Source organism: Pempheris klunzingeri, chromosome 17 (assembly GCF_042242105.1).
Source record: "Pempheris klunzingeri isolate RE-2024b chromosome 17, fPemKlu1.hap1, whole genome shotgun sequence".
NCBI classification, from domain to species: Eukaryota; Metazoa; Chordata; class Actinopteri; order Acropomatiformes; family Pempheridae; genus Pempheris; species Pempheris klunzingeri.
The window spans coordinates 2,448,238-2,592,416 of NC_092028.1; the positions used below are offsets into that span (position 1 = coordinate 2,448,238).

At 41.7% G+C, this 144,179-nt stretch overlaps 6 protein-coding genes and 1 non-coding gene across 7 annotated transcripts; 4 read left to right on the plus strand and 3 right to left on the minus strand.

Annotated features, from left to right (window-relative positions):
• Window positions 1-3,533: 3,533 nt before the first annotated feature.
• On the minus strand, window positions 3,534-15,093 carry LOC139216559 (polycomb protein suz12-B-like). Its single transcript, XM_070847712.1, has 16 exons — window positions 14,806-15,093; window positions 14,066-14,112; window positions 13,895-13,959; window positions 11,341-11,409; window positions 10,405-10,454; window positions 9,730-9,815; window positions 9,385-9,631; window positions 8,538-8,640; window positions 8,305-8,410; window positions 7,513-7,687; window positions 7,312-7,400; window positions 6,821-6,964; window positions 5,663-5,820; window positions 5,328-5,526; window positions 4,672-4,751; window positions 3,534-4,334 (listed from the first exon to the last, which is right to left on the minus strand). Exons 1-16 carry the CDS (start codon window positions 15,002-15,004, stop codon window positions 3,872-3,874), a joined length of 2,280 nt encoding a protein of 759 aa, XP_070703813.1. The 5' UTR covers window positions 15,005-15,093; the 3' UTR covers window positions 3,534-3,871.
• A 5,762-nt stretch (window positions 15,094-20,855) lies between these two features.
• Window positions 20,856-20,927, plus strand: trnat-cgu (transfer RNA threonine (anticodon CGU)). Its single transcript has one exon. It is a non-coding gene; the product is annotated as a tRNA-Thr (tRNA).
• A 4,361-nt stretch (window positions 20,928-25,288) lies between these two features.
• LOC139216651 (C-reactive protein-like) lies at window positions 25,289-27,006 on the minus strand. The gene is made up of 3 exons (XM_070847836.1): window positions 26,930-27,006; window positions 26,089-26,296; window positions 25,289-25,763 (listed from the first exon to the last, which is right to left on the minus strand). Exons 1-3 carry the CDS (start codon window positions 26,979-26,981, stop codon window positions 25,358-25,360), a joined length of 666 nt encoding a protein of 221 aa, XP_070703937.1. The 5' UTR covers window positions 26,982-27,006; the 3' UTR covers window positions 25,289-25,357.
• Window positions 27,007-32,678: 5,672 nt separating this feature from the next.
• Window positions 32,679-34,532, minus strand: LOC139216650 (C-reactive protein-like). The gene is made up of 3 exons (XM_070847835.1): window positions 34,456-34,532; window positions 33,500-33,707; window positions 32,679-33,163 (listed from the first exon to the last, which is right to left on the minus strand). The coding sequence occupies exons 1-3, from the start codon at window positions 34,505-34,507 to the stop codon at window positions 32,758-32,760; spliced, it is 666 nt and encodes a 221-aa protein (XP_070703936.1). The 5' UTR covers window positions 34,508-34,532; the 3' UTR covers window positions 32,679-32,757.
• A 1,556-nt stretch (window positions 34,533-36,088) lies between these two features.
• Window positions 36,089-44,371, plus strand: tsen54 (TSEN54 tRNA splicing endonuclease subunit). The gene is made up of 12 exons (XM_070847905.1): window positions 36,089-36,144; window positions 37,799-37,957; window positions 39,212-39,275; window positions 39,396-39,479; window positions 39,630-39,728; window positions 39,811-39,863; window positions 40,437-40,544; window positions 40,869-41,319; window positions 41,461-41,596; window positions 41,700-41,760; window positions 43,391-43,504; window positions 43,902-44,371. Exons 1-12 carry the CDS (start codon window positions 36,089-36,091, stop codon window positions 44,050-44,052), a joined length of 1,536 nt encoding a protein of 511 aa, XP_070704006.1. The 3' UTR covers window positions 44,053-44,371.
• A 1,544-nt stretch (window positions 44,372-45,915) lies between these two features.
• On the plus strand, window positions 45,916-51,416 carry LOC139216283 (5-hydroxytryptamine receptor 3A-like). Its single transcript, XM_070847374.1, has 9 exons — window positions 45,916-45,955; window positions 46,037-46,200; window positions 47,525-47,569; window positions 47,696-47,805; window positions 48,460-48,632; window positions 48,742-48,902; window positions 48,990-49,200; window positions 49,276-49,416; window positions 51,136-51,416. The coding sequence occupies exons 1-9, from the start codon at window positions 45,916-45,918 to the stop codon at window positions 51,414-51,416; spliced, it is 1,326 nt and encodes a 441-aa protein (XP_070703475.1).
• Window positions 51,417-52,769: 1,353 nt separating this feature from the next.
• tmem104 (transmembrane protein 104) lies at window positions 52,770-107,443 on the plus strand. The gene is made up of 10 exons (XM_070848289.1): window positions 52,770-52,914; window positions 53,617-53,683; window positions 55,150-55,271; window positions 56,021-56,102; window positions 61,036-61,129; window positions 62,113-62,196; window positions 69,302-69,401; window positions 71,455-71,551; window positions 94,400-94,493; window positions 106,449-107,443. Exons 2-10 carry the CDS (start codon window positions 53,639-53,641, stop codon window positions 107,210-107,212), a joined length of 1,482 nt encoding a protein of 493 aa, XP_070704390.1. The 5' UTR covers window positions 52,770-52,914; window positions 53,617-53,638; the 3' UTR covers window positions 107,213-107,443.
• Window positions 107,444-144,179: the final 36,736 nt, after the last annotated feature.

Below are 144,179 nucleotides of genomic sequence, written 5' to 3' on the forward strand. Positions count from 1 at the left end.
TGCAGAACATGTGGCTGTGTGTGATTTAGGTGTTTTAATAGATGACATTGGTAAATCGCTTCAAATCCACCAGACTGCTGATCTACCGCTGTTTCTGTTAAAAAGGATCTCAAAGGTCTCTCACTGTAAGATCAACACTCTGAGCCTGTCAGTGGCTAAAACACTTTGAGTGGACCTACTGTGATCAGATGCAGTTGCCCCAAAGGATCACGCTGCAGCCATTGCTGCCTGTTACACAGCTGCTGGCTGAGGTGATCTACTGGACCAGTTCCAACACTTTTTGTACCAATAGTCATTTAGACACCAAAATATGTAAAAAAAAATAAAATAGGGCCCATGGTTTAAAAGCACCAGGATTTACTATTTAAAATGATCATTTTATAATTCTAAACTTACAAAACTGGAATGATGCAACATTCATTTATTTAGATGTGATGTGTAAAAGGATCTGATCACCTGTCAAAATAAAACCTCTAACATGCAGTTACACACTTTGACCACTGGAGGGCAAAGACAACTTTATATATCATTATGCTCTACACGTGACCACCAGGTGACATAGTACACCTTATTATCATACTAGCAGTTCTAGTTAAGACTTTCAAAATAAAACTCTCCAATAGGCAGAAATGCAGCTACGTGTGACTGGTGACTGTGAGGTACACCTGAGGTGGACGAGGCCCTCCTGGTGGGATTAACGGTTAAATCAATGGATCTTACTGTGGTATTTCTGCTTTAAACAGCGTGTAAATAAAACATAATGTAGTGAAAGAAACGGACCATGTGGTCGATAATTGTACAAAATTGTTCTTTTAATAGAAAACCATTCTGACTCAACTTAAAGTTCACAATATCAAGCTGGTTCTACATAAGTTGTTGAAGAACATGGCTCCTCCCATCTTGTGCAAAATGCTGCTGGTCTCATGTTAATGAAAAAAAGAGAAAACCCTACAGTGGGCTCTGCTCCCTCTTCTTTCTCTGAACACCCACAGAAAAGCAGATCTACCATGTTGGATTTGTCGCCGTCAGACGTCTGACTGATTTAAAGCTTTTAAAGAGCAGCGTCACAAACAAATGCAACGATTACCATCAACCCTCGAAACACTTCTGCATCAGTCCCAGCTGCTGCTGCCTCATACAGCAGAGCAGCACACTGGAAAACTTTAACGCAGCATCTGGACATTGTGCTTTTTGTCTCACTGAAACTTGAGATCAGTCCGAGGCAGTGACACCGGCTCAGCTGGTGAGTTCACACATGCAGCCTGTTGCTGCTTTGCAGAAAATCTTATTTTTTTTTTTTTATAACACAAAGCAAAAAACGTTAACAGGAGAAAGTAAGAAGAGCGGAGAAATCTGCAGCAAATTCATCCCCTTTGGTCTGTCAACTAAGAAACTACAAAACCTCCCGGGTGGAGCTCAGGTTTCCAAACAAACATAATCCAAAGCTAATTTATTACAAAGTTTCAGAGTCTTATGTACAGAACAGTAGGCGCTGCAACGGGAAAAATAAAGCCAAGAAGAGACGACTTATTCGGCTCACGATGACGCGGTTTGAGGCGCTGCCTCCTCTGAAGGTGGGCTGCAGCTAGTGATTTTCAACAAGATCTTTTTGTCACTTTATCATTCGGACGATAAATTAAGGAAACAGCCTTTGTGTCAACAACAGTCAGAAGACCCAAAGCGTACATTATGACGATCTGAAACAAAAGCAACTATTTCCCACATTAAAGAAACGGGAGCCAGCACCTGGAGAACCGGTTTAAATGTGTGACGGGTGACGACTCAAAGGGCTGATTCAGTACGAGCGGGTCTTTGTGAGGACTAATCCTGCATCTATGCTTCTCCACCTCAGCCTCACACAGACGAAATGCAGCGAGTGGCTGATACACAAAGACAAACACTTGAGCTCCTGCTGGGTCCAAACTTTGCTGCATCCCATCGGAACAAATTCGACCTTTACTTGAAGGAGGCCAAGCATGAAGCTGGACACAGTTTACTGTCCGTCTTTGTGTCCTGGAGCACAGGAGGAAAACAGTCAGTCAGTTTATAAAAGCAACAACACATCTCAGTGTTTGTGAGTGCTGGCAGTAGAAGTCGCTTTGAGAAAGGAGCCGAGATGCATCGAGTGTTTTCTGAGGAATAAATAGGTCTAGCACCAGAAGTGTGGACATGAGCACCAGAAGTGTGGACACGAACGCCAGTGTCCCAGGTGGATCCTCAGATCAGATCCTTCAAACCAAAATATTTGAGTTGGCTCAAACATCTGGTCCAGGACTCTGATCCCAGCTGTCTGAGTGGGTTCGTATTAGACTAGTAAAAATAGAATAAATATCAATATATACACACACTGGTGTTCAGATGGAGAATATGAGAGTGTGAAACTGCAGCAGAGGCCAAACAGGTCTGACACTGTAGAGACCTGAGGACACCTGATCAGAGTGCCGGAGAACAAATCAGAAACCAGATTAGACGCCCAAACAACCAATAAGAGTTGTGGACACTTAATCAGACACCTGGAGATATAATCCATGAAAACACACTCAGTAACGAAGGAAAGTTTTGGTGGAGCGGAGTGTGGTCACTGATGGAAGACAATAGAAATGATCCCAACTGAAGTTTGTTCATTAACGATGGAGTCAGCACAAAATGAAGCTAAAGTAACCTGCTGTCCATTCTGGTTTCAGTCTGATGAGTGTTCAAACACTGAAAGACAGATGATGATGGAGTTTCCTGCTGGCTAACGTACAGACACACACACACACACACACACACACAGACACACACACACACACAGACACACACACACACACACACACACAGAAGAAAGCAGAATCCCAAATTTGTCCACATTCAGTGAAAAGAATCTGGTGATACTTTATGTTTTCCTTGTCAACAGACCCCATTAAAGACAGTGAACGTGTCTACTGGCAGGTGTGTGTGTGTGTGTGTGTGTGTGTGTGTGTGTGTGTCACAGCCTGATTCATCTCCTTCCTCATAGAGCTCCATTGTTGTCCAAAAACTCCATGAGCCACATGAGCGTCTCCCTCTTGAGACTTTGGAAGTGCAAATGCTCTGAAAACTCTGAGTTAAGACGTTGTGACGAGCTGCTGAGGTTTTCAGGCCGTGGAAATGTAGTAACTTTAGTTGTGAATATAGTTGTGTAGAAAATGTTGCCTCACATTTCCTGCTCGTTAGCTAAGTTGTTAGCATCAGGGGCTTCTGGACGCTGTCATGACTCACCAGTGTCGTAACCAAGAGCTCACAGGGTCCTTTTGAAGACCAAGCGAGTGTGTGTGAGTCCAAATACACTATTCTCCCACACACACACTGTCATGCTGGCCTAAACACGAGCACCAAATGTGGATTGATCCGCCACTGAAAGTAGTCCCCAAAAAATGCACTAGTTGCTCCTGTTTGATAAAAACTACAGCGAGCAGCTGTTTTAATGATGAAACTGAAACTTTTTTCAGAGAATTTGTTGACAAGAAGGAAACTAGAGAATCACCAGCTGTTTCCTCTGAATCAAAGACGACAGTCTGTAGCTACGACCCAGACTCCAGGCTGGGGCTGTTTTGTGCTCACTCCACAGTGACTGGAGCTAAACGTTTGTGGGTTGGACATGAAAGGAAAGGATGCGTGGCACCTCTGAGGGTAGGTGACTGACTTAGAGCTAAACCCTGTTAGGTCTACGGTACCCGTCAGGACACGTGACACTAATGAAACCCTGATGACAACGTGTGAGACAACAAACAACTTCTCCTTGTTTCTGATGTAACCTGCCCTTGAAGACATGATCCCTGCAGTAACCCGTGTGTGTAAGCTGTTTCCCAAACCGCTCGTCCTGTTTGGGTTCTTTGTCTCAGTTTAAATCCTAACAAGAGCCGGAGAGTTTCTGCTTGGTGGACGGCCTCTCAGTCACAGCTCCTCCACCCTCCTCTTCCTCTTCCTCTTCCTCCTGCTGCTGCTGCTGCTGCTGGTTTGTGTTCCCCATGCAGCCGTTGTTAGTCTCATCGCTACAGGGTCTGTACTCGGATGGGTCGGGATCAGGATCTGGATCCAGCTCTGGCTGGGACTCCACGGCCGTCTCCCAGTCCTCCTCTTCCTCCTCCTCCTCCTCCCCCTCCCTGTCTTTGTCTATGAGGGTGGCCTGGCTCTGGGTGAGGCGGAGTCGGGCCATGGCGCGGTCGATGGTCTGCGTGCTGATCAGGTTGAAGTCGTGCATGCTGATCAGGTGCAGCAGGAAGTTGCGGCAGAGGCCGTGTTTGACGATGTGGGCGGCGTGATGGTCGGCAAACAGCAGGCAGGCCTCGTTCATCTGGTTGTCCGCTATGAAACTGGAAGGTCGACAGAAGAGTCAATGTGATGAATGCAAGCAAGTACATAGAGGAACCAAACGAGAGCCTCCTCTCTCTCTCGAGAAAGGACCTTCCACATGTGGAGTCAGTTACAGCTGGACACGGCTGAGCGCGGTGCCTCTAGCTAAAGCTAATGATTCCAGCAGCCCATCAGGCTCCCTCTAACAACAGTTTCTGCCTTCTCAGCCAACTAAAGTTCACCAGTCATCTTTGAGTCCTGGTTTTTTTCAATCTTTAGTTAGATTTTAGGCAAATCAAATAACATCTGACAAATGGATTCGATACTGGTCAAAGGCCATCTCTGCTTCATACACACCCGTGCTTCATGACGTGGAGGTTCCACAGCTTCATGATCTCCTTCTCCCCCTCGTTGACGTCAGTGAATTCCTCGATTTGCTGCAGTGAGAGCAGAGAAGTCAGACTTCAGACGGGACCCGTTCAGTGATGCTGAAGAGTACATGCAGGTTTCTAAAGTAAACTCTGGACAGGGCTACCGCTCTAAGACGAAGGCAAAAGCTCCCAGACTTTTTCCATGACTGAAAAGTTGATTTCCCACAGTCTGTAAAAACATGACTAATAGATCATTAATAATAATAATAATACTAATAAACACAATAATATACAAACTAACACTATAATAACACGTTTGATCTCAGACTCTTCAGCATTTCTGGCGTCTGTTCGTCCTTCTAATTATCATTTTGTAACCAAACCTGTCATGTTTGCTGACATTGCATCGGCTACATTAAGGCAACATAAGAGCGTCTACAGCCCTCAACCTCAACTAGATCAACATTATCAGCCGCTCTTTTCAGTTTTTGTAATATTAAAGTGCAGAGTTTTAACATTGCACATTGACAGAGGCTTTTAAAAAAGACCACCGCTGCTCTACCAGATACAACAAGTCTAACAATGACTAATAACTCGGCTTTATGTGTGAAATCAGTGGACTTGGCTCAGCTGTAAACCAACCTTGATAGTCTTCTCTTTGAGCCAATGAGGGTCCCTCTCGTCCTCGCTGTCCACTTCCATCTCCTGAGGACGGAGCGGCACGCAGCTGTCGCTGCGGAAGTAGAGGCGGTTGTGTCCGCTGATGTGCGTCCTCTGCTGCTCCGGATCCCCGTCCTCCGATTCCAGAAACTCAGACAAACTCGCCTTCGTCCTCTTGGGTCTGGACAGAAAGAAGGGAAAGAGGGAATATTGGACAACCCCTGATGTGTAAACTGTCTTCAGGAATTACCGGCACCTTGACAGGAAATGCAGAAAAGCTAAATAATGAAAGTACAGAGAAAGAAAATCAGCGGTACCTGCAGGTGAGGATGTGAGTGACAGCGGTCCTCTTGACCGGGCCGTTCCTGCTGAAGGCGAAGCCCGGCTGGCTGTGGATGTCCTGAGGGTTTCCCGCATACGAACCATCGTAACTCTCATTGATGGAGACCTCGACCTTCGCTCCTTTAGGATGGGGCTATCAAACATCACAAGAGGTACGTGTGAATAAGAACTACTACATCAAACTGACAGCAACAACATCTGGAAGACAAATGCAGAGAAAGGCAGATTTCTAAAGCCACTATCTCTGGAGTCTCTAACTCTGAATACAACTGCCTCCAGAGGGATTTTACATTCACAATATCTGAACACGTTTTCTGGGAGGACGAAGGAAGTACCAGTCGTGAAAACTAAACAGAAGCACTGAAAGAGGAGCCTTCAAGCTATTTAAATGTTTCATTTGAGCGAATGTTATAATCTGTCACAACTGATGTGACTTTTGATAATACCTTTTAAAACACTCCTCAAAATCATTTTTAACTTAAAATATTTTGAGAAAAGCCTTTCTGGATACACCCTTATTTTTTTAAAACTGGGTCCTCTTTTTACATATTCTGGGATCATCATGACTGGAGGGACAAAAAGTTTTGGCATTTGTCCAGTGGAACGCCTCGGCTCACAGAATGGGCTACAATGGCTGCAACATAATCCTTTGGGGCAATTTAAATCATCCAAGTACATCTACTCCAACTGCTTGTTTTAGCCACCGACAGGCTCGGAGTGTTATTCTAAGTGTGTGACAGCATCATGGAAAGGATCCCTACAGAGAGAGACCTGGAAGATCCTCTTGGTTTAACCACAAACAGCTGATTTACCTCACAGTACACAGCAGTTGCTTTCTACTATTGCCTCAATCACTTACATTGGTTGTGTTATTGTGTGTTACACAGATATTGTGTTGGATCAAAACGAATCCTTTAAAACACAAAACTCACACAAGAACACAAACAAACTCACAAATTGAATTGAAAATGACCGTTTTTAGTCAACGGAGTCTGCCGGCTTCACAAAGACCATATAAGCTCAGTCATTTTGAATATGATTATGAAAAAGCCGCTCAGCTAAAATGTCCTTAAGTTTTACTTTAAATTCATCAGGATATTTGGAGGTTTTGAGCCACTGTGAGTCTGTCTCACCACGTAGTTGAAGATGAAGCGGGAGTGTGACAGTTTGAGGTGTTTGAGCAGACTGTAGAGCTTCCTGCAGTTGAGGGTACACCAGGGACAGTGGAGGTCATCTCTGGCCTCAGTCTGCTGCCGCGTGTTGTTGTTGTACTGGAACTGGACGGATGGCGAGTGTAAGAGAAACAAACAGGAAAAACACAGGGTTTGATCTCCGCTGATGTGTTTAAATGAAGCAAAGTAGCTGCTGAAAAGAAAGTCAACTTCATAGCAGACTAAAACAAAAGCTTACAGTGCAAATTGTTTATCACCAGCAGTAATCATGCTAACAGAACGAGCTAATAGATAGCCTCTCGTGTTATTAAGTCTAACAGGACTTAATGAAAACATGTTTACGCACATATTGAATCTACAGGCCTCAGTGAGTTTCAAGCAAACTACATCATGGGAAACTGTAGACACTTTGGCAGGTGGTATTTCATGCAGATGCACCTGATGACACTGACCTGGTAGAAGATGCGTAGCTTCTGTCGGGGCTCGGCTGAAATTTGTTCTCTTCTGGTTTGCACGTCACCGTTGATGGATTCTTTAACAGCTGCAGCACAGAGGAGAAATACACCATCAGTCACCTTTAGTAAAGCAAATACTGAGACAAGTGGAATAACTGTATACAGATTGCTGGCTCTTAAACCTAAATCTCTGCTCACCCAGTGTGTGTGTGGCTCTCAGGGTGCTGGGTCTGGTGTCCTGGTTGGTCTCAGAGTTGCGGGTGGCCAGAGGTTTAGCCACAGGTGCCGTGGAGCGATCGGAGGAGTCGCTGGTCCAGCGCAGGGTGAACTGCAGGGTGGGACCCTGAGAGAAGCTCTCAAATGGCGGCAAACGCTACAAAATAAGAGCAGATAGTTTCAATACACTTGCTTAAAGTGCACTTATTATTAGAACCTAAATCTGAATACACTTTTTCCCCCTAAAGTGAAAAAAATAACTATGGAGCAAATATGAAATTACATTTTTAAACATAATTTTGTTTCATGACACAAAAGATGGACAGGGGTGGGTTATTAAAACAGATCTATGTGTATTTAACATAATAGCAACTTAATTTTAATGATACAATATAAAATAAAACATAATAAAAAACAAGATTTTCTGCATGCTTTATGCATAATATTTGACCTTAGATGTAAAGCATTCTATCTGTACATACCTGCAGTGTGTTAGAGATCAGATAGTCAAGTCATTAAACATAGCACACTCATTTCATTAATCAAATGCTAATGCATGACAGCGACATTTCAGGGGAAACAAAACTCAGTTTGAAACATGTTTTCCAATCACACACCTCTGGTGTGAAAGAAGCGAGGATTTAATGACCTGCCTCATTTTGTTGTAAACATCCAAGACTAAATGTGTTCTTGGTGTGGACATGGCTTTAGTGTGGAGCCTTACTGGGTTAGTTCTTACTTCCTTACAAGTTTCTCTCACACACACAAACACACCTTTCCGTCCAGGATGGTCTCCCAGGTCGCCCTCTTCTTACTAACAGGACACTCCTCCATCTCTTGCATAGACACCTCATACTCCCCATCTAACAACTGCAGACGTCTGCACACAAGCACATGTACATTCTCTCACTTCTTGATTCTGCAGAACAGACATTATAACAGCTCTTTTCCTGTGTGTCAGGAGGTGACAGCGTGTGTGTCAGATTGTGAGGCTGTGTGAGTTTCACCTGTTTTTATCAAAGACAGTCATCTGAGCCACAAATGTGGTTTCTCCCTCCTCCCTGAGAGAGGAGCTCCTCCTCTTCCTGTTAACCATTTCTTCTGTTAAATCTGAAACAGACACAGAATGACATGTACCCCCTCTGTGCCAAGTTAATCGCTGAGTCTCTGCTGGACTATTTAGACTACAAACACGGTCCCCGTCTCTTGGTCACACAGCAGTGTTTCCTATTCCAAGTAAGCCTTGAAAGTTTGCAACCTTGCAGACCTCAGCTAGCCTGTAACAAATGACACTGTCCAATGAATAGTCAGTGTGATTTCCCCTGTATCATGTTTCCAACAACACCCTGTTCCATGACACTCCACATTGCAAGTACAGAACAACAGATACATGTGCACAGCTGTACATGGGTTGGCAGTGGGGGGGATAAACTAGCTAATCACTAACTTGCTTCAGAGAAACCCATACAGCTACTAACTTTTTGTACATTGGTCTTTGCTAATGAGATACAGCAAGGAGAGATAATTTGTTAGCGACTGTGTAACAAATCTACGTATTTTACCAATTGGGAATCAGACGCCAAATGAAATCAGCTGTAAGAATCCAAACCCTGGTTAAATCAGGAAGCCGGCCTCTAAATCATGGCATCACACATTTACCTTTGTTTTCTCTTATAATTAAGTTTGTCTAGCCTGAGGGTTTGTTTAAAACATGTCTGGTTCACTGACTGCTGGTGCTTCTTGTCCTGTCTGACTTCTTTAAAGAGGCGTCACTGTGTCCCCAAACTTAAACTATGAACCCGATAAATGCAGCATCATTATTGCTTAGAGAAATGATGGCCCAGACTAACTCACCTCTGTTGTGGTGATTCTCTCCGTTGGCCAGGCCGTTCATCTGTGTTCGGGGGTATCCGGGCCTCGATACTCTAAAGAGAAGCGAGTACGACTTGACCATGTGAGAGTTGCTGGGTTCAAACTCGCTGCTGGGAACCAGTAGGGAGGGGAGGGAGCCTGGCTTGCTCTGGACTCCGGCGTTCGTGTCTGGATTCAAAGGAACCTGCTTCTTCCCCGTAGGGACCTGCTTCACCGGACAGCTCACATCCTGGACGGGAGGCAGGAAAAGACATTTTAGATGCATTTCATTTACATCTGGAAATTGTGCATAAATGTGTTGAGATTCCATAAGATCATTACACACACCTTCCTCTTCTTGTGGCAGACTTTGACCAGCAGCACCTCCAGAGATACAGAGTTTTGCTCATTCTCACTGTCCTGAGACGGCTTCCCTGAGAACACAAGTCACCCTGTAAGTCACCCTGAGTCAGAGGGACGTGTTTTAATACCCATAGTTTCATACTATTTACAAAAAAAGATTTAGTATGTCCCAAAACATGTACAGTGGGGTCCAAAAATCTGAGACCACATGCAAAATCTCTTTTTCACATAAACCTAATCAGAAAGCTCGATTTAGAAACATCTAAAAACACCAGATGTCACGACATGTGAAATGAATTAGAAATATTTCGATTCTGTGTCTCTAGCAGTTACATTCAAGCTAATCTGAGGCACAAAACAACTTAAGTCTTTTGTACAAAAGGTTAGCCTTCAGTGAGTTGAATCCTTTTCAGACACAGATGTTATTTACTTCCCTTTTTGTACTAAAGACTTAAATTGATCAATGCCACAAATTTGTGAGCAAGAGGGTCAAAGTCCAAAGCACCAAGTTATGATGAAGCAGTAAGTCCCAATTGTGTGCATACTGCTTTTAAAGTATAAGCTTTCTGAGGGGCATCAGCAGGGCAGACTACAGTAAAAAGAAAACATACAATTTGGAACGCAAGGCCAAAGAACTGCAGCTGAGAGGGACAAACTTACCAGCTTTGTGAAAGAAGCCAGTAAAGGTGAGCTGCAGATTAGAAGCCATGCTGAGGAGAAAAAATACAGAGGAAATTCAAACTTTTACTATAAATCTAACAGGTGATGCTACGTCTGATCAAATGTGCATTAGATGTGGATCTCACGTGATCAGCATGTCTTAGAAGAGCCTTTACCAAAAGTAAACGATTGTTTATGGTGTTCAAAATATGTCAATAAATAAGTTTATTAATGCATTTCTTGAAAGGAGGTGTATCCTGACTAAGCTTGTAGGTCCGGGTGCTGCTTTAGTAGGATCACAAACGGGTTTATTCCTGAACATGGACGCATGGACAGTAATTTTACATAACCTCTCACCAAACACCAAATACTGAGTGAAACCAGCACGTCCCTGCTGATATGTTCATGGGCTCATGATGATAACTCCATAACAAACTCTTCAATACCCTTGAATATCACAAATGTGGAGCTTTGTAAAGCTTTGCACTCCCTTTTTAGTTCTGACTCAAGTAAATGCAGAAGTTTGAAAAAAAAAAATAGCGGGAATATGCAGGAGCTGGAAACAAATTAAAACAAACTGTGGATTGTAGTGATTGTGTAGGAGCTCTGGAAAACATCAGAAAACAAAAGGAAAACACTTTGTTTTATGGACCAACTTTCCACTGAACGTTTTTGAGCTATTTTGGGAACCAACAGAAAAACAGATGAGCGTTGTATAGCGGATAACTTGTCGATATTTCTTTAGAAATAAAGCGGACAACATAAAGACTTGATAGTCAATATCCTACATGCCTCATTTTAATGATGAAGGAAACTGAGCATGACACATATTCATGGTTCCTCCTTGTTAAAGCAGAAAGCTTCTGGAAACAGAGAACACACAGACAAGTATGTGACACATGAAACCTCTGCAGCCCCGGAGGACGGAGTATTTACCTGAGAGTCTCCTGTTCTCCTCTCATCTTTTCCACTTTGAACAACAGATTGTCAATGTTGGAGCTTTTCCTGTACATGCAGAGAGACAGCAGGGCTTAGTGGCAACACCACGACTCCAACAACAGATACAGCAGAAGAACTAAAAACACACATATCTAACATATTGTTTCTTACGGTAAAGGTTTCTATCTCATATTTGTGTGTCGGGGTTTGCAGTACTTGCTTTTTATGTTTGTATTTTCTCTTATTGTGTTCATGGTTATGCATCAAAAGGCCAACACAGATTTCTTGTATGTACAAACTCACATGGCAATTTAGGCAATTCTGATTTCCATCCAGAGCCAAATTCATGTCTTCAGGCGATAGAACGACTACCATTATCTGCTTTGACTGCCGCTCATGGTCACTTATTCCTGTACTGTAACTGTGTTTGTAATTGTGCTTGAAGTGGATATGATCTTGCTTTAATAAACTGCAAATTCAAACAAGTGTTTAAAAAGCAAAGGCTATCAGGCACCAATGACATGCTGCAGTAAAGCTTAACTCCTTTTTTATGTAAGGCTGCATCGAATCTCACTTTTTTACATCTGAAATCCTCCGTTTGATTTTGAATGATGATTTAAAATTTGAATGACAACGGCTTCAACGTTTCCAAGTGTTGGCAGACAGTACGTAACATTTTCCATTTGGATTCAATGAGTATGTGTTACATCAGTGATTAGCCTGTGTTGTTTAAGATACTGATGGTGGATGTGATATTTTGTGTACATGCCGCACAAGCTGCCAATTCGAGAGGAATGTTCTGGTTTACGTGCTGAACTGAAATTATGGAAAGCATATGGCCACCTGGCTCAAATCAGCAGTGTGGCGGAGGGGTTTTGGAGCGTACCCATTAGTGCGCAGATTTTGGCGACCTCACATAAATCTCAGTTCTATCCAACGTCAACCTGAGCAGAGGTCTAATGAGCCGAAATAACTAGAAACACCTGTGAGGCTGTGCAGAAGCTTGCAGAATGCAGGAAGCCACCGATCACATCTTTAGAGGGACTTCAGACAAACATTTGCTCTAAATCAAAATGTGAAGCCTCCTTATTCATATAAACTAACCGCTGCAGAGGCTCTAACATCCAGCGACGCACTGCACTGACCTAAGACGCCAGAGCTCTCATTCCTGTACAATACTCTGCAATGCAAGTGCCATTATGTTACCTTTTTGGACATACTGTCGGCTGGTTCTTTTTACTTTGATCTGCTTAGAGTTTGATTTTTAGTTTCTGACAAAAAAGGTAAAAAAGACATTTCAATCTAGTTAATGTTTATTTCAGTTATTCCCGCTTTGTGAATGGTTAATAACTGTTCAGAGTGGCCTTGTGTGGACCGTATTCATCTCAAATCACAAGCAGCATTTCATGTGACTGAAGCATGCACAAGTGCAGTGGAAAGTGAAACTGAGGTGAGCTGCTGCAGCAGCCTGCTTCACTGCCTCCACCTCAAATCAGGAATAACATTTTTACTCCCAAGCAATGAAGAGAAATGACTGTATCTGAAAGAAGAAAATCACCAGTCCGACGGGTGCATGTTCAAATAAAGGGCCGCAAAGAACTAAACTGGATCAATTGCATCAATCATAACAGAGATTATAGTGTTTTAGATAAAGACAACAATTAGATTTATAAAACTGAAACCTCTTTTTTAAAGTTATATGGATGCTAATGAAAATACAGTAAATACTGAAGTAATAATGAAGGACCAAAGAGTTTGTCTAATTAGATTTTGTGAATCGACGTTATCTTTGAAATATTACATACGTTTCAAATTCCTCTAAGGTTACCTTAGATCAATCAGTTAAATACTGTAATCATTTCTCTCTCCTTTTCTTTTGCACGTCATGTGTCATGTCTGTTTGCAACAAAACAAACAAACAGGAATAAACAGCATGTGTTCATATCAGAGGTTTTGGCAGCACAGCAGGGTGCAAATCGTTTGATACCAGTATCAGTCCACTTGTATTAGTGTGTAGTATGTAGTATACTTGGTTTAGGCACTAATTCAAAGACAATGTACACATGTTTCTATAAAAGTCATGACACAAACATGCCAAAGCTTTTTAACAGAGAATGAAATGCGCAGCCTGCGCTGCTCCAACATGACAGACCCCTCCAGTGCAGACTGAACCACGAGCAGCCCCATGTGTCTTTTGTGCAGCGTCTGTATGCAAAGCAGTGTAACTGAAAACGTCTCTCCTATCTCAGCTTCAACTGATCCAGTCAGCCCCCACCTACAGCCCGTATGTCGGTTAACTTTCACTCCAGATAGCATTTGACCTGCTTTTTATGAGATAAACTATTTAACACCAGGTTTTCAATCCAACATACAGTTATGAAACCTTACACAGGGAGAAACAAAGCCATGACAGCAGACACAAGGAAGTTCACCCAAAACACAACTGGTCACATTTTCTGAAGTTTTCTATGAATGCCATTCTGCATCACAACAACCTGTGACTGGAAAGCCATCACAAAACAGCACATCAACAGCCTCAGTGAGTTTTTACCTTTTGACGTTACTCCTGGAGTTTCTGTGGGACATATAGGTGAGTGTCCTGTGCAAGAATATAGGCTGGAATGTAACAGGGAGGGAACACAACATGTTACAAAAAGGTCTCCTCTTATCTCAAACATTCAAGTTAATCATGTCACTGTTTTCAAGAAAAGGCAACACTCACAGCGATCAAGTTCCTGGTGCGGAGGAACCTGTAGATTTGGGTCGGTTCTGCAAATAAGTGTAGTTGCATCATCAGCAAATTACTTTATGCATTACTCAGAATTTATATGAAAAGTCTGAATCTTAATCATGCCAAACAAAACGCATGGTAAGCTTAATGATAGGTACACTTAGTGCTGAAACAAACACATATTTAATGAATGAGAAAATGGTCAACAAATTCATTAAGTAAATCATTTAAGTATAAATACCAAGTGTTTGCATCTTAAAGAGGATCTGCCTGGCAAATCTGAATTAATAGATGAACCCAAAACAGTCCTTTGTTGCAGCAATGTTTGAGACTGTTATATGTGGCAACAGATATAATCAGAAAACTCAATTATCTGCCTGCCTGTGTCCAAAACTCTTTTTATTTTATCCTCTACGCTCAGCTGATTTACTGTAAAACAACCACACAACCTGCAGCTACAACAAGTTATAAGACAAAAATACCAAGCATGACAGCACGTGTAACCAACAGTAAAAGGTGAAATTAAACTCTACACTATTAACAAGAACAAGACTGGTCGATGATCATATTAGTACGGAGTAGGGAAGTTGTAAGACGATCTGTTCCTCCAGCTGCAGCCCTTCATCACACCACCCACATGGCTCCCGCAACGTTAAAGCTTCCTGTGAGCTTCAGTTAAACGCCAACACCGATGTCTATTAATGTAAAACTTAATGACAGCAGCAACTCACTCTCAAAGGCCTGCAGGAACAACTCGTGGTCGGCTTGGATGTGTTGCATGTTGGGCTTCTTGGCTGCAGCCATCGCAGAGGAGGACGAGGACGAGGAAGAGGAGGAGGAGGAGGACTGGTACAACCCGTTGGCTTTTCCTCCAGAACCAAACCCCACCGGGTGGCTTCCACCTGAGGAGCTCTGCTTCTGTGGAGCCATGGCCAAAGCAACAAAAAATGTCCAAAGAGACTGTTCCAGCACCAGATGTGGAGTGGTGTTAAATAGAGAAAGAAAGAAACTCAGGTCCGGTCTTCCTTTGTCAAAACAAAAGAGCAGCGTTTGTAGAAAACCAGACGTTTAGGAGAAACACTGTTGACCCTTCATTTTAAAGGCGGATTATTAAAGTTTACGTCTTCTGCATTTAGACACTGGTGAGGCTACATTCTTAGGTTTTCCTTCAGGTACCGGGTTAACAGTTGCAGTGGTCGCTGAACAGGCTTGAAATGCGCGAAGCAAGCTATCAGTCCCCGGCAAACTGACGCGGCTTGCTAGCTAACTGGCTAATTTCCTTAGCCAGTTAGCAAAAACCCCGGGCTAACTGGCTAGCATTGTCCGACACTCTTTGACTTCTCCAGTTAGTAAATCAGCAGCTGCTGCCAAACGCCAGCCGATTAAACACAGAAACGGCACACCTTTTCAGAGGTTCCGATGCCAAAATTTCACCAAAAGTGGCATTATATCTAGTCTAGCGCCTCTTGGCAAGTTGTGTTAGCGATATTGGAATTCACCAAAATAACACAGATCATATCCGTTTAGTATTTTCTAAATAAATTCTACGCAATATATCAAATCCGTATGCACGTTGTACTGTAGTTTTTGTGCAGTGTAGATACTAATATGGACATCTGAGATACATCTCCACGGAAAAACTTACTACACTGAACGCATGTTATGTGAAAATGTACACTTGATTAATTGCATGCTTTTGTTTTGAAGGCAATGTTCAGATGACTTCCGTCGTCTCTGGCCTAATATCGGTAACTATATACACGTAGGTTGATGCTGCCACCGTGACTTGTGTTGAAAGATCCCGCCTTCTAACTGTCTTATCCAATCACCGTGCTTGTTTGTGAAACCCCGCGCTGTCATTGGTGGAAATTCTGTCGGGTCTCATTCTACGAATAGGAAGCAGGACGAGCAGGCAGAGGCACATTTGCCGCCTGTAGCGAGGCGAGCCAGGTCCAAATAAGGTCAGAGACAGAACTCTAGATTAAAATTAGATAACCTACGCTGTTTATGAAAAGAAATAATTTGAAAAAATAAGAGCAGGATAAATGTTGTATAGAATGATCTCTCTCGGATTTATCTTTGCCCTGAGTATCACCACATCACAAATAGTTTAAAATAATCATAAGTGTAGTAATTTTGAGACATCCACTCGTTTAAATCAAGGAAGCTTATGTAACAACGCATTATTTGATTGATTACAATGTATAGTCTTGAAAAATCCACCAGTATTTGTGTCTTTTTTATGATCTTTTTCCCCATCCTTTGCGACAATTGAAATCTAAATAACATTTTATCTTGAACAGTGGAGCAATGAGGTGCTATAACCCTCATTGATTTATCACCACCATTTAATCAGCACATCACGTTTATTATTTTCACTACGGTGTAATGTTTTCATTATTGCTTGAATGTAAATTAATAAAAAACATTCAAACTGCTTGTTGAAAAATGAAAATAAAAAGGAGACTACCTGTGTGCTCAAAAATAGACACTGCCATGGTTATAATCTCTCCTGATATGTTCAAGATGAGCACTGTGCTGCCTGCACATGACTAAACCACTGACCCCAAAACATAATGAGGACTAAAATAGCTCTTGAGCACACACAGTACTTGAACTTAGCACTGGTGATGTATTTCCACTGTTACTAAGCTGCAACAATAACTAACCAGCCAGAGTCCATCAGTGAAATGGGATCACTGTCTCAGTTCACTTTGATGTTGAAATGTCCATCTGACAGTGCTTCACCTTATCCTTTATATATGGTGCAGCATGCCACATATATGTATTTAACTTATTTTTCACTATCCTCGTACCCCTTTGATGACAAAACTGCATTGGTCCTGTATTTTTCCGTTCTGTAAGGCTATTACCTTCAGGAATGTAGCTTCCCTTTTTCCTCCTCACAGCATTTTCATCATGTTCAACACAAAATAAACAACGCACAATAAGATATATATATATATATATATAATAATAATAAAAAATGACTTATTTCCCAGTAAAACACTTTCTGTGATAATAAAGTAGGGCAGAATGTTCTGTTCCATTGTGGATTACCTATTCAACGTGTTGAGCATGACAGAGGTCAAAGGTAATGATCCAACCACAAACAAGTGGGAAAAAGAACATCTTGGACTTAAATTAAGATTTATTATTCAAATATATTCCCTTTAATAGTAGCAATGATAGTGGTTTGTCAGAGTAACATACAGTAGCACACTGGCAATGAATCCCAGAAAGAAACCAAGTACAGTAGTGAAGGTGACCATATTTGATTAAATCATTAAACCATTTCTTTTTAACACTTAGCAAGAAAAAACTGAGGAAACAGCGTTGGCAGGAATCTAAACTTGGACACACACAACCTGCCTCTCTAAAACACAAAGGGTAACACTACATAAATAGACTAACCTCCACCCGACAGATGAATTAGTTTCCCAGTGTTTGACCCAACATTGTTTTTTTGGTGCTTATCCTGATGTTCACCTAGAACCAGAACAATCACAGACGACAAAAGAAAAAAGAATCTCTGCTTAATCTTCATTGTAACAGTGCAACAAGATCCCTCCCAGTCATTAAAGGGCTAATTTGGATTATTATAAGTGGGTTTGTATGAGGTACCTCCATCCATAGTCAGTGTATAACCTACAGTAATGCAATGTTCTATGAACGGATTTGACTAAAAAATTCAACATCAATGTAAATGTCCACTAGATTGATAACATTTGGACAGTTTTACATTACCATCAGGCAGCTAATGCCATTGTCCCCTTCTTTTAGCTCGCTTTGAAGCCACCAGACTCCACTGACAAGGACAGTAATTTTATCTTGAGGAACACAAGAGTTTGTTGTGCTACCGCTGCCTCAATGAACAAACAGGTCAGTTTGGATCCAAACTAACATTTAAAAGTCACACAACAATACAGGCAAACTGATACGGACATAACACCTGCAACTCCCTTGTCCTGTGAGGTAAAATACTGGTTTTATGAATGGAGTCTGGTGGCTTTGAAGTGGGGAAAGAGACTAAACAGTCTCAGTTCCCCATCTGAAGGGCTGTTGGACGACAATGTAAAGCAGTGACAACTTTCTAAATATGGTGTACCCTTAAACTGATGTTAATTCTTTAAGGTGAGCCTTGTTTATGTTAAATCCATTTTCCTGCCGCCGTCCTCCACAGCAGTACATTTCTTGGCGTCTGTCAAAGCTTCTCCAAACTGGGGGCGTGCTGACCACAACACAATGAACTGACAATGGATTAGTAACACATACAACCCAACTTCAAATAAGCAGCCAAACTATCCCTTTAAACTGACTCTGTACGTTAGAGCCACCGCCTGAATATTCAGTCACAGTCACACACCGTCAAAGCACTTCCACGTCCCAGCAACATTGTGACCCAACACCAACTTTAAAGAGTGAAACGCAAGTCGTTATGTCGACACAATGACATAATTACACCAGTGTCTCTGGTTAATGATCTTAGAGAAATTAATAAGCACAACAAAAACAGATGTTATATGTAAAAATGTGATGATTAATCTGTAAACATGAGAAAACATCTGATGTTGAGGTAATGATGCTGGTTAAATAAAAACACAGAAGCAACACCAGTGTCAAAACATCCTCAACCCTCATCCCACATGGGGAAAGTGTTTACACGAATGACATTAGCTCAGAGGTTTGATTTTTCAAGACAGTGGAGTCCTTCAAGCTTGGCAAAAAAGTGCAAAGTCGCCATGAGAAGCAGTCATGAGTTTGAAGTAGCATGACTCAGGCCAGTGTAACACCCAACACACAGAGACAAACAGACATAGACAAGCCAAGCACCCGCTACCCAAAGGGTACCAGAGAGCGCATGTTGGTGGAGTCCTTACTGAGCTTTGCTGCACGGTTTAGTTGCCCATCAGTGCTCATGACCTCATTTGGGACGTCCTGATCACTATTGAACATGCGTGACCTCCAAGTGCGAGCGGTCACTTAACCGACTATGTCACTGTGGACAACATCAGGATGGGGAGTACCCTGGGTAACACGAGGTACACAACATCTAGTGGCCGCTCGGCCTGCTGCCCCTGGTCAGCGGGGTGTCAGTGTTTTCTCCACAGTATATAGGTCATGAGCAGGATGAGGCCCGCCGACAGGCCTGCGATCACAAACTGGTGGATAGACAGGACGTTTTCCAGCGTGTGGATCCTCTCCTCCATGGCGCTGGTGTGGAAGTAGTCATAGATGCCAGCTCCAATGCTCCACAGCGCCCACACAGCGTCCACCACCAGCGGCATGGTGAAGCAGACAGGGAGGCTCAGCTGCAGCAGATCACACTGGGTCTCTGTCAAAGACTGGAGCGACAACACAGAACACACCGAGATGTCAGCCAGGCCTGGGACACATGGTTGAAATATATATGATCATATTCATTTTCCAGATTTCCAAAACACCAGGGTAACACAAATGTGTACAACAATCACTAGTGAAAAATATGTCACACGAGCCCCTCAGTAACTGATATTGTTAATCTTTTAGTTCTTCATTTTATTGACATCTTGTATGGTTTGTTAAAGGTGATAAAATGATCAATAGCCTACTGAATTATCGCTCCGTGATTAGAGTCTCTACCTTCATATACAAATGAAAGTGTGACAATGCAAACCACTATATGACGTTTAAACTTTACATACTGGTATTATTTGATATGCCGAATAGAAAACCAGCTCACAATTACTTGTAAAAAGTCTTAATTCATCCTTTGTCTAATTCGTAAGATTGCCAATCAGTACGATTTGTTTAAATTCTACATGATTTATTGTACACGTTCGTATGCGTAACACGGATTGCCGGAATGCTGCTAAACTAACATAAAGCAGCAACATTAATGTAACAGCACATACTTGTAACACAGTTTAATATGCAGGTAAATAAGGTAGGCTGCACACTAAGTAACCACACAACGTTGTCGAAGTGGTCCACCGCTAGGAAGCTAACTTATCGCTCCTGCTAATGTGCAGGCTTGTTTCCGCTTAGCAGGCTAGCACAGATTTTTCACGAGGCCATATTACTTACAGCATGAGCTACTTCTAAAATTAACAATCAACACACAATCACTGCACCATCCGATGCACAGACATGCGACTTTCACCTCATCGTATTACATCTGTCGCGGCCATGTTTCAGCCGAAGATTGAGATCCCATCTGCTGGGCCACTGTAGCCACTTCCGGGTGTGTTCTCCATTAAGATTCCCCTGTATGGGGACTAAAGTACGCCAAACTTCATTTCGACATTCGCGTCTTTTGTGACTTCGCTGACCGTCGAATACATAATTGATAAAACATTATTAAATGAATTTTACAATCACTAAGGCAATCTGCTGGGACATTCGGCTGCATACAATAATTCTGCCGGGCTCCATTTTAATTGTAATGGTTCACATCTCGTCATTTGTACGTTGATCTGGCAGGTTGAAAATACATAGCTAACACAAACGAAGCCTTTCCAAAAGTTTGCTGAAGCGGGTTTTTGGGTGGACTCTGTCTGGCAGAGTTCACGTGCTTGCGAATGATTAGGGAAATGTGTGAACTTACGTGAAAGCACGTCCGCACATGAGAATGTCAAAATAGCACATATTTTGAATGCAGTCTGGCAGGCGAGCCGATGGCATTTGCAGGGTCCTGCAGACGGGTAAGGGACTCACTATGTTCTATAATATTTTACAAATATCTACAGACGTTATAACAGCCTACTCCAAGTCTCTATACCATAGACTCAATGCACTGCAAGGCGCGGTGGCCAAGTGGTAAGGCGTCGGTCTCGTAAACCGAAGATCGCGGGTTCGAACCCCGTCCGTGCCTGCAGACTCTGGGTCGTCACTTGGTACATTTTTTCCAGTGCACCCACTACAAATTCTGACACCTGGTATTATTAAATGTGCTGCTGACCTTATACAGTTTTGAACATGAAAGTCTGATAGAGCTATGAGACATCACTGAAATGTATTCATACATCATAAACATTATTCTATGAACTGCAGCACTGATGCAACTGGATTTCATCCGATTCCTGAGTTTACTGATATAAGAATATTTTACATTGTCGGAGTTAACTGTTTTATTTCAGTCAGCTTTAATTGAATTGCATATTATGACATATTAGTATTACTAAGCAAACAAAAAGAAATACATTTGATCAGGAAGTTTAACCTGCCACAGGAGCTGCTGATCACCTTCTACTCTGCCATTATCCAGTCTGTTCTCTGCTCCTCCATCACTGACTGGTTTGGTCGGCCACCAAACAGGACAGGAACAGACTGCAAACAGACTGTATATACCGTTGACAAATAGTTCTATATTGTTTATATTGTCCTGTTCTTTCCTTCTACTGTACATAGAGAGGCAAGTTTCACCAAGTCAAATTCCTTGTTTGCCTGCTCAAACTTGGTCAATGAAGTTGATTTGATTTTTTAAATTTAAATTAATTGGTTATACATCAATCAATCAATCAATCAATATTTATATAGTGCCAATTCACAACAGCGTTATCTCGAGACGCTTTACATGAAGAGCAGGTCTAGACCAAACTCTTTAATTAGAGAGAGACCCAACGATTCAGGAATTCAACATTAAGGATTCAAGAATCCCCACATGAGCAGCATCAGATATTATATTGAGTTACAGTGGAAGAAGAACTCCCCTTTAACGGGAAGAAACCTGGAACAGAACCAGGATCAATGTGGGCGGCTTCTGTAGGGGTCTGTGTTGGGTGGAGGTTGGACAGAGAGAGACAGAGAGAGAGACAGAGAGAGAGAGAGAGACAGAGAGAGAGAGAGAGAGAGAGAGAGAGAGAGAGAGAGAGAGAGAGAGAGAGAGAGAGACAGAGAGAGAGAGAGAGAGAGAGAGAGAGAGAGGGAGACAGAGAGAGAGAGAGACAGAGAGAGACAGAGAGAGAGAGAGAGAGAGAGAGAGAGAGAGAGAGAGAGAGAGAGAGACAGAGAGAGAGAGAGAGAGAGAGAGAGAGAGAGGGAGACAGAGAGAGAGAGAGAGAGAGAGACAGAGAGAGAGAGAGAGAGAGACAGAGAGAGAGAGAGAGAGAGAGAGAGAGAGAGAGGGAGACAGAGAGAGAGAGAGAGAGAGAGACAGAGAGAGAGAGAGAGAGACAGAGAGAGAGACAGAGAGACAGAGAGAGAGAGAGAGAGAGAGAGAGAGAGAGAGAGAGACAGAGAGAGAGAGAGAGAGAGAGAGAGAGAGAGGGAGACAGAGAGAGAGAGAGAGAGAGAGACAGAGAGAGAGAGAGAGAGAGACAGAGAGAGAGAGAGAGAGAGAGAGAGAGAGAGGGAGACAGAGAGAGAGAGAGAGACAGAGAGAGACAGAGAGAGAGACAGAGAGAGAGAGACAACACAAACAGCAATCAACGTACTAGCAGTGACTAAAAGATTAGCAGTATGATATTATTGAAAAACATGACGAGTGTCCGACGATCCGCAGCAGTGATTCATGAAGCCAGAGAACCACAGCAGCAGGACCAGGACCAGGATCCACAGGAACCAGAGAACCACAGCAGCAGGACCAGGACCAGGATCCACAGGAACCAGAGAACCACATCAGCAGGACCAGGACCAGGATCCACAGGAACCAGAGAACCACATCAGCAGGACCAGGACCAGGATCCACAGGAACCTGAGAGATGAGAAAGCACAGAAAGGCTCTGGGGAAGATAGCAAGTTAGAGGCAGACATTAAGCCGACATGAGACATAATTATGGAGAGGAAGAGGAGGAGAGAGGAGCCCAGTGCATCATGGGAGTCCCCCGGCAGTCTAAGCCTATAGCAGCATAACTAGGGGCTGGTCCAAGGCCTGATCCAGCCCTTAAATATAAGCTTTATCACAATCCTTTGTGATAAAGCTTATTTTTCAGGTTTTCAGTCTACTCTTAAATGTAGAGAGGGTGTCTGCCCCCTGAACCCAGACTGGAAGGAGGATCCACAGGAGAGGAGCCTGATAGCTGAAGGCTCTGCCTCCATCACTACTTTAGAGGACTTTAGGAACCACCAGTAGACCTGCAGTCTGGGAGCACAGTGCTCTAGTGGGGCAGTACGGTACTATGAGCTCTTTAAGATATGATGGAGCCTGAACATTAAGAGGTTTGTAGGTGAGGAGAAGGATTTTAAACTCTATTCTAGATTTTACTGGAAGCCAATGAAGAGAAGCCAGTACAGGAGAAAGATGGTCTCTTCTTTTAGTTCTCGTCAGAACAGGAGCAGCAGTGTTCTGGACCAACTGGAGAGTCTTTAAGGACTTAGTGGGGCAGCCTGATAATAATGAGTTACAATAGTCCAACCTAGAAGTGACAAATGCATGGACCAATGTTTCTGCATCATCAGTGGATATGATGGGCCTGATTTTAGCAATGTTACGTAGATGGAAAAAGGCAGTTCTAGAAATCTGTTTAATGTGGGAGTTAAGGGACAAATCCTGATCAAATAAGACTCCCAGATTCCTCACAGTGGAGCTGGAGGCCAGATTAATGCCGTCCAGAACAGTTATGTTGGTAGAAAAGCTGTCTCTGAGGTGTTTGGGGCCAAGCAAAATAACTTCAGTTTTATCTGAATTTAGCAGCAGAAAGTTGCTGCTCATCCAGGACTTTATGTCCTTAAGGCAGATTTGAAGTTTAGCCAGCTGATTGGGTTCATCTGGCTTTATTGATAAATATAATTGTGTATCATCTGCATAACAGTGAAAATTAATGGAGTGCTTCCTGATAACATTACCCAGAGGAAGCATATACAAGATAAAGAGTATTGGTCCAAGCACTGAACCTTGTGGAACTCCATGTCTAACCTTAGTGTGGACAGAGGATTCATTGTTAATATGTACAAACTGAAATCGATCTAATAAATAGGACTTAAACCATCTTAATGCAGTTCCTTTTATATCAATGAACTGTTCCAGCCTCTGTAACAGGATGTGATGGTCGATGGTGTCGAAAGCAGCACTCAGGTCTAACAAGACCAGGACAGAGAGGAGTCCTCTGTCTGATGCCATAAGGAGGTCGTTTGTAACCTTCACCAGTGCTGTCTCTGTGCTGTGGTTCGCTCTAAAACCTGACTGAAAATCCTCAAATAGACTATTAGACTTTAGAAAATTACACAGCTACAACTTTCTCCAGGATCTTGGAGAGAAAGGGAAGGTTGGATATAGGTCTATAGTTAGCTAACACACCTGAATCAAGAGTAGGCTTTTTCAGGAGAGGTTTAATTACTGCTACTTTAAAGGACTGTGGTACATAAACTGTTAGTAAAGACTGATTTGTCATATCCAGTAAGGACGTGTTAATTAGGGGCAGGACCTCTTTAAGTAGTCCAGTAGGAATGGGGTCTAGGAGACATGTTGACCATCTAGATGAGGAGATTATTGAGGCCAATTCAGCAAGATCAATTGGAGAAAAACAGTCCAAGTAGACATCAGGTCTAACAGCTGTTTCTATGGTTCCTAGGTTTGAGGTTGGACCAGACCCTGTTGAGGGCAGGAGGTGTTGAATTTTGTCCCTAATAGTTAGGATTTTATCATTAAAGAAGCTCATGAAGTCGTTACTGTTGAGCTCTAAGGGAACACAAGGATCAATAGAGGTCTGGCTCCTTGTCAGCCTAGCTATTGTGCTGAACAGAAATCTAGGGTTGCTTTTATTTTCTTCTATTAATGAGTAGTAGGCAGCTCTGGCATTACAGAGGGCCTTTCTATAGGTTTTAAGACTATCTTGCCAGATTAAACGGGATTCTTCCACTTTGGTGGCCCGCCATGTCCTTTCTAGTTTTCGTGAGTGTTACTTAAGCTCACATGTCTGGGAGTTATACCAGGGAGCTTGTCTCTTTTCTTTAATTCTCTTCTTTTTTAGAGGGGCAATAGAGTCTAGTGTCATTCGCAGTGAACCTGCAGCACTATCGACCAGATAATCAATTTGGGAGGGGCTGAGATTAGCATAGCGGTCATCCATAGCGCAGGGACACACTGGCTGAAATACTGAAGGAAAAGTGTGTGAGCAGATGGGAAAAGTAAAAGTTAACTCATTGCAGACAAATACAAAATAAAAGGAAAATCAGTTGCCAATTCTGACAGATTTATAATTTCAGCTCTATTTTCTATTAATCCATAAAACATTTGACAAACTCTTCATAGATTTCTCATATCTTTATTACAAGTTTACAAAGATGTGTAACATTTCCACCTGAAATGAAGGAGTAGACTCGTAAACTAGTGTGTCATACAGGTGAAAGGTGTGATCATCACAGCTACAGCTCATGGTCAATGACCTCCACCTCCCCGTTAATTTTCATCTCTGTGCTTTCCCAGTCGAAAACGTTTCCTCTTGGTACCCTCTTCCCAGTGAACATGTCTTGGATGGTGCTGTCTGAGAGGACAGAGTCCCACATATTAACATCACTGATCTCCCCAACAAAACTCTGCTTGGCATCAAAATCTCCGAGGTAACGATCCGGATCCTGTCCCAGGATGACCTTCCCTCCGGGGCGGACAGTGTGATCCTTTTTGTAAATTTTGGTCAAGCTTTTGATCCCATCCATGAAGAAGGCAGCAGCACCTGACCTGGAATCCCAGGTGACACACAGGTGGGTCTGCAGGGCTCCGAGCTGAGGGACTTTGAAGAAAACCCCCTTTCCAGCCAGGTAGAAGGACAACCTGGACACAGTTATAACCTTCATCTGTATGCATCTTCTGACACCGTTTCAGAGGGTTTATAATGCAAAATAAAGTGTGACATTAGTAGAAGTAGTGACAAAAGTATTGTTGGTAGGTCGTATGTGTGTTGTAGTGGTACCTAGAAGCTGATACTAGCAGTAGTATTGTTTGTAAGAGTAGAAGTTATGGTGTGTGTGCATTAGTAGCAGCAGTCATACTAGTAATAGTAATCATGGCAGCATGAAGGATCTTTGAGATGAAAAGTGATGAATATAGTGACAAAATACTGTCTTTGGTCCAGAGCATTGACCTTCAGAGTGTCTACCTGCCATCCAGTTCACGCCACACGTTCAGCTCATCGAAGCTTTCAGTCCGGTACGCAAACAGGATGATCTCACGCTCCCCGCTGAGCTCTGTGGCCACACGCATGCACAGAGTGAAGGCCTTCAGGTTCAGGGGTTTCTTAGGGACCAGCTCAACATAACTGTTAGCGGTCTCTTTGGGGAATATCAAGGTCTTCGTGGTGACACCCACTGAGAGACAGGAAGCAGAGAGTTTGAGTCACAGAGAGCAAAATCAGTACGGCAGCAGCTATTTATCAGCTTAGAAACACAAAATATAACTGAAACAATGTAGAATGATGCTAGTTTAAGTCTGTTATTTGTATTTACTTATTGTTTTTATAGGCATTTGTCAGGATGTTAAACTGAAATGTATTTACTTATTTTTTAAACAATAAGATGCATTTTCACTCGTTTTATTTATGTTTCTACCTGTTTGACATTTAAAGGAATCAGCTGGAGTTGTTCAGAATTACACATTTAATTCAACACACAAATGACTAAGTCATATACAGGGATGTAGCAGTGTTTAAATGTTTCTCTAAATAAATCAAAGTTGTCTAAAGAACATCAGAAAACTATATTTACAGGTTTCCAGACCAAACAGTAATGTCTTAACATTCCTTCTGATAAAAATATTTAGTTAAATATAGAAAACAAAAGGAAACCAAAATATCCACTTTTCAGAAACAAAGAAATGATCTGATTCTGATCAATCAAGTCAGTTTTTTCTCCTTACATTTGCAGACTGATGCACTTAAACTCAAAACTAAACATTAAATGTATAATTTCATACATGCACATAAAAGAAATGTATACATTTACCGGTCAACGCCGTGCAGGTGGCAACGAGGAAAAGGACGGCTGAAAGTCTCATTTTGTCTCAGTGAACCTGCAGGAAACTAAACAGTTCATTCAATCAAACAATTAACTCCCTCTACACGTTTTCATGCACCATTCAAATGTAAATTAGATGTAGTGTCAGTAGCTTTTACGTGTATGAAGTTATGTAAAGATATTAAAGTAGGTATACATACTGTGCTGCTGTGAACGTCCTGCTGCAGATACTCTGAACACAGTTTTTATGTTGTGGCTCCTCACAACTCCTCCCCATTACAACACACTGGTGATTAACTGCAGCTGTGCTCATTTACTCATGCTTCAGTAATATATGGCCTGAGATCAGATCAATTTGACTGTTTAGACAAGACTGGATCATATCAGCAAGCAGACTGAGCTAAAGGCAAATTCCACACGTCTTGTCTTAGCCATGACTGTCCACAACCCAACTGCAGAGAGCCTCTGTTTTTCACCTGTGGAGTTAATTAAAACAGTTGTTCCCAATGAATCAGGGCAATTAGGATGCTTTAGACCAGCTTGGACTATTTGGACTGGTATAGAACCTTTTAGGATTTTCCCATAGACTGTGACAGTTTGCAAAGGGTATGAATGATTGTGGACATGCCACTTTTTGTTCAAATGTAAATAAAAGCTGAGAAATATTTTTTTCCACAATGATGCCTCTTGTACATCGTCTTATTATCTTCTGGGAGACGCCTGTGTCATTTCCAATCAAGAGAAAACTTGCTGGTTGAATAAAAGTAACTTTAAGTCAAAATTTGCCAGAGGTATGAATCATTTGGGGCTTGACTGGAGCTGATTCAGGTCTGATTCCTGACTTTACTGATGTTAGAATATTTTACATTGTCAGAGTCAACTCTTTTCTTTCAGTCAGCTTTAATTGAATTGCATATTATGACATATTATTATTACCAAGCAAACAAAACTGCTGCCCCCACGACCTGACTCTGGATAAGCGGTTGAAGATGGATGAAATTAATTGGTTACACATGAACATTTTCAAAGGGAGAAGAAAGTTTGCACTGTGTAGAATTTAGTGGCATCTAGTGGTGAAGTTTCAGACCAACCAACTGAATACTCCTATCATTAAATGTATCGACATGGGATCAATCATTTGGACAGAATTCATCGCTCAGTCTGTCGTCATCACTGTTGAGTTTGTCTCTTCATTGTTTTTCCCTGTGCTCCCCACTCCCTTCTGTTATGTCTTTGCATCAACGCCCTGTTCCCACTGAGCTGCAGCAGTCCACAGTTCCTGTGCTGCGGTCCTGTTCACCTATTTCTGAGCTGCAGCCACAGGCTCCTCCAGATAACAGGCCCCAACGTGGAACCTGAACCAGAACCTGAACTTCAGGGTTTCTGTCTGGCTCCTATCCTGAGGGCTGCCGTCAGAGATCACACGCTGCTGCTCGTGTTCTGATGAGTACTAAGAGAAGAGACCATATTTCTCCTGAACTGGCTACTCTTTGTTTCCAGTAAAATCTAGAATAGAGTTTAAAATCCTTCTCCTCACCTACAAAGCTCTTAATGTTCAGGCTCCATCATATCTTAAAGAGCTCATAGTACCGTACTACCCCACTAGAGCACTGTGCTCCCAGACTGCAGGCCTACTGGTGGTTCCTAAAGTCCTCTAAAGTAGTGATGGAGCCAGAGCTTTCAGCTATCAGGCTCCTCTCCTGTGGAACCTCCTTCCAGTCTGGGTTCAGGGGGCAGACACCCTCTCTACATTTAAGAGTAGACTGAAAACCTGAAAAATAAGCTTTATCACAAAGGATTGTGATAAAGCTTATAGTTTAGGGCTGGATCAGGCCTTGGACCAGCCCCTAGTTATGCTGCTATAGGCTTAGACTGCCGGGGGACTCCCATGATGCACTGGGCTCCTCTCTCCTCCTCTTCCTCTCCATAATTATGTCTCATGTCGGCTTAATGTCTGCCACTAACTTGCTATCTTCCCTGGAGCCTTTCTGTGCTTTTCTCATCTCTCTGGTTCCTGTGGATCCTGGTCCTGGTTCTGCTGCTGTGGTTCTCAGGCTCCTGTGGATCCTGGACCTGGTCCTGCTGCTGTGGTTCTCTGGTTCCTGCGGTTCCTGGTCCTGGTTCTCCTGCTGTGGTTCTCAGGCTCCTGTGGATCCTGGTCCTGGTCCTGCTGCTGTGGTTCTCAGGCTCCTGTGGATCCTGGTCCTGGTTCTGCTGCTGTGGTTCTCTGGTTCCTGTGGATCCTGGTCCTGGTCCTGCTGCTGTGGTTCTCTGGTTCCTGTGGATCCTGGTCCTGGTTCTGCTGCTGTGGTTCTCAGGCTCCTGTGGATCCTGGACCTGGTCCTGCTGCTGTGGTTCTCTGGTTCCTGTGGATCCTGGTCCTGGTTCTCCTGCTGTGGTTCTCAGGCTCCTGTGGATCCTGGTCCTGGTCCTGCTGCTGTGGTTCTCAGGCTCCTGTGGATCCTGGTCCTGGTTCTCCTGCTGTGGTTCTCAGGCTCCTGTGGATCCTGGTCCTGGTCCTGCTGCTGTGGTTCTCTGGTTCCTGTGGATCCTGGTCCTGGTTCTCCTGCTGTGGTTCTCAGGCTCCTGTGGATCCTGGACCTGGTCCTGCTGCTGTGGTTCTCTGGTTCCTGTGGATCCTGGTCCTGGTCCTGCTGCTGTGGTTCTCTGGTTCCTGTGGATCCTGGTCCTGGTTCTGCTGCTGTGGTTCTCAGGCTCCTGTGGATCCTGGACCTGGTCCTGCTGCTGTGGTTCTCTGGTTCCTGTGGATCCTGGTCCTGGTTCTCCTGCTGTGGTTCTCAGGCTCCTGTGGATCCTGGACCTGGTCCTGCTGCTGTGGTTCTCTGGTTCCTGTGGATCCTGGTCCTGGTTCTCCTGCTGTGGTTCTCAGGCTCCTGTGGATCCTGGTCCTGCTCCTGCTGCTGTGGTTCTCAGGCTCCTGTGGATCCTGGTCCTGGTTCTCCTGCTGTGGTTCTCTGGTTCCTGTGGATCCTGGTCCTGGTTCTCCTGCTGTGGTTCTCAGGCTCCTGTGGATCCTGGTCCTGGTTCTCCTGCTGTGGTTCTCAGGCTCCTGTGGATCCTGGTCCTGGTTCTCCTGCTGTGGTTCTCAGGCTCCTGTGGATCCTGGTCCTGGTCCTGCTGCTGTGGTTCTCTGGTTCCTGTGGATCCTGGTCCTGGTTCTCCTGCTGTGGTTCTCAGGCTCCTGTGGATCCTGGACCTGGTCCTGCTGCTGTGGTTCTCTGGTTCCTGTGGATCCTGGTCCTGGTCCTGCTGCTGTGGTTCTCTGGTTCCTGTGGATCCTGGTCCTGGTTCTGCTGCTGTGGTTCTCAGGCTCCTGTGGATCCTGGACCTGGTCCTGCTGCTGTGGTTCTCTGGTTCCTGTGGATCCTGGTCCTGGTTCTCCTGCTGTGGTTCTCAGGCTCCTGTGGATCCTGGACCTGGTCCTGCTGCTGTGGTTCTCTGGTTCCTGTGGATCCTGGTCCTGGTTCTCCTGCTGTGGTTCTCAGGCTCCTGTGGATCCTGGTCCTGCTCCTGCTGCTGTGGTTCTCAGGCTCCTGTGGATCCTGGTCCTGGTTCTCCTGCTGTGGTTCTCTGGTTCCTGTGGATCCTGGTCCTGGTTCTCCTGCTGTGGTTCTCAGGCTCCTGTGGATCCTGGTCCTGGTTCTCCTGCTGTGGTTCTCAGGCTCCTGTGGATCCTGGTCCTGGTTCTCCTGCTGTGGTTCTCAGGCTTCATGAATCACTACTGCGGATCGTCGGCCACTCTGTTTTTCAACATTACCATATTGCTAATGCTTATTTTTTAGTCACAGCTGGAGAGTCTTTAAGGACTTAGTGGGGCAGCCTGATAATAATGAGTTACAATAGTCCAACCTAGAAGTGACAAATGCATGGACCAATGTTTCTGCATCATCAGTGGATATGATGGACCTGATTTTAGCAATATTACGTAGATGGAAAAAGGCAGTTCTAGAAATCTGTTTAATGTGGGAGTTAAAGGACAAATCCTGATCAAATAAGACTCCCAGATTCCTCACAGTGGAGCTGGAGGCCAGATTAATGCCGTCCAGAACAGTTATGTTGGTAGAAAAGGTGTCTCTGAGGTGTTTGGGGCCAAGCAGAATAACTTCAGTTTTATCTGAATTTAGCAGCAGAAAGTTGCTGCTCATCCAGGACTTTATGTCCTTAAGGCAGATTTGAAGTTTAACCAACTGATTGGGTTCATCTGGCTTTATTGATAAATATAATTGTGTATCATCTGCATAACAGTGAAAATTAATGGAGTGCTTCCTGATAACATTACCCAGAGGAAGCATATATAAGATGAAGAGTATTGGTCCAAGCACTGAACCTTGTGGAACTCCATGTCTAACCTTAGTGTGGACAGAGGATTCATTGTTAATATGTACAAACTGAAATCGATCTAATAAACAGGACTTAAACCATCTTAATGCAGTTCCTTTTATATCAATGAACTGTTCCAGCCTCTGTAACAGGATGTGATGGTCGATGGTGTCGAAAGCAGCACTCAGGTCTAACAAGACCAGGACAGAGAGGAGTCCTCTGTCTGATGCCATAAGGAGGTCGTTTGTAACCTTCACCAGTGCTGTCTCTGTGCTGTGGTTCGCTCTAAAACCTGACTGAAAATCCTCAAATAGACTATTAGAGTTTAGAAAATTACACAGCTACAACTTTCTCCAGGATCTTGGAGAGAAAGGGAAGGTTGGATGAAGGTCTATAGTTAGCTAACACACCTGAATCAAGAGTAGGCTTTTTCAGGAGAGGTTTAATTACTGCTACTTTAAAGGACTGTGGTACATAGCCTGTTAGTAAAGACTGATTTGTCATATCCAGTAAGGACGTGTTAATTAGGGGCAGGACCTCTTTAAGGAGTCCAGTAGGAATGGGGTCTAGGAGACATGTTGATGATCTAGATGAGGAGATTATTGAGGCCAATTCAGCAAGATCAATTGGAGAAAAACAGTCCAAGTAGACATCAGGTGTAACAGCTGTTTCTATGGTTCCTAGGTTTGAGGTTGGACCAGACCCTGTTGACGGCAGGAGGTGATGAATTTTGTCCCTAATAGTTAGGATTTTATCATTAAAGAAGCTCATGAAGTCGTTACTGTTGAGCTCTAAGGGAACACAAGGATCAATAGAGGTCTGGCTCCTTGTCAGCCTAGCTATTGTGCTGAACAGAAATCTAGGGTTGCTTTTATTTTCTTCTATTAATTAGGAGTAGTAGGCAGCTCTGGCATTACAGAGGGACTTTCTATAGGTTTTAAGACTATCTTGCCAGATTAAACGGGATTCTTCCACTTTGGTGGCCCGCCATGTCCTTTCTAGTTTTCGTGAGTGTTACTTAAGCTCACATGTCTGGGAGTTATACCAGGGAGCTTGTCTCTTTTCTTTAATTCTCTTCTTTTTTAGAGGGGCAATAGAGTCTAGTGTCATTCGCAGTGAACCTGCAGCACTATCGATAATCAATTTGGGAGGGGCTGAGATTAGCATAGCGGTCATCCATAGCGCAGGGACACACTGGCTGAAATACTGAAGGAAAAGTGTGTGAGCAGATGGGAAAAGTAAAAGTTAACTCATTGCAGACAAATACAAAATAAAAGGAAAATCAGTTGCCAATTCTGACGGATTTATAATTTCAGCTCTATTTTCTATTAATCCATAAAACATTTGACAAACTCTTCATAGATTTCTCATATCTTTATTACAAGTTTACAAAGATGTGTAACAGTTCCACCTGAAATGAAGGAGTAGACTCGTAAACTAGTGTGTCATACAGGTGAAAGGTGTGAGCATCACAGCTACAGCTCATGGTCAATGACCTCCACCTCCCCGTTAATTTTCATCTCTGTGCTTTCCCAGTCGAAAACGTTTCCTCTTGGTACCCTCTTCCCAGTGAACATGTCTTGGATGGTGCTGTCTGAGAGGACAGAGTCCCACATATTAACATCACTGATCTCCCCAACAAAACTCTGCTTGGCATCAAAATCTCCAAAGTAACGATCCGGATCCTGTCCCAGGATGATCTTCCCTCCGGGGCGGACAGTGTGATCCTTTTTGTAAATTTTGGTCAAGCTTTTGATCCCATCCATGAAGAGGGCAGCAGCACCTGACCTGGAATCCCAGGTGACACACAGGTGGGTCTGCAGGGCTCCGAGCTGAGGGACTTTGAAGAAAACCCCCTCTCCAGCCAGGTAGAAGGACAACCTGGACACAGTTATAACCTTCATCTGTATGCATCTTCTGACACCGTTTCAGAGGGTTTATAATGCAAAATAAATAGTGACATTAGTAGAAGTAGTGACAAAAGTATTGTTGGTAGGTGGTATGTGTGTTGTAGTGGTACCTAGAAGCTGATACTAGCAGTAGTCAGTCAGTAGTATTGTTTGTAAGAGTAGAAGTTATGGTGTGTGTGCATTAGTAGCAGCAGTCATACTAGTAATAATAATCATGGCAGCATGAAGGATCTTTGAGATGAAAAGTGATGAATATAGTGACAAAATACTGTCTTTGGTCCAGAGCATTGACCTTCAGAGTGTCTACCTGCCATCCAGTTCACGCCACACGTTCAGCTCATCGAAGCTTTCAGTCCGGTACGCAAACAGGATGATCTCACGCTCCCCGCTGAGCTCTGTGGCCACACGCATGCACAGAGTGAAGGCCTTCAGGTTCAGGGGTTTCTTAGGGACCAGCTCAACATAACTGTTAGCGGTCTCTTTGGGGAATATCAAGGTCTTCGTGGTGACACCCACTGAGAGACAGGAAGCAGAGAGTTTGAGTCACAGAGAGCAAAATCAGTACGGCAGCAGCTATTTATCAGCTTAGAAACACAAAATATAACTGAAACAATGTAGAATGATGCTAGTTTAAGTCTGTTATTTGCTTGTCAAGATGATACAAACTGAAATGTATAAAATTTTTTATACAAGATGCATTTTCACTTGCTGAATGGAAATGTCTTGCTTCTTATCCCTCTGTTACACATCCACATAGTTACCTACGTTTATTTCCCTCTGTCTACACAGTCATATTTGTGTTTCTACCTGTTTGACATTTAAAGGAATCAGCTGGAGTTGTTCAGAATTACACATTTAATTCAACACACAAATGACTCTAAGTCACATACAGGGATGTAGCAGTGTTTAAATGCACCCAACATCAGTTTCAGGGATGGAAGCAAAACATTTCAGATTCAATTTATCTACCAATGTTTTTCTAAATCAAAGTTTTGTCTAAAGAGCATCAGAAAATTATAGTTACAGGTTTCCAGACCAAACAGTAGTGTCTTAACATTCCTTCTGATAAAAATATTTAGTTTATTATAGAAAACAAAGGAAACCAAAAAAATATCCACTTTTCAGAAACAAAGAAATGATCTGATTCTGATCAATCAAGTCAGTTTTTTCTCCTTACATTTGCAGACTGATGTACTTAAACTCAAAACTAAACATTAAATGTATAATTTCATACATGCACATAAAGGAAATGTATACATTTACCGGTCAACGCCGTGCAGGTGGCAACGAGGAAAAGGACGGCTGAAAGTCTCATTTTGTCTCAGTGAACCTGCAGGAAACTAAACAGTTCATTCAATCAAACAATTAACTCCCTCTACACGTTTTCATGCACCATTCAAATGTAAATTAGATGTAGTGTCAGTAGCTTTTACATGTATGAAAAGTTATGTAAAGAGATAAAGTACGTATACATACTGTGCTGCTGTGAACGTCCTGCTGCAGATACTCTGAACACAGAGTTTTTCTGGGTGAGTTTTTATGTTGTGGCTCCTCACAACTCCTCCCCATTACAACACACTGGTGATTAACTGCAGCTGTGCTCATTTACTCATGCTTCAGTAATACACTGCTCAAAAAAAATAAAGGAAACACTAAAATAACACATCCTAGATCTCAATGAATTAAATATTCCAGTTGAAAATCTTTATTACATAGGGGAATGCGTTGAGAAAATAACATAAAAATCATCAATGTAAATCAAAATGATCCCATGGAGGTCTGGATTTGGAATCATACTCAAAATAAAAGTGGAAAATCACATTACAGGCTGATCCAACTTCAGTGGAAATTCCTCAAGACAAGTCCAAATGAGGCTCAGCAGTGTGTGTGGCCTCCACGAGCCTGTATGACCTCCCTACAACGCCTGGGCATGCTCCTGATGAGGCGGAGGATGTTCTCCTGAGGGATCTCCTCCCAGACCTGGATTAAAGCATCAGTCAACTCCTGGACAGTCTGTGGTGCAGCGTGGTGTCGGTGGATGGAACGAGACACGATGTCCCAGATGTGCTCAATTGGATTCAGGTCTGGGGAACGGGCAGGCCAGTCCATAGCATCAATGCCTTCATCATGCAGGAACTGCTGACACACTTCAGCCACATGAGGCCGAGCATTGTCATGCATCAGAAGGAACCCAGGGCCCACTGCACCAGCATATGGTCTCACAATGGGTCTGAGGATCTCACCCCGGTCCCTAATGGCAGTCAGGGTACCTCTGGCTAGCACATGGAGGGCTGTGCGGCCCTCCAAAGAAATGCCTCCCCACACCATTACTGACCCACCGCCAAACCGGTCTGCTGGAGGATGTTGCAGGCAGCAGAACGTTCTCCACGGCGTCTCCAGACTCTGTCATGTCTGTCACATTGGGCTGTAAGCACAAGCCCTGTGTCATTTCCAATCAAGAAAAAACCTGCTGGTTGAATAAGAGTAACTTTAAGTCAAAATTTGCCAGAGGTATGAATCATTTGGGGATTTGACTGGAGCTGATTCAGGTTCAGGACGACAGACTTCAGAGAGGACAAAATGACACACTGATGCCTTTAAATGACCTTTAAAGACCAAAAATGACCAGAAAAGTTCTATTCAGCATAATGTGAAGTATCTCATAACTGCACACAATAAGGAAAAGTCATCCAAAAAACTCAGATACAAACCGTTTTGGACATTTGAGTGGTGCTTAACAGTTTTTTTTTCCTGAACAATGTGCAGCTAACACACCTTATAACACAACCAGCTCTTTGTGCTGCAGCGCCCCCTGCTGGCCGTCCCCCTCACTGTACCTGAACTTAACGGGCATCAGGACCCAGAGGACACCTGCTGCCTGCCGGGGCCGTCAAACATGGCGGACCAAAACAAGAGCGACAGCGCAGAGAGGCTCTTCAGCGAAGTGTTACGGTGCGTTGTTGTGTTTAATGGAAAGGACCAGTAGATTTCTCAGCATGGATCAATGACTTCTGTTCTGTCTGCTGGTGTGTTAGCTCGTCGCTCAGTGACTGTCACACATTAGACCGGCTCCCTGTCCACATGGCGGACCCCACGGTGTTAGCGAAGGTTAAAGGTTTCGGTACTTGAGTGTAACTTCCAGGGAAAACATGACTGAAACTTGTAAAACGCACAAGCTAGACTGTAATTTATGAGGAATTAAAGTAAAAACGGAGTCAACTAAAGACTTTTTTGTGCGGTGTCTGGTTCTGTGACTCATTGTAACTGTGGAAATACTCAGTCTGGTGGAGGAAGCAGTCACATCCTTCATGATCACACTGTGAACATTCTCCATTAAAAGTAGAGCAAACTAAGAAACTGGAGCTGTCAACATGCAGCAGAGTGTTTCCCTCTGACATGTAATAATATATATATATATATATGAACAAATATAAAGTGGGCTGAGTTAGAAAAATACATAATTCTGTGATTCATTAAATGCAGATGTCCTTCATTAGTAATAAAACAGCAGCAAGAGTTTTTATGATCTAACAAATAACACATGAAGTCAGTGAAAGTGGTCACTGTGCCTCCTATAAGAATGAATGAAGTGTAATTCTATGCACATGGCTGTGTGCACTAACTTACTTAAAATCACATGTAACTTAAACAAGACTTGACAGATTATCACGAGTTTTGCATCATTAATAAAAAAGACTTTATTTATCCCACAGCGGGGAAATGTACTTGTTACAGCAACAGAGGAGACAGAAAAGGTGCAGAAATAAAGTGTCAGTAGCAGAATTTGTGCAATTTTGCGTTCAGAGTGTAATTCTCCATCTTTTGTTCTGTTGTTGTGTCTTTTTAAGATATTAAACGAGTAAAAATTAGTGCACATGTTGAATCCCCAATGCTGCAGACCCTAAACCAGGCCAGATATCCTGGACTTGGATCCAAATTTTAACATCCACAACAAATAAGAACCTAGATCTTCAGCAGGGTTTAGAAAAACGTGTCCCTGCTTTCATCTTCAGTGTGTAGCTGCAGAAAACGCTGAGCCGTCCAGGTTTCTCAGGAGCTCTGGTACGAATCTGCTCACTGCCCCCAGAATGAAAACTAAACATGCAGAAGCAACGTTCACTTTTGATGCACCACATGTCAGGAACTAACCGCCAGAAAACTGCTCCAACTCCAATTCTTTAAAATTGCAAGTGCAGTGTTACAGTTACTAAGAAAACAACATTTTACACTGAAGGAGCTCGTCTGGGTGATTTTCTTTTAAGCTTCTCATTGTGTGACTTAGTGTCTAGGATCTTTTGTCTAAGCTTTACACTTGGCTGTATTGTAAATGAGGTCTCTGGTTCAGTGTATTTTCCAGTTAAAATAAAGGTCAGGGAGAAATAAATAAATCTGGGTATGAAGTAATTCTTGCTTTTCACATATTTAGTTTCCTTTCTAAACTTGACAGGCACAGTGGTTCAGTCCTTCTCATCTCTTCAGTTGACTCTAAGTTGTACAATTTGAAATGATATTTTATTGTGTCCAGACCTTTTGGATTATGTTTTTATGTTTTTGCTTGTATCTAGTGATGAAAGCATCAGACGTGTTTTCTTACTTTCAATTCCAGTCCGTCTGAACTGTTTGCAGCGCGGTCCAGGAGCCACAAGATCCCGGTCCGAGGACAGAAGGACTTCTTCCCCAATGACACAGAGGAGCAACGACAGCGGCTCGAGCAGAGTCTGAATGAGCACTGGACCCTCATAGCAGAGGAGAGAGTGGAGAAGCTGTGAGTAGACGTGGCATCTGTCCATCTACCTGTCCGTCTGTCTGTCTCCAATGAAAGCCACTTATGTGTGATTGATGTGAAAATAACAACATGACTGTGGTTGTTGTTGCTGATATAAAACATTTGCTGATTGGCAAACAACTCAGAATGCTTAGGTTACTGAGTGTCCTTGAAGGGATCAACACTGAGTTTTCAAAGCAGTCATTGCTGGCAGTAAGGGTTGGGTCGGCTTCAGGCTTTGCTGATCCGGTCTGATGTAGGAGCCGAAAACTGGTTTGATTTCAGGCGACTGACTGAACCAGGAGCCACTAGTGTCTGAGTGCAAAAAACATGACAGGCCGCGTGAATTTTGGTGCTAAGGCCGTCGACAAGGAGATCAAATTCAGTACACGAATCAAAAGATGCGGGGTGGGAAGAAAATGTGCACGATGTGTTTGACAGTTTGTGTGTTTCTTGGGATAAAAGACAAGACAAGACAAGGCAGAACTGAAAGTGTGGCAACATGTTGGACCTGAAGCTGATGAAAGCAGTGAGCTGAAAAAGCAAAGCAGAGGCAAGAGTGCATGAAGAAAGTCGTGGCAGAAGGTGGTCATTCATCCAAGCTGCGTTTCCACCTGTGAAAACATCCCGCCTGCATTGCTGTGTGACTCAGCTCAGTTGTCCTGATTATGGTGTCGCTACACTCTCATTCATGGACTCTCATTGTGTTCCACTTGGAATCGGCTGACGGTTCTGCAACTTTCATTTACTTGCTTTTTCATAATCCAGTAAATGGAAAGTAGTAAGTGAAGGGTAGGAAATCTTTAATCAGTATATTTCTATTACCAGTGAGCCAATGACTGCCTCGTTTTGCCTCGTGGTTTTTATCGACCCTGTTTGCAGCAAACATGCTCTCATCCACACAGACAGACGAAGTTAACGACCAGCCGTTGAAGAAAGGTGACCATCCATTAGCTAAAGATCCAGATGTGTGTTTCAGGAGATGGTGTAGACCAAACCAGAGCTACATCAGTGTGGGTGTCGCACATTCATTCAACATTTTCTCAAACAAATGCTAATGTTATGTGCTAAGAAGCTGGTATTTGCAAGAATGTTTGCCAGAACAACCTCATATGGTGATAATGTGTTTCTCCATCCAGGTCACCAGAAAACCCTGTCACCTGTTTTTGTACTTTATTCTATGCTTTGTCTTTAATGTGTGCAGTGTTGTGCTGCACGGACATGAGAGCGATGCTGTCTGTTTTACTTTACTAGGGGAAACCTAGTGAAGGCCACATGGATTCCAAGTAAGCACATAGTGGAGCTTCAGTCTCCTGCTGTGAGTACTTTACCACAAGCTGAACAAACACACACCTTGTGATAAACCTGTATTGTTCTAGGATGTTATGCACATTGTTATATTGTCTTAACCACGTTTATGAACATTGTTGTTACACAGGGAAAGTTTTGGCAGACGATGGGCTTCTCTGCCGACGGCAAGCAGTATCTCCTCCCTGAAGAGGCTCTCTACCTGATGGAGTGTGTGAGTGGCAGATAAAACCTGTTTGCCAGGCTGTGGTTTACCCTCTTCATTATTTGTGTTACTCAATAATATTTATGCAACACTTTAAGAGTCTTGTTTAACATGTCATCTGTAAAATACTGACATGTGTGAGTGGCACTGTGTGGACAGGGAAACCTGCAGGTGTTTTACCAGGACCTGCCGCTGTCCATCCAGGACGGCTATGAGAAGTTTCTGTCTTTGAACACAGTGAGCCTGCAGCAATATCAGGTACAAGAGAGTGTCCAGCACATATTCTGAAGAAGGACTGCACTGCTGAACTGGTCTAACTGGTCTCTTTTTCATTACAAAGGTGTTCGGGCATTTAAAGAGGCTTGGCTATGTGGTGCACAGATTCGATCCCAGGTGAGAGAATCTTAACAGATATTTTTATTGAGCCTTTCTGTTAAACCAGAAACAGTTGTTATATCACTCGGTTCAAAGCCACCAGACTCCACTGACAAAAGCAGTAGTTTAACTTGCTGTGCTGTGAAGTCCCACAATACCACAAACACACTAATCGTGTTGACAGAACAAGCTAAAACAAGCTCTTTTGGTGGACACACGTACATTTGGCACAGCTGCCCCAAAGGATTACCCAGCAGCCGTAGAGGCGATCTACTGGTCCAATTTCAAATCTTTTTTATCTACCATTTTGTCATTTTGTGAAAATAGGGTGTAGGTAAGTACCAGAGATCCTTTACAGCCCCATTCAGACAAGATTAGACTTCCAGTTGGGCATGGGAATATAAGATAATCAAAAGTTCCTATTGGTATCAACAGAGCTGTAGAGATGGCAGTGAACACCTACATTTAAAGCCCCTTTCAGAAATTCACTTGTCCAAATTGATTCTTAGGGGCTCTTAGTGATTTTGGATGATGTTGCTGTGAAAGTGCAAAATTCAACATGAGCATGAGTGCGAGTTTGGCCTCTTACAGTTCAGAGCCATCGGCCTATGCGAGGCAGCTGAACCTGCCTCCGTCACGTGACCGAGCAGGGAGACATCTGAAGAGGAAGCGCAGCGCCAGCCCCACCTCAACATCCAGGTGAACAAGACCACTGTATAGTGTACTGTGTTTACCATCCAAGTGTGTGAGCGATGTGGGACACAACTACATTATATTATTCAATAAAGAAAAAAAGAAGAAATAGTCTCTGACATGGATCAGTCCTCTTTCTCCCATGATGCATCATGATTTAAGGTTTGGATGAACTCTCCCTGCCTGGTAAAAGCTCACATCTTTCAAACTCCTCTTTAGAGAATGACTAACGTAAAACTGTACAACTGACCAACAAATCTTGAATGTGACATTTTCCATCACTTCCATCATTCATGTAAATCAGAGACAATGTTTTTTTTCTTGCTGTAGTCATAATGAAGCACAAGAAGACCCCACAGCTGAGAAAATGGAGGAGAGTAGATGTAGCCATGAATGTGAGGAGGATAAAAAGCTCCTCCAGTCAGACCTGACAACATCTCCAGAGGCTGTGGCCACGTGTTCAGCAGACAAAGGCGGGGGCAGGACCTGGTGGATGACTGATGTGCCTGAGGACCGACCACATCACCAGACCCTCTCTGTTTCCTCACGCTGGGACTTCAGCTCCATCCCTTTCCCTGACCTGGGCTCCAAGGAGCACCTCTCCAGCTGCATGGTCCCTCCAGACCCCTCTCTGCTCCCCGGGTCTTTGACTGTGGGAGTGTGTGAGGTCCACCCCTGGAGGGAGAGGATAAACCTGCGGGAGGTGAAGATGTCCTCAAAGGAGCAGAAGAGGGAAAAGGACAAACGTAGGCACTGGAGGGATGTCAACAAAGACAGAGAGGTTTGTAACATAACATCAGACGACATGCAACTGAAAAGTGTTCCACACAAATCCTGTCGGAGGTGTTCTCCGGGAAATCACCAGGTCTTTTTTTTAAGTGACATAGAAGAGACACATGATCACATTCAGAGTTTGTTCAAGGTTCGGCGGTGCAGAAACTGGGTGGAGTATCAGGAGCTTCTGGTGCAGCGGCGGGGGAAGCGTGAAGGCCGACCGGCACACTTGTGGAACAGCGAAGTCGCTCCTTTACACGACCCAAGACGACCAATCCCCACTGGTGAGATCCCATGGGCCTAGTCAGTAAAGTAAATTCACAGTTATTATATATTGATGTATTGTTTAGTTGTATCTGATTCAGTGACATTTGTTTGTTATTCCAGGGGAGCTGTTGGATAAACTCAGTGTGATTAGATCTACACATTTACTCGAGGGAGCCTCCAGGTATCACTTTCTTCTGTTTTCCTTTTATTACACTGAAAAGGTGAAATAAACAGATGCTGCTTCAGGTTGCACTGAGACAGATAAATATTGTTTGGCAGCACAGATGGATGCTGGAAGCAAATTAGGCATTTCTTTTGTTTTCCACAGTATTATGATTCATCACACCAGAAAACTGATATCAGAGCAGTCTGATAGGATTTTATTTCCCCCGTCCTGCTCCGTGTGCCATGTTAATGCACCGTCTAAAGGCACCCTTATCTATGACAACAATGGATGGTTGGAGTCACAGTCGGACTAAGACTTATTCTCACTCAAAGCAGCCTCTGGAAGTATCAGTTTCCACAGCTGAACATTTGACTGTAAGTGACAGTCAGACATGCTCTCTGTAAGGAGAAACCCTGTCCTCTCACACACTAATGCACCTGAATTAGCAAGGGATCCTCTTAAATCAGCTGATTAATGAATCTGTATGTCTGGTTAAAAAACATTGAATTTAGTTTCCTCCCAAAAAGATGCCCAAAGGCCGAGTTGGTGATTCTGGAGACACAGATTGTTGATAATTAGCCAATTAGCATTTCTAAATAGTTAGCATGTGCCAGATTTAGCATCCACCTCGCTCCCATTGCTCTCTCTCTCCCCCCATCTTTGCTCCCCCTCACCTCCCCTGTGTCCTGTGCACAAGCACAAACGCCTCCTCTTGCTGATTGGCTGGAACAGCGTTGCTCAGTTTGAGCCACTTTGATTGTTTGCAGTCTACAGAGCCAGGAGCAGGCAGCACGCTGAGAATAGACAGCTAGCCGACCTTGAAGGGATATTCGCTGATTTAACATTTATTGGATTAGAATCGCTGACTTCAGCTTTAATAAAAGACAATGAACCCTATTGTTCCTGCTGGTTTTCCATCTTACTTTGACCCTTATTTTGGTTAAATTGCACTCCATGTGGCATTAAAAGGGCCTTAAATTTAATGTGGTGAATACTCCAGAAACACAGAATGAATGAGCCATTGTTTCACAATGAGGACTCATAACTTACCAGCTGCATGTAAACATGGCTTTTATAACCATATTGATACAGTGGATGGAATTATCCCAGCAGCCTGGTTTCCTGGAGCGAAGTGTCTAAAGTGTCTCCCTGATTGAAACTGTCAGTGTTCAGAAGTAGCCAAGTTATAATAAAAGCCTTCTGATCACAGAATGTGCTGTTGGGTTCTGACTGAATGACATTTTTCCCCAAATCATCATTTCAGATATTTGGTTTTCCATTGTTGTGCCTTTTTTGCCGATAACCATTAACTGAAATCAGTAACACTTCACAAATGTGGGGCTTCCAGGAGAGGTACCATGCAGGTGTGTCGTACTCCACATTGCAGCTACTTTTTGTTCACTGTGATCAGAAAATCTCAACTCTGAGTGACCTGTGAAGGAAAATAAATCGGTTTGGACTTTGAGTAGAGCGACAGCTCGTGTCACTGCTATCACAATTTATGATCTTGAATTAACAAATCCATAAAGACTCAGAGACAAAGGAGCGAGATGCTGCAGCTCTGGTGTTGTGCTCCTGGCTGATGTATTGTACTGGGACGGGCAGTTCATCATTCAGGGGACGACCTTGTGCTTTGTCCTCTCAGGTTAAAAGACTCAGACGAGTGGAGGATTTGTTTCAGTGTTTACCAACCCGATACGGTGGCTGACTTCAAGAAGAGCAACCCGGGGAAACCGTACTCCCGCATGTGTGTGTGCAGGTAAGCAAACACACAAACTGCCTGGAGGTGTGTTTACTCGAGGCTGACAGACACCTGATACAGACTAAATGAATATCACAGTGGTTGAGGTTGAGTGGCCTTTTTATCTCATCCCTCTTTTAGTGATTCCTTAATTTCCCCCCCGGGGATAAATAAGGTATTTCTGATTCTGATTCTAATGCTGCTGCAATTAGCTAATTGATGAGTGTACTGTAAAATGTTAGAAAATACCAACAAATGCTCATCACAGCTTGCCAGAGGTCAATGTGATGTGATGATGCAAACCATCACATTTGGCGAGCTGCAACTCAACCTCGATTACAAAAATTGGTGTTGTTCAGTTATCCGTTGACTGAGTATTTGACTATTTATTCGATTCCTCCCTGTTGTGTGTCAGTTTCGATGGCCCTGTGCCTGACCTGCGAGCCATCAAGCTGCTGGTCTTCCAGAGTGGAGACATCCCGGTGGTGTTTGCTGTGGTGGACTACGGAGACATCTCCTTCTACACCTTCAAAGACTTCCAGCTGCCCACTGATGTGTACCATTAAGTGTACCACTCTTTAACATAGCATGTAAAACATGTGCCAACACGTGTGAAGGACATTTAAATGAGTGAGTGTATGAATGAATCTGTATCTGTTGGGTTGGCTGGACACACAAAATAAAAATATTACCAATCTTTGATGTTACAGATAAAGAAAACACTGAAAAAGTGCTTTTGTGTGTCTGGGCAGTGACTCCTAAAGGGAGATAATGGGTGGCTTTAAAGGATAACTTTAGCATTTTTAACTGGGCTGTAGTTTTTCAGATTTTGGGTTTGAAATGACTGGTATGTACAGAAAGTTTTGGAATTTGTCCAGTTGATCAGTGAAATGGACTGCAAATGCTGCAGCACAGTTATTTGGGACAACTGCACCTGATCACAGTAGGTCCACTAAAAGAGCTTGTTTGATCCACTGACAGGCTCAGAGTGTTATTCTAAGTGTGTGACAGCATCATGGAAAGGATCCCTACAGAGAGAGACCTGGAAGATCCTTTTGGTTTAACCACAAACAGCACACACACCAGACTACATTCACTAAAACAGGGATTTTAGAGAACACGACACAGGAGCTGCTGCTCTGCTGCTGCTGCCTCGGTTGGTTAGTCTGTTTGTGTTATTGTGTGTTCCACACATGTGTTGGATCTGAACTAACCCTTGAAAACACCAAAGTCACACAATAACACAAACAAACTAACCGATCCAGGCAGCAGTAGACCAGCAGTTCCTGTGTTCTGTGAGGTAGAATTACTGTTTTTGTCAGTAGAGTCTGGTGGTTTTGAAGAGAGCGATAGAACAGAAATGAGAAATTAATTTGGTGCAAAAAAAAGTTTTAGTGATACTTTATTTCTTATAAGTGAGCAAGTTTTTAGTTCTATAATAAAACTAAAATGTGCATCTTTAAATTAAACAATCGTTACTATTCATATTTTCTCAACAATACGGGGGTTCACAGGTTCATGTCCACAAACTGTCAGTGGGAAACAGATCATTTCTATTGGGCAAAAGGGGTCTCAGTGTGAAACATATAATGTCTTTAATGTATTAGAGATGCCATGATTAAATAAACACTAACTGCTTTTAACTTCTTAGTTTGAGAAGAGTAAATGGTTTGTCATGCAAACTATAACATTTTCAAAATTAGAAATATAACTGAAGATCCACTTACTAACTTTTCTCTGGGGCTTTTATCGGCATCCTCATCAGCCGCTGTGCTGATGAAGACTGATTTAGTAAGATTCAGTAAGTAACCCTTCAGTCAAGATCAATTAGTCAAACTACTGTTCACTAGAATCAGTGTGACTGTTGATGCTCAAGTGAAGATTCATTCTGCAGCTCTTAAAACAGTCTCACCACAAGGTCCATTAGTGGGTGTTGTGGAGCTTTCTGTCTCACCACACTGTCTTCCACACTGCCATGGAGCTGTGGATTCTCAAGTGTCTCGTACCACCACTTCTTCGACTCAAGTCATATTTAGGAAACTGTTTTCTATGTGACTCAGACTCTGGGTAAGGACCATTTATTCATGTGCACCTGCAATTTAACTTCTTTTAATGTGAAAGTTTTTTTATATTCTAATTAAAAAAGCTGCTATTCATTGCTTGTCAGGTGTTTTTTCCTTGAGCACAGGTGTTGCAAGCGTAGAGAACAGTGTGCATGAAAAGTCTCCTCACGTTGACTGTTTGCTTCAGCTGCAGGCCAACAATAGAAATGTCCAGGTAATTAGTCTCTCAGAGCACAGCTGTCTCACACTTTGATTACATCCATTCATGTCTCTTCCGTACTGAACTCTTGTATTGTTCTGCTGGTTATCTAACACAGCTTTGCACTTTAAAAGGCTGTGCACTGATTGAGAAGAAGGCCGACAGCCATGGCAGCTCTGTGGATTCTGGCTTTTCTTGCTTTAATTGGTGAGTTATTACTTTAAACTTAAAATCTAGGCCCCGATTCTGTGTTTCCTTGTCTAGTAAGGTTTTTTGTCTCCTCCTCAGGTTTCTCCAGCAGTCAGACCTCAGACTGCTCATACCTTGTTCTTCTGAAACACTTGAACTTGACTCAAGCAAATGATGTTCTACAAATCATGCGGCCGGTGAAGAACTGGGCCACAGCCACCCTTGTTCAGCTGGACATGTTGGTGTACGGTATTTTAGGAGTGGTGAGCATCTTTATATCTCTATGTGCATGAATTGAGCTTTCAGAGGATCTGATTTTTTTAGTCATTTCTCCTGAAACACAAAATACAAGGTAGATTTTACTCTATGCAGTGGTGGAAGTAAGTACAAGTACTGCATTTCACTGGACTATTTCAGTTTTATCTTACTTTGTGTTTCCACTCTATGAACTATACTCTAAATTTATATTGCTGCTAGTTTATTAGGTACATCTTGTTTAAACTAATGTAGTGTGATGCCACAGTCCTGCAATAATTCCTAACAAAAGAAGGTATTTTGTTAAACTGACAGGTGTCTCTATTATTTTGTCCACCCTGCTTATATCAGTAAGGGTATGGGTAAATAACAGAAACACCTCTCTGTATAATGTGATGCAGTTCAACAGCACTAGAAAATACATCCTCCAAAATGATTAAGCAGTTGAATCAGCACGTCCCATTATTAATATTAAATCCTTCATGAGGGGAGGATTTATTGCAGGACTTTAGTGGCCTCATTAGTTGTAGGTTGTTGTAACTGGCACCTGAGTGTATTATCAACCTATAAAATATTAGACCTGTTCAGGCTGGAGTTGTGCAACCCTTTGCTGGGACCTACGTGAGGTCATCAAACCCCATTCACTAATAGAATAATTAAGTCGTAACTAACAGGAGAGTGAGAGTCAGTCAGCGGACGCCTGCTCAGTTCTGAGCAAAGGTCTGATCAGGCAAACTGCCACTACGTTAAAGCACCTGTGGGGATATATTATAGGTCCTTGAACCACGCCGCAGTCTATAAAACAGATGAAATCAGCCTCACATCACCCACATCAGTAAGAAAAAAAGATGTAGTAATGTGAGATGTTTATTACAGACCTCCTCATGTCCACAAAATGGATTTATTTTTATATCTTGTGCAACAAGATAAAAAGTATCATCTGTCAGGACTAATTTCACACCCTTTAAAAGGGCCGCTCAACATAATGACCGCTTTTACTGCTGATGCTTTAAGCACCTTTGGCTGGCATCGCTTCTCTCACTTGAGTTTTTAAATGCAGAACATTTACTTATAACAGCATATTTTTTTTACAGTGGGGTTGTTGAGTGAGACACTGCTGTGAGCTCCACAAATGAAATTCTGCTCACCTCTCTTTCGCAAGAGTGGCAAAATCTCAGGCAGAGAAAACGAACCAAAAAACTGTCTATGTGAATAGACACCACTAGATTTAAGTTATTTTTGTTTTCGGTGACAGGATGCTTTGTATTAAACGTGATATGTGTGTTGTTAATGTGCATGAATACTCACCACAGTGCTACTGATTATCTGCAGGATGAGAAGTCTCAAACTATCACCAGTCACATCTGGATCCACATGGTAAGAAATGATCATCAGTGCTCTGCTACCACCGAATATGTCGACTTCAGCATCTTCGTTTGGCCTCACACACTCAACAACGCGTGTCGTAAACAGTTTTAAAACCCACCTTTTTCCTTTTCCCAGCAATGGACAAATGAATTCCTAACTTGGAATTCATCCGACTTTTGTGGGATAAACATGTTGAATATTCCAAGATCGAGGCTGTGGATCCCAGATGTCAGCATCCAAGAGGAGTAAGTATTATTTATCACATGACTGCAGTTTGTGGTTCTGATGTGATGTGTTTCATAAAGAAGGTTCAGCCAAGCAGGACTCGTTGTGAAGAGCTTGTCTCGATAGAGCTTCATAAACTGAACCAAAAAGTCTTATATTTTTGTCCCATAGTCACCAAATGATCCAAAAAGCAAACTAGAGTGGTGACGATGATCAGGGTCCAAGCAGCCTGCGAGCACTTGGATGCTTGTATCCTCAAATGTCAAGAGACAAACTATGCAAATCTACTTTCAGGAACATTTGATGTAGCTTCTGACCTTCGGTGAGGACTTTTCCACGCGACTACATTTGTAGCTATTTTGATAAAAACCTCGTACATTGACTTACAGTGAGATCGGGGAGGTCTGTAGATGAACGTGACTCTGGGATATAACAGAAATATTAAGAATGAAATATTACCACAACAGCAACAGAAGCAGTGCTGCAAAAGCAAAGGCACAGATCCTTTGGCAGCATGTTGTAGACTCACAGACAACAGACTGCAGGATTCATATTTATTTTCTCTTTGCTGTAAAGAGGTAATAATTGCAGCACACGTGGTTTTTAATAAGAATAAGAAGATCCACTAATCCACTGTGTTTTTTTTGGCTTGTCTCTCTTCTTTGCCCCTTTAGCGCGTCTGATTCTGGCAGTATTAAACACAGTCCGTTTGTCAGTCTGTCATCCAACGGTTCCGTGCAATCGAACTCACGTCAGCGGCTGACCTCCACCTGTCAGCTGGATCTCTTGCTGTTCCCCTTTGATTTTCAGAACTGTAACATCACATTTTTCCCCATGAGCTCTGAAGGTAAATTGCAGAGATTAACTGCAGACACGCCTCCTTTTTTTTTTTTAACATCCAGAATTGCTTTGGAACATATGTAATTATTTGATACTTTTTTTTATTATGTGCACAGCAAGCGTTATAGAACTAGGAACACTCGTCAATGACTCAACCGTTTCTGAGTTGTCTGAGCTGATCATGGTTACAAGGGGCGAATGGGACCTTGAAGATATAGTCATTCTCCTTGAGCCTGCTATTAAGGGTGGTTCAAAAAATGGAAAACTTGTGTATTCGGTAAGAAAATATTCGTTATGAATCCTCAAAACGCCGTCCTCCAAGTGTGTTTGTCTCTAATTGATTTGACTGTTTTTTTCCTTTCAGGTAAAACTCGTCAGGAAGCCGATGCTTTATGTGATAAATTTAATTGTGCCCCTGTTCTATTTACTGGTCCTGGATTTGGCCTCCTTCTTCATCAATGGGGCCAGGGGAGAAAAGCTGGGCTTCAAAGTGACCATACTGCTGTCCATCTCCGTCTTACTGCTGATTCTGAAGGACATGCTGCCCTCCACTGAAGAAAATCTGCCACTGATGGGTGAGCTGCCTCACGGACCTCAGAGTGTTCAGCATCTTCACCCTGACCTCTAATGTCTCTGCACCTTTATTCCAGCCAACTACTGTGTGGTGATCTTTGCCCTGGTGGGGTTAAGTGTTCTGGAGGCCATGCTGGTGAGCTTCCTATCAGACCTTGATGATTATCAGAAGGCTGAAAGATCTGTGAAAATCGAGCTGGAGGCCGACAACCACAAAGGTACGTTTTCTGATTTTTGCAAAGACTTAATAAAAACGAGGTTAACAGAGCACGTTTCCCACATTTTTTCATGACGATAAACTGAAGTTGGAAATGTTTGACTCAACAAGTTTAAGAGGACCACCTCAGTTTATTTATTTCTTTTGCTCTGTCTGAGTATCTGGTGCCTCTTTTGGGCTTCGTTCCTCTGAGGATTCGGCTCCTGAACTGGATCATATGGAGCTTAGTAATAATCACCAATAAAACCAGCGAAACAGCAGAAGACATCACCTGTAACCCCAGAATAAGATTCCTTTTGATTATTGTCATTTTATCCAAAGCGCTGTGCAAGTACATTTACTCAAGTACTGTAACTAAATACACATTTACAGTACTTAACTTACATTTTAATGTCATGTTCCACCTCTGCTCTCTTTCATCTCAGAGAGAAATATTGCACATTTTGCTTCACCACATTTATCAGACTGCTTGACTGACAGCTAGTTACGTTACAAATTAAGATTTTTGCACACAAAACTATATGAAGAGTTTATAGAATATAATGTTTTGTTGTGAATTAAGCCCAATAGTTTATACATGCTGGTCAATTGAGTGATTAAAATAGATGGATGTATTTTGATAATCATTTCATTTTTATGTAAAAACATTTCATGCTTCCAGCTTCTCAAAGAAGAAGATTTGCTGCTTTTCACTTGAATGATTTGAATGTGTTTCAATAATGTTGGGCTTTGGACTGTAAGTATGGTGAAGGAGTCACTTTGGATTGTGACGCCATTTTTCACTTTTCTTTTTACAAACAAAACAATCAATCGATTGATGGAAAAAATAATCAGCAAATGAAGTAATATTTTCAATGCAGGACTTTTATTTGTAACAGAGTATTTTTATTATTATGGTATTAGCACTGAATCTGAGTACTTCCTCCAGCACTGTGGCTTGGTATCATTAGCAATGTTTAATACTACCGGTAGTTAGATATCCGACTTACGTCCTTAACTGATACTTCGAGTTTAGCAACATTCTGCAAAACCCTTTTTCATTTGATAAAACAAAACATATTTCAAAAATATGAACATTTGTGTAGCCCCCAGTAGAAATATAGACGTTATTGAGTTAAATAATAATAAAAAAGACAATAAATCTACAAACGTTCAGTCGACAGTTTTCACTAAAGACACGTTTCAGTCAGTACAGTGTTGAGGCTCGATGCCTCTTCATCCCTACTCAGAATTTAAGATCAATTTTATTATGTAGTTTGGCAGCAAGACTTTAGGAAGGAAATGACAAATGTCATGTTTCCTTAAACTTGCCTTGAGGCCTTTTAGGTCACTTGGGGGCAACACAAGAAGCTGTAAACACCACATCTGACATAATATCACATCAATATCAATATCAACACCAAAACAATTTCTCAGTAAAGCCGAATGGAACTGCAGACCAAGGACAAACACTGATTAATGCAGCTTTAAACCATCTTGCTTGTGTCCATGGGTTGAATGGAAGTCCAGTATTCACTGTCTGGGGGGAACACCCGGCTCTTTAGCTGCTAAGTGCTCCGTAAAGCTGAGCAGAGCTGCAGGTTGTAGAATTTTCTGTAGGTTTATCACCACCAAAGGCCCCTTCCACATTACCATTTCACATCAGGTATTCACATCCCAATCCACATGCATCAGTGATTAATTCTTATTCTGCCAAACAATCTCTTCTCTTTCCCAACAGAGCCTGATTTAGCTCAAGAGGAAGGCCAGATGAAGCCACAGCAAAGTCACCTTCCTCTGAATGGGCCCAGTAGCAACGACCTGCTGAATCTACTCCTGGAGGAAATGAAGGCAGCCCGACAGGAAGCTGAAAGACGAGACACAGACATGGGAGTGCTTGGATTCTACAAAAGACAGGCCTGCATCATAGACACTGTGTTCTTCTTCCTCTATTTTTTAACTGTTGTTATTTATCTGATATACATGTATTCAATATGGATACACCAATACTGTATTTCATAATCTAGTAATTAGATGATGTGTGAGTGTATATGCTCTTACATTCGACTATGGTGGGTTTTTGATTAAACATCCCCTGCAGTTAACACAGATAAACACATGCAGGGAAAGAAAACAGACATTTTCTGTCCTTTAATAATTCTACTACTTTTTCTCTTGCAATCATGACCCTACGACCTCCATACAAAGTACAGAATATAAGAATGACTGTATGGACAATATGTTATAGATCAAAATAAAGGTGATTTGTCTTTATATTGGTGTTTCTATATTGAATGTGTTGCACAAGATAAAAGTGAAGGAGACAATGAAGGAAATGAGAGGGGTTTATAGAGAGAGGGTTTATAATTGGAAGGTGGCATTTATGCATTGTGGAATGGGAAAACTATAAGAGCTCTTATTGAAGGACTGTGATTATGTACCTTATTGAAAGGAACTCGGAGTTTCTTTCTCAGGAAACGTGGAGAAAACTGTCCATACCTAATTTCTAATGAATTTAAATTCAAATAACATGCAATGATTTCTTTTTATTTGATGAACCCCATTTTGGGAACATTTTAGCCTGAATACTGCACCCTGCTTCCTCTACTCACACCACAGCAGCCAGGTAGCCCAGATGTTCCCAAATTTAGAGGGATGTTTAAAGCTGTTCTGGGGCTGCAGCATGAACACATTTTAAAAGCACCATCACTCTACTGAAAGTGAAAATGAACGTTGACTGGAGGCAGGCACAGACAGGTGTGCATGTCTCATGTGTCATATGTCCACATGTGTCATATGACTGAGTGCTGGTACAGGGGTCGGTCGTTTTGAGAACCTCAGCAGCACGGAGGGGCGGGTGCAAGCAAATCCTGAACACCGCGATTTAAAGATTTGCTCGTCTAATCTAGATTTACCAAAGTGACCCATATCGAATATGTTTAACATTTTTAAAATGTTGGGTTGCACTGGATTTACTGCGGTAAAATCCCAAATAACTTCAGGGACAGCGTGGATACACAAAACACGCTCTCTCACTCTGATTGGATGGACTGCACCTCGTGATTCGTTTTCCGCAACAACAACATACCGAGGAAACCAACTGACAGGTGGATTAAGCTAAACAATATAATAACGAAGACAACTTCATTGTCATTACATAATAAAAGCGTTATTATATCAACCCCTGATTTATGACGAGGAGGTTTTACTTTGAAAGGTAATACCGGAAGTGTGGATTTACGTTAGCGCTAGCTTGACTAGCCTGTCCCCTCATCTCTGGTTCCTGCTGGAGCAGGTCAGCTGCTTGGGTAGTTTACTGCCTCAGTTAGCAGTGTTTGAGTCTTAACTGCCTTTTTAACTGACTTTTATCTCCCGTCTTTCAACGAAACAGCTCATGTTAGCCAGGCGGCGAGGCTGTTGGTTTATTCGGCTAGTTAGCTAGTGAGGATCTGATCCAGCTGACAGCTTGGAGCATCCTGCTAGCCTAGCAGCTAAATTAGCTAAATACACTGGAAAGAAGGTGAGAGGTGTTTGCTTTTTTAAATGCCAGCGACAGGATTACCCAGACAGCTTCTCACTTTTATCAGTGTCCTTTATGAACAATAATATCTAATAGATGTGTAGTTGTGTGTGATAGCTAGTCTGTCCTAACGTACGCTTCCAGATGCTTAGCTAGCGAGAAAACGTCAGTTTATGGATCAATGATGACTTAAACTCAGAACTTTGTACAACCAGGAGAGCTGGTGCAAGCAGACATGCACTTCACAAAACACACGAATCACTGTCATGAATCAGATGAAATAAGCCCACAAGCTCCGTCACCAGACCGCACAGCACTGAGGGCTAGACATTTGTTAAAAGACTCGTTTGTGTTAAAATACGAGCTGCTTAGTGACTTGTGTGTATGCCGAATTGAAAAGCGGTTCTTAAAATGTAAGAAATGTTTTTAATCTATATTGTTAACGTATCTGTTTTTTAATTATGGTAAAATTAAATACTAATTGCAAGATATGTGACTGGAGTTCCTTTTCTGTGCAAGATCGAACTGGACTACCAGTTATTGTATCTATTTAGCAGATACTCATATATTAAAGACCTCGCACAACCAACCAATTTTTGGCAATACTGCACTTAAATATCGTGACACCGCTGATGCCAATAAATGTTTGAATAAGAAAAGACAGAACTGGCTTCAGCTACCTTGCTGTTGTTTTGCCCTCAGGTGAGGACCAGTGACGTCAACCATGGCAGGTGGAATTACAGAGTCCGGGGAACCCTACTCCGCATTCGTGAGTATCATCATGCAGAATTCTGTGGTTAATTACCAATCTCCTCTAGATCATCTGTGGCCAGGCACATGTTACACCACGGTGCAATTGTAAAAGGTTCTGAGAGTTCTGAAAAAAGTGGATTGTCAAAAGGCTTTGTGGTAGCCAGGGTTCCACTGGACTGGGTCAAATAAACATCTAAACAGCTGAAGAAACTATTCTGCTCTGGTGACTTGTACATACTTTACGTTTTGTGTAATGGAATGCGTTGTATTGAACTACATTCCTATCTTGATACTTTATAAACTTAGAAATGGTTTCAGTTGTTTCATGTGGGTCATCAAATGAGTTATTCTTTGTAAGCAGTGATGGTGCTTATGAAAGTGCAGTGAACAATAAAGAGGAAGCTAAAATGCTCACATATGCTCTTTTTTATGGTCTGGACTCAGACTTTTGACAACTCATTTAGGAAGTCCCTGACTCTGCTTACGTCAGCATGACTTTGCCTCAAAGATTAAGTTCTGCTGGTCGAGTGTTTTTCCCAGTGAGCGAAAGCTTTGAATCATTGAAGCACTCTGTTACATGATAAGGCTAAGGGCAGCGTGAGCAGCCCAGTTGTCATCCCTGATCGATCATTTCACCGAGTAGACTCATCCAGGCTGCTGAGGAGCACCTGATACTGTAGTGCCTGAGTTTCTGTACTTAAGAAAATGTACATGAAGTAAATCATTATGCATTATCTGCAGGGTCTGAATGGAACTTAAAGCCAAAGGTCCCCGGTTCCTTCAGCCCACATGTCGTGATGTCTCTGGGCAAGCCACTGAAGCCAAACTTGCTGAATAGATTCATAGATTTCTCCTGTGTGAACAATATTTGATGTAAAAGCACTTTGAGTGGTCCAAAAGACTACAAAGGCACCATACAAGTACAGCCCATTTACCATAAGCCAAGAAATGTACTGCTGTGGACACCTAAAGAATCAACATCAGTTTAAATGTACACTATATTTAGAACCTTTTCACTGCATCAGAGAGCCTTTTCCAATGCAGAAATTAAACCACTCTTTTTCTCTTTGCTCTCTTTGTGAGGGAAAATTACTTTTTTTTTTTTTTTAGTCAGTGGAGTCTGGTGGCTTTAAACGGAGAGAGGGAATGGCTTCATTTCCCTGCAGGAAAGGGCTTTCTGACAAGTGTTGAAAATATTCTGTTTTTTATTCAGTTATTGGACTTTTTTAGGTGGGCTAAGATACGTTTTACAATGCTTAGTATCTGTGCTGGGAAGGGGGTGTACTGACTGCTGTAGGTGCTACACTGACTATGGATCAGTACCTCATACACCCCCCACTTATATGTACAGTATATATACTGATATATGTATAACGCCACTTGTATCCCTTTGAGGAGATAAAATGAAGTAGTTTTCTAGTGAAATTGCTGCAGGTCTTGCTAGACATTGTCTATACCCTCCATTGTACACGTCTTCTGCAGGTGGGGCTGGTGTATATGTTCAATCTGATTGTGGGAACAGGAGCTCTGACGATGCCCAAAGCCTTCGCTACAGCTGGTTGGGTGGTCAGCATAGCACTCATCTCCTTTTTAGGATTCATGAGGTGAGTCAGAATGTCACAAGTCTTTGGTTTCTACATAAATTGAGTTTAAGTATGAGATCTTGATCTTGTGATATTGAGGCGTATGAACAAAGACTGTTTGAGGAGACCTTACAGTGCTGTGGATTATATAAAGTGTAAGGCTGCTCAGTGCATTCATCTTAAGCTAAGTTATAATAAATAAATATGAACATAACAAATACAAGGTTATGAATATGTTTGCGTTTTTATTAATTTAGAAGTGTGAGCTCATTTAAATACATCAAGTAAACACTGAAGTTGCTCTTAAATTCAAGATGGTAGTGCTTTTTTTTAAGGGAGAAGATTTCCTTCTCTCACATACTTGCAGAAACTTGTTTTCACGTGAAGCAACGATTCGCCCTGGATAGCAGGTAAAATGTGCTACAGGGAGAAATGTCAGGCAGACCTGTTAGTGATTTCGACAGAGCGTGGGAAAAACATCACATTATTTGCTCCAACTGAGAAAAGTCTCTTCCACACAGTCAGACCAAACTGTGTAAATTCAGGAGTAACAAAACCCCTGATTAAATAAAATAGAATGTAAATAGGAAACAGGAGGCAGATGTGGAAAATGCCAGCTGCTGCTCTCGTCTCTGTGAAACATATGGTGGTGGTGCAAAAGTATGATATATTTGTTATGCACGAGTATTGCTCTACACTGGGGTCATTAATAGCGTCTCAATAACATCAACAACAGTCTTATCCTTCCTTCCTCCGTCTCCTCTCACCAGCTACATGACCACCACGTTCGTGATTGAGGCGATGGCGGCAGCCAATGCTAAGCTACGCTGGAAGAGGGCAGAGCATGAAGAGGTGAGATAACAAACTGTGGTGGAGCAGAGTATTACTCTATATGCAAATGTATCTTATAGGATGTTGGCTGGACTGATGATTCTCTGTTTGGTATAAGAATCAAGTATATGTTCCTCTCTGGCACTGGAGAGCTTGTCTAATAACATGGCACAAAAAAGTGGAACAGATGTTCATATAAATGCTGCACAGGGACTTTTCCTTAGCTCTGCTTAATGTGCTGTCAGATCTTGTGTAGAAGCCTATTTAGGCAGCTAATAACAGAGTGGGTTTAATCTTTTTTTACAGAGATAAACCAGTGAAATAATCTGTGTCAGAATAAACACAAATCAAGAGTGATTTCACCCAGAGAGAGTGATGGTGTGCTTAAGTTGAACCACATTGCAGACAGATTAGAAAAAAAACAAAAAAAAAGACAAAACTATCCTTTCTTCCTTTAGAGCGCACCGGATCCAGTGTGTTTCCTGGATTCTCAAAATAGACTTATGCAAATCCTGCTGTGGGACAGATTTGGCTCTGAAAACACAAATACTGGATAACATGGGAGCGTGCAGTCAGCAGTAGTACTCTCAGGATAAAACTGTTTTACAATGGATTTATATTGTTGTAACATTGCTGATGTGGATTTCTCACAATTTGCATTGCTCACTGACAGTAAAAGTGCAGAATCATCAGTCTACCTCACTGAGTTGAGTTAAAGCTGGACTTATACTTTGTGCAAGGGTTAGTGGCTTGTTATAGATAGCCAAGGCAAAGGCTTTGATTTTCTAGTTCTGTACGTTAGGTGCGTTAGGTCAGGACTGGAGAACAGTGTCGCCTGTCACAGGGCTCAGCAGATTCAGGACGGGACAGCCTGATACCCACTGCAGGCCTTACATCAATTAAAACATCATCTAACATGAATACTGGGCTTCCATAGGAATGCTCCCAATTTGGCACATTTTCCTGTGTATTGATAAGAGAACAGGGGTCAGCCACAATCTATTGCTATGATTACATTCTTCCATTCACTGTGAGAGGGGAGCGTGGTCAGCAGGGTGAGCAGATATCTAAAGCTTTCTTCACATGACTTAAAGCTTCCCTGTGAAGTTTTGACCTCCGGCTGTTTCCTCTATGTGTAGATCCTTGTTTGTTTATCTCGTGCATGCCGAGGAGGTCGCACACGCACCCGTGCATACATGTGATACGGTACATATTCCCACCAAAGGTTTCACACTATTTCACTGATCAAGATGTGCAGCAGTGCTCCAGCAAAGTCAGGGAAGAAGAAGGCTGCAAGCTAGTTAAAACATGGTAAAGGACAATGTTCCTTCAGTTGTTTATCCAAAACAAGAATTGCCCTGAGCCAATCCCAGCTGACTTTGGGTGAGTGAGGTGGAGTACACCCTGGACTGGTCGCCAGTCAATCACAGGGCTGACACACACAGACAGATAGCTATTCACATTCACACCTACGGGCAGTTTAGAGTCACCAATTAAGCTAACCTATGTTTTAGGACTGGCGGAAGCCGGAGTATCCGGAAAGAACCCACACAAGTACGGGGGAACATAGAGAGTATAAAGTACACAGAGAGTTCCAGTCTGGATTTGAGAGGCAACAGTGCTAACCTCTGCAACACTGTGCTGCCCCGAATATCTATACCAATCATTCAAAACGTCATGATAACTGAAGTGAAGGTCGCTGCTCTGGGATCCTTTTTAATCATAGTCCATATTCGACATTTAAGACGCCTGGCAGGAAACATCTTGGCAGTGTTCAAGTATTTCTGCAGCACTAAAGCTGAGTGACCTTTCCTATTAATTATGTTGGTAGTTTATCACAATAGACATCTCTTCCTCTTCACATTTGATACAATGATTGTTTTTATTTGTAGCACCATAAAATAATTAGACTATAGAATATTTCATGTTTGAAGCCTGAAATGAAGTCTACTCTGAAATCCAAGGCTCTATATTTTATTTAAAGAGCTGTGGTTCTTTTATTGTCCAATCGTAGCAAAAGTGAAATGTGTCTCTTGCCACCCGTCTATAAGAAAGCCAATTTGTATGAAGCCGTCGGCATAAGGCTGCATTCGATTACCAAGGGGAACGACTCGGTCTTCAATCATTTTTACTTTGACTAAGAAAAAGACTTTGTGCACTCAAAATGGCTTGGCCTTTGCTTTTTGTTTCTCCCCTGGTACAGAAGTCATCTTGCTTAATGCTTGTGGGTTTCCAGTTGAGGAGTTATGAGCTCAAAGAAAATAGCCTGACTCTAACTGAGGCCCAAACACTTGGCCTTGATTCATGGCTCCTGTACACCTCTCAGCCTTTTCCTCCCACATAATGGAAAACAAGAGAGGCAGAAAACTGGAAATGTTTGCCGCTGAATGCTTTTTATTATTCTCTGCTTGAGTGAAGCATATTAGCAACCCATGCATGACATATGTCTTGCAAGAAAAGTCTCATATAAGTTTATTGTGCAGAAAGGGGAAAGTTGAGATGATGAGTAAGAGAGTGGTCCTTCTGTCTGCATTGTTTGCTGAAGAAATACTTTTAAACCAGCTCATATGGATTTGTAGGAAAAGATTAAGCAAAGTATCAGACTTTGGCCTTAAAATATGAATCGATGAAACGGCTGAACTTTTTAGAGGACATTCCAACTGCGTCAGGGACTGTGGCCTGAAATATCACAAAACTGGTTGTATTCCATCTAAGGCTGAGTGACTAAGTGGTTAATGTTTGGCAGTGGCTGGGATGTGACCGCCCTCTGCTGGAATTTGAAGTGGGGTGCGACAAGATTGCATAAACGTCTTCAAAAAGTTCCAACATGGACTGAATTCTCACATATTCTCTCCCCAAATGTTATAAAGAAATGATTCCCATGCTTTATTTTACCAGTCGATAAATTATATAAACTATAAAATCTCCTGAAAAGAAATGTAGCAGGGAAACTAAACACTCTAAACAGTCAATAGGTTAGTTAATTATGTTCAGGTTAGGAGGTGATTTCCAGAGGAATCTTCCATTTAAACCCAAGTGGAAAATATTGTTTTATTATTAATTTATCATTAGATATTATATAGGGGCTGCCACTACTAGTTAGTTCAATTAATCTATTGATTGTTATCTCGGTTTATAAAGTGTCTGGAAATTGTGAAAAATGCCTAGCACAACCAAAAGATATTAGCTTTACAATGAAAACTAATGAAAGAAGCAAATATAAATTTGAAAACCTGTCTAGGGATCTAGACCCCCTACAAGGGGTTGTGAGGGGTTCATCACATGATTACAAGATGAACAGCTCACAATTCAAACACTCTGTAAGGGGAGTCGCGTGTAGCCAGATGGCAAGGTTGTCTATATGAAATTTGAATGTGAATTTGTCATCTATACAAATGCAAAGGTGTTTGTATTTTGTAACTCTTTCTATAGTGGATCCTTGTAAAGTGGAAATATGAAAGACTATCGTTACTTTTTAGCTTTAAAAAATAAGATAAATGGTACATGGTAAATGGACTGTACTTGCATTGTGCCTTTCCAGTCTTACACTACATCCATTTCACCCATTCACACACCATTCAAACACTGACGGGAGGTTGCCGATCCAGCAGTAGGAAATTAGCCTGTCACACACACTCACACACCGACGCTGTACTTCAGGAGCAATTTTAAAAATAAAACTTTATTTTATGTGCATTCTAGATCTTCAAGTGCAGGTGGGAGCATGGGAAAGGGATGTTGCAGGTTCTAGTTGAGCAGAGACCACAATACAATGAAATATATATATATATAATTATATATATATAATATGAAATATAATATATATGAAGTATCATCTGTGTATAAATGTGCATGACAGTTACAGATGAGAAAATATTATTAGTATTACTTTTAAAAACAACTGGACCCAGAATTGAACCTTGTGGAACACCGTTAGTAACTGATAATCAATATATTGCATGTTTGCTTGGTATTTGACTGTTTTAGAAAGCTGTTTTGACTTTTTTCATCATTGCTTGTTTGTGTTATTCTGTGACTTTTGTACTTTAAAAAGTTAGTTTAGATTCAACATAATTTTTGTGAAACACACAGTAACACAAACTAACTCATTGAGGCAGCGGTACACCAGCAACTCCTGTGTTCTACGAGGTAAAATTACTGTCAATGGACTCTGGTGGCTATGAAGAGAGCTGTATAACTGCTGTTTCTGGTTTAAGAAGAAAGGGATCTATCTCTGTAGGGATCCTTTCCGTGCTGTTGTTAGACTCTTTGAGCCTGTCAGTGGAAAAAAGACTTTTAGAGGAAGTGTTTTGATCAGGCGCAGTTGCCCCAAAGGATTACATTACAGCTGTTGCAGCCTGTTTTGCAGCTGCCAGTTTGGGTGATCCACTGGACCAGTGCCAAAACGTTTTGTACCTACTAGCCATTTTGAACCCAAAATATGTAAAGTAGCACCCAGGTTTATATAATACTTACTTACCCTTTAAAGCATAAACAGCCATCTGACTCTCTCTTGACCATGTTAATCTTTTTTTGGGGTGGCTAATGTTTGCTGTTGCTCGCTTGTTGTCTGTCACAGAGCCATTAGCTCCTGTCACTCCTCAACTCCTCTTCCCCCCTCAGTCCCAGCCAGCATGTCATTTATTAATTCAGCTGATGACACTCACAAAGTTGACTCTCATTGACAGCTAATTGACATTAATCTGCAGAGAATTTGTGAGATTATAAAAAAGCAATGTGTGGGTATGTGATTGGTGTAAAGTCCTGTATTCTCCAAAGTGCTTCCCAGCTGTTGCTTGTAATTTCCAGATGTTTCCTTCCCCTGCGTCACACACAGAGCAAATAAATGCTGTGCTAATCGCTTGTAACCTGACTGTTGTTTATGTTATGAAATTAGGAAAACAGGCAACCAAAATAGACAATCATCACAAACAGGCCATCATTATCTCCACAGGTCGATGACAGCGACTCCACCTCTGAGTATTCGGATGATGATATCACGGGCCGTGGCCGATCGGAGCCGGAGACCAAGCCCATCTTGTCTGTTCGTGAGTATCGTGACTACCACAAGTATTTATGGTGCATGCGTGTTATTGCGGTCACTTTAAACTGGACTGGACGTAGTTGCATGCTGGTAAAATCAACAAAATCCTAATATAAGACGAAACAGGAAGGTCATCATCACCCTGAAAATCTGAAAGTTTGAGAAATGATTCATGTGACTTTTTTTTTAAATCATCCATCCCTTTTGTTAGTTTTTGCTTCTTTTTAGGCACAAATGCTACTTTTTACTAAAACTGCTTACTGGTAGTTTAAGTGAGAGGGAAATGTTGACCGTTCGACGTGGGAGACCACTGTCTCCTGTTTCCCATGAAGTCGCACGTTTGTGGACCTCCTCCATGTGAGGTTTTGTGGTGCAGGCAGAACATCACATTACTTACACCTTTGTTCCTGACAGTAAAGAGTTTAAGTGGTACTTTCAGTGATTTACACAAATGACAGATGCTGTTTTTTCTGTGTGTACAGTCTCTGGCAAATACATGTATGTGGGGGGTTCATTGGGGATAAATTGGCCTAAAACCCTTGTACTGTGAGCCTGGCTTAAATGACCCATACAACCTCCTGAAGGAACTCAAGAACCTCCTTAATGACCAACAGAACCTCCTAAATGACCTCTAACCTTCCAAATACCCCCTAGAATCTCCTAATGGGACCCTTAGTACCTCTTTAGTGATCACTAAAACCAGGTGACCCCTAAGATCCCCTCACTGATCACTAGATAATGTTAAAAGATCCCCTGAACCTTCTCAGTTACCAGTTAAAGGATCCCAAGACCTCTAGAACTCCTTCAATGTCTACTCAACCCTCCTTAACAGCCCCCTCGATCCTCTTAAAAGACCCCTAGAACCTTCTTTAGATTCTCAGAATAATGCAGAAGAACAGGTGCACGAAAGGAAAGTGAAACCATTGTTTGATTTGACATTATACCCCCATTGTTTATTTACTAAGTGTGGCGTCTGTGTTTTCACAGAGAGATCGGGAGGTCACGTCGATCATTTCGACATTGTGGAGCGCGTTGAGATGGGTCAAATGGCCTCCATGTTCTTCAACAAAGGTAATATTCTTCTGGCCTCCAGGTTCTACTATCACTGCCCATTATTCAGTTAACTGCTGACGCCACCATCATCAGCCACGTGTAACATTTATGGAGGAGCACTGAAGGTTGTGCGGGCTTATTCAAGGAAGATTTCTTTTTTTTTTTTACCCCATTTCTGTCCAGTCCTCACATTCACAAAGGAGGGCTGCTGGCTCTCTAATTGAATGTAATTATATATGGATAAATTGCCTTTGGTTGTAATTACCTGTTTGAGACTTAATCGCGGCTGTTAATGTGTGTTGGAAGAGGTAAAGCCTGTACCTGTGGCGAATACTGTAAGGCTTCTGCCTGAATGATTTGGGACTTAATGAACCCTCTTGTGATGGTAAATTGAAAGCAGAATGTGGTTCACCTTGAACCACACTGAACAACCTCACGGCTTTACATTCCTCATTCATACCAGTGCATTGTCCCGGCCATGTCTTCATGCGGCACCCCCTTCTCCTCATCTACTCCCTCCACTTGTCTCCTTGCATTACGCCGACAGGCTCTTCTTAAGCAGATGCGAGTGACTCAACAGTCTGCAGCATCCCTGTTGTCGCAGGAATAAAAGAACAACAAAAGGTCAAAGCTCTGACAGCATCATCTATGTTGACATGTTCTCTTCTTCACCATTTCAACACTAGGTGGTGCACTCGACACACCCGCACACACAGTCTAACACTCAGCTCATGTTCACACCCACACGTGTGAACGCACTCATGCATGCCATCATGCAGCTCATGCTGTTAAAGCTGCAGTGTGCTTCCATCCATTCAGCCTCTTGTCACTCAGCTCGAATGTCATGTTTGTTAAAGGTGAAGTGCTGAAAAAAAAACCCCCTTTGCTCATGACCTTAACCACCATGAAGCAAACTGTGTGCAGGTGAGGCACGTGGATTTATTGATTGGTAATAAGGAAATGAGTTTTGTCTCTCTCCCCATGCTTTGGGAAAGCTGCCCAGTGACTCTAATCAGAAATGAATTAGATAGGCACGAGTCCCAGCACATGCTGAACGAGGGGAGGGGAGGGGAGGGGAGGCGCAGCTCTTTCGTCTATCCTGACAGCACCGACCTGCTCTCCTTCTACCTGCTATCCAGACTTTTCATACCTGTGTGCGAGGGTCCTGAAATGTGATGTAAATGTAAATAATGCAATGTAGATTTGAGTTTTGCAATGAGACCAAAACACCAAACTTGGCCCTGACTTATGCACACAGTCGGTGGTGGAAGCAGCTACATGGCACTTCAGTGTGGGACTGATGACCAGTTACTGCAGTGAGAGTGCGCCCTCAGCGGCGGAGGTGGCTGCAGCCAGCAGGAATGCACAGCAGGTCTTGAGGCGGATAGTATGCTAGGGCAGTGTTTCCCAAACTTTTTTCCTGCTGACCCACTTTTTAGAAATGACAAAGCGTCACGGCCAAATTCACTGTAGGCCTTATGTCCAAATCCAGAGAAGAGCGAATTTGTGATTGAATAATGTCCCTTATCATTTTTACTGCGTTATATTATGAGGTAAACCAACCATTTCAGTGAGATATATGTGTGATAAATCAAAGCTTTGTTTTATGCAGAGCCATTTAAACAGAGCCACATGTTTACGTTATAAATGAGACCAAATAAATGCATTTGGTTTTGTTATTTTATTTTATCTCATTGTTCAGGCAGTGGTAGACCAGCAACTCCCATGTTGTGCAAGGCAAAATGACTGTTTTTGTCAATGGAGTCTGGTGGCTTTGAGAAGAGTGACACAACGGCTGTTTCTGGTTGAAAGAAAACGATCTTGCATGTTAATCTTTGAAGGGATCCTTTGTGTAATGTTGCCAGACACTTCAAATAACTGTCAGGGGCAAAAACAAGCACGTTTTTTTGATCCGCTGCTGTTCCTTCAAAGGATTATTTTGCAGCCAGTTTCATGGCTGCCAGCTGAGGCTACCTACTGGACCAATTTTTAAACTTTTTTTACCCACCAGTTACTTTGAATCCTAAGTATGCAAAATATGGCCCAGGTTGAAAAATACCAGACTTATCTTTTCATCAGTAATGTTGTAGACTCTGTGCCAGTGGAGACCGCTAATGGAAAGGATTCTGACAGCCACTCAGCCTAATGATAATTTATGTAAAAACATGCTGAGGGCTGATAAAATTGTCAAGAAAGTTACAGGTCAATGGATGCACAAATATAGGTACCATAGATTGTATCTGATTATTACACTGCTTTGTTACATATTTCATTCTGATTGGTCAATTACGGCATTTTTCTTGATAAAAATAATTTTCAAATAAATCATCAAATTAATTTTTTTTATTTAAATTTTTGTCAAATTGTGTATTTCTTTAGTATGAAGCCACGTAATGAATAATGTACATCATGATTCGTCCTGCCGATCATCACCCTGCCGGGGTTCATTTTGCAAAAATGACCGACTGGCTGCACATCCCTTCCATTCTTTATTGTGCCTGTTTATCAGTGGGAGTGTAAGATTCAGTTCAGGAAAACTTAAGATGGTTAATGTTTAATCATTGTTTTATCTAACGCCGCCATCACAGCGAGGTTGGTTGGTGCAATTTATGTCAGAGCTGAAAAAAAGTGATTTATCCATTCATTTGCACTAACAATTGTTGCCATTTGTTTGGATTCTTTTTTACCAAAACTCATTCATTCATTGACTTCTTGTCAACCTGGACTTATTTCATATTGTTCTGTCATTTTACAAATCAGGCAATTAATAGATGAATCAAGATGATAAATCGGCATATTAATACATAATTGGTGTGTTATTACTAATTTTATAGTTTTGTACTTGAAATAATTTGCAAAATCCAAGAATAATTACAATCAGGCCTTTAGGAGCTATTTGTGCACATCTAGAGTGTTTACACCAAAAGGTCTTAAAATCTAAATCTCAGTCCTCTTATAAGGGAAGGCTGTGCAGTTTGTTAGAAGTGACATCTTAATCCAAATCGAGCCCAGGGGACGACCCTAAATTGCAAGGGATTATGGGTGTGAGGGGACAGATGTCGACATCCGATAACCAGTAGTTCCTCTTTCTTGGAAAGCAAAACAAAATCAACAGAGGGCAAACTGCAGCCTGTACTGACAGTAGTGTTCATTTATTTCTTCATGCGTACAAGTAGAGAAATAACAAGGAAGAGCGCAAACAAGTCCATCAAGTTCCAGGATGTTAGAATGGTTTTAATGCCACTTCCCCACTCTTCACAGATAATAAACTGTAGGCGTGACTGCACACTGCCTCTCTGTCCTGCACCTTTGCAGGCAATTAAAAGGCATCTCTCCCGCTGTTGAAGAGGCACTCTTAGAGGGCATTTACCTTCTTCCTGGACTGAAATTGACGTGGAAGAGGCAGCAGCGGTAAGGCAGGCTTGGAATAAGGCCACGGGTATCGTATCAGCCTGACCTGCAGCCACTGACAGGAATGTTGATGGGGGCTGGTTTATCTGCACCACTGTGGAAAGGTGTTACTATAACCTTCACATTGATGATTTGAAAGTTGATTAGAAGGCGACTTTGGCTAAAGTCACAAAGAGAGAGAGACTAACAGAGCGCTGTCCTTGCATCAGTATCTTGTCTCAGCTTTTCTTACCCCTGAGATGTGATGTGGTGGTTAACATGGCGGCTGTGCAAACAGCAGGATTGTTTCTTCAGTGTGAGCCGTCCTTCCCCTGACATACGGAGGGCCATGGCGACGAATAGTAATTTACTCTGCTGTAACCCGGCCTTCTGTATTTAATGAGAGCCAAACATGGGCACATCCATTTTTAATACTTCAGTGACTTTTACTTAAATGTCATACTTGAGCATTGAGAGCACTGGCAAATGAAAATCTGAGTGCCTGAGCCACTGGGAAAATCCATGGGCACGTTTGCTTCAGCTTGCAGCCCAATCATTTTCCATAAGCCACTGCTACAACAGTTTCCTGTGTCAGCTTGCTAAGAGATGCACTTGGAGTATCTTATAATGGCTAACTGTGATCAACTGATTGATTTTACAAGTTGCGTCTCAGGAAAGAAGCTTGCCCCATCAAAGCTGGATTTGTTTCTCTGTATTATTTAGATGTAGTCTGGTCTGGTATTACTCTCTGTTTTGTTTGGAAAAACAACAGAACCAATCAGAGTTGTGTTTGCATGGTTAGGCATCATTGTGCTGTGCCAGAGCCAGAGAATGGTTCTAATCATGGATAAGATCAGCACCATACAGGCAATACTCATATCCCAAGTGTTCAGTGTTGCTTGGCTCTGGGCTTCTTTCTTTCCAGGGATTTTTGAGTTTACTCCTGTGCCTCCAGTCGTGGATGTAAAAACGTGGCTTTGGTGCGATTAAGTGCTTTAGTCAGTTTTTTAAGCATTTGCTGGTTCAAGATTTGCAAATGTGAGATTTTGCTGCTTGTCGGTGTACTTTATTGATTCTCTTTAGATTTTGGACTGGCGGTCAGACAAAACAGGACAACTGATGATGTTTTGATCTGCAGAATAATCAATAATGAAATGAGTCATCATTTGCAGCCTTCGTGTCAAAGGTGTTAACTATTGATTTTCTGTCATCGTGTACTGACTGAAGAAATTCAGTCTGTTATCTGCATTACAAACAAGCTGTGTTGACTAAGTAGACCTAAATTGGCCATTTCTTACATTGTACTGGCCTATTTACTTATTTTCAGCTATGGTGCTGGCTCCATGCAGATTTGATCCATAGTCTTGGCTCAATGGTTCTTGGTTCACTCTGATATTCCCATAATAAGCGAAATTAAAATATCAAAGGAAAAAGATTAATGAGGTGAAATCTGAAGTCAAAATGTACTTTTGATGTGACAACGGTAGATTCTAATGAGATATATGTGACCGAACACCATGAAAACGTACCTTTACTGATGAAGTGAGAGACAGCTTTTTATAGAAGGATACTTAAATAACAATTCCCATCCCTTATATGTAATGTACAGTATTCTCTGCATACGGTGGTACAAGAGCCTTCCCATATTATGCATTTAACAAACAGTGGATGTTTCTTCTGTAGCTGCTCACAGAGGTTGTCAGGTCTGCTGTCAGTCAGAAGCAAAGTGATGATGGATAGGGAAGCGTTTCACAGCTACATGAAAGCTCCTACATCAAGACCTATTTTGCAGCGTTTTTGCCTGCGGCTTTGGGTAATTGGGAAATATTAGTTACAGTGCCGTGAAGGCCTGCATCCCTGTGGTCATGCAGAGCTCTCGCCTTGCTATCGCTTACTGACAGCGGCAGCAGAGTACAGTACGTCCTGATTCTGCTAGCTGCCACTGGGACACTAATGTGCCTCGTCCAATGTTGTGCCACAGGAGACATTTATTCGTCTAAGTGTAGAGGATTTGTTTCTTCAGCTGACAATGTGAGAAAAAACTCTAAGAAATAATTAATGCTCCTTCTTTCTCCTTAACCTTAATGTCACATTATCATATACTGCTTTACGGCCACTATTTCTCCAGTTGCTTCACTGCAGGACGATCATACTGTACTCTACATTCAAGGGTGCATGAAAATAAGTATCAGAGTTGTACCTTTTTGTTGCTGCACCAGCACACAAAAAGTAAATAGTTTAATAGCTTATCAAGTATCACTCCCAAGAGCAGCCGATGTAGTCTTTTTCACCGTGTGAATATTCACTTTGTAATGACACGTGTTTTTTAATTACTTGGGCTGGAATGAGGATCCTATTGATGATGCAGTACTGATACCAGAACCATACTTTTAATACCTTGCCTTGACAAATATGATATTTATTTCTTTTAACTCTTCTGTCGCTGAATGTAAAATTTAGATTTCAAATGAGTTAGAATTCGAAGCGTTCCTTACTGTGCGGCTAAACTGAGGATGAACTAGCAAAGTTAGAAGTGGTGACTAACAGAATTCAGTCAGGATACATTTTCACTGTCAACAAGTGCAAACAGAAGTTCATACAATGGGTCGTGTCATTCGTTCATCATTTGCATCTTTCTTTTTCAAAGTATTGATTAGATTTAAATGAACCGAGGCTGAAGCGTAAGATTTCAGTCAGTGCAGTCATCTGTTATGATTGCCTCATTCAGTGTCAGTTAATGCTTTTTATTGATTTATTTCAAGTTTCTGTCGACATGGAATATAATGCATATTACCACTTTTCAGTAGCACAACGCCGGACTCTCCTTGTTGTAGCCGGTTTTCTCTGTCCAGTCTCTAATGCTGGCGTCTGACTTTGTTCAGCCTTTTTGTAGCCAGATGAATGGTTGTTTATTGTGCTGCCACTTCCTTATGTTTTCAACTTCTATCACAACTTAATCTACCGTTTGATAGGCACCCTCGGCGCTTAATTCATAAAAGAATCAGTGTAGCCTGTAAAGCTGCAAATCTGTCACTTTTTATTTCTTTTTAATGGAGTCTGTGCTCTAATTTCCTTGTCAGTAATGAATTAGCTGATGGGTCCAGTTGGACAGTTGAACCCCCTTCTGAGAATTCAAGAGCATGATGGATGTGTGGTGCACTGTGATGATCTGTCTGCTGCTTGAAACTCTCGATCTTGTCTTGGCAAAGGCGGCCGGGCCGGGCTCAGCCTGGCAGTGGAGTGCGTGGATGAAAAGAAAAGGGCAGATGGTTAAGAGCTCGCTGCTGTGGAGAGGAAAGGCTGACGAGGAAAATTTCCTTCACGGTGTGATTAGCTTTTTAATTAATACTATTAATATTTTTCATTGCGCCAACAAGATGTTCCTCTGCTGTCCCAGAAAAAGGACGGAGAGATAAAAGGAGCAGAGGTGTGGATGTGTGTGCATTTTAATAGAGATGGCACCATAGTGTTAAAGACGGGCACCCATGGTCAGTCATCTGGATTTCATGATGAGGTGTTTGGACGGCTGTTAGAGAGAAGAAATGCTTCTTCTTGTTTCTTGTCACTTTTGTTTTATTTAATTTGTCCTGAACAGCCCCCCGCCCTCCCCTCCCCCCCTTTGGAGGACTACATTTACTTTCTTTTTATTCTACTTCATGAGGAATAGACAAAGAACAGTTCTTTACATAGACAGAGTCTTTCATTCTATGATCTTGTCATTTTTGTCTTCCAGTTGGCGTCAATATGTTCTACATCTGCATCATAGTCTATCTGTACGGAGACCTGGCCATCTACGCTGCAGCTGTGCCCATATCACTAATGGAAGTTGCCTGGTAAGACTATTCTCTGTCTTTATTGTGGAATAAAACTTATATATAGATGGATTTTATGGACGTTCTCCTTGAAGAACATTTGGAACATTTGCTAGTTTCCGTTTTGGCAAGACAGACCACCTCCATCTTCATGACATTGTCTCTGCTGCCCCCCCGCTTTGTTGTCACCTTCTGAACTCAAGATTAAGACAATAAAGCAGTGGTGACAGAGGCCTTTAGGCCTGCTGACCTCTTACTGGTGCTCCTGGCATCTCAGTTATGTTGACTTGCTTCCAGACAGATTTTTATTGGAAGTCAGTTGGCCAGACTGGGTGAAAATAAGGTATTTGATATTGTTATGGAAGATCCTGGGCCACAGAAATAGCCATTCCCTCTTTAGTATTTTAGTGAGACGTTCTCAGAATGGTGACAGTTAAGTTTCTGACAGTGATGTTTCTGATAGTTTCAGGCAGTTTGAAAAGTTTGAAACAAAGTTTGATGTTTAAACTGCCACTACTTGATCTGAATAGCTTTCTCTGACATCAGTGTTTAGAGTCAACTAGAATAAACTTATAGCATAGCTTTGAATATGTGTTGACCTATGAAACCAACAGCAGCACTTGTTGGTCTCATTTGTAAAGATGTCAACCACACACAAACAAGGTGGTTAAATCTCCTCTTCTTGATCCTCTAGAAGCTGGTTCTACCTCTGTTCAGTCTCCTGCTGCATTCTGCGACTATCTACAGCGTGTTTTAATACAGCTAATCTCATCATTACATTGTTGTTTTCATTAACAGTTTTTTGCCTCTGTTCTCAGACAACAGATAAACAATCTCCCTCTTCTCGTGCTGCAATGCTAATCAGATAATTAGTATAACAATATAAAGACAGTAAATGTGACATTGTCAGATTTAGCCATAATGGAACAACCAAACGTGGACCCAACAGTGTGAGTCTGTACACCCAACTTGAGCCATAATTGCAACTAAACAAAACCAACAAAAACACACTGAGATTATTTGTTAGAACAGCTTCTTTCCTAAAGCCCATCTGGCATCATTCAGTTAAGGCGTTAAGGCATCAAGGCAGTTCGAGAACCTGTTTGGACCCAGTGTCCATATTTGAACTGGTTCCAGATCAGCATCAGTATGTCACACGTCGCGAACCAAGGACCACTCTTGTCCTGGGCTAGAAATGGGATTATCGAGACGTTCAGTATCGATAAGAATGGTAATGGTAAAGGTAATTACTTTTCCTCAAGAATGTAATTGCTGTCCGTAGCATTCGCACCAAGCAGCACAAATGTGCCGGTTAACGTAACTCTCAAGCAAAGTGGGTCTGTGAAGGTTTGCTGGTTGAACCAACAGCAAACAGGCACTAGCTCCAGCCCAGTGTTGGTGGAAAGAGGCTTATTATTAATACTTCACCCTCAATTAGTATTTGAAAATCTTTTAATTCAACTTTCAGTTTTCGTCATTTCTTGTCTCAATGAATTAATTGACGATGATGCTATCACCGTCGTGATTCTGAGCTGAGACTGAAGTCTCAGTGAGAACGGTCTTCTTTTTCTAATTGTTGTTGTGACAAAGTAGGCCCACTTCATCCTGTCCTGAGGCGCAGCACACTGATGCTGTCTCTTCATATTAAATCCCCCTCCACTGTGGTCCAAACCTTGCTAACCTTCCAGCAAGAATAAATGTGAGATGTAACTGAGACTTCAAAAGCAGTTTGCTTTGCCTGAAGGCACAAGCTGCAGACTTCTTAGCAGCATGGCCAGAACCAGATGATTTTACTGAGGCTCGGTCTGTCATGCAACAAAGATGAGGTGTGTGATTATTCTTAAGAGATACTCTTTAACTTTTCACAGCCTCGGCTGCACACAGCGTTAGCTTTTCCTTCATCTGGTTGTGCCGTTCATAGACATTTTACATGACAGGCTGCAATGAGAGTTCTCACTTTGAGTGTAAAAGAGCAGCAGTGATGGTCTGCAGTGTGCTTCAGCTTCAGACGGCAACCTCTTAGTGGGTTGGGGTTAATCATTAAACTCTGTTTGTTGTGTTTTGTCCTGTGCAGTGGAAACCACTCCTGCAGTGCTGGAAGTGTGAAGTACAACGACACGGACCCATGCTGGGGTTCTGTCACAAGGAAAGATGCATACCGAGTGTTTCTGGTAAGTGTTCTCGTCCCAACAGCATGCACATACCTCTGTTTACCTCCCAGTTTCTGGTCAAGTAGTTTGTACAAGGCTCTACCAGCTATCAGCCTCCTCCTTAGTATACTTTGGCCCAAACAGTCCAGCTGCAACCGGTCTGTGTACATGCGGATGTTTTTATCTCCTGTTTGAACAAGGTGTAATGTGCCAAGCCGTGCCTGCAGTTCTGTCAGATGCACCTCTGACAACATTTTCTGCCCTCTGAGTCCCTTTCTCACTTAAACTTCCCCAGACATCCAACCTCTGCAGCCCACAGGAAGTGTGTATGTGTGTGTGTGTGTGTGTGTGTGTGTGTCCTTGAAGTCTCGAGCGAGCCAAACTCTGTGATTTCCGCCCGAGCTTTAACTTTGCACTGCGACAGTGATAGATGCGCTGATCTCCTCCCGTATAATTTCTCAGCCTCCCTCCTCCCTGCTCTCTCTCTGTTCCCCAGCCTTGCTGGTATTCTAATAGAATGAGCAGACCTCAAATAATTTGCCAATGAATTAACTTTTCCCCTTTATCTCCTGTGGGATAAGCCTCTTACTGTTTGTAAGCAAATTGGAATGATGCTGATTTGTAATCTGTGGTCAGTTTGTTTACACTTGCAGTTTTGCAGACTAATTTCCCAGTTTTCATTAAACCCATACAGGACATAACATAGCATTCAGTTTGTCTTCTACATGCAACACACACATGTCTGCTGTAGGATTACTGGGTTTGTGTACTCATGCCTCTGCATGTTCGTCGTCAGTTACATCAGTCTTCGTTTCCTGAGCCGTGTTTCTTTATTGAGCTCTGCTAAATATGTATCAGAATCAGCCCATACAAGGTATTTGACTCCCATTTCTAGTGGCTTTTAATGTACCTATACACAGTTCCAAGATCAGTTTACAGAAGGGTAGAAGCAGACAAAGGTCAGCAAAACTGAATAAAGGTAAAAACAACATAAAAAGTCTACTGTTCCCTTACATTGTAAACAAGAATACAATAGTACAAAGAGTGCCAGAATAACTACTGAATGATTAATATAATAGATTACTTTATATACGTGAAGTCGGTGGATGTGTAGCGTATATGCATGCGTACATGTTTATGTACATTATATACACTGTGATTAGATTTATATTTGGCTGATGATGATCCGTACATGTTTTTTTACCCATGAAATGTTTCAAATAAAAAGTGCAAAAAACTGCATTGATCGACTTTTAGAAACACGATATTGAATCTTTGGTAATATCAGCTGACCCAAAATGTCACTGTTAGCACTTCTGATTTCACAGTGAAGCCCGAGCTCCTTCACACTGACATGAACTTATTTTAAAACACATGGAAAGTCAACAAGTATCAATAAGTTGACTTCTCAACACTTTGCTGTTTGCTGTGGTCTTCCTAGTCTTATCAGAACATTAGTTTGAACTAATAAAATCTAAACGGTATACTTGATATTGTTTAGATCTTATATGCTTAGTCTCAAAACTTGATGTAAGTGTTGAACAAAAAAGCTGAACTTGTGTCCACAAACTTTCGGTTCATTGTGTCATGATTAAAATGCTGAGCTGCTGCTGAGGAATACCTTCAATCCTCAGATGATTGCTTTTGTCTTTTGATTTTAGTTGTTAATCCTGCTAGTACACATTCTGACTTTTCTGGGATATTGTATGTTTTTATCTTGCAAATCTTCTCTCTTCTTTCTTTTTTGTCCTGGTCGGCCTTTCCTTAAATAAATCAGAATCATTAAACTGTGCTAAAACATTTAGCAGGTCCTGTTAGGATACTGTTCAGTGGGTGGAGTGCCTCTTCTCTCTGTGTCTGCGCCTTCAAAGGATCAGAGGCTCTGGCCTAAAGACACTGCCCAGACTCTGAATGATGAGTCTAAATAATTGACTATTTCTCATGAGCTGTGCTCTACCCTGTGGAAAGGGCTATCAAATCCTGCCCCACCCAGGATCCACCTGGGCTCCTCTGTATTCTCAGAGTTACATTGTGAGCTGAGCTGCAAGGACAAAGTGCCCTTCTTCCACACTGCTGAACTTGAGTGTCCGTTTTTGTAACAGACCATTTTCACTCAGGTCTTCAAGAGGTACAAAGTGTCAGTGGGGTCAGTCAGTGAAGCCATGCCCAAAATTGCTGGCTGAAAATAGGCTTAAAATATAGACTCTAAATTTGAAGCAGGGTACTCCAAAGCATCTCTGACAGCAACCCTTTGTGGCTCTTGACCGCACATTTAGGTCTCCAATGAGTGTTGCAGAGATGAAGTATTGTTGTAGGTAAGGCAGGCAGGTGAGTTAGCATCAGTCTGGTGAAAAGCTAAGGGTGTTTTTCTATTTGATTTTGGATTCTTGCAGAAAATAAGCTCAACAAACAAACTTATATGTTTTGTTCAGCAAAAGTGTTAATGCCATCAGTGGAGCCAAAAAGCTAACGTAACACCACGATCAATTCTACGGTTACCACCACAAAGCCACACTACAGTTTGAAAAAACTACTATCATAAATACTCTTAACTGATAAATATACAAGTTGGACAGTTTGAGTCAGAATAGTTTGCAAGAGTGTGAGTATGGACCCAACAAGAGGCTGTAAAGGTGGACTAGTGAGGAGGTGAATGTGCGTGTTCGGCATGATGACGCTTAATATCCCAGACAACCACCTGTTTTTAGGACATGGAAAAGCTTCTAAATTCAAGAGAGGGGTATTTATTTTATGGTGTAGAACGTAGAACATTAAATTCTCTCAAGATTGTGTTTATCACAGACCTTATTAAAGGCATCCAACCGAAAACCAATTAAAAACACACATTGATTTTGAGACGAGACAAACTCATTATCAATCAAATTATCAACCTATCTGACTTTTTTTTTATTACAAATATATCAAACAAATATGAATGCATAACTCTTAAAAATCAGTGCTGGAAAGAAATATATACATAAAGGTTAAAACACAGAAACAAAAAATGGAAATCATATATTTTCTCATCAGGATCTTAATTTTTCAGTCCAAAATAGCTGATTGCTTTTTCTTTCAAACTTGAAACACAGGATACCAACACCTCGTCCACCTCCATGCTTAGACACCAACTGTAAATCCAGAATGCCTCCCCATTTAAGTAGCGATTTCTCTATTTGAAAAGACTTGCCTATATGTAAAGTAAGACACTTAATGGTACATTTTCATACGAGATACATTTCTTTCTTACATCACAGTGTCATTTTTGTGCTCTACTGTGTTTGAGTTTCCTAGTTTTTCCAACATATCCTTTCCCGTGTCCACATGTCAAGAAAAAGGTCACCAGATAATATCATAATTATACTTATTTATGATATACTATGATATACATGGCAACAGTTACATGTTGTTCTCACCTTCCCCCTGTGTAATTTAGTTTTTCTTGTCCTCAGCACTGAGTCTGAATCTTTTATTCAGTTCCTGTTATTTAATTTGTACTGTACATGTAGTTGCAGGGCTGTATGTTTAGGGTGGATTACTGGACAGCAGCGGTGGCCTGCAGCAGTGTTGTCTATTTGCCAGAGTGTGATAAGGGAGCTGCTTGGCTGTGTCCAGGGGAATCATTGGGGTTGATGCTAGAGACTTTACTGCAGCCATAACATTTTTAGAGTTTAGAAAATGACGGGAGATTAAAGAGCAGCCTGATTATGGTGTTGCTCTAAAGAGCTTTAATCCCTGTGTGGGTGATTGGTGCTGAGAGAAGCAAAGAGACAGTAACGGAAGTTGATGTCAGAGGGATTTGGACGGAGGGAGTTGTTGTATTGATGGATGAAGTCCTGCAGGATGAATTGTTGTCCACATGAGTTCAGAAGCCTTCAGTGACCTCTCTCCTACAACTGGACTTCTTCTGGACCCAACACTCTGTGAATGTTTTTAACTATCTGTCTGCATCATCATCTCATATTTTACAGTGTAGGTATCAATTCATGGTTTTCTGATTAATAGACAAATATTTTGTCCATAAAACACCAGAAAAATGAAGTGAAAAATGCCTAATGAAAGTCTCCAGAGCTCAAGCTGATACACTGATTTTTTCTTTTTTGTCCAACCAACAATTCAGAACCCAAAGATCTTCAGTTTACAATAATATAAAACAGAGGAAGCAGGGAAACATGTAGAAAACATGTGAAAATTGGCTTTTTTACTTGATAAACAATAAATTAATTATTAGTATTCCTGCTGATAAACAGATGAATCATTTTTGCATCAATAAAAGCAGTTTAACAGGCAGGTTTTTATCAGAGTTCCTTGTCATTGACCTTATTAATTGGGTCCCTTCTGCCTCGATTTGAGGTTCTTAGATTTTACGCGTGAATCAGTTCAGCGGTTTTGGCAGGTTTCCCCCAGATGACTGCTCCGCAGCAATTGGGGTGCTTTGTTCGCAGTGGACAACAGATTGTGGGTTATTTTTAGGTTTGAGAACAGCTGTCCCTGTGCAGATGACTAGACCTTTACCAACAGCACTCCTGATAGACACTAAGGAAATGAGGAGCGATGAGGGAAAGTGTGAAAAAAACATCCAGCCTGAAAGCTGGTTTGGGTCTTCAGTGTTGACCCTCTTTGTAATCCTCTGTTAGTAATTTCAGCGTTGTTTCAACAGGCCACTGTTTTTATCTAACCTTTTGCTGAAAGTTTCTTGAACTGTGTGTTGTTTTCTGCAGATTGCCTGACCCTTGTTTCACTTTAACACTTGGAGGGCATGTTTGAATTTAGTGTGTTTTTCGACATCACAGTTTCTTTTTAGCTCCACACCTCAGGCCCCTTCCTTCATCATGTGTCATGTGTCGCATCAGCTGAGTGTCACTTTTGACACTGACACTCAGCCTACAGGGGAACTGGGGTATATGTGTGGTTTCCACAAAGATAAATTAGCTGAACTCTGCTTGATCCTCACAGTGATCCGTCCAGTATTGTCATGTTCATTTTTACGCAGCTATCAAAGGCCACAAGACACCAGGGAATGATGTAGTAATGCACATCAAATTCTTGTGATAGTAGGCCTTGTTATTTTTATAAAGACCTCAGTGTTGAATTCACAAAGAGACGGACTAATTACTCCATGATAATAAGGCCCAAAGCAGCCGAGATGATGTTTAATCTTTGACTTAATCAGTATTGACTTCACACATCAGCACCATCAGCTGTGGACATGTCACCACAGCCATTTTCCTCATCGTAGATTCTGAAAGCTCTTAAGAAGATCAATTGACCACGATTTTCTCTGCTGCTGATTGTTGTGGATGGCCGAGGGCTTTTCTTCCCACGTATACAATATTTGTTGGCTTTGGGGGTGTGAAAGGGAGATGATGGAGGCCATTGCATAACAGAGCACTCAGTGTTGATCCTGGCCCTTTACACAGCTTTGATTGAAAAGATTAAATGGCCGTGCAACAGTAGGGTCTTCTGGGTTTTTGTTCAGCTCCAGCAGAGATTCCTGAGACCTCAATTAAACTTCTCTGTCCTTGTTCGTCCCCTGCTAAGTTTTCTTTTTGAATTTCACTGCAGGGGCTTTGTCACAGTGGTTAGCCAAGCAGTGGTTGGTATACTCCAACCTGCTGGACAGCCAGTACAATTTAAATGGCTGATTTATTGTTCTCCCAGTATGTGGGAAGTGATGGAAAATCAATGCTGTATAAGACACTTGCTCAAAGACACTTTATGCTTACACTGCATTGTTCACTTCTTATCTTCATGCAGATGTTTCAATTATAGTATGTTTCTATTAAGCCATACACTGGCTCATGTATTGAAATAAAGTTAATTAAAAGTGCAGGCAAAGTTGTTGCCTGTCCCCTAAGAGTTCAGAATGACCCACCCTGCCACTTTCCTCAATAGAGAGCTGATTGATTAATTAACTGACTAATAAAGATTTATTCCAATAGGAATTTCAGTGACCTTGATGCCTGTTCCCTGCGGAGGCTTCCTGCCATCTTTTCACTGCAGTGTTTTAGCCTGTTACACACAGTTCATACCACAAGTATTGCACAGGCCTAGTTCCAGCTTTTTAGCCAATGGAGGAAAGCCTGTGTTTGTCCACAAGCACAAACAATAGATAGAAAGTTTTTCAGAAACTCACTTTCAATGCATTAAAATGTCTACACCACCTCTATTAGAGTTTGTATCATTGATTTGTTACATCTGACCTAATCCTTGTTGTGGTGGAGGCATCAAACTTTCTGGTGTACATGCCATTGCTTTAGTATGCAAGGTATTAGCTATTCATATATGATGAGCATTCTACTGAAAGAGAGAAAATAATTGAATAGTGAATCATATGACACATGTGTACCTGCCACTTTTTGGGAATTGGTTAGCAGACTTAAAACATGATACCATATTGTAGGCCATATAATACTAGAAAAGCATTATAACTAGTAAAGTGCACTGCTTTCTGTCTGTGGCACACACCCAGTCTTTTTGTCAGATATTGGATAAAGTGGGACAATTCTGCAACTCCTGAGGTAGGAGCACTTGTTGTATAACAGACAGTTAGACCTAGACGGCACAAGGCCACACATACAGTACCGGGTACAGGATCACATACAGTACAATAAACCAGAATCTCATGCAATACCTTTGTACTCATCAAGAAATTGTGGGAACCCGTGTTCATGGCAAACATCTGACTGGACAAGAAACGTGTGCAGTCAGACAGTGAGACAGCAACAAGCAACAGCTTTAAAGATTTTTTAAACCACTTTATGTGGATGGCAAACTGAAATTCAGTGAAATGTTGTGAATAAAATCCTTTTTTAAAGGAAATCTGTGTGAGCACCACTGCAGTGTGTTGAAACAGAAAGTCACTGGTGATAATTTTACCCTTTGGCCTTGTATTCATCAGAGTTGAAAACCTGTGATCATTTATATGATGTATACTATGAGATGATGTATTTCTTGCCCTGTCTGGCTTCGTTTCTTTAGACTCTGTAATTACCTTGCTGAAAAAAGTGTTGATGACCAAACCTATGAAAATAAGAACCAAGTTTTATTATCAAATGAAACCCAAACTTTGAAAGGAATAGAGGCCACATTTTTCTGCCTAAGTGTTAACAAGCTCACATCACTTAACCACTAATATTGGAATATCTGTACTGATCTGAGTACAGGTACTTTGTCTGGATCAGGAGGAGCCTCAGTTGCCATCCTACAGATCTACTGCACATGGATGGCTGAAGCACTTGTGTGCGATGTGTACAGTAAGGAGGTATATACTGTAGTCGAGTTGCAGCGACTTTCCCGGTCGGGGCCAGAGCTGCGGGGAGACGACAGTGCAGATGGTTTAATAGAGATTATCGCAGCAGGAAGAAGTGTTTGAGCTGCGATCCACACGGGGGGAGTCCACTCCACACAACAGCAGGAAGCTGTATCAGAGCAGCGGATCGGGTCGGAGAGGAGACGCGTGATGCTGCTGGCGCTGAAATGGCTGGTGATGAGGAAGCAGTTGTCAAGGAGACGCAGAGGTCACGGAGCAATGTTGTTTTTTTTTTTTTGGTTTAAGTTATTCAGCACAGTTTGTTGCAGCCTCAAAAAACTGAATGATTCATTGATTCATTATGTAGCTTTGTTTGCACTAGATAACGTATGTATTCATGGATCATACTTTCATTGAAGAATAGTATTCTTTCACACTAAGGCCTTATCAGATAGCTCTTTTGCTTCACAAGATAAGCAAGTATTTTTCAGCAAATGACAACCATTTACATTCAAGTTACAAAACCCTTTAACGGCTGTAGTCATTATAACTTTTATTTATAGATCTTGAAGTAAAAATTTCTTATTGTACGACTTGTATTACACTGCATTAGTTTTAGCTGGGTGTAAATAAGTGTGTAGTATCTATTATTCCTCCTTTTCATAAGTCAAACACATAAATGTGGTGACTGTTTTTTGTGTGACACGGTGGTTGAGCATCTCTCCTTGGAGGGTAAGATCATGTAAATGTACTTCATTTATCCTTTGACTGCTTTAACAAGGTCTCTCCATTGTGATTTTTTGTGTGTGTCATTTTTGGAATGAGGGATGGAACGGAGGGGGGGGGCGAATCTACATGCAGGATGAAATGAGTATAAAGCTGGTTATCTGGTACAAGGACGTTTCAGAGTGATACAATGGTCACACAGGCTGAAGGCAAATGAACGTGACTTCCATGAAACATACAGCAGTTCGTGGCCACGTTAGAAATGCAGACAGGTTAACATTAGCCGGCCTCATTGAGTTCCAGTGTAACTTTTAGCTCATTACATGTTGGTCGGCATGTTTGTGAGTGTTTATATATTTTAGGTTGCCAATACTGTTCCACCTCAAGAGTCTGTCTGAATTGATTGGGTAGTTAGGTCACGATGCTTTGTAGTCGCTCGTTCGGGAGTAGCTGCTTAAGTGCTGTCCACTGACCCGTTGTGCCCGTCCCTAAAGTGGGAAATAACATTTGCTGTCTTTTTCAATTACGTATTGGTGTATTACATGTTCACAAAATGTCCTCTTTGTTAATTTATTCTTTATTTTCTTATATGCTCTATCATCAGTGTCATTTGGGAGGAAAGTGTCCTGTACTACAATGCAGCCACATCCTCCTCCTCCTCCTCTTCCTCCTCCTTCTACTCTGTCTCCCATTTACAACAGTTGAGATGATGGGCGGAGTGAAATGACCATCGTCCTATTAAACCACAGGCAAATTATCGTTTCTCATTTCCTCCCCAGATATGTCCCAAACCTGTCATAAATCTTCACTGTGTGCTGTTGCTCGTTATTTTTACCTAGGTACGTGTAATGGTTTCTTTTTTGAGAAGCAGAACTGCACATTAGGAGGTTTAATTAGGTGAATGTCTCAGAAACAGCAACTTGTTCAAAGTCATCAAGTCTGCACCAAATGGATGCTCATCAATGTCTACTTTGACAAGCCCTTTCCTCTCAGAGGGAATGCATACCTGTGAATACATGTGGCTAAATACAGCTGCAGCAGGTTCCTCTTAAGTCAGAGTTTGAAAGTAAAACCACATTATTATCCACAGAAGTAACTTCAGGCTCTTTTTGAGCAGCACCATGTGGATTGGGAATGCATGTGCAATCACTGCTGTATGTCTATAGAGCACTGTACTGCCATCAAAAGTCCTCAAGTTTCCAACGAGGCACCACATGATGTGCCTTTCTTAGTTTATGCTTTTCTGAATTATCTTAATTCACAGTTTGTAAACAAGTTCCAAGGTAAATGTGACCTTGTTGCTGGAAGGTGAGCACGCTCTGTTGAAAGACCTTTAGTTGTTATTAAAAATCACAGAGGTGGAACTTCTTAATCACCTGCTAAATCACACTGCAGATGACCAGTCTGTGATTAACTTTTACACTTGACTTCTGCCACAAACAGTACAGCCAACCCATTAATTCAGTTTGCATATTTCAACAGTCTTAGGTTGACAGTGATGGGACTGGTGTGATTTAGTAACGCTGCAGTGAAATAAAGGTGTCTGCGCTCCATATTTTGTCCGTCAGGTTGGTTGTAAGTAAAATGTCACATTGTTAATTTTACTCCAAAACCCACCTTTGTTTTATTCCTGACTTCACTTAGTGCTGCAACTTTATTCACAGGTTAAAATATACTGGCCTGACCTGCACTTCATCTCAGGAAACACGATGATACATTCCCCTTGCATCTCCGCCCTGACTTTATCCCTCCTCCCCCTCTCCTTTTGTCTGAGTTGTCTTCCTTCCCCTCATTAGAGTCCTATCTTTAATCGTGTGGAGACATGGCAGTCTCCGGGGCCACTTACCTAATTAACAGTATAGGCAACTGCGTTGGATGTGGTTCGTTTTCACCAACTGCAAATGAGATGAAAGGTGCTTTGAGGGTTTGTCTATGGATGTTTCACATAGATAGTTTTGGCATATTTATACTGTGTGTTTGCATACTGTGACCATTATTACCATGTACTATAGTATGTTTTGTAGCATACTTTACATGTTACATACATTGTGTCTTTTTGGTAGAAGTGCAGTCAAAAGTCTAGCCTGACAACGAATCATTCCTGTTATTCATGGTAGCAAAATGTTTAACACAAGCAGTATTGTTGGTGTTGAAACCACATGTGCTTTACAGCCTGTTGTATAGCTCTGCTTGTGTTTGTTGAAGGAAAATAGGAATGAATGAATGGATCTTGACTATGATCACAGTAATGTGATTTATTGATCTTCACGCTACACTCAAAGCTCTTAACAAGACCACGGTACCTAATGACGCCACACAGCGCCGCGCTGGATGCAAACTGCTCCACAGCTGTATCGCTGACAAAGTGAGTGAATGATCCTGAGTACTGAATAGATGAGACGTCGTCTTGCCTCCTACTGGCAACTGTGAGACAGTGAAAATGTGACTCACTTACTCACTCACTTTTATTTACCCACTTACACGTCAAAACACACTGGTGGTGCACGTCATGTATCGAAACCGATGCTAAGCCCACACACCATTGGCAGCGAGATATGCGTCAGCAGAGATGGACGAGGTGTTCTGTGATAGCAGCTGTCCTATTTTACATTATCGACAGAGGTCAGAAAAGCAGCACATGCTGATGTATAAGTGTATCCAGACCTGTTTGAGCCACAGTCTCAGCAAAGTTTACATAACATTAAAAAGACATGCCCCCAAGAGGAGAGCTCGTGTAGCAAGAGATATTTGCTTTTCACGTGTTGGGTCATGTAACATAACCCACAAACTCTTTCTGAATACAGGAAAACACTTGCTTATTCACTCACTATACTGCAGCTAAACTGCCTGGTTGAGGTGTATCTGCTCTTTTTTTTGGCGTCAAATGATGTTATATTATATCTCACTTTTTCTACTATTGCCAATTTGATACCTGATTTTCAATACTAACTCTAAGACATCTTTTTTGTTATTTTACTTTGAGAAATATAAAACTTTGAGATGTTAAATGTTGCAGCTGTACAAGAGCTTGGGCTGAATGAAATAGTTGGTACTTAGAATTGTAATTAGAATTTTTGATTTTTATTTCTTTATTTAATCAGAACCAGTATTTTATAAGAAATAACAGGTGGATGTTTATCGATACCATATACTTCCTCATGGAAATGAATTATGTAGTTGAGTGTAGTTGAAAATACTTTTTATATATTTTGTAGGTGTGAAAGTCAGTCAGCTCTGAGCTGCAATGTTTAAAACAAGCAGGTAAATGCAATCAGGTGGGACGAAATGTGTTGCTTAATTAACCAACGAAATGAACCAATGAAATGAGAGATCTTTAGGGAAGAAATTGGGCAGTACTGATTGAAACAGAGATCAAATCAGGTCAGTTTAATCTTACCAAAGTGAGCTGATACAGGTCAATAATGCTGAGAGGAAAAGAGATCTCAGAGGACCCCAGGAAGAGGGCAGTGACAGCACATTTGTCTGGGGAAAGCTATAAATTCATTAAAAAAAAAAAAAAAAGAGATCCATCAGTCGGCTGTGAGGCAAATCATCTTAGAAATGGAGAGCACTGAAAATGACTAAAACTCAGCCTAGAAGTAGGCGACCTTTGAAAAGATATCCACAAGAGCTACAGGAAAGGTGAAAATTCAGGGAAAAGGAACCCAAACATAACATCTAGGGATTTGACGACCTCTCTTGCTACATCTGGGACACAGGTGCATGCTTCCACAATGAGAAGAAAACTCAATTAACATCTTCTTTCATAGTAGGGTAGCTAGGAAGAAGCCTCTACCCTCAAAGAAGAACAAAGAGAGAGAGAGATGGGTGCAGCGTCCAGAGCTGACAGAGACGGTCACACAGGAGACTGATGCAGAGGCTTCTGTTGGCTGCAGATAAGCCCTTAGCTCCACAGTCTTTATGGCTTTCTCATAAAACACAAAAATATGCACGTATACTCCTAAATCTGTCATTCATTAATAACATTTATCACTGACGTTTTTAAAAGTGTCAGCTGGAGGGATGGACGGCGTCCTGCAGAGGTTGAACTGATTTTGATCTACAGGTTTGTTCTACATTCTGAGTCAGCAAAAAGTGTAGTCCAGCTTGGCGGGCCAACACTTGTCACTCATTTTGATGCTCTGTCAACACTTGAAACTGCACCTAGACAGAGGCTAGTCTGTAGGCCTCTGCAAACACCAGAGAGAAACAGCAGAACCAGCAGCCAATTTTCAGGAAATAAACCATGTTCTACCTTCTTTTTCAACATGTTTGCTGAAAATGCAGGTTTACTGTCTTGTTGTCTTGTGTTTCCTCTTTCTGCCCCCCATTCTTGCTGTTCACATTGACTTGGCTGCACAGTCATAACCTAGAAACCCTAATCTGGGCATGCTAGGGCTAATATTGCTCCAAAACTCATGCAAACTAAAGTAAAAGGCCAAATCCTAGGAAGTCAGTGGAGACATGTCGGCACAATGACGTAAGTGAGTTTTCCTGAATCTGCTGTAATTAGAACTCACAGTTCCTGTCACTCTTTATGTACTCAAAGGATCATTCACACTGATCTTTGTGTCTGTGACACAGAATGTGTAGATTCTTTCATTAGCTGCACCTACAGATTCATCAAATAAGGTTTAAACTATATACCTTAATTTCTGGCTGCTGGTTTGTTCTTTTTTCATTCACAGGTCTTTTGTCATGCGCTACATGTTTTACTTCCATTGTTGTTCGATCTGTCAGTGTTTATTTTGCTTTACTTTTTTGACTATGAAAAGAATCCAGAGCCCAAGGTGACTTCCTTTGTTGTTGTTTTTTTGTCTGAGCAGCAGTGTGAAACCTTAATATATCCATTTTACAATGATGTGATATAAAAAAGAAACACATTTGAGAGGCTGGAACCAGAGAAAATTTGGCATTTGATTGGACACAATGTTTTGTCAGTTGACTTAGCGCTTCGCTGGGGAATCATTTGGCTCTGCTCTCTTTGCTAAAGTACATCTTGGTAATTGTCATTAGTTACAGTATGCCATCATTTTGCAAACATAATAATGTAGATGCTCCTTAATGTTGGCATTTCTACACAAGCATAACTACCCACAGTTCACTTTGTCCTGATGCAGGAAGTCTAAAGCTGGGCTGAACATATAAATCTTAATTAATTTATTTATGTTAATTATGTTTGCTTGATGGAGATGTTTGCTGGTGATTAATGACGCTGAAGGTGGACTCTCTTTCATCCTGACAAACATATAGTTCCAATATGGTTTTAACTGTGCGGTGTTGCCTCCCAGGCACCATCTCTGCTCTGCTAGTACTAGCAGTCCTCCCCACCCCCACAATCATGTTCATCTTTGTCTTACCTCCCTTTCTTTCCTCCCTGCTATGTGTGTGTTCAGTGATTCAGTTGACTTGTTATTGCTATCATAAGGGTTTGTACGTATCTCCTGGGTTTTTATGGCCTATTTTATGCCATTTCCATTCCATACCACCGTGGTCAGGTTACCCTCTAGTCCTTTATCATACATGTCAAAACCGAGGCAATGAATTGCCCCATAATATCCAATATTCCATTGCATTGGTATATGATGTAGTTTACGTGTTTTTCTTTCCTGCATCATGCAGTCACAGAGCGTTTTATTTTGTTTTACATCATTAAGATGAAATATTGTCTGAAAAAACGTCTTCTTTCGGCTTTGATTGCTGGCTTTGTCATGAAATCATGACATGTTGTATGTAGACAACAGCGTAGGGCTGCGAGCCATTTAAATGTGTATTGGATACTTGGTTTATTTTGTCAAGCTGCTTATTCATTTCTATCAGTCCTAATGAGAAGAAAGACAAATTGTGGATCATTCACACTGGGAATGTGAGCAATATCTTCATTTGTGTCGGACTTTTTGTAGGTTGAAAAAAGTGCCAGATTGCTCGTTCCTATACTTCACATATTCAAGGTCTCAACTCAAGGTCTTAATTAAAGTTAAATGATGCGTGCAGTTGTAGACGTCCTGAGTTATTGCAGGTTTTGCCGCTGCTCCGCGTGCGAGGAAGAAGTCCAGATATGTGTTTTAATCAGTGTGGTGTTGTCTGCATCGCAGCTACAAATGTTTCTGATGTGAAAAGCATTTTGTAACAATTAATTAAAGCGTTATTAAAGGCATTTACAAAGGTTTTATAGCTTATGGAAAGAGGCAGTCATGCAAAATGTATTTAATATAACTGAAACCGTTGTCATGAGTTTTTTTTATGCATATGAGGTATTTTGATAATTGCAGCTGATCAAGATTTTATCCAATGTATTAGAGTGGAGCCGTACTACTTCACTGACATAAAGAGTGCCTCCGTAACAACAGAACACACACGTAACAATTATAGTATTAAAAGGCCATGTATATGCGAGGGAGACAATCATCATCTTTCCATAATATGCTCTGTTTGGCATAGCAGGTGACAACGATTGATAAATCAACATTATTAAATTGAGTTCATAAATCAGGGCAGGAGGAGAAAGAAAACATCTGCGTTTAGTTGGGGAAAGAGGATCATAGGAAACAGAGGATCCGTCACAAACAGGTGTAGATGTTTGAGAAAAAATTCAAAGCAGTGCTTCATGCACCAGCTGGACTCATGGTCCCAACCCAACACAATCTGCATCGAGTTAGCCAGTTTATCCTGGGAGAAAATCTGATACATCAACATGAACTTTACCCTTTAATCGCATCTGACTTCCCTTTGCTTCCCTTAATCAGCAGAATAACTACTTAGACATTTATGGTGTCTTCTCTGTCCAAAGCTGTGACAACGGCAATGACCAAAAATCAGTAATCTCCAATAATAAAGAAGAAGTGATTGGATGAGGACCTGCTGTACCATTTTTGTTTGGAATAAAGATTAACATCAGAAACAAATGGTCAGGGAGCCTGGGACTGTGGGGATTGTGATTCATAATCCTTCTTTCTCTGTTTGATTGTGGGGGGGATTATCAGTGTCCAGGCTGGAACACTGCATGGAACCACCAGGGCACTTATGATTTTCATTGCTGGACTTTCTCCCCAGCGATCTCTGCTCATCCTCTGGGTCTTTCACTGTTAACCCTCTTTGTCTCGTTTACTAAAGTGAATCGTGATTTCACAATTGTTCGATGCCTGACAGCTTGGCAGTCAGGAGCAAAGCTCTGGTATGGCTCTCTTGGATATAGATTCAGCCACAATGACGTCCAAGAGCTTGAGGACATCTGTGCCATCACAGTGTTTGGCTGACCCTACAGAAAAGAACAGAAAAATATGTTGATTAATTACTTAAATGGGGTGGGTGGTCAGGGGTTGACTTATAGCCCAACTGTGATGGATGAATATCCTATGCAACACGTGGCACAGGAGAAACGCTCACATATGTGCCGATTATTGTGACCAGTGGATTGGCTCGTGACTCTTAGTGACGCAATCTAATGCCAATTAAATGCTGTTGCATACTCTCTGCACTCTCTCATCCGCACAAATCCAAAACACAGGTCTTTATAGACCTTCAGAGTGATTGACAGCTACGGCCTGGGTTGCCAGTTGGTGGCAGTTTTTCACCATTATTGAGATCATTCACCATATCTAAGCCCCATTAATCTCTTTCTCCCAAATTCTAACTTTTTAGCGTCACAGGGAGCGCTAGAAAAGTTGTAGAAAAGTGGTGTTGGTTTGTTACTTTCTTAAAAGTTGTTGTTCCCTTTATCAAACAAAGGACAGTAGAAAGCTGACAGGAACGGAGAGAGGCGATAACATGCAATAAAGATCCCTAGCCACGGCTGAACTAAAGTCGTGGCGATTACATGATCAGTGTCCTAAACCCCAGGGCAACCAGGACACCCCTGTTTTGTTGCCTTTTTATAAACGGTGTAATGTAGTTTTACCTTCACACCTGGAATCTGCCAAATTAAAATCAGTCAGATCTGTTGTCCACCCTCTGCAGTAGGTCTGGACCCTAAACTGACTGTTTTTCTGGGGAGTTCTGCACCCTCGCTGCTTGGAGATATTGTTTGCTGCCATGTGGAGAAATGGAAAATAGAGAATTAGTTTTAGAGAACAATAGGTTTTTGGCCCTCTGGTACTGACAGTGATAAAGAGATATTGTCTTCTGAGCCCTGTCATGATTTGGGTCATGGGCTGTAGGAGGACTTTGTGTTGTTGGGAGCCAAAATAACAATGGTGTCAACACAAACAACCAAAGGTGCCTTTCAGTGAATATGAATATGGCGGGCCTCAAACCCAGGCTGCTGCAGTAAGGACTGAGCCATGTGGGATGCACCCCACCAGGTGAGCTGGTAGGGCGCCCTGTTGTAGCACCTTTTGTCTGACCAGTGAAGTAGCATTGATTCTTTTTTAACATCAGTGGATAGACTTTGGATAGTGTGCGGTGGGTGTTTGACATTTTTAGAACTTGAAAACATTTGTACATTATGATTGCAGGGCTTTTTTTTTTTTACTTTATTGTTTAGTAACTTGTCTGCTTCCGTTCAGAGCCTAGGTCACAATGTGAAAGTGAATTTCACCAACCTCAATTACACCATCAAATGTTTATGGTGTCTATTTGTACATTTAATGCTTCCATATTATATAAAAGTTTAAATGGAGGTCCTGAAATTGGAGTTAAAATCACTACAAAATGTCACATTTGACCAGGCATGTACGATGATAATTCATTCTAAAAATGCTAAACCTCTCGTGCTTTCTGTGCAGCACTGACGAGCCCTGACCTTACATGCTATGTTATGCAAAAATCATTGTTCCTCAGTATTTGCCGATGATTGCTGATGTCTGTAACCTCTAAAGAGGTCTAATGGGACTGATCTTGGTGTTTGTATCCATCATTGCCTTGGTCACCTTTGCAGTTTCTCATCTCAGACTCCCCTTTCATTGTGTTTCACTGAACTGTGTGATTGAAGCCCACCAGGTGGATGCTGCTGAGCGTGTTGACTCATACTGAGGAGGAGAAATGGCTGATTTTTTTTAAGAATGTCTTTGTTGTCGTGAAACGTGAAATGCTCATAGTTGATGAGTGTGTTGGTCCGGAGGAGCAAAACCCATCAGCTTGCTGAAGAGGAGGGAATGAGGAGGGGGTTCTAGCCTAAATTGATTCATGCCACTTTTCTCCTGACAGAATTTGTTTTTGTTTATTGAGGCATTTATTAAAGTGAGCATGAAACGTAAGCAGTTTCTGTGGCGAGGGGGCAAAAATGCAGACAAAAATCTGTACGTCGGCCTCGTGAGCAAGAGCGAGATGAAATTGCTAGAACAGCCTGAACAAAGTATTAAATGAATAAATGCATTGGAACCATGTGTCATTCAATCTGTCTACGTTATGAAATTTTAGCTATATTCATCTTTTGTTCCCCTGTTGTCTGGCAGTTTTATTTCTCTAGCTGACACTGCTGCATATTCCCAGCTGAGGCAGACCATGGAGACTGGTTCTAAGCTTGTACTGTGTGATGTTAATATAATTACTTCTGTTAAAAATACGACACCATGGAGCAAAGAGATAGCTGAGTGATGTTGATATTCTTTGTTTGTTTGTTGCATGGTATTTTCAACTGGCAAAAGTATGTCTTTCTGGACTCTCACATATACCAGTAATTTTTAGATTTGGCACATGGATCTGTGAATGTGTTCAATCATTTCTCACATCAGGAAGTCTGAAATGCAAAACACATTGCCACTGCATCACAGCAGCATGTATAACAGCAATCATGTAAAGCCCTCAGCACTAGCATTATGTGACACTTTGCTGCTTGACAACAGAACCAAACAAAAAGGTTTATTGTGGTTACCCACTTTTTGTTAAGAAGTAATCTACATGTGTTTATGTTGCTCACTGTTTGATTCCTCAGTCCTGTAGAGAGAGAGATTGTGTCCACAGCCTCGCCAGACAGTTTTTTTGCCAAAAAAGTAGAGCATCATCACCAGTGACCATTTTCTCATCCACTGTGGTGGCCAGAAAAGACCAGAAGAGGAGATGACCTGACACAATACATTTATTCTCATTATAGCCGACTGTAGGTGCTTATGCAATAGTGTCTGGTCCTCCTTAATATCACCCTTCAAAAGCAATGTTTGACTGGACTAAAGGACACTACATTGTGATGATTTATGCTGTCAATTCAGCTAAAAGATGGTTTTAAAATGATGGCCAACACATTTACCGGTCCCACACTGCACTCCACATGAGTACAGTCTGGTGTCGCATGTTTTTTTCTCCCCCCCCCCCCCCCCCACTGTAAAAATGGAATTTCCCCCCTTGGGGGATCAAGAAAGGTGAAATGATTGATTGATTGATTGATTGATTGATTGATTTAGCAGTATTTCACATTAAAAGCCTGCAAGGGAAGGGAGGCGTTATGTATGCTTGTATGCTTTTAATTTGAAACATCTCTTCATGTTGAGTTTTATTGACTGTATATTCACAATGAAAGGAAAAAAACAGTGTGTATGATTTGAATCTTCTGTCAGTGGAATCAGTGCTGTGGAGACTTGCTGTTTGAGAATGTGTGTCATGCATCATGAAGTTCACCTGGCTTCAGCAGTCTGTAGTCTAACTGGGGCTGGACCCATTTCTTGCATGCCTCCTGCTTTGTCCCTCATGACCAGAACATAAAGATTATTTTTTCACGGTGTAATGGTGACGTATGATCTCCTGCTGGCCATGCCTCTAGTGTCCCTACCAGTCTGTCCGCATGCTCTGGAACTACATGGTCATGCCAACTCTCCGGGTCTGAGTCACCCTACAGCACATGGCATCTGATGCGTTTACACTCGCCCACTCACACTTCCACCACTTCTCTTCCATTCTCATGCTTCCTCCCCAAAAGCCTGTCATTCCCTGTGCATCCTTCTCTTTTTGTGCAGCTCTGATGCCTTTGTGATGTGCAGTTCTACCAAACCTAAGAACCCCTTTTTCAGAGGATGAAGCCTGCCTGGGAGTGCAACTTCTTCTGATATTTGGTTTATGTGTCTCATTGTCTACTTAATGGACTTTTTGGTTCATTTTACATGTTTTAGCCCCTTTTAGCCCTCCATCTTTTACACACAGCATTAGGATGGGAGTATTTGCAAAAACATGAAAAAACACAATTGTGCTGGAAAGAATCTATTAAGATTATGTATAATAACATGTTGTTAAAGTCTTTTTTATGTTAAACTGTTGAATCTACTTCTTTCTGGGTTACCATTTCTCAAAGCAGCATGCAGACTGATGTATCGAGGCTGCTGCAGGGAGATAAATCTCTCTCCTTTACCTTTTCTGTGATACATTTTTCTCTTGTTGTGTTGTGTTGTTACTGAGCATCTGTCCAAAGCAACACAGCTCTTAGATTGTGAGAGATGCTTCCTGGTGATGTTAGAAACAGCTGGACACGATCGTATCCACCAAAATGAAAGAAACACACCACCAAAAATCCAAATGGGACAAGAAGTACAAAGCACATGCCCTGCAGCAGCATAATTATCTTTGCTGGTGATCTAATTGTTGCAAATGTAGTTTTTCGTATAAAGAGGGAGGTGTTGCTGCTCTTTAGTTGCAGTGTTGTTGTGTTCTTGTGTTGCTGTTGTTGTGGAGATACAGTTGAGCGGTCCAGTGTCCTCGGGCCATTGCTCGGTTGGGGTTTTATGGAAGGCTGTAAGCTGTTGGAGGTGCAGTCTTGATTCATGAGTGGTCCAGAAACTGATGGAAAATTCATCAACCATGTGGCACCATACAAACAGAGGCAGTGCTATTATCCCTCAGGGATATACCATCCCTGCAATACCATGCTGGACCTTGACCAGCACTAAGATCCGTCTGTTTGTATTGAACAATAGGTGAAGAAATTCTAATTTAGATTTTGAGACCAGCACTGCGATTAGTATGCAATTTTTATTTAAGTTCCATATTTCCTGTGTTATTCACTATACACAAGCAATACATAATTCTGTCGTGTGACTGGATACAGTCAACATAGAAACTGCTCTTTTATGTAGCCTATGTTTTCTGATTAAATGAGATGGATCAAATGGATGCATATAAGTAAATATGAAGGTCTTCTAGCTGACTTCTCACTGGCCTAGCACTTGCCTTCAGATAACAGGTGTCTCTGTGAAGCAGTGTCTCATTGTATTTAATCCAACAACAATCCAACAGAACTTGATAGATACAGACTTTGTTGCAAATCTTATCTTTGTAGGTTAGTCATAGTTTCAAGCAGTCAAAGTTTAGTTTTGTTGGTTTTTTCAGAAAATAGTATTCATAATATTGACTTAGATGTTTTGAAGGGTTAGTTCGGATCCGAACATTGCTTGGTAAGAGGTTTTGTGTTACTTTGATGTTTTTAGTTTGAATCCAAAGTGACGCAATAACACAAATTAACTAACTAACTAACTAAGGCATTAGCATTCTGCAAGGTGAAATCCCTGTTTTAGTGAATGGAGTCTGGTGTGTGTGCCGTTTGTGGTTAAACCAAAAGGATCTTCCAGGTCTCTCTCTGTAGGGATCCTTTCCATGATGCTGTCACACACTGTCTGTCAGCCAGCTGCCATTAATTTCACTTTCTTCTTCAGACACATCTCTCCTCATAATGGTTCATTCATTACCTCCAATAGGTGTGGCAGATTTATGCTTTGGCTCGTCTTGAGCTTAGGCTGCACTTTGCCAAGAAGACAGCTGGTAATACTTTAATATATAGACACATAGGCATCATCATTATTCAGCAGAATTAAAGGCGATACTTTTTTCCCCTCTCACACCCACAGATACCCCAGCTGTCCATCTGTACATGTGGAAAAAAAAGCTGACTCTGGCTGTGTCTGAAATTGCTCCCTTGTTCCCTCATTCATTAGTTCAAACATTCGAAACTCTGTGGGGTACTGTTAGACATTGTCAAATACTTTTAAGTCACCATTCTGCCCCATCACTATCTCTCTACTTGGACAGTATAAATTAAAAAATGTCCAGAATTGGACTCACAGTATACTTAAAACATTAGTATATTGTACTCCTAAGTGTGAGTGGGAACTTCCCATATTGTACATATGATTATATCGTAGTAAGAGTTCCTTTTGCCCCTGATTTATGTTTAGTAAGGAACACTAAATGTAATAGATATATTACCGTGCTGATGCTAATATATACTGACATTTAGCAGGTATCATGTTTACCATGTCTAACATTTTAGTCTAACCGTTGCTGATTAGCTCTAAAGACAAAGTACAGCTGAGGCTGATAGGAATGGCAGTAGATTTGCACGTATTGCAAGTATTTCATGGTTGTTCATCTTTAATGGTGGAGCAACATACATAGAGGCGCGCCGCTAGCATGGCTTCAAAGAACAGTGGTAGAGAATAACATCTTGTGAGCCGAGGGTCAGTAGATTAAAATGTCTATTTTCTGGACTATGTCTTTGTGTGATATCTATTCCTGGGACCCTGATATTCAGAGTTGGATTGATGATTAGAAGTGCCTCAGAGGCACTTCTGAAAGTGCCAGGGTTCCAAAGCTTATTACAGAAACATGTTTGCATTGTATTACAAATGTTATGCTTATTCTTTATGATTGCTAAACTTATTTTTTGCTGTGTCAAGATTTTTTCCACTAGGGAAGTGACTGAGAGCCCAAAACCCAAAGTAAAGGCTGCATCTTCATGTCTACTCTGTCCAGTACTGAGCTGAAGTCTTATTCTCACTGTGTCCTCACAGTGGTGTAGATGGTGCAGGTGTAGAGGATGCAGTCCCTGTTACTAACGCTGCAGGCTGCTCCTCAGGTGAAATGGCCCACAAGTGACTGCCTCTGAGATCTCATGCCACTCAAACTGTGCAGTCAGACCTGAGAGTGGCACAGAATGGGAACAGAGGGAAGGAATGGATGTAGGGAATACGTTTGCAGGCCTGAAGGAGGAGGAGGAGGAGGAGGAGGAGTGAGGGGAACCGATGGAATTGGAGCTACAGTAGCTGAGCCACTACCTCTGATTGCAGATCTTGATAAAGAAAAGTATCAGATAGGCAATCAGGGTTGTGGCCTGAGAGGATTGGAAATTTTTGGTGGACTATGGATTGGTCCACCTGTTTATCTGTTCACCTATCTTTAGGTGGGTTGATGGGATTCTGACAGCACTTAGGAGAATGATACGTCCCCACTGGCATTTCGAAATTACACGTCAGGGAAGAATCACAACTGCAAGTCAAAAATTGAGCTGCAAGGTGAAATCAACAGGGATCAAGCAGACACAAAAGTGGCAGAATGCTACTGTGTTGACAGCAATGAGGGTGTTTTCCAATCTGTTCACCCTTTAATGGGTAAAAAATGGTCATCACAGTCATTTCTTTAAATGACTTGTTTAAGATACTCAGTTTATATCAATAAAATAGCATGTTGCTGAAAATAACAAATGTTTAATTTTTTTGCTTAACAAACATATAACACACATACTAGACAATAAGTTGATGATTAATGTTTTTCAGGTGATTTTTGATCAGTCAACAAACTGATGAATCAACTGTTTAAGCACTAATTAAAGTCGAGTAACACCAAAACCTTGAATACTCCTCACACAGAAACAATTGATTAGAAATTGGAAGCATGTCAGAGGTAGGATTGTTCAGCTGTTCATAATATTCATCCCCTATAAATCAAACTTACTTACTGACTAGCTCTGACATTTACGGCATCATTCGTGCAGGGTGACATTTTACTGTTATTGCCTTGGTTTCTCAGTATTTGCCTGCTCTTGTTATTGGATAGTAAAAGAAGGTCCTCACTTAAAACCTGCTTTTACAAGACCATGACTTTGGTTCCTGTCAGCCCTGTCTGTGATGATTAAAGAGTGATTTTTTTCTTTGTAGCCACAGTTAGAGTAATCGGCCCTTCCTCTCTGTCCCTTCCTGCAGGGCATGTTCACACTTCTGTTGGGGCCTTTCACCTTCTTCAACGCCCAGAAGACCAAATATCTTCAGATTCTCACCTCACTCATGCGCTGGATTGGTAAGAATAATTCAGTTTACTGATATGTTGAAGATTTGGACTACTTAAAACATGGAATTTCTCTTTGCCTTTCACCTATTTTCTCATTCTGTTTGGTTCCTGTAGCCGTCTGTTTCTGCCTCTCCTTTTTCTACCAACACATATTTCCATTTTCAGCGTGTCTCCCACCATTTCTTTCATCCCTCGCACCCTCCCTCCTGCTCTCGCCTGTGTGGCTGCTGTGCTCAGGTCCGTCCATCATGGTTCAGTCCTGCTCTGTGTCTTTGATTCCCATCTCCTCTCATTCCTCAGCCTGACAGGCTTGACAGCCCGTCCCAAGCTTGATTGGACCGTCACTCACAGGGCGACGGGCGAAAATAAACCACCCGTCCTGGGCCTGCTGTTAAAATCACAATACCACTGAATCATGGCGCTCTCGCCACCACTCCCTGCAACACACACCAACACAAGAACACAGCAGCATTCACACATGCTGTCCACTCATAACACATGGGGTTTAGCTGCACCTTTCGCTCTTCTTCTTGTGTCTTCACCCTCCTCTGGCATGTTATCTATTGGATTGGTGTTGTCGTTTTTGCAGGGCTCTATACAACTCTGGCTAATGATTCAAAACGGCTCTAGTCGAGGCTCTGTGTTTCTTCCATGTATCTGAGCGATAACAGGAGGAAGAGGATACTCCAATAGCCAATATAGAGTAATAGGTGTTGAACATTGTGATAAAGTTTAGCTGTGGCATTCTAAAAAAAAAAATAATAATAATAACTATATTGAAAAGACCGGTAATTAGCCAAGCCCATAAATTCCACTCGATAACAACTGTGGAATTGAATTTATATTTATATTTGTATTTGTATTTAGAGCACTAGTGATTCCAAAAGAAATTCAGTCGACACGCAGCACTTAAGAACCATAGTGAAATAATTTCTTATGTAATGTTTTGTCTACTGTAAGTGTTTAAAGAACATGTGTACATGTGTAACATTCGGATTAAGACTGCTTTATGATGAGTCCATACATCTAAAGCTCTGGTCTGGGTTCTAAAAATGGAAAGAAGACATGTCCTGTATATTTCCTAGTGTGTAAAGACAGTCAGAGTTATAGATTATTTGTTGCAGGGTTTCTGGAGGGGCTGCTACTTGAGAACAAGAGAAAATATGATCCCCTTAAGACATTTTCTCTTTTCAGATATATGGAGGTGTGTTTTGTTTTGGACAGCTACAAGGTGCTTGGTGTGATGTAAAGTGTTGGTCTGCTCTCAAAAGCACTGCCACACTCTGCTGTGAGTGGCTATAGTATCCCACAGTGCACTGCTGTTTATATGTGGATCACAAACTGTGCCTTTTAAACCAAATGTTAGACCATCAAATGGGTTTCAAACGTGTCAACATCTGATCCATTTTAGAACTCCACTCCAGATCTGCCTTTCTAGTATCAAACAGTCGTCCCCGGCAGGCTTGAGAGGTGGCTGGAAAAGATTTATGGTTGGCACTTTTCACTTAAATGGTTCCGACATGACTGATGAATTCAAGCTGATCAGAGCTGCTGGTGTCTCTAAATGAGGAAACTGCTAACTCTGGGTGGAGTGTCACATCATCTATATCTATTTATTCATATTCTTAAGTTTAGATTTGGTTATTTTTGAGTACCCTGGTCACTGGATCCATTTTATTTGACACTGAACAGTCTGCAGACATGAGACCCCACCTCCCCTCCTGACCATTACTCACCACTCCCTGGATACACCTGCAGTCACCTGAGGTGCCTGTGAGGTGACATGGTGTGTTTAATGTCAGGGTTAGCAGCTGGCCGGTGTGTTTGGGCCCTGCCTCCTGCCCTCGGCTCTGGCCTTGTCACAGTCGTTGCCACTCAACTGTAGTCACCTTCTCGTCCAGTGAGCCCTGTTTTTCTTTTTTTTTTTTTTTTTTTTTTTTTTACACCAAACATGAGTGATGTTGTGACTACCTGCTGCTGTGCTGCCTGCAACATGCTGTGTAGAAGCCGTTAGCCCGGGTCAGTGTGACACCTTATGTACAACCCAGACCTCCTGACTGCACTAATTTAGTCCCTTTTTTTCCAGCCATGTCACTTAACTGTTCTTCAATTAAAAGGAAAGTCATGCAAAGGCGCAGGTCTGGGCTCAGGCCATCTGTACGCAATTTGTTTGGCCTGTTTAAACTTTCATATTCAGAGAAGAGAAAAAAAGTGGATTTAAACAAAGTTCACCAGTGTAAACAGACCCAAACTGGCATTGTAGGCGCCCTAGAGGACAGCGGTCAGATATACACACTAAGGAAGGAATTCACTGCAGGCAGCAGTAGGGGTCCTATAGTGCCCGCTACGCCAGCCCACTGTGCAGGCGGACAGAGCGGCTCTCACAAATGTTTAGAATAAAATAGAAATAAAACTGTACAAACGGATGCATAAAGCATTGAATGACAATTAATGGCTATTGTCCTCTCATATAACATCATAACAGCTAAAGTCTTTATGAAGTGACTCACAACATCATGACAATAATTCACTTCTTTTAAAGAGCAACTTATTGAGCACACCTGTGGCTTAGGGGGTTAAGATGCCGAACATGGACTCCTATGTCCCTGGTTCAAGGGGCGTAGAGCTTCTGTTGCATGTCTCCCCACTGCTTCCTGTCATCTCTCTAATGTCCATCCTAAAGATGTCAAAAAACTTCACACACACACACACACATATATATATATTAAAAAGAGCAAAAGCAGGAACTTCAAATGCTTTTTTTCTACTTTGAACAAGCCCCTTTCAAACACCATCCACTCCAACCAGCCATCATTCATTTCCGTTTGAAATTTCAAGAGCTTGTTAACCTTTCTTCTGTCTTCTCAGCACCGTGTAATAACGAGCCAAAATCTTGTAGATCTGAGATGTGAATGGAGCTGCATATAACATACTTCATTACTCACTGTGGCACGTTACTGTTAACCTTTATGATAAAGCATTATTTGCAAGTGACATTTGTGAATTTAAATAAACCATATAATACTGCTGTGAGGTGGGATCTTTGACATTAGTCCATCATTTATGGCACCGGGCTGTTTCCAGCCTGTCTTTGCTGTCCTTAATTTTACAGCCTGGCAAAATTCGTAGTTTGAACAGTTTATCAGCTATTTATTAGTCATATACTTCAATACATTATACTTGTCACAAGCCTGTAGCTGAAAACTAAGCCACACACATGAAAAATGAAACCAAAGCAACACTGAAACAGACAAATAAAATGTGAAATGGAGTTAGTAGAGTGAAGCGTCTCCACCATATAATTTCCTCGTGCATAAGGTTGATAAATGCATTTAAAGGTACATTCTGTTGCGAACCTGGTGCAGTCAGTCTCTTCATTTCCTGCCTCCTGCCCAGTGGAAGTAGGTTGGATCATTATCAGCTCTGCAGAAGACCCCCTCCTTGACACTGACAGGAGTAGAGAGCTTCTCTAATTGATATTGAGTGGTATGAGAGGAAGGGAATAAGTTAACAGCCTCCTCACTCAGTAAACGAGTATTAATCACTTCCGTCCATCTCTCCTGGGATGGATGGATGGATGGATAGCTGTTTGGAACCTCAGAGGGGTTACTGTCTATATTAACTATTGAGTGAGTGCCATATGGATCCTGTGCTTCCAAAGAGCAACAATTTATTTCAGAGGAAATCTTTTTTTATCTTTTTATCTGATGTTCCTTTATGAAACGTTCATCCTGCCACTGGTTTTGTTTACTTTTCACTTCATTTTCTGAGCTTATTCACAAGAACTTATATACTCTACTAACTATACTAGTATATACTATACTAACTATATATATATATATACTATATATAGGACTATGAATACCGACAGTACCTACAAAAGGCATGGTCTTACAACGCTGAATCAAAGTAGATTTAATTTGGCTCTTCTTTGACACTTTCTCTTTGACGTTAAAAGGTCCTTTTCTCTTGATCAGTGTGTACAAAAGACACATTTAATCCTCCCATTTCAGTTTTCTAAAACAATAAAACATGGAGGTGAATAGTGTTTATAGTAACTGTACTTAATGGTTGCCCTTGTATTTGCTTATATAGTTAATAAAAACGGATAGAACAACAACAAAACGGTTTCCTCTAACTCTATAAGGTTATATATGAAAACACACACAAATGCAATTGTCTAATAAATGTTTTACTATTGCATCTTCACAGTGACCAACCAGACTGTGATAAAGTGAATATTTATGTGAAATATAGTAAACTGCTTAATTTTCCTCCTCTGCACCAAGAACAATTGACTGAGGGTTAAAGAGTCACAGCTCCAGTGATCTGTCCATCTAATGCTCTTAGTTTACTACAACATAGTATATGGAGCTCTCAAAGTGCCCACAGGGATATTCACAGCTGCCCAGTGCCATTTTAAATGGTTGAGGGAGGGAGCTATTGTTTCTGAAGGTCAGGGGGACTCTGGTGGGTGGCTGAGTGGAAAGTTCAGTTTGTCCAGAGCGTGCAGCTCACAGGGGAAGGGTGAAATATGAGCAGCTCTTAATGAACCGTACAGCACAACCACAGTTCAGAAGTCCTGAAAAATTACATATAAGGAGTAAAAAAAACAGACTGAAAAACAACATTCCCTTGCTCTCGTTCTATGAAGCTTCTGTTTTCAGCCAAGGACTAAGACAGCAGACTTTTTAGAGTAACTAAATAACAACATGGTCACAGCCACTTTCACTGTTCTGCCCCTGCCCCCCAGCTCTGCTTAGTATTGATGTTTCTTTGTGTAATGAGAGGTTTGACTTCCTGCTGAGATGAGTTCAGGCTGATTAGAGGGATGTTTGGTGGGTGTCTGCCTTGGTTTGAGAACATGATCAATTAGATCTATAGCCAGTAACTAAGCTTTTAATTATGGTCGGCAACCTCAGGGTCAGAGAGGCCTTCATTCAATGGCAGTGGCAATTTTTTTTAGGGAGGAATTAAACTGTGCCTTCAACCATGTGTTTTAAAAGAAGCTGTTTGACTTTACTGGTTATCTGTTGCTTAAAATCCTGAAACTGGGAACCTCCAACTTCCCAAATGTAGTGGGCAGAGAAACATTAACCTCTCCTGTAAGTATTATTATTTGAACAATGTCCATGATAAAAAGGCCATTTTAAATGTCCATGTTTATCTTATTAACGTACAGATAAACCGAGAATTTGGACACCAACATCAGCACACTGCTAACTCAGTCCTGAGACCTTTGTTTTATGTGAATGTGATGAAGGATTGCCCCCTGGCCAGCAAAATCTTCTTTAGGCTGCAAAAGATTGTTTTCATTTCTATTATTATATCATATATTATTTTTTGTGTTTGTATTGTTTTTTTCGGTCAATAATAAGGTGAAAAAAGCTCAAAGTGACCTTTTTAAACAGAGAATACTTTTCTATACTGGAACCAGAGAATAGTTGGAGGTTGCTTATTAAATCACCTCAACTATGATTGAATTATCTGATTTTGTGTCTGTTAATTGATATCTATTAACTGATATTTTAAACTAGAATAAGACATTGTTTTAAAGATGGTTACAACTATATGTTTTTATTATGGCATTTAAAATCAATGAAATAAACAGTCTTCCTACCAACCACACTGTTTCAGTGTGTCACAAGAGTGTGGAGTGGAAGCATAAGCAGATAATTAGTTATTAGCTAGCAAATCTTTGTGTGGTTGATTGTCTCGCAGGTCATAGAGACGAGTGCATTAACTTCTTATCTGTGGACAATCTACACATTTTCAGAGTTCTGGCTGAATGAGTGGGCTAATTGATGTTTTCATAAGCTGTTAGATAGTGTCATGGAGTTTGGCTGGCTCATCACTGTGAACCTGAGCTGTAGTATAGGGCGGACACACTGCTGTGCTGCTCCGTGCTGTGTTTACTGATGGCCCTATCTCAGATAACACAACTTGTTACGAGGCAAGGCGGCCACTTACCACCCAGTCGCCACCAAATGCAGCAGCAGCAGGCAGCTACCCCCAGTCCTGATAGGTTTGAAGTCATCGAGCTCTACCACGGCAAGAAGTCCTGAGACCTTGGTAAGAAACGGGCAGAGATCCAGGGGTACTAATTACTTAAGAGATTATCCAAGAGCACTCAGAGAGTGTCTCTCTTAATTAATGATGGGATGATTGCTGTGCACTAAAACCACTAGAGGGGGAGAAGTTTAAATTGGCAAACAAGATGAGAAAACCATAGTGCAGCATCACTAGAACCTTGCGTTGCATTAGAGTACAGCGTGTTTGAAATGCTGTCGCAGCATTGTTTCTCCTCTCAAACATTAAAGCACAGCCGAGAAGTCCTTGACCTTCTCACTATCATCAATGAATTGCTCACGTTTAAGTGTCCAAGTCATTCTCTCCCAGGAGCGAGACCCCCCAACTTGCAGCTTCGTCGTTCTCGGTTGCACGTGAGATTGATCACCTCCCACCTTCTACTATTTTCTACTCATTAATTGAGTCCAGGAATCCCATCTCTTCTGAGATGGCCTCTGAAGAATCCTTCTCCGTATGCAGTCAATGACTCCTTGGAGAATAGAGAGTGTGTGCTAGCCTTGGCTTAACTGCTACAGCTTTGTTTGCTACCAGTGAGAATACAGATGTAAGGACCTCCTCTGGAGGGTCGTTAAGTTGAGGTATTACTCACAAGGTCATTGCCATCCCCATCTAGGTAATATAAATCACAGGCTGTAAGATGGACAGGCACTAGTTATGTGGACGTGATGTGTGGCTGTTTGACACCTGTTCAATTTTCTCAGTTCCTGTTGTTGCACATGAAGCATACTGGAGAGTGTTGGTGGGTCCCAGCATGTCACTTTGAAAGTGCATGTAATCACAATATCCTGACAGATATCTGCCAAGGTAAATGACTCATCCCATCTGAATGAATGAGATTTGTGGAGGGTCTTTGGAAAGGTGGGTGTCGCTGCTAGATTGCAGTGGGTGGCATAGAGATGTGTGAGATGAGACTCAATGGAATCTCTTAAAGGGGCTTGATCATCCTGTCAATACACAGCCATAAAGTAAGGCACAAGCAGTAATCGCTGTAAGAAGAGATGACATGTTTAGATTAAAACAGGATATCATTTGTATGTGTTAGTGGTTGCAATATACTTTGTGATAGTCAGTGAATAATACATTTTGATTTCCAGCCTGTTACACATCAGTCCAGTCACATGGGAGGCCATAGTGAGTTTAGTGATGTAAATAAAGCACTAGACTGCGTTTCCTTGGTCCTTCAAAGAAGTCAAGGTGATCAAAGCTAATATGCTCTTATTTCATGGCTGCATAGTGCTTCAGCATTGAGATTCATAGCTATAGGTGCAACGAGTGCAATAAAATTGTCACGGATAGACGTGATCGGCCCACCTCATGTAGCATGATGCCGCTGAGAGTCGGTGACAAATGAGCACATTATGAAAAGCTTCATTCTGCTGGCTTCGTTCTTGGTGTTCAGCTCCTCTCGACCATCTGATTGACTTTCAATTTCTTTGAAAATAAGGGGTTAGTTCCTGTGTCTTAAGTAAGATAAATGAGTTCTCTGCTGCTAATTAGCATAAACCTTTGTGAATTGTGCGCAGAAAAAAAGAGATGTTATGCTTTAGATTTTGCAATTTGGAGGGATTCAGAATATTATTTAGTCATTAACCCTCATTTATATTTAACTAGGAGCTTACCAGTATGACCAGCCGAGCTGTCCATTCTCACAGGCTGTCTTGCAGCATCTTAATCTTGGCTGGACTTGCAAAAAGGTGCTTTAGGTAGTGAAGTAGTGCCCAACCACCCCGAGGTATTGTTAATTAAAAGCCCCATGCTTGTTTCCTTCCTGCAAGTGTTGGAGTCAGAGAGGAGAAAAGCTCCCTTTCTCCTGTCCTGCACCTTTTTCTCCCTCGTGTACAGCAGGCAGACAGGTGGCTGTGCTCCGTGCTTCACCCAGAGCTCACATTACAGACAGAAAGGTATGAAGAAGATGAGAGTTTGAAGGAGAATGAAGACAGAAGGAGCAGTGGGGCTAAGGGCAGACAGATAGGCTGTAGAGGTGGCTCTTTCACACATTCAAGTTGTTTTTAGGGGGAGAGAGAAGTGGAGAGTAATTCTGACAGGGACTGTCTATCTCCAACATGGAGAACATGGCAGTTGGAGACTGTTTCATGGCCTCAAAAGACACGGGACTTTTCTGATGGCATCAGTAGATCTGCTGCGGTTAGTCGATTCATAAACAAGTGGATCAACAGAAAATTAATAACTATGTTGATTTAATTTCAGTCCTTTTCAAGTAAAAAATTGATCAAATGAGAATTGATTCTCTCAGTGAAATTTCATTCTATGGTTTCAGCTTCTCAAATGTGGGAATTAACTTTTTTTTTATGTCAAACATTACAGTAAATATAGCAAACAAGCTTCATCATTGTGAACTTGAAGGAGTCTTAAGTGGCTTTTTTTCCCCACTATTTTTAACATTTTATCAATCACTTGAAAAAATATTTGAATGAATCCAAAATGAGAAGAGTCGTTACATGCAGCCCTACATTCACGTGTCCGTGTCTCCTTGAATGTTGGTGTGTTGCCCAGCCACTTGACCTCTCTATACAAGGAGGAGTAAGGTCGGAGTGTGGAGGATTGCAGAGCAATGCTTTCCCCAGAGCCAGAGATTACATTGGATGTGATCCAAAGATACATTAAATATTGAACACTTGTGCAACAGGTTTACAGGGTTTGGCCACTAATGTGTATGAGAGCTTACATCTACTCTGAACTAAGTGTATGGAAAGAGTGAAACTAGAGTGAGGACTGTAGCTGTGTGCTCTGGCCCTTCATAACCCTGATATATTTGTGTTGATGTCGGCGATGCTTCCTTTTTTTACTGGCCCCTAAATGTCTTCTCCTATATTGTGACCCATAAAAACCAATAGAGGAAGCACACATCTTGCTTAATTTATTTTTCATTTAGCCTTTCAGTGTCATCTTCCCTTTTTCTTTTGGACAATTTAAATGTGGTTCGGATTTGCCTCCTTTGCTCTTCCCTTTACTGCCACACAACCCCCAGAGATGTGAAAAGGCCTGTGTTGTTTCCCCCAACCACAGTAAAACATTTTTGGATGTATCCTCTCTGGGGTGGTTTGGATCAATGACACCTACTAATTCTTTTTGAGGTATTTTCTTGGTGATGGGCCTTATTTATTTGTGTTTCTTCTTTTTCTTCTTTAATTTGATGCTGTTTATTTCTTTGTTTCAGTCTGGATACTATAAGTCATTCATATCCTCCAGCCTCTCCTTAAGATATTAGAATAAACAAACGTTGTAGTAGTCTTACTGTTTCCTTATTAATCCCCCGTAGACACTTCCATTCTTGTTTGTAACATTTTTTTCCGTACACTTGCCTGCGTCCTGAACGTCTTTGTGGCTGAAGGTTTCTCCTTCCCTTTGCACAGGCCGTTCCTGATAATTGGAATGAATTTTCTCCTCCTGACATACATTAAAGTGCCATTGCAAGAGCACACAGTAGCTGATTAATAGAGCTTGTTTGAAACTTTAAACTACCACCTTGCACCCCCCCCTGTTCAATCACTACAACCTGTGCTGGAAACAGACTCTATTCTAGGACCTGCTGCTCTTGCCCTTTTAAACTCCTCCATCAAAGGCAGCGAGGATCTCTCTCTTTTATTGCATTTCATTTCATTTATGCATTACACCGGGTCTCACAGAGCGTATAGAAGCGTATGATATAGAATCATTTTCTGCAAATGTGTGGCAAATTATGCTATGAGTGGTACTTCCTAAATGTCACCCTGTGTTTAAAGGAGGACAGCTTGATGATGAAAGTTGAGGAGTTGGCTGCTGGCCATCGCAGGGCTATGACTAACTCCTGGTGTCATGGCCTGATTGATTGTGCGTGGAGGTGAGATGGCTTACTGGGCCACATGACTGTCGGTCTGTAACAGGACTGCATGCCACACTCAGAGGTCTTCTTTAGACATGCTCATGCCAGTTTCCAGACAGGCACCTCCAGAAATCAATTGGAGATGAACAGTCGGAGGTGGAGACACAGACACATAGGGAGGTTTCTCTATCTTCACCTGGCTCCAATGACTTTATTTCGGGCCATGAAATGTTCCCTAGTTGGTTTTTTACGCCTGATAATTCTGGGACAAACTGCTGGAAGGCAGTTTCACGCTGGGAGAATGAACTTTCCTCACATGTGATGTATTACCTTCCTTTTTTAGAGCAGTGTATGTAGTGTTTTTAACATCAATGGATGACACACTGAAATATACTATAAACAAGGTATAGTGCACATTTCACGCACAAAAGCATTCCTAAAGGCTTCACATAAGGCGTCTAAAACATCAAAGTTAAACAGCTAAAACATGAATCAAAAGTATAGGAAACCATTTTATAGGAAGTTATAAAGATACGGTGTTAAGATTAAAGAAAAAATAAAGATAAAAGGGGTGAATAACAGGTATATAGACGGACGGGATTTAAGTGCAATGTGGATCATCAAAGATTTAATCAAGTGCAGTTTACAACTCACTGTTGTCGTTAGATTCAGGACAAGTCTTTTGTCTTTCCAGTTGCTAATAGTGAGAAATTGTTGGTCGTACACCCAGAAGATTTTTAAAGGTTGTTGGGTAATGTTGGTCAGATGAACCAGGGGGGAAAATGCTTGTGGCATATTTATTCTTGATTAGCCCAGTTGTAAATGATCAGAAAAATACTTTACATAAAATTGTTAGATTAAGATTGCAGCATGTGGGAGTGCATAAACTACATCATCTAGCCTACTGTGCAGTTCCACTCTACGTTGGTCTCCCTCCGATTAATAAAAGATAGAGAGATCGCTGTCCGTCGAAGCAGTATTTATGTATTTTACAGTGGTAGAATAATGAAGATTATTGAGTTGTGGCTGGATTAGGAAGGGGCCAAATAAAAGGAACATGTCAGGTTTTGGCCCAAGCTGACCCAGGACTGCTGCAATATCCCAACCCATCAACCCTCGTAGTTGTACTGCAGCTAAGCTCTGCCTTGTTGGCATGCATGGAGGGTATTGGACAAGAAAATAATAATGTAGTTCAGGGAAAGCAGCAAAACATGAAGGGGAAATGGAATAAACGCATGTTACAGTGTTCTCTCCCAGTCAGACTGTTGTCTGAACAATCCTCCAGGCCAGAGCCAACTGGCCTTTTTTAAAATACTGATGAAGACTGAATGCACACACCAGTCCATTATGCAGATGCATTCGGCTTGAGGTTGTCCTTGTCCAAATAAAAAGAAGCAAAGAATATACATGATGGGTACAAGATGGAAAATGAATATGAGTCATTGATTTTCCAAGGTATGGAAAATACAAAGTTGGCTGCACCATCGGTTTTATTTAATATGAAAATTAAATTGGCAACACCGACTTGCTAGATGACTCTGCACTTGATTCAACCAATATGTATTAATAAGTCATTTTGTCATCTTTGACTATTAGTTGACTGACCAGGTAGCTACAGCTCACTCTTTCTACGATCGTAGAAATTATACATTCTTCCTTTTTAAAAATTAAAAGTTTGATTTGTAAGCAATGAGACACATCCTTTCTCAATTCATGACATAGTCACTGGTTTTGCTGCTACAGACTAGAGGATGTTGGGATATAAAGGAAATGTGCCATTATCCTGTAACTACCCCTTTTGCCACAATGGCCACTGTTCGGCAAAAGTTACTCACTTTTAACTACTTTTAGCCAACTGTGTGAATATCCAGTAAATAGCATGACCATCACTAAAGGGCTTGATGCCTCTTTGTCCACATTAGGCTTTATAATGTAGCACCACCTCATCCCAGCTTAGTAAGGTGTTCAGTAGGTTTATGTGGTGTGTGTCATCATTGTGGGTAATTTACTGTCACAGTCTGTTCCTAATTCCATCTCTGTTCTCTTTACAGCGTTTACCATGATGATCATCTTGGCCCTTATACGCATTGCTAAAGGCACGGGCGAGGGCCACCCACCTGCCGCATCCCTGTCTGGGGTACCCAACCTGTTTGGGGTGTGCGTCTACTCCTTCATGTGCCAACACTCCCTGCCCTCCCTGGTGACGCCCATCTCTGAGAAGAAACACGTCAGCACCCTGGTGTTTGCAGACTACATCCTGATCCTGGGCTTCTATTCCCTCCTCTCGTTCACCGCCATCTTCTGCTTTGACAGCTCGCTGCTGCACGACATGTACACGCTAAACTTCACAGACAACTGCAACGTGTTGGATATTCCATTCCTGCGTTACTTCCTTGGCCTGTTCCCAGTTTTCACCATCAGCACCAACTTCCCCATCATTGCTGTCACACTTCGCAACAACTGGAAGACCCTGTTCCACCGGGATGGAGGCACTTACCCATGGGTTGTGGACCGCATTGTGTTTCCCCTCATTACCCTGGTGCCCCCGATCGTGGTGGCCTTCTGCACCCACAACTTGGAGTCCTTGGTGGGCATTACGGGATCCTATGCCGGCACAGGGATCCAGTACATTATCCCAGCCTGCCTTGTGTATTACTCTAGACGTCATTTGGAGCCCATGATGGGCAGAGATGCCATTAACAAGCACCGGTCTCCTTTCCGCCACGCCTTTTGGGTGTGGTTTATTTGGTTATGGGCCGCCTCCTGCCTCATATTTGTCACGGCCAACATCATCCTGACTGACACCAAGAAATGAGAACTCACTGTTTAAAAAACGTTCTAAAACATTTTTATCTTTTGGGCCAGTCTCTCGGTTCCTGTACACGATGCCTTACTCGCTGCTGGCTGGACAGTGTGCCTTTTTATGGGACTTATATTAAATGTAATTAAGAGTAATTTATCAAATTTCTTAAAAGGGACCAAATGTGAAGTGTTTTTGTTCCATCAACAAAGCTGGAAGAGTGCATGAAAACAATGTAAGGGAAGTGAAAAGTGATGCTTTGTCAAAGTTTCCATAAGGATTTGCACGCAGATTTTAGAAATATATCATAAGGCTTCAGTATGCCTCAAACAAACTAGTTCATACAAGTGTTGTATGAAGTTGGTTTACCTGACACATCGTCGGTTTAGTTGGAAAAACTGTCAGACACAACCTCCAGAAAGGCTGGGGGCAGCGGGTTTCAGACGCCGTTTCACAATCCAACACTTTGTATGAAGCAAACTGAGGCCTTAAGATTTTTATTTGTTGTCCATCCTGTAGTTTTTTTTTATTTTTGTTTACCTCATTTAAATTCCAAACTATAGAAAAAGGTTTTTAAAAAAAGACGGAATGGAAAAGGAGGACAGGAGAAAGGGAGCTTTTCCCTTATGAATAAGGGTTCTAAGATTCAGAGCGATCCACTGGACCTTCAGAGCCGATTGTTCAAATAAAAATATATTAAAGCAATTGAAAGAGCAGAATAGTGACAAGAAAAAGAGCGTATCACATCCAAACTTGAGCCCTGTTGCGAAACTGCTTGGCATCTCCACAGCTTAGTAATGAAATTGGAACAGAAACCATCAGAAAAAGAAGAAAAAGGTACGAATCAGGGATGATCAGTCTTTTAAGGCTGACGTGTAACCATTCCTCAGAGGTGTCTGCCGCGGAACTCCTGGTCTCCCTGTGAACATCGGAGCTCCGTCTGTGACAGATCCACTGACGGATAGGCCTCTGGGATGAGCTCCATCTCTGTTTATCACCAGGCACTCACGCCTGTAGTTCACACACGGGGCATGTCTCCCGTCTTTTACTGCTCAGCACCCATTCATGACTCTGTCAGCCTCTTACTGTATCTATCACACTGCCCAACACCTGACAGGATAATAGTGATCTACTGTGCTTCATTTCTTGCTATGGGGACGGCATCAGTGGCCAAAAAGTGAAGGGAGGTGAGCCAAATGTGACTGAGCTTCATACAGTACCCTGTAGTACTGTAGTCTAGTCATGCTGGTTTCACTGACACTTGGCAGCTTCCTCTCTGTTTGTTATTGCTGTAACACCTTCATCTTCTATCTGTCTTATTTTGTCTGTCTGTCATTATTATCTGTGAAATGCCTCTTAAAGGAATGCTTCACCCAACATACATATAAACACATTTTCTTGCTTTATCTTGCAGAATTCAGCAGTGCTGATAGTATGGTAGTATTGGATGTGAAATAAACAGTGTCCACGTTCCTCTGGATAATCCACAGAGTTACTGTGGAATATTTCTCCTGGTGGAAAGTAGTTCTTCTAAAAACTGTCCATTGTGTGGTCTGTGGGTTATCCAGATTGAAGTAAATGTTGCTGTTGAAAAAGAGAAATCGTAGAAATAATCATTTCTGATTGACCCGAACAAAGTTCCAGTTAAAAGTTGAATCAAATGCGGTGTCCAATATAACTCCCTGTTTGATTTTTGTTGCTTGTGCCCACTATGAAAAAAGGAACGGCCTTTTACTGTTCCCTGTTAATTAATCTGGAGAGTGTTTGTTAGGTAGGAAGTTATTGATAAGTAAATGACAGGCACAGCTACAGTTCTAAATTCAGCTTTACCAGATAACTTCTACTGTTCAAACACACCTAATGAGATTTAAACTGACAAAAAACACAGTTGAACGTGTGCATAGATATGGATGAATGTCCAGGATATAAGCATAGTAATACAGTGAGTGCTATGAACCCAGATATTATTCAGAGGTGTTCATCTCTTTTCCTTGTTTTAAAGGCTGCTGCATGGTTAAGTGACACATCATTCCTGAGCTTATTTGACTGTTGACTCAACAACATATCCATAGCTTTATATGCATCTTCTGGAAGCATCAACAACCATAACCAAAAAAATAATTCATGAAGATACAAACATGTTTTCACATTGAATGTACTCTAACAACAAAAGGGTGCTTCAGAGATTGAGCTTTGAACTGAGATGTAGAAACTGAAACAGCTGATGTTGAGATCCAGACTTGGTGTGTCTGGTTTGGGTAAAGCACCATCTTCTCCTCAGGTCACAGAGCATCAGTGTTGGTCATGATGGTCACCTAGCTCTGCTTGGGAAACATATTTTCTACATTGATCCGTTAATCGCCTAAAATGATGCAGTTACCACCAATGAGAGTTTCAGGATCCACTAATTGTGGTAAAGGGGACATATGCACACTACAACACCACTAGTTTTCTCACATTAGTATTTAAATGCCACTACAGTTGGGCTCCATTGAAATGCACGCCCAGTATCAGGGTGTACAGTAGTTCAGTGGGTTGTCGGGCAGTTTGAGTGGACGTGCAGCTTTTTCATCAGCTGCTGTAATGCACTTTAAATTGAAAGCTAATGTGCTGTGACCTCAGTGTTTTTAAGACACTGCAGCTGTGAGACTTGTGCTCATGCATTATAGCGTTGTTGTAGTGCTGGAGTGCTGTTGAACGGTCGAGAGGTGCCTCGGCTTTGTGCTGTCGTCGGCTTTATTGTCGCAGGTTTGGGATTGTCAGTGGTGTCTGTGGGTCGTCAGGTCACGTCAGTCCTGCATAGGTAGAGCTTCTGTCTGTGTGTTCTTGTCCGCTAATGGGTGGGAATGGCCGGGGGATCTGTAACACTCCCTGCATGCTCACATACATAAAACATCATAGTTGTATGTCATTGATCTGCCTGCGATCCCACTGCTGTGCCGTTTCACCCTCCCATGTTCAGATGTTACTGGTCTCTCTCCTCCTCACCTGAAGTGAAACATTTGTATGAGTACAAACACTTAACCCTTGGATAGATATTTGTTTTTCAGAGATCTGACTGCACACGTTTGTGCGTGAAGATGTTAAATGTGGTTCTTATGACTGGTGCGGAGTTGTGAAATGTGCCTTTTTTAAAGGGGTCTTTTCTTGCCCTAAACTTATCGACTTTGCTGTTTTTCTCCTCTTTTGAACAACATCTGCATGTAAACCATTTCATTACTGACAATCGATGTGCTTTGAAAAACTTTATGAGTCTTGTTTTTCTTAAATTTCTGTCTGTTTTAATAGTTTCATGGGTTGGTCCTAAGTTTTATGCCTCTTCTGTTTCCCTCCATGTTTTTGCTATGTGTTTACAATAATTAAGCCAGCCTGTGATTTTATTCATTCATATGGCTGTTTACTGCTTTAATGGATGTTCTGTTGGATTTTTATGATTCACAAAGAAAATAAAGGCTTTATGTTCATCCGAACCCCGTGAACCTCAATTACTCAAAGGGAAATTGGGTTTTCTTACAATCAGGGTCCTCTTTTGTTGTTTTTTGCCATCATGCCTGTGATTTAGAGCACTTGCTTTCTAACACTGGCCTCACTGTGTGGGGTTTGGACACAGGGACATTTCAAATCAGTTACACAAGTCATCTGCTGTCAGAATCACTTATGGGGAAGTAAAAACTGAAGATATTTATGAGCTCATATATGAACTCAAATATTTCCTGTACAATCTGTAAAAGCATTGTATGGTCATACTATATAGCCAAAGGTATATGAGCGCTCCTGCCCACACACTCTAGGGTACTTTTGGTCTGGGTTTATTTGGCCTTCACTGTTTGAATGACACTTCTCAAAGCCAGCGCCTTAAAAGAAATGGTTCTCTCACTCTGATTTGGCACCGACCAAAACCCCATCTGGCACCTTTTGGATAAACTGGCACGCTGACGAAGACCTTATCACCCAACATCAGTGCTGGCCCTCACTAATGTTCTTGTCACTAAAGAAGAGAAAATCTCTGCTGCCAGGTTCCAAAACCTGGTGGAAAGACTGAGAGCAGAAGAGTGGAGGCTCACTGATGTCCATGCTGTCAGAGTGACATGTTTATGCAGAACCCTCTGGTTCAACTTGCAGGAATAATCTACCATACTTACTTTGAATGTTTTTAGAATGGTATAGTGGTACAGTATATGTCTTACCTTTGAACCACAAGGATAATAGTCTAGTGTCACCTGTTGCCGTGGTCTGGACCTGCTCTGTAATGAAAATGATTTATTGACTGATTGAATAATGCAAAATTGGATTTTAGTCAATATCTTCTGTAAAGTGGAGCCACGTACTGAGCCACCATGAACTGGTGTGTGTGGCCCAGGTGATTCATCATTTCTACTTCCAAAAGCACATGGTTAGTTTTTACTTTGCACCCCCGTTCAGTGGCTCGTTGATTTGCACATTTAATTAAAATGTGTTCACTAGTTTTTGAGATTTCCTGCAAACTTACTGATAATTTTACAGACAAGCAGAGTTTTAGCAGAGGAACTCAAATAAGACTGAGATGATTAAAAGCCTATAAGAGTTTTGGTCCATCACCTGAATGTAAAGCTGTTACATAACAGCATCATAAATGGATGGCAAAAACGACAGAACCATGACCCAGCTCGCAAAAGATGAATACTCCTTTAAGATTCAATCATTCTAATTAAATGTGGTAAAGTTTTGTGATTACAGCCGGACAACAAGACAGTTTAACTGGTGTGATATATAATTCTGCCAACTCTTTATGTTAAATCACAGTCTGGCCTGTTTCCAAACTGCTTGTTTTGAGAAACAAATCTGCTTCTTTCCTGGTGCCAATGAAAATGTGAGACTCCCTCCTGGTAATTGAATGCATGAATCAGCGCGGCTTTGCAGTGACTTTAGTCATACTTTAGTCATACTTCAGTCACTCCTACACAATTTCACACACTCAGGCTTGGCAGTATTTGTATCTGCTCTCCAGGTAATTGGCATCTTTTTTACACCTCTGTTCACCTCAATCTTCCCTGAAGCACCTCAGTAGTTTTTTATTGACATATGAGATCCCTGTTTTTATTATCAACCCAAACCTCCCTCTCTGAATTTCAATCTTTCAATCTCAGCACGGCTGCCCCGGTGTAATTCAATTTACCCTCTGCCCTTTTATGTATGTGGGGTGTGTCTGCATGTTTTAGATCCAGAGCTATAATTGGAAATGCAAACTTGGCACGGCTTAATTAATTTAGTGTGTTTAATTGCTGAATTGTTTATACAGTGCAGTTACGCTGCTGGAAGAGAGAGCAGGTGCTGGCTGCAGGTTGTTTGCAGATATTTGATCTCCTCGGGTGAAATTAGTGATTTTTTTAAAGGACTTCTTGCTTCATCAGCACCTATGAAAACATATCCAAAATGCAATCAGGCAGATGTGTTCTCATCGTCACTGAAGCAGCAAAGAGATCAGATTTTCTGCAGAATTAAACTCCACTCTCTCATTAAGGAGCTCATATTAACAGGAGTGCATGCAGCATGCTGTCTGTGTGTTACGTGCCCATAGTTACATTAATATCTCCACATGTTTGCTTTTCATATTTTGTTTTGTTTCTTGCATTTCTCCTGCATGATTCCGACTGTACATTACTGCTTACTTTGTCGTTGATGTATATACAATTGTAGTTTGAACACTGCCTACTGCAGACATGTTACTTCATTAATGGTGTAATTTATATTTTTATATGGTGTTCGGGTTTGTGGACCCGATTTCATCCGTTTTCATGTTCTTTATCAAAAGAAAAACTATACCATTAATAATTTGTTCAAACTCAGACTCATCAATATGAGCCAAGGCCAATGAGTCTGAGTTTGAAAAAATAATTAATCGTATCATTTTGCTCTTGATAAAAAAATGAAAACGGGTCCCACAGACCTGAACACCATACAAGGGTTTTAAAGGAGTAAGAGCAGCCTTCTAACCTCCCTGCATGATTTTAGATTATTTCTATCAGGATTAGCAACCTTTTGACTGGCTTCATTTTGTGTCTCAATTTTTGATTTTGGGAAGAAAAAAAAACCCTGTTGGATCAAACATCTAATGTTGCTCTTAAAAAACAAAATACAACAAAATACCACAAATTGCCTTTAGATATGCCGGTTAACCTTTAGCACCAAACTATTTCATCTGCAGAGAAAATATGTCGTGTGAACCATAAACAGTTTCATGACACGAAAACAGATACTGTACAATAATGTCATATTTACTAAAGACATGCTTTTCTGCATGTTAACGTTGTGGCTCATTGATGGAAATAATTTCCGTCTGAGTGCCATGAAATTTGATGAAACTTAATGACTTTGATGATACCCTCAATTTTTATGTAGTAACACAATCTACAAAACTCACAGTCTTTGTTTTCAGAACTTTGGGATTGTCCTCTAACGTTTCCTCTAGCGCCACCATCAGGTTAACGTTTATACAATCCATTATTATTTCCACAAACATTGGCACAGGCATTCATGTCCCCCTCAGGGTGAATTTCATCCAGTATCTTAATCAAATCAAGACAATTTTATTAAACAACCCAAAGTCACAAATGTGTCTCCAAAGGCTTTACAATCTGCATCACACATGGCAAGTGTGAAAGTGTCTCAAAGTGAGATGAACGTTTCTAAAGTTGAAGATTAGAGGCTTCTTAGGTGGGACTGATGGTGCAGTGGGACTGATGGTGCAGTGGGACTGATGGTGCAGTGGGACTGATGGTGCAGTCAAGCTGGATTTGGCTTCCCATTCATTTCTATATGAAACGGAGGGAGACACATTCTCTGCCTCTCTTGCTCCGGCAGCGAGAATGTCTCAACCAGGTTATCAGGTCAAAGTCTGAATTTGTCCAGTACTTAGGTTTTTGATAAAATACCTGCTAACCTAATGATGTTCCCATCAGCCTGTAAGCTAATATGATTTGTTTGTTTGGAGGCTGACAGACGTCAGAGGTGAACTGATGTGCTTCATGGTATCATGCTGGTACAGGAAACTAACACAGCATAGTATTTCTGCTCTTCCTGCTCTTCCCCTGCTCTCTCGGCCAGCACATACCACCATATCACACCGTCGTGACTCTGGAGACAATGATCTTCTTTCTTTACTGTTGCATAACTGCTGCCAATTTGCTGCTGCTGCAAAACCCCCTTTTTCCCGCTGAAAAAAGGCCCTCTGCTGTAAGTGTGTGGAGCCGGTCGGATGGTCAGAGAACTGCTCCCAAGTTTGTCCTTGGGAGGAAACAGTAACACACACTGCACCATCTGCAGTCGAATCCATTCTTGTCCACAGCTTTATTACTCCATTTATTTACTGTGGCTGGTTGAGGTGCTTCTCTGAGACCTGCTCGCCCTCACAGGTGAGCCCCGGCGGTGAAGGCGATTATGACTCTATCAACTGGCCTTATTAAGTGTCAGCAGCAGCAGGACACTGCGGCCGCTGCAGGCCGGAGTCACAGGCGGCGCAGAGGGAGATCGGACACGGCGTCTTGTTTCAGGCCGCTCGCTGCTCATTAGCGGGCTGCATGTTTCCTCTATCTGCTGTCGTGCTGTACGACGAGCATGGCTGAAAGGTTGTGTTCACCTTGGCACTGTGTCACTAATGGCAGTAAACACAGAGGCTACGAGATAAGACATGAATGCATTAAAGCAACACCGGGGGCTTGTTTACTGGCACTATTACTAAGTACCCTGAAAGAAAGTCTTCCTTATCGGCCAACTCCCTTTGTTAGTTTCCAACATCATTCACATTTAATATTTCCCTGCCTGAGGTTTTAGCACATTTGGATCTCATTACCAGCCAGGTGTGGTCTCATCTTGTACTGACAGATGGCTTTCTTTTAATTCCAGACAGATGCTTCCCTTTTTTTTAATGACCTCTTTTTTTTCTCCCTCATGCCTCGCCGCTGTGAGGTTCATTAGCACAAACAGGGCTTAGTAGAAGTCTTGGGGAGAGATTAGGGTCGCAGTATTTTAGGGATGGTAGCCAAGCCCTGACTGAGCTGCTCTGACAGCCTGATCACCATGCAGGACAGAGGTGGGCGTCTGTCCCTTGATAGGAGACAAACTGTCTCGGCACTTACCTCCAAAACAAAACAACACTTTTTTGACAGATGAGAATTCGCTGTTTCTGGTTCATTTCTAACTCCATGCATGTCTCCTGTGGAGGGGATTGGCAGTGTTCAGGCTGATGGAAATTTGAACATTGATTAATAATTACTCATGCCACCAAGGGCTCCCAGAGTTTAGCTCACTGCATTTTCACTTCCACCATCGCTTTCCACATGCTGTCTGTCCTCACTTCAATCAATCTAATAATTTTCTTATGAAGTCAATTTTGTGTCCTCCCCCCTTTATTTACCGTGGTCTATGTGTATTTCAATTATTTAGTTAATTGTTTAAGTCAAAACACTGACTTCTTGTTGTAAACTCAACATTTCAGTTGAAGTAATCTGTAGTTTCAGCCCTTGTTACGATGGGCTGGGCCAGTGGCCATAACATGCAGCTCGTACTGTGCAGAAGACTTTACATGCTACATGAACAACGCTGTCGCCCAAATAATTCAATGTGTCACTTCCTACAATATTTGTTCATGTTAATAAAGACGGGGTTAAGGTTAAGTAAAGACTGTCGGTGACAGACCACATACATCCCTTCAGCAGCCTCACCTCCACAGCCTTACTCACGTTGCCACACTGACACTGAATGTTGGCATTATAAATCTGTAAGTGCTCTCTAAAGCACCGCACGGCCTTTATTTTGACCTTGGAAACGCTTTTCTCTCCCACTGCCAGCACGCCTCACATTCTCTGTGTGCTTGTACTCACTCTGCTGCTCCCTCCTTCTTCCTCTGTGACGTATTGACAGAAGCTGTAGTTGAATATTCTGCCAGTGTTGTGTCTGATAAGACTGTCAGTGCATGATTTATAACCATTACACTACGCATGCAGATGAGCACAAGCAGCTGCTAACATGTTGTTTACATTCAGGAGGCGAACGTGTCCGACTCTGACCCGACCGGCCCAGCAGCCGCTCATCACTCAGCACTTTCTAAGCCAGCAGACACTAGCTTTTTTAGAATGTATTACCTATTTTATAGTTCACTTACTAATTTGTTAGTACGTGTTTATTTTTACCCCTGAGGGAGACACTCATCCACCTAAAAAAATACTTTCTTTCGTATCTAAAAGTTTCCGTGTCACGTGATGGTGCTAAATGCTGCTTTAGAGGCTTTTCCATCCTGAGGGAAACACTAATCCCTGCATCCTTGTACTTTTTGGCTGGATTGCTGTTGGATGTGGAGGCATGTTAATGGTAAATACTTCACTTTAGCATCACTATCAGCTTCCAAAAGCCCATATTGGTCTATTGCTAATCCACTCAGTCGTATGTCTCTGAACCTTCAGGAGTCATTTAAGCTCAGACACTAAATGAGCAACAACAAATGTCCAACAATATGCAGTAACATGTTGAGAAGCCCGCTTCAGAGAAATGTGTTATTTATTTTCCTCCAGTTCATATCAGTGTGAGAATGAACATTTCTCCGGGGGTAAAAGGAGTTTTGACTTTTCAGCAGATAGAAAAGCAAAACAAGATTGTCATTCTGCGACTCTCAATCTCCGCAGGACTGACAGGCTGCAGGATGGCGTCTCGTGCCGCTCAGCTCTCTATTACCGCTGCTGGGTCAACAAGCGTCTGACTGCTGTCTGCTGGCGGCTCACCGCTTCACTGAGAAACCTCTTACTGGAACTGGAGGCTCTGACACCTGTCTGGTTAACAGGTTCAGTCCGTGACACACGGCGTACAGCGATGCCTCGCTCTGCGCTCAGTGCCCACGCACGACTCCACTCTGTACAGTAGGCTGCTGAAGCTCAACACGGACCTCTCAGCCTCCAGACCAGGAGCTGATGTCCTGCACACAGAAGGGTTCAGACTACACGATATCAGCCCAACCGGACACACTTCGGGTGTCAGAGACAAAAACATGCCAGAATTTTTTGGTCTTTTGTTGCTGAGAACTACAAATGCCACCACGTGTTCTGTGACACTGACTAGCATGGTGAAGTGAAAGGAATGATGCTGTTTGTGGACACACACTGACATACTGTCATTGTTTGATCATAGTCCTGGAGACCACCATCCAGAGTCTGAACCGGATGTGACATGTGTTTTTTTAAGTCAACACAAACACTGGAACCAACAATTCTTTAGAATCTCAGGACAAAGGAAGTAAGGAGCACCAACAGGACGCAAAAAGAAAGTTCTCTTTGGGGATTTTTATACTATCTTTACTATAGTTTTGTATTTTTCTGTCCAGACTTTCAGGGACTTAAGTACAGCAAAGTTGAACCAGTAAATATGGGTGGCAAGTCAGCTATCCGTAAAGGAAGAACAAATGTACCTCTCCATGTGAATTTTGCCTTGGCGGTCTGCCAGTAAATAATCAATAATAAGTCACTACAACCCTAAAACGATGACGGAGGAAGAAGGAGGATGTGCTCCAGTGGTTAAGGAAAGAAACCTCACTCACTGTCAGTTGTTTTTCTAATTCTTTTAAACTTTGACCTCTTGGGCCTTTCACTGTTCTTTTACAGAAAAATATTGGCTATTTTGCTGCTAGATATGATTTTTTACACTCTATTATTTTAAGTATTGAAACGTTGATGAATGCAGGTGCAGTGTGCAGAGATACAGCATACAGTATATCTGCCTCTGCTTTTGAATATCCAGCATCTGGTCTATAACTCATCTATAGTCTAAATTCCTATCTACAGTGTTCACCTGACAATAAAAGCCGCTGGATGCAACAGACCTCACCCATCACAGAGCTGAAAATGTAAAGTTTGTCTCGACCTTGGCTGCTTTGACCCGATGGTGGTCGTAGAGCAAAGGTCAGGGGTAAGCATACAACACCTTCTGTCCTTGGACCCTCGCTCCAGACGAGAAAAAAACGTTTTAACAAGGAAAAGTGGAAGACAGAGGAGAGGAGAAACTCACACAGGTCAAAGGCTTGTGGGAACAGGAACAACACCAGAGGGTTAGAGCATCGAGGGAGCTACTTTTAAAATGACCAAAATGATCTACCTACATTAAAAATGCTAAACACACACACACACACACACACACACACACATATATATATATATATATATATATATATATATATATATACTGAGTATACTTTATATATACAATATATGTTGGCATACACTGCATAACTGCAGCTAATGTAACCCTTGGTATTACGCATAAAAACTGACAGCAGTAATGCACATAGGTGACAAACAGTGATGTAACCATCAATACTGCACACAAGTGACAAGAGTAACTGGAACATTCAATACATTCATGGTCTCTACCTTCCTCTGATGACTTGACTGAATGGAGTCAAATATCCCTTCCTATCCTGTTCCCCATCCCAGAGCATCCCTTCTTTAGTAGATATAGATTGGAAGGCTAACTAGTTCACTTCGCTCACTGGAGTTTCGCAGTAGCTAGCACGTTTGACCGCACATGTCCCTGCCCGCGACCCGTAGCAGAGAAGAGATCTCAGACTGGCTGTCCTGTATGTCAATCAAGTTGCAAACGCCAGAGGGAGGATACATACATTAATTCTTTTTCTAAACCGCTTAGTCCGAATTAGGGATGATAGACTAAAATCTTTTTTATTTTTTTTAATGAATGTCACGCGATCTACCCGCACTACCTTCGCAATCGACCGGTAGATCGCAATCGACGTATTGGGCACCCCTGGGTTAGAGAAACGCTTATTAGAAAGCTTACAGTTTAGTCTTGAGGCAGGACAAACATGGACGATTAGTCAATCAAGACTCCAACCCACTGAAAGGATAACGATAGTAACTTCTAATTACACACATGGTGGGGAACATATCCTAGCAGTGGCTGGAGATGGCTCGCTTAAAACACCACACAAAAGCACTAACCATGACAGCACCCAGGTGCAGGCTGTGCCATGACTGAGTGGCTGGTACAGTGTACAGGAACATCAGCGCTGAGTATGGGCTGGACGTCCCACAGTCAGAATGGAAGACACCTCCCAAAGTGTTTGAGAACGACAGAGCTAAGATCCTGACTGACAAACTGGTGATAGCTGACCAAGAGGACATCGTGCCGATTGACAAGCAACAGAAGACAGCAGTGGTGATAGATAGAACACGAGAAGCCCTAAATATACCAAGAGCTAAAAGAGGAGCTAGAAAAGATGTGTGGAGTAAAGGCAACCGTGGTGCCAGTGGTGATGGGAACACTGGGGGCTGTGACCCAGGTACAACATCTGAGGTCTCTGTCCAGAAGGGCGCAATCCTGAGACCAGCTAAGATACTGTGCAGAACCCTCAAACCCTAAAAAACTCTCAGGCCTCTGGTAGAGGACCAGAGCGTGAGGAAGACACACCACCACCTGCAAGGGGGAGTGATGAGTAGATTTATATATATATATGTATATAGGAAGCCACTGGTAGTGTTTTCCCTCTGAGGTCCAGGCAGCCATCATCTCCTCTGTGGACTGTTTGCAGAGCTCCATGTCAGCAGTGTCTCTGTCTGCCTGTATGTACCCAGAAATCACAGGAGCAAACACTCCGTCATCTGCCCTGCCGCTGGTATTTTCTCTCTCCGTCACAATGTCCTCGTCCTCCAGACAAACAGTTAGCTGTACACCCCACTTCGTGACAGGAATTCTGTTTTCTCAAGGATCCCCTCACCTTTTATGTGTTTTCAGTTTTAACCTAGTGAAAGAACTGTTCCGCTGCCTGCAGCTTCATGTGCTAACAAAGTACTTTATCTTAAAGCTTTCAACGAGTATTATGGTTAATGTTTGTGTACAGTTACACCGTATTGTAGCAAATCATCTCCTCTAAATCTCTTATTGTCTATATGTTATGAACATATTAAAGGATACAGTATGTCTGATTAAATTCTATAGTTTAACATAGTCAACAAATCACATTAGAAGTCCAAAACTCACAATGAAAGTGTTATTCCATCATTCCATAAGTGTGTGAAAGTGTTGGGTGTGTATCAAAGTCTGATATTTCTTCCTCTGTGCCACAGAGCTCCGTTGTCGTCCAGAAACTGATAAAAGCGCATCAGTGAGCGTCACTGCTGCACTGGGTGACATCCTTCATCGCCATGAACACACACACACACACACACACACACTCTGGGTTATTTTGACACAGTCCCACACACACCGTCCTGCTGCCCCAAATACTCACTGGAGCACCAAATGTGGATTAATCTGTGGCTGAAAATATTTCCCAACAAATGCACTTTTTTCTCTTGTTTGATAAAAATGAAATCACATATTTGGAAGCGTTTTTAAAGATTTCCATCCTCAGTAGGAGCCATTAGGCTCAGAGCTGAGCGCCACAGACAGGAAGTACTGACTGACAGACTGATATGTTTGACAATAAGAAAAATACCACAGAATACTTTTTGTCCTGTAACTCTCACAAGTTTGATATGTCACAGTGTCTCCTCTGTGGTTTTTATAAATGACAACACACTGTTTTTCCTAACCACGAGGCAGTGGAATAAAATGAACTTAAACAGAGCAGACATGCAAACACAAAGTGAGATATAATTTCTGAATTCTTGTGGAACTTCTCCAAATTGATAAATCATTCTTATTCCCACTGTTGAGACATTAACGGCGCCCCGGAGACCTGGACCTCACTGATGGCTTCCTTCGGGTGACAGCTTCTAATGTTGTTTTCTTCCCCTGGTTTCTCTGTAGAGTTTTAGTATGCTGTGGTCTAAATACTATTTCAAGTTTTTGTTCCCACTGTGGCAAATAACGTCTCCGGGGGGGAAGCAGCAAACGGCAATAATGTTATGGAAATCTTTGGATTGAGGACGGTCAGATTAAAAGGAACAAAGTCTTTGGTTTATTGGCAGCTTCAGGGCAAATCTCTGGATCATTTTAGAGCTCAACAAACCTCCATTATTGTGTTTTAAACATTTTAGGTAATCTTAGACTCTTCCTGGCCTCAGCTGGGGGTGAGGTGGTGAATGCTCACCTTAGCATTAGCGCGACTGTTAGCATTACATATATGACATATATCGACCAGTGAGGGCAGCAAACACAACTTGAACAACTACTCAAGAAATACAAATGAAAAAGAGCAGCTGATGTGTGTGTTTATCTGCCGTCTCACTGAACTCTGATCTTCTGCAGCATGTGAAGCACATGCATGTGCTGGTGTTGGTCTTTGTGTCCAGTATGAGCATGCTGTGTTTCCTTTAAAACCTCTGAATGCAGTGGCATCATCTGGTGAATGTAAATTAAAGAAAAAGATGGCTTGAATAGAATCGAAGTCAAAATCAAAATAGAATCATGACAACCTCAAGGATTAGGTCTTATATTTGGAGATAAAATGCCAGAACAATGAAAAATAAGTAAGACAGTGACAGACAGGCCTTTAATATCTGTGAGATGAGGGAGAGGTGGTGTTGGTATCAGACAGGCTGGATAAGACTCTGTTTCCTCCTCAGAGCTGTGTGAAGCCTCCTAATCCATCAGCAGATGCTGTGATGTGTCTTACATGCCAGACTCACCAATCACATCACCATAAACACACGCAAACTGCTGCTTGGTGTGTGTGTATCAAAAATATCAAAATCTCCCAGGAGGGAGAAACAAATGTCATGGTGGTGACTTGATCTTTGTGGATTCTGTCTCATAAGCCATATCCACCTGAAGAGATCTATTTAAGGGATATGTGGCAAATGTCAATCAAGGGTCGTGTCTGTTTAGATTATAGGATGATTGATGTTTGTCTCATTGGATTAGGCATTAATTTGGGGGATTGAAAGGGATTTTTAGACTATTTAAGTGAAGAAGAAAGGGTGGGTGAGAGATACACAGATGTTTGGCATTGTGGCTAATTACTGCAGTGTCTCCATAAACACTTCAAGGCTCCTGTTTTCTGTTTGCCTCACATGCCTGAAGACGCTCTCTGACCTTGTGTGTATGGAAATTGTTTTAGTCGCTGATGTTGTTCCTCTTTTTTTTTGTTTTACTAAATCAAAGCAAAACAGAGAACATATTTGGCATTTAGCTTCTCATTTGTGCACCTTGTCTCCTTGTGTGAAATGATTGGAAATATAACCTTCAGTTCACCACTGAGGTTTTACAAACAAATAAATCAAGTTCCAATCAGCTCCACGTAGTCTGCAGACTCTACACGTCTGACCTGGAGAAAGTCACACATGCCTTCAAGTTCCTGCGGCTCTTTACAATTTGAAATCACTCAGTCAAAAAGCCTGCTATTTATCTAAAAATATGAAATGATAATTAACAACCTCTCTGGGCTGGAAATCACTGGATCAACTGTTGTGAATAAAGTGTCCTGTCAATGAGCGTAGACAGCAGCTCTGTTAGCAGTGAATGCCCATGTGGTGAGTTTAGTCCACTTATTTTTATACATCATGAGCGATGAGCTGTGATCTCAGAGGGTTAAAAGGTTTTATGAGCACCAACAGTGAAGAAATCTAAATTTAATAGTGGACCCTGTGTTTCTATAAATCCTGGATGAATCGGGATCAAGTGTTAATAATTACTGTTAACAAGACTGAAGGCATCTCTGTTAATCACCGATAAAACAAGACAGTCAAACCTCTGCTGTACATGCCCACACACATGAAGTGCTGCACGTCTGTGAGTCCAGGTCCCTTTTTCCTGTCATTAAGTGCATCATGAATCACCTTGTTAAAATTCTCATCCACGTCTGGTTCTGTTCTCTGGGGTGAAACTGGTGCCACACCTGTAGGAAACCTGTGGGAAGGTTAACAGAGTTAATAGTTTAATATTCAGCTGACCTCCTGAGGGTAACAGAGGCGACTGCTAATCATCATTCACAATGTATTCTTCACTCATTATGTATGAGCCAGACGTCATGTGTTGTGCTGCATGGCGAAGCAGAGACCAGTTCAGAGTGCTGATGGAATGAAATCACAGAAATCTGCGATTCTGAGCGACTGGGTGTCGAGACGATTGTGTCTTTATACTAAAAGTGAAAAGAGCTTTGAAATTACTGGCGTGAAAGAAAAGCAATACGGCCAGAGGTGGTGGTTTTAAAGTCTTTCACCTACCTACCTACCCAGCACCCGTCTTTTCCTTCATTTATTCAAATGTCTTTTTCATCCTTTCTATTGACTGAATTGTCTGTCCTGGTTTTGTCAGGGTCGTGTTGTAGAGCAGATTGTTGTTGCCAGGGACAAACACAGTCAGGTCTGTTTCACTGCCGCCTGGTTTAGCTTGAGATGCAAAACATGTATCAGTAATGTTAGATGTTACAAAGTCATATTTATTGGCATTTACATGAGCTGCATATTTCTATTGTTACAGGAGATTTATGAAAAACATGTTTTGATGCAAAGTAAAAGTTGAAAACTTCAGGGAGCCAAATCATTTTCTCAGAGTGCCAGATCTGGCCCCCACCATGCCTACCACTAGTAACCCCTGTGTTACTGTATGCTTCACTTAATGTACAAGAGATGACATGAGGGACACTCCCAACGAAACTCCATAGCGAGAAACCAAAATGTTTTTGTTTTCTGACTTCTTCAGTCAGAAGAAGAGAAGAGATCCACTTTAAATTCCTGTTTGCAGTGTCACCACACTTACTCAGTGTCTGTAAGTGTACTTGAGTATTTTCATTTCATGCAACTTCATTCTTCTACTTGAGGAGGAAATGTTGGACTCTTCTTTTGGCCCCTTTGCTTTTACAAGGAAAATATTTGCTAAATGTGTCCAGTATGATGCAAAAGTAGTAAAATTCACCTCAATCAACTCTAAATGTTAAATAGTCTGTGTTTGTGTAGCTGCTTTCTAGTCATTTCGACCGTGTCATTCATACAGGAGGAATATTCCCACAATGAGGAAGTTGGGACCCACTCTAACAATAAAACTCTATTTGATGCATCAGTTATGAAAATCAACTAACATAGGTATTGATTTAGTCTGCATCCTGACATTTGTGAGTTTAATTTTTAGTTTTTCTGTGTGTCGGCACTCAGAATTCACATGTAGTTATGTGGAGGGAAATAAGTGAAGTGTGATAAGTCGAGACTAACAAGCACATCTACATGTTCTTTCCACTCATGAGTTTTCGATGCTTTGTCGAGAACCATGAAAAAAATGTTGTCTTTAATAAGTATAATAATCCAGCCTGAGCTGCCAGTCACAGTTCGTCACTGTCTCTGGCTGACTCACTCGCTGACAACTCATAAATTCTTTCACTATATTCTTCCTGGGAGGAAAACAGGAACGTCCGTCTTTTCGGCATCGTATCACAAAGGCTTTCTCCGGAAAATTAAGGTCAAAGGTACGGCTGCACTTTGAGTGACCGTCCTTTTTCCAGGAGCCTCCGTCAGGCTGTGAGTCTGACGTGAGCCCGTCCACTGAGAATTAAGTGACAAAGTTTGGATTGATGTGGTTGGACAGGGGGGCAGGGGGGTTGCAGAGTCACCTCCACGCTCCTCATTAGGATGCGTTGCCAGAATGCAGAATGGTGAAACTGACAGCGGCTTAAACCCTGCAGAGTGATGATGCTGAAACGGCCGCTGTGGGACGGCAGGCAGGCTGGACAGGAGGCCGCTGTCGTCACTGACAAACCTCAGTGTCCCGTCCTGACTCATTTACACCGACTGTCTGTCGCACAACATTATGCACGGTAGCTCCTGGACCTCTGATGGTGTCTGTACCTGTACATTATGTCATCTAATGTCACATACTTTGTAAACACCAGGATTTCACTCTGTATTGTTTAATGGAGGCACAAACACCACCTGTGCAAACTCACAGGGGAAAAGAGCAGAGGTGCTGTTTCAGTCATCAGCTGACTAAATTGATTATGAGACGAGATCAGGTCTTTTCAGTTCCTATTGACCAAACCCAGGATATTGAGTCTGATCAGGCGTGAAAAGGGTCCGGCTCTATCAGCTCTCATTGCATGGTGTGTCGTCATCATCACAGGAGAAAATGTGTGTGTAAAGCACAGAGTGAGTGAACTGTGAAGTGCAGAATAAATTAAATACATTTTCCAGTCCAGTTCTGATTTCGTCCTTTTTTTTGAATCTGGGTAGATTTTCCACAAGCCTCTTTTCAGGGACACTACCTTCACCCACAACCCACTGGTTACTGCAGGTCACCTCGATCTACCTGATGAACTTAATGAATTCTATACTTTAAATGCACAGTGATACTTCCTGTGCCTAAGGAGCCCATTCTAAGCTGTTTAAAAGACTATTTCAGATGTAGACATCAGTCCAGTGCTGTGCTTGATTACAGTTAGTTTGGACACAGATCTGTGGATGATGCTCTGTTTCCTCTCTGCCTTGCAACATCTAGAGGCGTCTGACACAAGTACTGTTCATTGATCATCCACCTTATGTTGGAGTCAAAAGTAACAACTGGTTGAACTTCCAATTCTTCTGTTTGGTCACCTGAGCTAACAAGCTGAAGTAGCTTATTTACAATGTCTAATAAATAACGTAATGTTTTAAACAAGGAGTAACCTGTTGCTATAATCATGGCATGAAGCCCCGTGTTGCAGAACAATAACCAGACACACATATAGATATTATTTAGCCTTCACCTTAAAACTTTGAATGAGTGATGTTAACTGGTTGCTGCCATCGTGGCACAACGTTACGCTGTTTCCTACCGACACGGATGTGACTGGTGTAGATGTCTTACTATGATCTATTCTCCTATAGTCTGAAGTGATAATGAGTGTCTGTATTGATTACGCCTGATATATGCAGGCAGAAAATGACTTTATGCTGCAATGATAGCAACCAGTTACTCATTCAAAGTATTCATGATGAATATCATCATACACCAATGACTGATGACTAAGTGTGCTGGTGACTAAACACAGGAGGAACTGATCTCTTGTATGATGAGACAGCTTATAGAAAAGAGGTCTCCTATCAAGGTGTAGCCTTTAATAACCTGAAACCGACCATCATCACAACTAAAGAACTTGTGGGGGACGTAAAGACAGTGAGAGCTGCCATGGGAAAACAACTCCCCACCATCACCACCGTCCAGAGGAAAGCTCACCGAACACCATTCTCTCTAAGACAGCTCAGGAGGTTTGGAGTGACATTTTACTTTAACTGCTGTTGAGCACAACAAAACACTTGTGTCCAATGTCAACATATTTGCATTTTCACATATTTTCAATAATATCTTCTCATGCCTCAGCATGTTGTGCTGCTGATACACACACTTGCAACGCTGTACCTCATTTTCGTTCATACTGATTCATACTGAGTCATATTCCAATTCATATCACTGTGTGCTGTTGCAGTGACCCATTTTACCCACAAGCATCACTCACATCTCCCTCATGCTGTCCCACTCAGATGCTGCATTTGTATGTATTTGTGTGTGTGTGTGTGTATTAAGGCCTGGATTTATGCAGGAGCGTTCCTACATGCTTGACTGAGCCGAGAACATTCCTGAGATCATGCAGCTAATCCCACTGTCTCGCTGTTACTCAGAGCAGATTAAGACGTTCTGTACTGTATCACTCATACAAGTTTTTGACTTTCCAGCATTCCCCTGCTGACCGACCTCCTCCCCCTCTACAAATCCATGGCCTCAAGTCCTGTCTGTCCCTGCTGACAGGGTATCTATTGATTCACAATCTCAATCGGTGTGTCAACAAGGACAGAAGAATCTAGATGAGACCTCTGCAGTAGTAGTCATCCCAAAGAGGAATCAGGTTAAATGTGTTAAAATCTTATTATGCTTTAGTCAGATTAGGGTTTTAAAGGTGTATGTGTTGCAGATTGTTACTGGGATGTTGTTCAAAGTCACCAAATTGAACTTTTTCTTGCAGCAATACACAATCGATAGTCTGAATAGACAAGTTTGTAGTAATTGAAGCTGTCTTTGATGCCGCGATGGATTTGCATGTCTGCGCTCCCAATTAAACTCCTATTGCCTTGATTTTCTCACAGGCTCAATGTTCAATCTGTTGCAGCGTCTTTGAAATTTTACAGGAGCATCATTTGGGATTCAGGCTGCAGTTCAAATGAATTGATGACATACTGTACCCCCACCAACCCGTTCCCCCTCCTCTTTCGTCTGAAGCCATCTGTCCCTTCTGTCTCCATCCTCCACTGCTGCTTCCTGCCTTGTGTACAGCAGTGCACATGTGCAACAAAACACTTTTGTCTGTTGTGGTAAATACCACAGTCTCTCTGAGGGTCAGCACTTCACTTACAAGCTTTTACTGTCAGAGAAATCCCATTCTGTGGCTTCTTCATACTGTATCACATGAGCGTATGAGACAGTAAGAACGATGGGAGCAGAGGGATGCAATGATCAAGGTCATTGTCCCCTTTATGCAGTAGCTATTAGAGATAGTAGTAACCTGCAGACATCTTGCTATTTCTGTTGTCACATGTTGACATATTCAAGATGTCTGGTATACAAAATGCACTCAAATTAAGTTTAGAATAGATGACGTGGATGAAGCCGGTGTGAATGAAAGCTAAACGAAGAAAAGAGGAATGAAGAAGAAAGGAATCACAGTGCCTCAGTGTCTCTGACAGTCCGGTGCGTTAAGACAATAGAGAGGGACTGCTGCTTGAGATTGATGATTCATGCAGATATATTAATGCAGATACATTTTATATTGGCCATTTTCTTGTGACCTAAACAGCCACATTATGTCTAAAAAGACAAGATCAGAAAAGATCTAAAAATTCAAGAACCTCCAAAGAGGTTGCAATTTATTTACAATTCACAATAACATATAAAACTTCTCATCATTCTTACAGCCCCCTCTGACTTCTCTATATATACATATATAAAGCAGTACAGGTTATTAACATTTCCTTATCTTTAAATCATATGGTCACACATCTGTAAGATTTGTAGAACCGCGTTCTCTCCATTTGTATGATTGTGATCATTTTGCTGATGATCATTTCTGAAGAGAGGGGGTTGTAGGTGTTTTCCAGCTGGTTAGCATCATCTTTTTGGCATCACCCTCTCCAGTTGTTCCTCAGATGTATCTCTCAAAGCAGCCTCTGAGCATCAAAGAGTCAAACTGAAATATTTCATACCAGCAATTGTGTAAATGAGGACAGAGCCAGAAAAGATGTGTTAAAGAGCGTTCTGCAACTTTACACCTGTCTCATAATGGAGAAACAGATGGATACATTCGGTTTAGTTTGATCTTAGAGTAATAGAGTCGATGGCAGTTTTATTTATTCAGCACATTTCACTCAAAGTGCTTTACATTAAAAGGATACTTATGCTTCATACACCCAACATTCATAAAACTCTTTTTAACCTCTTTTTCAAATGTGGATACGGTTGTGATGACCTCAGATCATCAGGCAGGTTGTTCCAGAGAGGAGGACCACAGTCACTGTGCCTGGATCTAATTCTGGGTACAGCTAGAAGACCTCAGTGTGATGACCAGAGGGGCCTGATCTGGTTATAACCTGTGACCAAACCATGAAATGCTTTAGCATGACTAGTATGATTTTTGAAGGTACTGTACTGTACAAGGGGCCATTTACGTGATTTCAGTACCAAAGTATTATGTTCAGATCTCTGTGTAAGGATTCCTGCTGCTGCGTTTTGAATGAGCTGGAGGTCTCCTACCGATTGGTGCAGCAGTCTGACCTGCTTGAGATGATGTATGAACTAGTGTCTGTAAGGATATATTGAGATACTTTATAATAATGCTAAACAGGAGCATGTATAGATTGTGGCCCAAAGATGTTTTTGTTTCTGCAGATTTAGATTTAGAACTCTCTGTTGAAACAAAAATGCTCCTGTCCTTTAAGTAGGCGACTGAAACATGGAGACTGTGATTTAGGATGTCATGATCAGTTATCAAAAGGCAGCAGTGAGACCAAGCAATACTATGATGGAAGTTTTCTGTGAGTCACTGCGTCATTAATTACTCTTATGGGAGCTGTAAAACCCAATTGATGTGTGTGTGTCATATTCATCCAGTTGTTTCTGTACAACTTTTTCCATTATTTTGCTTATAAAAGGAACATTTGAAATTGGCCTGTAATTATTAATGACAGAAGGTTTTACATTGTTTTTATTCAACAGGGTGTGATTACAGCATGCTGGAGAGAAGCAGGGGGGATGCTGGTCTGCAGGGAGCTGTTTATAATATTCACTGTGTGATATTTATGAAACAGTGAGAGAAGGACTTGAATAGTTTTGGAGGGATTAAATCATGAGGACCTAAGGTGACTGATTACCTCCTTCACATCTGTGGAGTAGAAATTGAGCTTGTGACAGTAAATTGGTGTGATTTTATAATTTCCCTAATATGAGAGACTTTATCCTGATAAAAGACAACAAATTCTTCACATTCTGATCATTTTTGATTAGTTGAGAAATGTGGGACTGTCCGGCAGAAATGATTTTTTCTCTGTTTCTCTGTTTATCTCCGTTCAGCTCTCTGGCATGTTTCTTTTTGCTGTTCCTTACTTTGTTCCCCCAAGGTGATATTGGTGGTCCTTGATCAATGATCTGACATGTAATATTGGAAACATTTTCCACCATGGCGTCACATGATGGCAGGGTGGTAAATGTAAACGTCATTACTAATTGTATCAGCTGTGTTCAGCCTTAATGGAACATTTGTTTGTCTCTGTTCAAAGGAGCATATTCCACTAAATAATGTGAAGAAATCATCCACAATAGCTGTTATTGTAATATTGAGTGTGTGACCGTTGGTGTGAGTGACATATTGTTTGAAATCAAAGGATTCTGATAGATTGATGAATTGCTTCCTATCTGAGTTGTTGCTGTTATCAACATGAACACTGGAATCACCCGAGATGATAATGCTGTCAAGGTCAATAGTGATTTTAGATAAAAGCTCACCAAAATCTTCCTGAAATCTCTGTCTCAATTTAGGAGGATGATTGACAGTAAGAAGTACAGCAGGAGATATGGATTTGATAACTAGACATAAATATTCAAAACTCAGAAAGTTGCCAAAAGAGGAGAAGAGAAGAGGAATCCATTCTTTTTTTCCAGAAGTGCCTGTGTACCTGACATTAATCAAACAAGTAAATAGAGTAAATAATTCTTACCATTCATGACTTCCCATCTCCTGTTTTGCTATCTTGTCTGAGTTATAAATGACTTGTGCACTTAAGCTGTTGCTGTGTGAACTTCTCTTCTTTGTTATGTTCAAACACGCCGGGCTTTGAAAGTCTACAAGATGTCAGTACTCAGCAAATAGTGAGAAATGAAGCCTGTGGTATTTATTAATATCTTGTTTGTCCAGCAGTCCTAAACTCAAAGACATTTCATATAAAATGATACAAAACAGAGAAAAGCTGGAACCAGCAAAGGTTCTTGACCGAAGACAAACGTATATAAGTATAATTTCAAGATTTAACTTTGCATAAAAAGTAGAATGGAGGACTTTTCATATCACAGTATTGTAATTTTTCCTCCTCTTCTACACTTCAATAAGCTTCTCTTTCTTCTTTTTCTTTCCTCGTTGCCTTGCCCTTGGTCTGGGTCAGTCCTGTCAAAGCTTGTGTGTGTGTAGGATACAAATTGATAGCAGGCTTTGGATGTCATATCTAATTAGTCTGCAGGTGCCTTGCTTCCCTCATCACCCATCTGACCACCATCTCTCTGTGACTTTGGTCCATTAATGCCAACTTGGGCCTTGAAAGTCAAGAATTCACCCAATGATTGCAGTCACCTCTGCTCAAGGTGATGTGCAGGTTTTCTGAAGAGCATCTGTATCATCTTCATTTTCTCCTCCTTAGTTACTGCTGCACGGCACATACAGTATGCAATCTACTATGATTACAACCCAAGTTCCTTGGTCATTTTTGAAACAATGGCTCTTTGATTTTTCATAAAGTACACAAAAGTAGGCATCTTGTGCCTCATTGCACAGGCTGGTTTGTATTTTCAAACAGTATGTAAAAGTAAAGGTGACTTGATGACTCACCAATGTGTTTGGCTCTCAGGTAACGCCAGCTGAGGTTGGTGGAGTGTAAACTTCCCCAAATCCAATAAAGAGTCGGACAGAGATGCTAATGTTGACCTGAACTCTGATACCATTCTGGACCACGATTCACTCTCACACCATGCACACATTTTCCTCACGCAGTGAAACAAATTCATAATTGATAACAGTGGGAGGGAAGGGATGGAGCAACTGTAACACTAGCGGCTCTTCACCAGAGTCAATAGATGGAAAGTTCATGGATGTAAAAGAGAACTGGATTCAGCATTGGAGGCAGGGCTCCGGTCATTCTTATGGAAGTTGCTCAGTGGTGCATGAAGCCGAAAAGGTTTGACTCACGGGGTGCGACAGTATCTGGATCTTTGTCATTGTTGGGCTCATAGAGCATGCTCACTAGCGTGTCGGGCCTGCCAAGCCACTTAGTCCTCTGCTCATTAGAATGGGGATGAAAATGATTGAATCGTGCTGCTCTTCGACACTCTCAAAATGTTATCAGACTGACTGAATCAAATTCTCATGGTGAAACGAGTCATTTTACAGTTGTTATGACTCTCAAAAAAATGTTTCTGCTGATTTACAGACATCTCTTTCACCATTTAAGTCTAGTAGGCCTTGAAAGTAATGCAAATGTGTTACTGTAAGTAGCAAGCCAGTTAGTCAGGCATGGTAGCGACTGCTGAGAAATGTTAGAACAGTCAAAAATGGTGTGCTTGAGTGGCCAGAAGTGCATAGTTACAGTTGCTAAACTGTGATTGGTTAATTGCTGTTTGGTTGCAGGTATAGAAAGCAGTCAGTCGTACTTTATTCATCTCTTTATGGAGTTTCTTCATGATGTAATGACTCAGCTCTCCACTGCTGCCTCTTACCTGATCCTGTCAACAGCTTCACGCTCCAGATGAAAGACTGCATGGGACCATAAATCACATTTATGAGCTGATTCTTGGCTCTATACCAACGCACAAAAAGCTGCAGCTCTATAAATGAGGATGGGAATGGGGAATTGAGCTTATTTACCTCTTGAATTAATAGTTACTATATACTTGAAATCCCTTAAAAACCCAAGTAGTCTGAGCATCAGATCACAAATCAGTTTTTCTTTGTATTGATCATAAGTGAGAAACTGTTTCCATGGCTGGTTGAACCGGCAGAGGATGGCATGAACTTCATCACCTGGAAGGATGTACTGCGGGATAGTGTGCTAAAAACTAAAAGTGGTGGAGGAAAATGAAATATCACTTTAATATCCCATCCAAACAGCTTGCTGCACCGCCGTGATCCAAGTTTGTCCATTTGATAAACACAACTGCCCTTGCTGTCTCAGTAATCTGAGCCAGTTTGTCTGAAAGCTCTCCAAGGACCAAAAGATACGTCTGTTTTTATGGCTGGTATTTACGGAGACACGGCACAATATTTGTCCCTCTGAAACGTCGCCCCTGCCTCTGAATTGTCCTGAGACTCACACTTGTCTTTCTCCTCTGGCTGCAGCCGCCTGCTTTGTTTCTGTCGTAGGCGACCAGCGCTCCTGGTTCCCACTGGAGGGAGGCTGGGAACAGTGTGGTTAAATCTCTGCTAATGCATCCTGGCGTGTATGAGAGACTTGTCGTTTCACGGCCGTGGGAACCGTGCACAACTGCTGCATGTGGGGCGTCCTCAGAGTCCAACCTAAGCTTTTTTAACTCCTCTTGCTCATGCTGACTCCTAATTGCTGTCGTATGCTGTCTTTGCTCGCCAATTAAAAGGGGAAGAGTGGCACGGAAAGGTGGGCTGGTTGGCAGAGAAGTGTGGGAACATTTTCCCATCAGTGTCAATTTTCATTTTGAACACAAATAGAGATCCTGAAAGAGAAAATCCATTGCTAACAGAGGTTATTAATTGGATCCTCCATGGAGCTTTTATATCCCTGATTCACAGCTGCTAATTTGCGACACATCTAAACATAAACAAAACTCGGTCTCAAATCTTAATCCTTAAAATCTCCTCTAAAATTCTCAGATGGCCTCAACAGTATTTAAGTATTTATTTACTGTCGAGGCCAAAAGACGTAAAATTCCCTAATATTTCACAAAAAAGCAAAGATTAGTGAAAAGTAAAGAAATAAATACAATTTCATAAATCATCTCATGGCCCCTCAGATTTATAGTATCAGTATTAACGATATATATATAACAAAAATGTTATATATGATATCATAGTTACAGGGACAAAGAACCTTTTGTCAATAATACTTCTGTGCTTTTACTTAAGTATTAATTTGAATGCTGGGCATTTACTTGGAATTGCATATTTTTTACATTTTTTTACTTAAATAAAAGATCTGAGTGCTTCTTGCACCCCTGGCTTTGGAAAAAACTCCACTTGCAGTAGTGAATTTTTTGGAGCAAATTCAATTCAAAGAGTGTCTCATAGTGCTTTACAAAGTTCACTGAAATAAACAAGTGTAAGCGAACAAACAATCTAATAAAGAGTCCAGCAGTCGATGAGGCCAATGGATCAGTCCGATGGATCAGTCCGAGGCATCACCTGCCCTTTATGACCCTCCTTCTTCGGGAAGGAAAAACTCAAAAAACCCAGTGGGAAAAGAGAAACCTCCGGGAGCACCACAGTGAAGGAGAGATCCAGCTCCCAAGGACGGACAGGCTGGAGCCTTGGACAGACGCACATCCATTGGCTGGTGGAGAACCACATCAGCGGGAAATTGAGAATCAACGTCAGGTCGTGATTGTTGGGTGAGAAGAGTCAGGCAAACATCACGGTGATACTGGCTTTTCATTTTCAACATGCCTTCTGTCAAAAAGAGTGCCTTCATTATGCATCAGTTCCTTGAGGGAAATGTATTTTGCTGCATTTCAAAGGTGAGCTTAGCATGAATACAAGATGAATTCTAAAAAAGTCAATGGAAAACCAGAAGTGGATGCAGATTCTTTCTAGGCGGTGAGAACAAAGGCACAGACAGTAAAGGCAACTTAAAATGTTTCCTTTTGCACCTCATCAACATACAGAGACAGGAAGAGGTTATTAAAATGAGGGACAATTTAGGAAAAGAAGTGGAGCACCTGGTGAGTTGTGATCAGTCAGAGTCTGTCTGCCTGAGCCTTTGTGTAATGATGTGCAGTATTTTCTGTAGATCTGATCATTGCCACAGTAAACGCTGCACTTCAGTACTGTTTTTATTTCTCTATATTGAGCCCAACTGAATATGAGCAGAATTTACATTAATAAAACAGAAACACATCTATAGATGATTATACATCATACAGTTAGAAATATAAAATGATACATGTATTGATACACACACTCACGCACACCCATAGAAACACACACATTTACAAATACAACCACACATATACATACAACCGTGCATACATGTCAAAATGCCATAAAACAACATTATACAACACGAAACACATTTAAACAAGAGAAAAAGAAAGAAAGAAACAAAAACCAAACCCCTTCTAGCCCTGTCCCTCCTAACTTACCTTGGAGGATAATAATAATGCCCATCATTTTCCTGACACTCACTCACCATAAACTGTAAATCCACCACTTTTTCCACTAATAGCCAGAGGAGGAAAGTCATTAAAGGCTGCATGTAACGGCTCATCGCTCTTCTAAGTGACCAAAGTCATTTGAAGAAATGCAAACTGTCTTTCCATTTACTTTTACCTAAAGGGCACAGTGAAAAGCCAGCAGAGTGGAGAAAAGCTTAACAGTTCAGATTATTTACCATGAAACAGAATTACCTGCTAAAACAAAACCAAGGGCTCTCTCATAGCAGAGCACAGCACGAACTACCCAGCTCCTCTGTTGGTTTGCAATGCTGATCGAGGGGTATACAAAGCATTTGTAGCATCCAGTGACAGATGTGTGCCTCTAATTTACTGGAAAAGTAATCACTCTGGGATAACTAGCCACTGGTGCTAAGTGGGATTCATTAAGGATATGATTGGTGCCATCAGTTGGTTCAACCAGGTAGCTTTGTGCTGTAATGATCAATGCTAATGTATGTTTGGACAACACGTGGAGTAATTATGGAATATTTGCCCAGCACGTTATGGATGAGCACATTACTGCTCGTCTTGTCGGTGCTCCTCATCCATTCCCTCTCAGGCCTTGGCACATCCACACGTGGAGGGATCCCTGACCACGCTGCCTTGGCTCAGCCTCGCAGGACAACCATGGCCTGTCAAGTGGCGTCTCCTCCCAACAAGCCACTTGGCTCAGAGCAGTCGTGTAAATTGAACATGACAATGAATCAAGGGCTCTTCGGATGTCATACAGCACATGCTGTGAAAATGACCCTGCTGTTTTTAAAGGGATAGTTCACATTATTTGAAGTGGGGTTGTTTGAGGTACTTGTCCGTATTCATTGTATTACCGACAGTAGATGGCGGACGGGACACCCGCAGTTTGGAGAAGCAGGCAGGAGTCCCAGCACAGATGCTAAGCAATGTACTGCTGTGGGCGGGGGCAGCAGGAAAATGTACTGTAACAACTTAGAAAGTCTGCGTTAAAAAAAAAAAATCAGTGTAAGTGTTCTCCATATTTAGGATATTTTCACCACTTTACATTGGATGCTCTGTCCAGTTTTCCTCCTGAAGAAAAAACATGGCGACAGTCAAAAAACAATAATATTACTTAACTGCCTCACTGCATGTCAAGAAAAATGAGCAGATGAAGCAGCAAACATTTTCTATTGCAAGAAGAGAACAAAACCAATAATGGCCCTCAGCAACACCTTGCTGTAGTTTGCCTACTGGCTTCTCTGGAAAGTGGAGGGAAGACACTGCTGTACGGACGCTTCTCATCCTGGACGGAGCGGGGAGCAGACAGACGGCAGCTCCGTGCTGTCGGCGTCCGCCGGGAGCTTTGGCACTAATTGTGTAGGAGAGGAAGATTGTTTTGGCTACAATGAAGAATCTGTTTGTTAACCCTGTGACTTTGCTGCACATTGGGAGTTTGTCTACTCATTGTGTGCCAGCTGACTGTTGATTAGCACTGTGCTGGATGTAATTTGTGGCTTTACAGCTTTGATTGTGTAAAAAACAGCCTTGAATGAATGCAAATGTGGCCTATGTGAACAGGTTGATACATTTCTGAATGTTGTAACTGAAGAAGTTATCATGGCTGGCGTTTTTTTTCTTTATCACTGTCAGCTTTTTAGATTGAATTTGAGATTGATGACGATCTCATCTCATCTCATTAGTCGCATTGTCAAGCTTCCGCTGCTACAAATCCTTCCTCCATGCATGCACACTGGGAATCATTCTTCTTCCAGGTTTGTAGCCTTGAAGGCTCAGTCCATGATGGAGATGACTGTTGAAGTAGTTTCCGAGGTTCAGTGTCAAGGTTGGACAAGAAGGACACACACATACTGGATGAGGCTGTGCACTGATGTGTCACGTGTTTACCAGCCGTACCGGCGGTGAAGAAATCTCTGTTGGTCCAACACTCTGGTTCAAACAAAGATGTCTCTGCTGCTGTTCAATGGATTGACTTGAAACAGGTGCAGATATTTAAGGTCCACAGAGGATGAATCCTGACTTCCACCACCAGGTTTTAAGGTATCCAGTGGAGTATCTCATCATTTCATCATTGCTTTATTACAGACATGCATGATCCCCAGGAGTCAAACCCTAATAACCATCTGGATTCTTGACTTCTGGCGGTAAATTATATGTCTCCACAACTATTAGCTGGATGGATTCTGCAAAGACGTTCATGGTTGCCAGATGACATATACTACCCATTTTGGTGTTTCTGTAAGTTTTCCTGCCATCAGGTGTAATTTTGGGGGATTCAGAGCAAAATGCCATGAAATTAGATACATACAATCCTAATGACTTGGGGATCAATTCACTATTCATTTGGCATCACTTTCAAGTCTGATTTTGACTCTAATACTTGGGTGTATGACCAAATACTCACTCATGCATAATCATAATGATGACAATTTAATATGACCACAAACATCTGTATACAAACTGTCATGGCAATCTGAAAAGATATTTCAGACCAAAGTGCTGGATAGGTTGACTGACTGCTGTGATTTTTATCAGTGCTGCCAGCATGTCATTTTCCTAATTTTTCTACTGAAGTAGATTTTGGCAAGAATAACAATTACAAGCACATTGCAAAGGGCTGCAACATCACGGTTCACAAATAATTGTTGCTCGAACGTTGGAGATGAATTTGCAAGTCCAACAGGGCTCTTGCTCGCTCATGCATGGTTGGCAAGTTTTTGTATTAATTACTGAAAGATAAGTTAAATGAGTGAGAGGCAATTTCATGTTGCAAATTAACAGGCCTCAGTGTCACAACTTGTGGTACTCAACTGGAGCCTGAGATAAGTTTTGACTCCCATTTTCTGCTTCTGGTAACAGTGTTTTACTTCCAGAGCCAGTTTCATGGTGTTTACTAGGTTGTTCTTCATCACTGTCTACTTTAGCGCAGGCAGTGAATGGTTTGAATCCCACTTTACATTCTTACTGCAAATTGAAGAAGGGAAAAGTTCATCTGTCAGCATCCAGTCACAACTCTGTAACTGTTTCATCTGTAGGTAAGTCATGAAATAAACAGGAGGAGAGTTCTCCAGCAGTGAGGCAGCAGACTGAGTGTGTAAATCTGGGGAGAAGGGCCTAACGAGCACGCCGGCAAATGTGGCACGAAGCTTCTGGGAAGTGCACCATGACAAGAATAAAACTAATATGAGTCTTTGGGGCAGGAAGAGACAGACTAATTTCCAGCTGATAAAATGGCCATTCCTTCTTTAGCCCTCTCAGCTGTCCTGTTTATTGCGTCACATAAAGTGGTGGAAAAAGGACTTTCCACGAAAGGAGCGAAACCCACATTTTTTATTGGCCATTAGTTTAGTTTAGTTTCCTCCTCCTCCTCCTCCTCCTCCTCCTCCTCCTCCTCCTCCTCCTCCTCCTCCTCCACCTCCTCCTCCTCCTCCTCCTCCTTCAACACCTTTGCTCCAAATCTTTCAACCCCAGGTTCATTCCAGGAATTACATTGGATCAATATTATGTTATTTGTCTGTCCATGTTTTCAGGGGAGTGAAATGGAATCGGCCTCCCACACAAACCGACCTGTCTCATCTCACTGAACGTAATAATTCACGTCACGCTGGCATTGTTGTTAGTTACATGACAGGTTATCTCTGAAAAAACATACTTTTATTACAAAAATGCAATTGTGTGACATGATTAATGACCTGCTGCACAAATGACTAGCTGGCCACTTTTAGCATGTAACAGTGTATGAACTCATGCAAACTCATTTGCTCTGTCAGCCCTCAGTTTGAAGGACAGCAATGAGTCTTTCTCATTTCAAATCCAAATAAACTACTCCCTCAACTTAAAGGAACACTCTACACAAAATCACAAATCTTTTTATGTTTCATCTGTTTTCTCTGTGACTGTCCCCTAAATCTCCTCCACCTGTGCCTGACATTCACTCTAAGCCTCTCACATCAGTGCACACAGACAAAATATGGTCCTTTAATTAGTTTTCATATGTAATATAAATAACTATTAAAGTTCTATTCTAGTATTTGCATGCGACAGTGATAAATCTCCAACACAGTGCATTGATAATGTGATTCAGGTTTATGTCAATATTTATTCATCATCATAATTAGACCTGGAGCATCTAATGCTTGAAAAATCTGTAACTGATTAAAGCAGTGCAGATCAGAAACAACAAACAACCAGACTGGATTTATGGTCTCATTCCAATCAACACAAGGCCAAACAGAAAGGCAGGAAGTGTCGACTCACTCTGTTGTTAAGGGCTTGAGGAAGTCAAGATTTGTTTTCAAATGTCAGAAACATGTTTACTAAAAATCCAACATGCATAGAGAACCGTATACTGCACAAGTCAGGCAGACGATCAGATACCAGGCCTCAAGTCCTGCATGTCATTAGACTGCTAAAATATTTGTTAAATGCTTTGGAAATGCAGTGATTTGGGTTAAATGTTAAAAGGACAAACAGAAACTAGTTGTATATCAAAGTCATATTCAAGATAGTTTCCTTGCCCCCACAACAGACTGCTGGGGGCACCTGTGGTGTTAGTGGGGCCTTTAAGATCGCAGCAGACCAAACTTAAATGGAGTGGAGAAAACATGCAGAGACGAAATATTTCAGCAGCAGAGTGGATGTGATAACTGAGAAATGTCAGGGACTCAAAGGTCAATTCTTGTTTCTGTTAAAAGCAGCTGAGTTAATCAGCTGTTGGAAGAAGGAGGCCCCTCTCATTGGTTCATGAGGATGTGATTTGGAAAAATCACAGACCAATTTCCTGCTCTGAGATGTTTAACTTCTTTCTTCCTTGACTCATTTTCATCATACTGCACCAAAGTAACATGTCATAACTACTGAGCAGGTATATATTATTATATCAGATCACTATACTATACTGTACTGTACTATACTATACTATACTATACTGTACTGTACTATACTATAATATACTATACTATACTATACTGTACTGTACTGTACTGTACTATACTATACTATAATATACTATACTATACTGTACTGTACTGTACTGTACTGTACTATACTATACTATACTATACTATAATATACTATAATATACTGTACTGTACTGTACTGTACTATACTATACTATACTGTACTGTACTGTACTGTACTGTACTATACTATACTATACTATAATATACTATACTATACTGTACTGTACTGCACTATACTATACTATAATATACTATACTGTACTGTACTGTACTGTACTGTACTGTACTATACTATACTATACTATATTATATTATACTGTACTATACTGTACTATACTATACTATACTATACTATACTGTACTATACTATACTGTACTGTACTATACTATACTATACTATACTATACTGTACTGTACTGTACTATATTATACTATACTATACTATAATGTACTATACTATACTGTACTGTACTGTACTGTACTATACTATACTGTACTGTACTGTAGTGTACTGTACTGTACCGGACTATATGTTACTGTACTGTACTGTACTGTACCGGACTATATGTTACTGTACTGTACTGTACTGTACTGTATTGTACTATACTGTACTGTACTGTACTGTACTGTACTGTACTGTACTGTACTGTACCGGACTATATGTTACTGTACTGTACTGTACTGTACTGTACTGACTATATGTTACTGCACTGTACTGTAGTGTACTGTACTGTCACAGCAATCCAACAGTATAGATAGTGGATAGATGGATGGACACTTCTAATTATTTCTCTATTTATCCTCCACTCACTCATGTGAAGTTAGCCAGTCGACAGTCCAGTTCCAGTCATAAATCCAGACCTGTTTAAGACAATACTACTGAGAACCACTCACGGTTTGATTCCACCTCCCCACTCTCAACAACAAGTGGCTCAGGCTTCAACAGGCTCGATCTGATGCGTCGAGAAGTCCAACATCAATAATCCGCTCAACAATCGCAATGTGTGTTCACCCTGGCCCGCTGTCTGTCCTCCACAGATAACACTGGTCCCAGTTCAGAGTTGGACCTCTGCGTGGGGAAAACAGCGGACTTGCATTCAACTTTTAATCAAAGCAGCAGCTGTGGTTGGTGTGGCGGGGGGGCAGAGTCTGGCCTCCCCCTGGGTAATCAATTTGCAAAGGCAGATGCTCAGCAGGGCTCACACTTCTGTGGCTTACAACAGCTGTTCTCAATACATATCAAGGAGCATTCTTTCTTTTTCTTGAATCATTTGTTTGTTTATTCATCTACATATCAGGCGTCGCTCAGAGAAGCTCAGAGGAGCTGACACCAGCAAAGATCAAGGTGACATATTATGACTGATTAACCCATGAATGCCTAATTCCCAATGTGTTTGAACCATTGCCCATTATAATTTGCAGTTATTAATGTATACCTTTTTCTCTCTCTCCGTTTCATGCAGGTGGAGCTGGAGCACTAGATATCAATTTCTCATGCAACACCTCCAGCGTTGGACAGGCGGAGACAGATGGTGCGACGTTGGCGGCCATTCAGGAAAGTTTCCTGAATCTTGGACACTGATGAATAGCAAATAAAGTATGTGCAGGTGAACAGAAGAATCCATGGCTTCATCAAAGAGCCAACGAGGGAGCGCAGTGGAACAAGAAGTGGTCATTAGAGTAAACGGCCAGATTTAATGTGCCGAAGCATTTATCCACACACAGAGGCCACCTGTCCGCACCTGTACGATGCTCCAGGCTTTCACGTCCTTCTAGGTCCTCGCTATGACGTCCCCAGGAATCATTTACAGTTTTACAGCGTTTAATTATATAAATTCTCAATTATGAGTAAATTAATTAATTGAGTGTTTAAATGATGCATTCACACACGTAAAAACAGCATCGTCAGTCACTTTCCTTACTCTATATTTCATAATAATTCATAATTTAAAAATTGATTCAGAAAATGAATCTTAAAAAGGCTCTTTTTTGTAATGCATTTATTAATGTGTTCCTTGGTTTCATCTCACCACTCCTCAGCTTTTAACATTCTTGATTGCTTTGAGATTTAGGCAAATGACATGAAAGCAATATTAGAGTTAAAATAGATCCAACAGAGCAGCATTATTCGGCATGTTTAAGTTTACTTTCAGTGTTTCTCACCAAAAGCTCAAACACATTTGTTGAGTGCATTTTTCACCTCATGAAACTCTTGCAAAACTGAGTTTTAAAAGGGGTCCACTCATCAAAACACTGGCATTACTGGTGGTCAAAACCTCCACAGGGCACCTTTAACCTCTCTGGCTGCTTCTTAAAACCTTCTCTGTTATACTTATACTTACGATATATAAATGACAGCAGACTCTTCTAATGATCTGCTGTATATACAAATTGATAATTCAGTGTAATTTTTGTTATTGTGTCGTGCATGTTTCCATGCCCAGCCTTACTGATGTGACTCAGATCTGCCGTACTGTGTATACATTTTAAATGATACTAAACAGTAAAGAAAACCAATTATTAGAAGCTGCACAGTCAGTTGCAGACATTCATGTCAACATGTCAACAACAGATTCCCAAATGATTTAGTTAACATGAACTACAGAATAATATCCCATTGGAAAACCTAAATAAAAGTCTTAGATAGTACATCCTGCCTGTTTGTCCTCACCTTTAAGACAAATACAGCAAACCAAAGTACATATTTTAGTATTTCAATTGTATTTTATAAAGATGGAGTTGTGGTTGGGCTGTGATGTGATGTGAAGAAACTTTTGACCTTGTCGCCAGTGACTTTGAAATGTTTGCACATACCCTGCAATAAATAAGTAAATAAATACAGGAGGAGTCAAGAGGGCGCGCAAAGAGGGAGCAAAGTTGTGTAGAATGAGAGACCTGTGGGACTGAAGGTACAGCAAAGGGCAAAGTGTCAGTACACACTCATCTGAGCTGCTGTTGTCACACACACATGCACACACACACACCACACACATGCACACACATGCACACACATGCTTCCTGTGAGAGTGTCAGCCTCACAAGATGAAGATTAAATGCCATTTCTCCTGTTTCCTGATATAAAGACGCTTCACTCTTTCTCTCTGATTCTCTGTGTTGTTTGGTCTCTCAGCCTCCACTTTGTTGTTGTTTGAACTCATTGCTCTGCTCATTGAGCTGTCTGTTTGCCTCATCTGTCTAATGAACAGTGTCTCTCTCAGTCAGATCATCACTGTGCCTCAGTGTTAACGAACCCATCACTGAAGCTTCAGCTGTTAACTAAATGTTCGGTGGAGATGAGCAGACTGATAGATGAGACTGCTGTAATTTCTGTTACCACAATAATATATAATACACATCTTTCATTCAAAAGCTCCAACACAACATAACCAAGCTGTGTTCAGAGCATCAAATACATGTTTTTTATCGCTACCATGCCAATGATTGTTTGCGATGCCTGTGGCAATGTTACACTACAGGGCCATCAGTATTTGATGAACTGGGAATGAGAACCGTTTTGAATGAACGGATTGCCAGAACAATTGCTCTGAGTGTCTAAATTGACAGTGAACGGTGCCTTGTGCGTCGGTATCTGATGCCAAAGGGGGTGACAAAGCGTGGGAACAGGTTTAGTATTGTGTAACTTGCCACAGGGACAGATGTGCATCTAAATTACATTTGTAGAATTGCAATTAATAAACTGTCAATTCTTTCAGTGAGTGGTTAAGAGCCACTCATCATTGCCAATACAAGGACACTGAGTGACAGGCCATGCAGGTTGGAGAGTCAGACTTATTTTTTCCCATAAACATTATACCCACAAATGTCCTGTTGTTTAGTAAACTGGATTCTGACCTTTTGCTTGTGTCTGTTTGTTTTTCATTGGAATTCATGGATATGTCAGTGTATGTTATTCTCTAACGCTCACATTCGCCCCACTTTTATATCTAGCACAAAATGGTCCACAAATTGAGAGGCTTTACAACAGGTAGAGCGTGGTGAAGGTCAAGGTAGCTCGGCTCCCAGAGATGTGTGGGGGGGGGATGGTGGCAGGTTGTACGGGATAATTTCTTTGCGAGGTAGGACTGAACACTTAAATGGTTTCTACTTTCTCACTGATTTCCTCCAGGGAAATTTCCACTTCAGAGAAGAGTGGCAGTAAACCCACACCTCCTATCCTCTCCCTCCCACACCAACTATTGCTGTCTTCATCGCTGCTTTAGTGTGTTGCTGTCTCTCATGTATGTTTTCCTTTTTGCCGTTGTTCATTTCTTTATTATGCTTGTTATTTTTTGTAACGCTGTTGACTTTACTTTTAATGAAATGTATTATTCAGTATAATAAATTCTCTACTTGTCTTTTAGTCCCCTCTATGTGTGAAAGGAGGAGATTAATGTTTGTCCTTGCAGGAGCACATCTGCTTTTTTCTCAGAATTTCCCTTGTGTGAGCGGGATGTAGA

Bases quoted from the DNA above. Each gene is read 5' to 3' on its own strand.
- LOC139216559 (XM_070847712.1), bottom strand. From the start codon at position 15,004: ATGGCTCCACAGAAGCAGAGCTCCTCAGGTGGAAGCCACCCGGTGGGG. The intron at 10,455-11,340 runs GTAAATACTCCG...TTTTCTCCTCAG, and splicing joins GGAGAACAGGAGACTCTCAG to CATGGCTTCTAATCTGCAGC. The intron at 4,752-5,327 runs GTTGGTTTACAG...CTCTCACTGCAG, and splicing joins TCAAAGAGAAGACTATCAAG to CAAATCGAGGAATTCACTGA.
- LOC139216651 (XM_070847836.1), bottom strand. From the start codon at position 26,981: ATGAGACTTTCAGCCGTCCTTTTCCTCGTTGCCACCTGCACGGCGTTG. The intron at 26,297-26,929 runs GTAAATGTATAC...CCTGTCTCTCAG, and splicing joins CACCTGCACGGCGTTGACCG to TGGGTGTCACCACGAAGACC. The intron at 25,764-26,088 runs GTAGACACTCTG...AACTGTGTCCAG, and splicing joins TGGCGTGAACTGGATGGCAG to GTTGTCCTTCTACCTGGCTG.
- LOC139216650 (XM_070847835.1), bottom strand. From the start codon at position 34,507: ATGAGACTTTCAGCCGTCCTTTTCCTCGTTGCCACCTGCACGGCGTTG. The intron at 33,708-34,455 runs GTAAATGTATAC...CCTGTCTCTCAG, and splicing joins CACCTGCACGGCGTTGACCG to TGGGTGTCACCACGAAGACC. The intron at 33,164-33,499 runs GTAGACACTCTG...AACTGTGTCCAG, and splicing joins TGGCGTGAACTGGATGGCAG to GTTGTCCTTCTACCTGGCTG.
- tsen54 (XM_070847905.1), top strand. From the start codon at position 36,089: ATGGCGGACCAAAACAAGAGCGACAGCGCAGAGAGGCTCTTCAGCGAA. The intron at 40,545-40,868 runs GTGAACAAGACC...TTCTTGCTGTAG, and splicing joins AGCCCCACCTCAACATCCAG to TCATAATGAAGCACAAGAAG. The intron at 41,761-43,390 runs GTATCACTTTCT...TTGTCCTCTCAG, and splicing joins TTACTCGAGGGAGCCTCCAG to GTTAAAAGACTCAGACGAGT.
- LOC139216283 (XM_070847374.1), top strand. From the start codon at position 45,916: ATGGCAGCTCTGTGGATTCTGGCTTTTCTTGCTTTAATTG. The intron at 46,201-47,524 runs GTGAGCATCTTT...GATTATCTGCAG, and splicing joins TGTACGGTATTTTAGGAGTG to GATGAGAAGTCTCAAACTAT. The intron at 47,570-47,695 runs GTAAGAAATGAT...TCCTTTTCCCAG, and splicing joins GTCACATCTGGATCCACATG to CAATGGACAAATGAATTCCT.
- tmem104 (XM_070848289.1), top strand. From the start codon at position 53,639: ATGGCAGGTGGAATTACAGAGTCCGGGGAACCCTACTCCGCATTC. The intron at 56,103-61,035 runs GTGAGATAACAA...TTATCTCCACAG, and splicing joins AGAGGGCAGAGCATGAAGAG to GTCGATGACAGCGACTCCAC. The intron at 62,197-69,301 runs GTAATATTCTTC...TTTGTCTTCCAG, and splicing joins CTCCATGTTCTTCAACAAAG to TTGGCGTCAATATGTTCTAC.